We start from the raw sequence: 119,828 nt of genomic DNA, 5'->3' as shown, positions 1-119,828 counted from the left end.
GCAGTAACGAGCCTTGTTCAAGATCGGGCTGTGTCATGAGACACTTCATATAGTTATAGATGAATGAAGAGGATTTCAAAAGCTCAGCAAGAATCTTCTAAAATAGGAAAGAACAACTCCCAGGATTAGACTGCAGTGCTACTTTCTCTCTCTGTTCATTGTCATAATTACAGTATTAAATGATGAGAACCCTCAACTCTTGAGAGGCGGGCATATCCTCAGTTATCTAGCCTGTCATTTCCATAATGTCTTATTAAGCGTAACCTGTGTGCCTCATACATGTCCAGTAATATGTTACTTTATTTTCCAAACAAGAGTGGGAGGTGCCTCAGCACGATCCACTCGGCTCTCATCAAATAGAACTGAAGATGGTCATAATGAAGAGTTGAAGGAGCAATAAGCTCAATATTTATTGTGCACATTAAAGATTTTATAATGGATAACATTTTAGTGGTGCTATGTTGATTAAGCTCTTGCAAATTATTGAAATAACTGTGCATTAGTCACATCTGTTCTGACTCTGTGCGCGCATTAGCCGTTCTTTCTTGTTGGGTCCAGAGTCAGTTGTGCTGCTGTAGCATGTTTCAGTTTAGATAGCCGACCTGTCACATGTATATTGTTTTCATCCTCAGCTTGTCAGACAGCTGTAAGGAGTGAGCTTTAAGCTTAACTCTCCACTGTGAGCATGTTGAATGATCTAACTAAGCTATCAGTATTAAAATCAGTTCATCAGCACAAGTATTTGTTCAGTCTCCTGAGTAGTTGTAAATATGCAATAACTGGCTTTTAAATAACTGACATAAGTTGAAATTTTAATAAAATGTATAGATGACTGAAGGAGGGCGAGATGGGTGGAGACTGAGTAGTTTCATTAGGGTGTAATCCTTCACATTAATGTTTCAAACTAAAATATTTAAACTGAGATACAGATGAGATCATGATCACCGAGCCTACTCTGTCGAGCTCTCAAACTGCTTTTGTTTGTTTGCTCATGTCAGCCCACTCAGCTGTTAAAAGATGTAGTTCCCATCAGTAAGGATGAATCATGAACAAATATATAATTTATTTCTTATATTTGCATCTGTGACCAAAGCTCTTGCACAAACCTACATGTATTAACTAGTAGTTTAAAGCTTATGTAGTGTTAGACTTTAACTAGTTTAGATTTTGGTTTTACAAACAATTAATGGCTAGTTCCCTGCTACACTATGTAAGACTTAGAGCTACACCATCAACTCGCTACCAAATACCTTTCCTCTGCTAAACAGTCGTCCAGTTTCTATGGATTTATCAGATGAGGATTTTTCTGCAGGTGGTCACACGATTGGTTAAAGGACTTCACCAACCAGTATTAGCTTTTTCGGCTATTTAGTGAACTGATCAAAGTTTTACTTCTTGTTTACTCAAAAGTTGTAGTACTCTACTAACAGCACTGCAGGTCTCTTTGTATGTTAATCACTGGTGTTAGCTGAAGTGGCAGGCGTGACCCTTAAGAGTGGAATAAGGCTGACACTGGGTTTTCTCGCATGTGCACTTCTATGTTTGAGGTATTTTAGCTTCCACACTTAACTGTACAAATGAAACCCCCAAACTACGCATACGTCAGACCGTCTTTCTCACTGTGTCTTGTCTCTCACGCTGCAGCCTAGCAATGGCACACAGCTGCTACAGTACAAGTGCTGCATCCTATATGCAGACACAGATCAAAGGCCAGCGTTGCCATTCTGGAGCCCGCGGTCACTGTGCTGTAAGGTCCAGTCTGTGTTGCTTTTTCTTTATTATTATTATTATAATATACAAACCGTTCCCTCGCCGTCCAGCCACATCGCTGACATCACTGTGACGATGGTGTCCTGTTTAGGCTGAGGTGAACAATAAGGAGGGAGGGAGGAGATGTAGCTGGCTTGCTGAGTCCTGGCTTCCTGTTGCTGCAACAGCATGCTCACAGAAAGGACAAGGGATTTGTCTAAATAAATAGCACTTTAATTGTGTATTTGTTTTATGCAGAGCAGGCCGCAAGTGTTGGGGCAGTGACATGTTTGTTTAGTGTTTTTCCCCGTCTTTAGTCAGCATATTGGATTTAATCAAGCTGAGGAACAGATAAGTGTGTGGTTGGAGTTGTTGACCTTTTAGTCGACTTCTCAGAACAAAATTTACAAGTAGGGTCAACAGATTCAGTCTTTTGCAACTAATCCCTGCTGAACTGAGTGATTGCTTTCACTCTTATGTTGAGGATCACTGTTTGTCTGCTTTGATCCAAAACAGAGGAATTGCACTATCCACACCCCCGCAGGGATTTGACTACTCCAAAACCTACTGAGAAATTTGAATAGTTTTCATAATTTTTATACCATTTTGCTGAATTAAAGATCCAAAACAACTGAAAATGTTCCACTGTCCAAATTCTTGTGGACCGCACCGTGTGCGCGTGTGTGTTAGCTGAAGATGGTGAGACTTGGGTGGGTGTTACGAGGGGTGGGGGGAGCCGGTGCTCCTAAAATATTTCACAGGTGTTGTAGGGTGTGTTGATGGGAGTCGTTTTCTCCGCCTCGCTGAAGACTCGGTGCGTTTGTGTGTGGATGTATGTTAGCTTACGGACAGAGCCACACAGGGAGAGTTTCCCGTGGAGAGACGGGCAGAGTTGAATGTGAGGGGTGACGACAGTGACTCCTATGAACAACGCCTCTCTGCCCCAGTTCTCCCCCCGCCTCCCCATTTATTCTCAGGCAGGCCCATTGCAAGGAGAGTCCCAGGACCCTCTCAACCCAGTTTTCCCCATGGGAAATATCTGACATTAACCGTAGCACGTTTGCCATATAACTTGTAGATTTAGGTGAGAAAAAAACCAACGTATGAATGATGGATTTATGTAATAGCCTGATGAAAAGACATTTTATTCTTCAGTGGTGCATACACTGTCTGGAACACACACAGATTTGCACACACTATCAACACTTCTTCTAACAAATGCACTACCCCAGGTATTCACACACCCTCCCTTCCCCCCCAAGCCAGGGATGTATAAACATGGACCACATTTAGCCAGCGCCACGTTTCTGTGCAACACCCAGCCCACACACACACAAAAAAGGGAAGGTAAAGCTGTGTGTGTATATTCTGTGTTCTTAAGCCAAACAAAATACCACAAAAAAAGCTTAACATTTCATTAGTATGACACTATTGGGCTGCACTATGAGAGCCTTGTGTGTGGAGGCAAACCACAAACTGCTCTAGATGAGAGATGGTTGTCTCCTTAGCTGTCCCTTAAAATAATAGCAATACCCCTGGATGTAGGACATATAAACCAACCACCACCACCACGGTACGACTCATGGTGTCAGATCCTAGAGAAAAAGAGAGAAAAACAAAAATAAATAAGAGATTTTTAATTTTTTCATGTTCCCATATATAAATATATATATATTTTAGAAAGCTGGGTTAAGTGCTTTTATGCAAACAGAAGTATGAAAGAATTATTATTTTTCCTTATTACTGCTCCCTAATATGCAATGGAGTGTAGTGTAACAATGGTTGCAATCCTCTGTCACTTTAATGCTGTATGTGCACATTGGTTGCTGGGTGGATGTGGGTGCCGAGGCAACAGGACTTGACAGTGATGGGAACTAATGGTTGTTACTCTGCAGCACTGGGATGTTCCCAGACTGCCCTATTCGTTTTGGCCAATCACAGAAAGCCCTTTAAATCCGGGGCCACAGCCGCTGCCGCGGGGCTGACCAAACTGTCGTCAGACGAATATCGCCGTTCTGTTCTTTTCTGCTTTTCCTCACCCGTTTCTTTTCTTTCTTTCGTCTGCTGTCAGGTAGAATTCGGAGCGTGTAAATGGCATAATCATGTTCACATTTCACTGTCTGTTCTGTGTATCTGCATCACCATTCAAAGAGGAAAAAAAAACAGTTGTTTTTCAGTATAACCTGTTCATTTTTAAGAGCCGTATGATGCGACACTTGTAGCTGTCACTCTTGGTGCTTGGCTTATGCTTCATTGTCTTAATATTCCAAATAAAACTGTTAAGTGTAATCCACACTGGCCCATGATATAATGTGTATGTATTTTTTTCCCCCTTTATTATTCCATCTTACATGTCCGGATTAGCCAAAAGTAGATTTACTGCAGCTCACTACAGTTTAGCTTGTCTTATTTTCCCCCACTCAAAACTACCAATCCTTAGTGTTGTCCCACCTGCCAAATCCTACTTTGTACACTCGTACAGGACACCATCCATGGATGCAGAGACCTCAGACTTTCCCTTATTACTCACTTATTCGAGGCAGACTCTGTGTGGATGCCCTGCAGTTTATAGGCTGACGTGTTAATCATAGCTCGCATCTCACCCAGTTACATTTTATGTTCTGGCCTCTTGGTATGGATGGTATGTCAGTCTGTTACACAGGAACCAATCAAAATCTCTGTTTTGTGTGTGACTCAAAAATACAACTTTCATTCAATTTAACAAATTATTCTGTCTCAGAGAGAACGGCAAGTAGATGAGCCAGGTAGCAAAATGTAAATAAGAAATAACTTGTGTTTAGCAGCCACCAGTTTTCACGAAGTGCACTTTATTGAAGTTTTCTGAAGTGAATTATTAAAAAACATCCAACACATTAGTGTTTAACTTTGACAAAGCCATTAAATTGGTTTAGCTTTGCTACTGAAGCTGTAATATAAAACCATGGTATTGATGCTAAAAGTCTCTCATAGGAAAAAAATATGACGAACAAGCAAAAAGCTCATCTTAAGTGTTGATAATTGTGCACATAAATCAAAATGTGAGATATGTGATTCCGTAGAAAACAGCTTGTGTGTCCCTGAGAGATGAGAAATGCTTTATAGAAAAACACAAACTTGTATCTAAAGCTGTTTCCAAAACCTAACCGAAAATCCTTTTAGGACAAGCATTACCACGTTTCACTTTTGACTTAATGACGTGGAATTTTATACAATATCTAGTTTCTTCTTAGTATTTTGTTCATTTGATATTATTAACATGTAGATCGAGTTTGTCTTTAGAGATTTAAATATCAAATTGAACAAAAATAACAACGTCAGCAACATGGATACTCGAGTAAAGTAATTTTAAGTGAATTCCAAGCATTTAAAAGTCTTTACAGATGAATGCGCTCATATTCTGCATGTTGTTTCACCTTGAAGAGGGTGTTTTGCTAAAGTGAGCACGTTCATACAACACCAACCAAGAAGACTGGGACTTCAGTCTGGACCCCAAAAAGAGCCAATGATTATTTAAGTTGTGGGTATTTTTGGAGGGTATAAATTATATATAGTTTGTAGCTCTGTGCTTTGGGCTCACCTTTGGAGCACAGCCTCTGCACGGTGCCCGCGGCCTACCTTCCTCACTGTGCCCAGCAGAAGCTATGCAGACAGACACGGCCAAGCTGCCTGGAACTTCACAGTTAAGTATTTGTTCATTTGAAATGAAGTATAAATAGCATGAGGGTTATCAGTTTCAAGTTGGCTACCCAACGCTTATGAATAATTGAAACTCACCCAGGAGGAGAGACGGGGTGAGGGCAAACTACCGTACATCTCAAGCAAGTCTCAGCTGACTCAAAGGACGAGCGACCAAACTGAGTAACAAACTCATAAAACTTGCTGCAATGCTGTCAAAACATATCCTCCCTTCTTCAGCCCTCTGGCACGACCAAAAATAGATACCAGGCAATAAGTCTGCAGCAATAAGTTGTGGAATCTGGACTTAGATATGGGTCACTGACAGGGGAGGGACGATGGGCATGAAAGTGCAGATGATGAAGGTCTTGTGAGTTTATCAACGAGCCAAACCTTAAAGATTTCATCTCTGTGTAGCCCGGTCAGTTCCATCTGAGACGCCGCCTCCTTATCAGCCCGGTGTGCCGGCCTCCGCTGCACACACAGCTCTATCTCTGCCAGTGCATTGAGCTGCAATAAGCAGTTGTTGGCACCGACATCAAGAGACACGTCAAGGGTGAGAACCGCCACACTGCAATCAAGATTTAAAGGGTTTCCTTTTTTTTTTTTTTACAGTTCTTTCTTTTTTCTTTATCTCTGCAGAACGGGCTGCTGTTCTCTGCTGAAAATAGTTTTTTCATTTGAAAATAAGGGTTGAAAGGTTGACATAGTACTTTTTGTTTTTGGTGGGACACACTTGAACAATGTGCATGAGTCAAAAGTAGAAAATGTTTTAGTGTAGCAACAGTTTACATTTGGCTAATACGCCTACTTTTTTGTCAGGTCTTGATGGCTACCATATTCATATCTGAAACCACAGCCAGCAGTCATTTAACTTAGCATTGCACCATAGACTGTATATGTATTTCTTTTAAGGCCACACTTTAAAACACTTCATTTACAGACATTCATATAAATAAAGTGGTCTTGAGCAGTAGTTATGATCAAGCTTGTGTTAATTCAGTAGTAATAACAGAATTTCTTGGGTTTTTGACCCTTTATTTGGACATTGGTTGCTTTTTCACTCCAGATGTTTTCATTTGCTTGTCTGAAAAAAGAGACAGAAGCAAGGCAGGACAAAATAGACCATTACATGGAATTAAAACTTTTTACGCCTGCCATGCCTCTGCTCAAATTGTAATATATCTGTTAATGAGGTCAGTGTTATGTGTATTTCTAGCTTTTACTGTACCAGTAATTCCTTGACAGCCCCACTTTCTGAAATTATCTGCAATGCGTGGGGAAAAACTTTCCTCCTCTTACATTCTCTCGGGCTCAACTGACTCCTGTTTCACTCGTGAACTAGTTAGGCTTTTCATTTCCTCCGCTTCTCGTGCTCAGTGAGCCCACTTTTCTCCTCACACATACAGTGCTAAGTCCAGAGCTCAACACAGATACAGGCCACATGGCTCCCTGCATGCTATCTGCACGCAAACTGCAATAGCACTGGCTAAAAGAAGAGGGTGACGAAGAAGAGGAGCACAGAGAGCAAGACATAGAATGGGGAGTGAGTAAGAGACACTGCTGCTGCTTTCCCAGCTCTGGACTGCCGCCAAGTCTCTGGCGGCAAAGTGAGCGTTGACCTCCAGTTAACCTTGTGCAAATGCACACGCACAGATGGACACGTGCACACACGAGGCTCACATCCATATTTCATAGCAGAAATATATCCACCCGACAGTATTTTACACCCACTGTGGAGCTCACCTCCCAGTGGCTGACGGGGCTGAGGAGGGCTGGGCCTGTAGGCTGCTCCTCTTCCACAAGCCGAGCCAAGAGCAACAGGGCCAATCGCACAATCATCTGGAGCAGAAGAGTCGAGGCGGCTGCAGGGGCTTAGAGAGGAAGTTCAACCAGTCCCATTTTTCAGCCTCTGCTTTGCCTTTCCACACTTTAATCTGATAATCAATAACTCTGACTGCATCTGATACTGCTAGATGTTCAATAGAAAATCTTCCAAGCAGCGTAGAGGCAGATTTACCCTTTGACCTCTCCTCAGTCCTGGAAAGTTGACCACCTGTCCATTATCTTCAAGCCAAAGGTCTGGATTTTGCTCAACATAATCTGATTAAAACCAAACCACGATTAACATTCTTTAACACCCCTTTTCTTCATCAGTGCCTCCACCCCTCGGTTCAGGAGAAGCTGGACCACATGTGAACAGTTATTTTTTTGTTCTCTGGCAGAGGCCCTGGAAAATTCAGTGGGCATGTCCTGTTAATTCCTCTGTCTTTCCCTCCTCCTTTTCTCTTTCTCATTCCCCCTTAAAGCCTCCCAGATCCTCTCCTCATTCCTCTTTGTATATGTGTGCATGCCATATATATACACAGATATATACATATATAAATTCTGAAACTATCCTGTTCACAGAGCAGGAGTTTAGCCTGCTCAATCCAGCCTCTTCTTTCCCTTTCTCTCTGGCTCTCTGCTTTTATTTCTACCACTTTTCTTCTCGCCTGCTCCCCTGTGTCCTTCTCCTCCGGTGCAGTGTATTATTGCCGCTTGGCTGGCCTCTGCGTAAACCCTGGGCTCGTTTAGCAGCCCTGCTTACTCTCACCCCTCGGCTCAACGAGCCTCCAGAAAGTTCTCCTCGCTCAGAGCACTGGCATCGGGAGACAGAATCCGTGTATGTGTTTATGAAGTTCTGACAAATTCCTTCCTCCGTACTCCTTCTCTTGCTTTGCAGTCTTGACATGCGAGCATTATATTTAATCCTTCATTCCTCGCGCAGGCAGAGGCAGTGTGGTGGAGGAGCTATGGGGCCTGGAGCTGGAGCCATGGCCTCTGCGGTGGCTGGTGCACCATTATGGAGGCAGCAGGACAGGCGAGCGATGGTTCCGATAGGTCTTGTGGTAGAGCTATGGGATATGTGGTGAAGCTGTATTTTCTTATGGCTTAGTACTGCCTGGGTCATTGGCATTGAGAATACCGGTTACTCTGTAATTAATTGAAGTATAAATATGGTACTACCCTTCACTGGGTATTGGGTTCTCCAGTGAATGAAAGAAAAATGAAAAGGATTCAACGTAGCACAGAATTATATTTTCAGGACCCTGAAAAAAAGAAAACAAAATAAAGAAATTGTGGAATTATTACTGCTCAGTGTCAAACACACACAGGATCATAATTCCCTATTAAGGTTAGATCTGCAACTTTTTTCATCTTGTTGTCAGTCTCGCAGTGGGACTGCTATCTGTGACCTCCTGCTAGAAAGACTTTATGCTCGACGTCTCTGAAGAAATGTGATGCCGTCTCTCTTCCACAGCATGTCTTTTATCCTGTCTTCCTTCTCTCACCCCAACCAGTCGCAGCAGATGGCCCCGCCCCTCCCTGAGCCTGGTGCTGTTGGAGGTTTCTTCCTGTTAAAAGGGAGTTTTTCCTTCCCACTGTCGTCAAAGTGCTTGCTCATAGGGGGTCATATGATTGTTGGGCTTTTCTTTGTATTATTGTAGGGTCTACCTGACAATATGAAGCGCCTTGAGGCGACTGTTGATGTGATTTAGCGCTGTATAAACAAAATAAACTGGCTGCTTGTGGTCTTTACAGATGAAGAGATGTAGACAAAGATGGTCCCTGATGATGATGATGAGGCTGTGTTACTAGGAACACAATGTAACAAGCTAATTAAAGGCAAAGATGGCAAAGAACCCATTGTGCTCTTCTATTAATGAAAAAAATCTGTTTTTTAAATATATATTAGTATGTGTATTTCATATTTCATACTTTTTGACCTTAAGTGCCATAGGTGGATAAATTTAGGTTGCACAGTCTGTGGCCAACAGCGCAATTCCGCTCTAATTAAATGTAATTAAAGCATGAAATTACAATGTATTTCTATTTAATTAACAAATACTTAAATGTATGTGCATGAGAATAAGGAGGTAACAAGTCAGGTTTTTGCAGGAAACGAAGGAATAATTATACTGTAAGTGTATTTAAGTAGTGTGTAAGTAAATTTTAGTGCTGCATGATTTCCTGGTGTTATAGTGAAAAAACAAACAATATTTCCCCGTCTTACACTGTAAGTACGCTGTGCTTTTTGGTAGTGAGGGTTGCACAGTAATCCATGTGCTATTCAGCAGTACCCTGACTGCTGTTAAGTACTGGGTTAGGATTATCAGACCTGCTGGTGAAGCGGCCCTTGAGGGTTGTCCTAGTTGAGAACAGTGCCAAGCAACATCTGTACAGAGGATGTAGGCGGTTCCTTCAACAGCCCTCACGTTCTGCAGACCTGGACCAACTGAGAACCTGAGAGGCAGTGATTCTGTTGGCTTCATTTTTCAATCCAAGAGGTTGTTGCATTTCATACAAACACAGCTCCAGAACACAGCTGGACTTTATGTCAAAACAGGCTAACTGCTGGCTCCCATAAACAGTAGCAAATTATAGAAAATAGCCTGTACTATAGCCAATATTTAGTCCTAATCAGTCTATGAGATGGATATTATTTGCTTCTCAATGCACTACAAAGACAGTATATCATGTTGTTCTAAAAAACTAATGCAGTCTGCACACTTTCACACTCAGTCATCTGATGCATTACAAATGTAACAATATTGATGGGACATAATTACACAACTTGTACATGTATTTGGTTCTTGAGGGCTTGTAGTAATCACACATGAATGCCGAAGCACGAACGACTTAAACAATGAAAAGCATCGCTGTCTCTGTCCTCGAGACAAAACGTCAAAAAAAGAAACAAACAAGGAGAAAAGAATGAGAGGAAAACGAGGAAGGAGAGTGAGAATCGGGGCTGCTGTGCGGTTTCCTTTTTGAGTTGGCTTTCCCAGAAGAGTGAATCAGCGAAGGGTGACCACAAGGAGCCCAGAGCCTTTTCATCTGGGCCCCGGGGTCTCTTCTAGGATTATTGGAGAAGTCTCTCAGTTTCCCAGTGACTCACGCAGCTGTTGTCACACCGCTGGGCACCAGTTATACGACCGCAACCCACCCAGGTTGTGCAAGGTTCACTTGATTTGTTAATGTGTTGACATATTTTCACTGGCAGATCTGGCCTGGTTTCTACATATGCTGTTTACATGCTGCTGACGTGTGTTCTGTTTCATCTGGCAACTGTCACACATGTAACTCTGCTTCAGGAGTATAAACATAATATATGAGCTTCTGCCGTGCCGAGGGATTGTTTTGGACCAGCTCAAACGGATCCACTATAGATGATAATAGCATTTAGTTTTATCTACGTAATTTAAATTGTCTGTGTTTTTAAGAAAATGCTGACTGACCAGTCCTCCTTACAAAGCTGAGGCAATTTCTTTAGTTAGAAACTCCTTTATTTTTATGCTTCTCTGGGATTTTTACTGACATTTCTTGTAATCTTTGTTTCACTAGAAAATCTTGGAGCATCTTTTCCCTGCAGGGCTCAGCTTCACATCGTGCATGCAAACTTGCCAAAACAACCACAGCTCATTGAGCAACTCGGATGGCGTTGTCACTCATTGGGTAACTTGCTGTGGGGCATCGCTCTATGGTTAACCTTTGATTTCTGGTCACATCAAATCCTGTCTTATTCTAAAATAGTGTGACTCAGCGTGCAAACATTTACTTGGTGCTATAAGCGAAATCCAGATGTTATGCTGGTTCGCCCAAGCTTTACTTTGTAAACAGTAGTAGTTTTTGGAATTATGATGGATTGTTCGAATGCCTTCCAGATGATCAGAGACATCAATGGAAATCGATGAGTGAATTTATGGAGGAAAAGAAAATATTTGGGCGCATTCATATGAAGCTTTTGAAGCTTTTATCTGGTTTAACTGTTGAGGCTATACTTGAAGTATAGACTAATGAAATTCAAGTTATGGCTCTCTCAACATTTTTAAAGATAGGGGCTTCAAAATAAAAGCTGTTTCAAAGATGACAGCTTTTATTTTGTTACACCTCAGTGAAGCCTGGCACTGATCGACGATGTTTCTTTATTATTATCATCCAAACACACAGTATAAGCTTATTTAGAGTGAGCGCCATATGAGTTACTTTGTCCTACTTCCAGAGATTCATGTGGATTAATCCATAAAATAGTCCCCAACAGTTACACTACTTTTCTCATTAGAGGAACAAAAAACTGGGAAAGTACAGACAACACAAATATATAGACAGCACCACTGAGTTTGGTCTTTTAAGATGATTTGTTAACAGTGAAAAAAATGTAGGAAAACAAAAAAAGTCCTTTTTTAAAGCCATATTTCCTTGGTGCTTATGTGAGGGAACAAACAATGGAGTAATAACATATAATTACATCATATTTTTTCAGCTTTATGGTTCGGCATTGATTCAATGCAGTCAGACGTTACCAGTTTAGCCCTTAATGTAGTGTTCTTGACATTTGGATAAACTCTCTGCTAATTTAATTTGGCTGATGCTGCCGTGGTGTCCCAGTATCACACCAAAGACTGAGGAGTATAATATCATTAAAATAAAAAGAACTTAAAGGGAATATGTTTCCCCTGTTATCTGCTATGTAAATATATCTGCTACAGCGGTAGATGGTTATATTAAACTCAAAGTTTCGAACAATGAGGCCAGCATGTGTGCTGGCAATCCCAACTAGCCAAACCCTCAGGCTTCAGGCTGTTCTCTGATTCTGACAGATTATCTTTTGTTTGATCTGACGATGTCACTCAGACTGAATATCTGTCATATGGTCATCTCAGGCACACAGGCTGTGACCACAGAAATGCCACTTACCTTTACCTAAGTTTTTTGTTCATAAAACACAAGAAAGCTTGCTTAAAGAAACTTTGCTTGAGTCTGAGCTACAACAGCTTGTTTAAGACCAAGGATGAAATCTGGGGCTTCGGGGCCCCGTATGAGGTAAATGGGGACTACAGTCAACAGCAAATTATGTGAAGTTAGTAAAATCCAAGAATGAGAAATAAAGTGTTAAAAACTACCAGAATAAGTCTCCTTTAAGTACAACAACAACACCATGAATCATTTGTTAAAGTAGACTTTGTGCACTTACATCAGTACCCACACTACATATCCCTACACACAATTCAATTCATCTATCCAACTCTTCCACTTATCCTTATCAGGGTTGTAGGGAGGCTGGAGCCTATCCCAGCTACCATAGGGCGACTGGCATGGTACATCTGGCCACAGATTGCCAGGGCTAACACAGAGAGACAGAACACCATTCACATTTACATTCACACCAATGGGCAGTTAAAATCACCAGTTAACCTAACCCCACTAACTGCATGTCTTTGGACTGTGGGGGGAAGCCGAAGTACCCAGAGAGAAACCATGCAAACTCCACACAGAAAGACACAATTCAATTCAATTCATTTCAATGCACTTCAATACTATATTTTTTGGACCATAAGGCGCACTGGATTATGAGGAGCATTAAGCGAAAGAAAACATTTAAGTCAAACTTTACTCAACTCATTCTTCTTGCTTCCTCCTCTTCCGTAACATTGATCCATTAATGTAGAATTATCTCGCAGATGCTCTATTCCCATGTTGTTGCAGTATATTAATGACTAACCTCGTGTTGTGGATGGATTATCTCAGTTGTTCTCCCGACTGAAGTTTGGTCCGTTTACATCCTGCCATGCGATTGCATTTGTCTCTAACCACCAGAATCCCTCACGTTAACTTTTATTGAGTGGAAAAAAAGTTAGCGTTCATCCTCCAGCTTCACTGTTTGTTATGCTAACATAGCTGTGTTGCTAGCGATCACGTAGCACATCATTATATACCAGCTAGCCCAACTTCAGTAACCCTACAAACGTCACTGCTGTTTAGTTTTCTGTCTTCATTTATGTTGGAAGTGATAGCAGAGCTGTACGTTTTCATTTTTCAGAGATCTCTCAGTCAGAACATGGCATGTTATGTTTAGATGGAAACTAGCGATCTAACTTCCTGCTAACTTCTAACGCCGTAAAATGTAATACATTCTGTTTTCATGGATTCCTGGACACATCCATCCATCCATCCGCTTATCCTTTCCAGGGTCACGAGGGGTTCTGGAGCCTATCCTAGCTGTCATAGGGCGAGAGGCAGGGTACACCCTGGACAGGTCACCAGTCTGTCGCAGGGCTAACACACAGAGACACAGACAACCATTTGCACTCACATTCACACTTATGGCCGATTTAGATTAATCAATTAACCTATCCCCACTAACCGCATGTCTTTGGACTGTGCGAGGAAGCCGGAGAACCCACGTGAACAAAGGGGGAACATGCAAACTCCACACAGAAAGACCCTGGCCTGAACTCAGGACCTTCTTGCTGTGCGGCAACAGCGCTAACCACCGTACCACCGTGCTGCCCCGTGGATTCCTGGATGTTAAACATAATTGTTACACCTGGTTAAGCAGCAACGCTCATCATTTTATTAAAGATGAAAGCATTTAGACAGTTTTTAACTCTCAGTGATGCCGCGATGTTCGTTTGACTTTGGGACCTGAAGCAGAGTTTGGACTAAGCGAAGCTCCTGACTACGGCAGCCGTAATGCTCTGACAATCCATCAAGCGGTGCAGCTTCGCAGCTTCGCCAAAGTCATACTAAAACATTTTTTGACAGATTTTTTAGCGCCGTGTACCACATAAAATCGGTTCAAGGTCAGTAAGCACAACCAGAATTCATACATAAGGCGAATTATAAGGCGCACTGTCGATTTTTGAGTAAATCAAAGGATTTTAAGTGCGCCTTATAGTGCGAAAAATACGGTAATATAGTGCCAATTCACAACAGCAGCTGGCTGGTATCGAATTTTGAGTGTGAGGAAAATGTTCAGATTCAGGTTCCGTTGTTTCTGTAATGCTCTCTCCTGCGTTAAGAGACTGCAAACCTCTGTCAAGCTGGAAGAAGCTGAAAATCCCCACATAACATATACGTGACAGATAAATATGGAATCTATGCATGCACAGATGTAGCCACTTATATTACTACACCAACACTTGCCAGGGTCACTGCATTCTACTGAGTCGCTGATGATCTGCACTTCTCCTACATTTCCCCTCAACATCTGCCACACTGCCTTCTTGCTGAATGTATATTTGTAGAGTGATAGCGCATAGACTGCTGTCCAAACTTTGTCTTGTGAGACGTCTTTGCACTGCATGTGAGGTCTTTGTGCCATATGGTCCGTAATAGCCTCCTGTATGATCTGTCTCTATACAAAACCTTGAGACAGATTTCTGTGGTTTAGGTTAAGTTACTACTTCTAACACCAGAAACAGATTTTGGATGTTAGAAGTCCTGAAAACACAAAAGTTGGGAACTTGTTTTGCAACCCTTGTTTTCCTTATGTTGGCTGGAAGATTTTAGAATGAAATGTAGTGTCTCAAAAGCTGATTGAAAACACAGATGCTTCACTGGGGAAGAGCCTTGCCTGGGCGTACGAGGAACAGTGTGACAGTGGAAGAAGAGCAGTCTGTTTGAGTCTGCTTGTGGTCAAAAGCAAAGCGAGCCCTGCAACAGGAAATGACAGAACTTTGTTCAGAGGCTAAAAATATAATGCCCGTTGTTAAGGGAGACTAGAGCTAGAGAGGCAGTGGAGTACAGCAAATATTATTTCAATTAAACTGTAGGCCCAAAACCACGGCTTTCTTTTCAGAGAGAAAAAACCCAGGTGGTTGCCAGGGGGGGAAGAAAAGTGAGGAGAGGGAGAGGTGAGGAGTTGAAGCTTTCACAAACGGAGACAAAGGTTGGGTTTTGGTGATGGCGGTGGCTCTGGGTGGGGCGAGGGGCTTTCTGAGTAAAATTCCTGTGAAGTTATGCCACAGCGACTGAGTCAGAAATGACATTTTGCTTTTTTTGAGGGGGGGTGTTTTTTTGCAATGGCTTCCTCCGCCCCTTTCCCTGAATTTACACTTGTTGCCAAGACAAAGAGGAGGGGGGCATGGAGGCCTGTAATGTTGGCATCAAACTGACACTAACATCACTGCAGTTCGCTTCCCCCCACTCACACACATGCGTGCATACACACTGGCACGCTCAGCACACCCTGGCACTCGGCGGTGCCGAGCTAAGAATGGAGCACTCCTTCGGCTCACGCAATGTGGTGTGGCTGAAATTTCCTGCAATAAAAACGTGATTGGGAAGATACCCATTAAAATGTGTGAGGAAAGAGCCGAGTGGCTGCCAGCTACGAAAGAATGAGGAGGCAAACAAGAGGAGAAGGAGGGCGGCAGCAGAGTTTGATGGAAGAGAAATGCTGGAGCACGAGGGATGAGGGAGGGATATTTTCTTTGCTGACCACTGGCTACCCTGCCACTCTTTGGTGAAAAAACAAAAAAACATTTTGGCTCCTTTTGCCTTCTCTCGCGCTCCTCTCTTTTTTTCAAATCCTGTTTTCATTTAGCACATGGCAGCGCTCCCTCAAACTCTTGAGTTTCCCAAACCAAAAGCTATTTCCTGATTCACTCCCTCTCTCATATAATTATTCTTCTGGACCGTGTTTCTCGCTTCTTTTTTCAGGCCTTCTTTTCCAGCACGGCCTGTTCTGTGCTCAGGGTGACATCACAGCCTCAATGGGGCAAAGGTTGCCCAGCTCGTACTCTGAAGGGCAAAAGTCAGGGCTGCTCTCGCTCGTTCGCACATACTTAATTCCCGATAGCGTTACATTGCAAATTACACGCAGACCTGATGTGATTTTATGAAACACTTTTGCAGGAACATAATGACATTTGCCACAATCATGTGTCATTTATGGTTGGGAGCTTCATTTTAGCCTGGCAAGCAAAGTTTTATCACATGGTTACATGTTAACAGTCACATGGTTAATATGTTAAGGGCCCTTGTTAAAGACTGCGGTATTCACCCCATAAATGACCACATTGTTCCAGTTCATGCACACACAAACACACACAGACACACACACTGAGGCTTTTTATTCTATTCTGAATTACTCGTAATGTGCCCCCAAATTTGCAGTTAAAACTGCGACTCGGTCGGAATTAGGAGTGCAGTTAAGCCACTGAACCTGCGCTGTGTGTTTTCTAAGCCCCTCTGCCTGTCTGGTGGTGTTGACAGTGTAAAGTTGGGTGCACACCCACCTCTCATATTCTCTCCCTCCCAGCTGTGTGCTTCTGTCCTCTTTCCAGCTGTTTGGGTGTGGCTGCTGCTGCTGGCACCACGAGAAAGCTCCACAAACAGAGAGTTATACTCATTTAGTGACTGCTGGAGAAAAGGCTGTGAGAGGAAAGAGAGGCTGAAGATACAGTATATTAATGGACTGCATTTCAATATATTATGATTGATTATTATAGTTTTGTATTAGCAAAGGGTCAAATGACTACAGTGATGTTAAAGATAATTTGTAGCTATTAACGTACAGAAAATTAATATGAAACAATAAATTGTACATAAAAGATGTATGACCTAATGTAAGTACCATTAAGTCATCCAGTGTTTTGCATTATGGCCAGGGTTAAAGTTGGCTGGAACAATCTAACACCTTCAGTTAATGAGCAATTAAATCGCATTGGTGGATTAGGCAACACCGCTGAGTGACTCAAGTTTTCGTGTGCTGCAGCCTGGCGGTCCTCCCAACTGACGGCATGGAGATACGTGCTCAGTAATAACAAAATACTGGCATCCCACAGTCCTGCTTACACCCTCAACACATCCTTTGTTCTTCTCATCCCTGCATTCACGTTGCTGATGTCATTAAAGTTTTGGTCCTGGTGCTTTAGCATTTAGCTAACGCTACTGAAAAGTGCAATGTACTTGCTCAGCAAGTACATTTTGATACAATGAACATTTTAAGTGTGTTGATGTGCTTACATTTTTTTGTATTGTGAAACTTACTTTTGTCATTGTCATTCAAAGGTTGCATGAAAGTGCAGTAAGCAATTTAGTACATTTTAGTACTGGCCAAACTGGTTAGTTTGTAGTAGTATAGTAAAGCTTACAGTACTACACATGTTTGACTGGGACAGGGCAGATTGTGGTGTTCATGGTTAATTTTAGGCTACATCAAGTGAAATCAATTGAAATTTTACATGAGTTTTATGCTATCTAGGGCCAAGAAATCAACCAAGATTACTCATTTTTAATCCACTTATGTCTAAACCCACAAAACTTTTGTATGAGCACCTTTGTGAAGCCTTGTGCAGAAGCAGTATGGCTGGTCTCTAACTTCTAGGTGTTATGAGTATCGCAGGAAAGCTAGCTTGCTAACACAACTTTGCTAATATTCCCTCCTGCTCTGGCAGCCTTCTGTCAAATGTGTATACAAATAAAAAGCTAGTTAAAATGAACTTCTTTAAATTAGCTCCCTTCAAGGGTTAAAGGAAATGAAAGGGTGCATGCATGCCAACCCTCCCGATTTTTCCGAGAGAATCCCAAATTTCAGTGCCCCTGCCGAAAATCTCCCGGAGTCACCATTCTCCCGAATTTCTCCCAATTTTCCACCCGGACAACAAAATTGAAAAACCGTATCCCAGATTGGCCCAGCCAATTCCAGTTTCCAACAATGGCTACTACTACTTAGTTTTAATATTGCTCTTATTACTCGTTCTGGGTTGCAAAATAAACTTTTAACATATTTTCAGGCGAGAATGTAGCTGTGTAAACTTCAAATATCTGAGCCGGGGAGAACAGCGAACTCCCGGCACATCGTTTTCAAACCCCCGCAATCTTTCACCAGTCAGGTTAAACATGATATATAAGTCACTTAAATGACTTAAACATGTTATTGTGTGGCTTTTTTCAGTGTGGCTGATATTAGAGTTATTAGATTAGATTACATTAAATAAAACTTTATTAATCCCTCGGGAGGGTTCCTCCCTGATTTTTACACAGCTGAATAAACGTCAAACAGAAAACTGATTAAACAGAAGTGTGAGATGGTTGAGAATTTATGCCAGCATCCGGTTATATTTTAGATAGCAAGGAGCAGACGGCTGAGTTTCACTCCACCGAGAGAGCTCGTGACGTAATTCTGAAGGGTAGACCGTCCAATTTCACAGTCGCTCATTTCTGGTCTATCCAGCTTTTGAAGGACCCGGCCCACTTAGACTGTGAAGGCCGGGTCCTCAGGTGGACGCAGCCTCTGAATTTGGATACCCCTGCTGTTTCTCAAGGTCTCAAGGTTGGCAAGTTTTGGTTTAGGAGTTTCACCAGAAGTAAAACATCCTTTACAAAATTGTTCAGTTAAGCTAGAAGCTAATAGCATCATTATTCTAGTGCAGCTTCTTTTAATGTTTTTTTAAATCCACAAAACAACAAAAAATTATATGAGCACCTTTGTGAAGCCCTGTGGAGAAGCAGTATAGCTGGCCTCTAACTTTTAGGTGCTAAGAGCATCACAGGAATTTAGCTAGCTAATGTGACTTCACTAATATTTCCTCCTGCTCTGGCAGCTCTCCGTCAAATGTGTACAAATACAAAGCTAGTTGTAAGTGACCTTCTTTAAATCAGTCCACTTTCAAGGGTTAGAGGAAATGAAAGGGTGAAGGAAACCCCTTGGGTGTGGTTTAGGAGTTTCACTAGAAGTCAAAACATCCTTTCCAAAGTTGTTCAGTTAAGCTAGGCATCATTCTTCTAGCGCACCTTCCTTAAATGTTTTTTTTTTAATCAAAACAACAACAAAAGTTTTCATTGCCAATGTTTCCTTTTTCAATTTCAGTTTTAACTTTTTAATGCCAAACTCAAATGTCACTATTCTGCACTATATTCACAGGCTGTATCTTTCCCCAATGCTGTGACTTGTTTCACCTGCTAAATCTCACTTTAACCCCGAATATGGCAGCAGCTATCTTTTTTGTAGCCGGATGTGAGGGTGAAGTTATCAGAATGTTACCATAGAGATGGTGGATATGTTTGTTTTTTCCAACAGTGAAGTGGGATGCACACACTGAACTCTATAGTAACTCACTTTTGAAGCCAGTCTAAAATCAGTCACTGGAGGAAATGCAGATTGTGGCACTTAGCTTTATTTTTTCGGCCCGGAGGTGAACACCTTAGCTCCAGCTCCTCTTCATTGCTCATTTAGCATTAGCTCTACACAATTTTTCCGCTTCACTTCCTATCACCAAGCAAACGGGAAGCTAATTTCTGGTGAACATGGTGGAGATTTAAGCAAATAAAGAGTCAAGCGCAGCTAAATATTAGACTTGAGTTCTTCAGGTTGTCATAAAAGCATTTCTAATGTTGCTCTCCGTCTGACTGATATTTTAACAGGCAATTCAAAGCCTCCCTTCTATACAAAGAGCTTCTGAAAATATTTGTTAGAAGAATTTAGTTGCTTATCTTGCTATCACAAAAAATTCAAGCATACAGGGGCTATAGAGTATCATGGATAGAACAGAATATTTAAGACACATCATACCTGTAGTTACTGTTTAACAGCAATACTTTTGTCCTCTAAAATTAACTCCAGACTAGCTGTCATGTCTAGTTAAACTTTGGTGGTCTTTTTATAGTCACAGTCATCAGCAGCAGAGCTAGTCAGAATTTCTTTACCTCATATTGGGTGGTCAAAGTTAGAGTCCAAAATGCCGGAAGCCATCCAGCTCATTCAGTTTTATACGATTCTCCTCTGGCAGAGTGAAAACTGTAGTACAAAAGATTAGTGGTATGATTCGCAGTCAGCTGGGACGCTGTGTGTCAAATAAATGCCTTTGGTGGGTGTTTCCTTTTTTTATTATTATTATAACTTTGCTGTGTTCTTTCTTTATTTGTGGAATTGCCAAATCTGCTCACACTGTCCATTTCTACAGCCAGTGTTTTCTGTTTCTTGTGTTTTATATGAATGATATCGATAGTTTGTGAGGTTGGCTTCTAGTAGTGGAAAGGCTGTAAAACTGGCTAGCTCCGATCTTTTGGTTAACTTGTTAGATGTAGGAGCTTTCCTGTATCTGTAAGGCCTGAGAGGTGCTCCCAGTGACCAGTGGTTTCTATCAATCAAGACAAACTGGCCCAGCAAAGTGGAACTTTTATATCATAAATAATCTGCTGTGGATCAAGACAGGGAACCTACAGAGCTGTAGGTGTCTCAGTTAGAAGGAGCAGCAGTATATTATTCATAATGCTTTGATTTATCAGTGTGTCTACCTTTGATTTTTGGCATTCACTTCAGTTAAAAACTAATGGAAATGGACCTTGACAGTAAAAGTATTCCTGTCTCAGATTCCTGTGCATCAGATGATGATTTGTTAAAAAGCACATATCTGATCCGCAGCCTTTAAAAGCCCTCTAGCTTTCCTCCTCATGTTTTTCACTTATGGTGCTGCTAAGAATAGCCTGCAGACCAGACTACAATATGCACTGTAATAGCAGCAGAAATCCAACACTCGACCAGAGGTCACACAGTGTGCAAGCAAGCGCTGGTCCCACTTAAGAGGGCACACGTAGTCTGTGAGACAAACGATAGTCTACACATACATTAAGTTAGAAAACATGCATGTCTACATGAGGATAAGCACGCAAGGCATTCGAGTGTATGGTGAGCAGTGCAGTCAGCTCAGTGGTGTCGATATATCTGGGAGATATATAAGGGCCGCTTGCAACCTCTCTCTGATGACAAAGGCTGCAAGCAGCTCTTGTAGACCAGCCTCTGTCGTCATGGTTACACTCGCACACCCTGCTTTGAAAAGCAAGTTGTTGCACAACTCATCAAATAAAATATTTAGAAACAAAGTTGCACAAGAGAAATTGTTGTGGAATGAGATCTTTAGAAGTCAGAAATGATCCTATTAGCAATATTTTGGAATAACTAAAAAGATCTCCAGGATGTGGCCATGAACTGTATACAAAAGATGGTTGTAGCCATCATGATGTCACTCGCCACAGCATTTCAACTGGGTTGAGGTCTGGAGTTTAACTGGGCTGTTGCAAAAATCTTGATTCTTCACTTTTTCAGCCAATCTGCTGTACGCTTGCTGGTGTGGTCAGGATCATTGCGCTGTTGCGTGACCCAGTTTTGGCCAAACCGTAGCAGCTGGACCGATGGCCTCACACGTGACTCTAGAATACTTTGTTATACAGAGAAGCTCAAGGTTGACTCCGACTACAAGGTTTCCAGGTCCTGTGGCTGCAAGACGAGCGGAAATGATCGCCCCTCCACCATCATGATGACATTTTATATGAGGTGTTTGTGCTGATAAGCTCTGTTTGGTTTACTCCAAACATCCCCATTTTTTCTAGTCTGGCTGAAGGAAATTAACATGTTGAGTGGTTAGTTGACGCTCAGGGTATTTTGCAGTTTCTCTGAGCGCTGCACCGTCTGACCTTTTCATGAATTTGCTTAGACATTCAGTCCTTGGGAAGATTCTGTCACTGTGTTAATAAAATAAAGTAAAAAAAATAACAAAAAAGTGGCATAAACACCTGAATGCTTCTACTTTTATAGAGATGCTTACACTTGATCAAAGATTTTTTTTCATGTGCCTGTACTTGTGTAGATGCTTTTACACAAAAGGCCGAGATGGTAAAGTGCAAACAGCATCCAGGACAGAAGCAATTGCATTTATATCTGAGCTTTCAGGGCCACCGTATTTTTTACTTTAAATATGTACCTTTGGCACCTGTTGTTGGTTGCCCACTTTCAGAAAGTTTACTACACCTTTTTTTCAGGGTAAAGGAAGAACAACATGCATAGCAGTTCTTGCTAACACAGCAAATGCTCTGTTATAATAGTAACTAAGTAATAATATCACATCAATCTGTCACACGATAATCCGATATAAGTAGGTTTCATTACCCTACATCTTTGCCATAGCTTAGAGCTGAGAGTGCTGATGCCCAATCCTGTTTAGGTTGCAAAGTGAAGCCATGAGACATGTTATGAGGGAACCGAGGCGGAGGGAGCGATGTGGAAAGAAGATAATTATCCCGTGACACTCTACATCCTTCTTCAGGCCAATTTCTCCCCCATAGTGGTGAATAAGGGCAAGAAAGAGGTGGCAGGGGTGGGGGCAGAGTATCATGCTTGAGGTCTAGAGCGCCTTTGAGCACAAGAGGCCTGTGGAGCCAATAAAAGGCTGTCGTGGAGGAAAGAGGACACCACCTAGGGAGTCTGGAGCAGCAGGAGGCATCCAGACAACAACTCTGCAAATCTACGGGCCCTCCCCGCCAAACAGCTGAACCTCGAAAACCTCACACAGGGCAGGCTGCCACACGCCACCATTATCTCAATCACTCTACAATAAAGCTGACATTTCCATGGAAGCGTGACAGACGGAGCGAAAAGAAGACGGAGAGAGACAGCCTAAAAGTGCTTCATTCTTATTATGTTTGAGTATGTTTGTCAAAGCTGTATTGTATAACTTTCTGAATGGGACATCACTGCAGCAGCCAGGACGGCCGGCTCGGAACAAACCTGGCTCATTTGGCTTTATATTTGAAGCTGGGAAAGATGAGAATCCCAAGGCGAAGGGTAATGTGACATCCTGGATGAGTTCAGGATCATTAGAGAACATACAGTACTGCTGCGAGCACTTGAGCACTAAGAGGGTGGTGCTGCGTGCCACACCATCTGCTGAGTCATAATGGGTTCCCACTTCACCCTGCAGAGTGGCTCAGTGGTCAGAAAGACAGGCTAATTCCCAAAATGGTTCAGGTTGTAAATGTCTGGTTAGGAACAGCCAAGTAATAATTACTTGAGTAACCACATACACTTTCCAAGTGTAACAAGCTGTAAATCAGCCTGCATAAAATAGAATATGAAGAAATTTTACACTGAGAAGCTGTCAGAGAACAGGACTGCGAGTTCTGAACGTGTCTGATGAGGCTGCAATGATGAGAAAACAAGACTGGAATGACTTAGATTCTACTTGGGAGGCTTAAAGACTGGAAAGTTTGGCCTTTGGATAGTGCCAAGAGGAAAGGCCAAATATATGTCCAAAAGAAAATTGAATAAAATCTGCTTTATTTCGTTAGCTTTATGGCTGCATGCGAGCATTTGTGTGGGATGAAAGGTAGTGTTCATACATTTTCCCATGGAAAATGTATCGTACTGGACACCTCATGATGGCCTGCAAAACAACGAGCTAACTCTAAACAGTTACAGCAGAAGTGATAGTAGAAGGACATTTAAACCTAAAACAGAAATGAATTCATTTTGTGTCCAGATGTGTGAAGATTTAATTTGAAGTCATAAAAAACTGACAGCACCTAAAAACTGTCTGGTGACCCCCTGACAACCCATGTTGCCCACTCCTCAGTAAGGAAAAATCGCTATTGGCTGTCCTAAAAGTCGCTAAATGACATCATCCCTTAATTTGCATAATTGGTCATGCTTGTAACCTAGCTATAGGAGAGAAAAATAACATCGTAAAAAAGGAAAAAAACACTCTAAATGCATTTAGAGTGTACATATTAAATTCTTTAAGCAATTATTGTTAAAAGCGAGAAAGTAGTTTGGACGCATAGGTGTGAACATCTGCTCTGACAGCAGCTGCTTGCCATGGCTGGGGGCGACTGCTGCGTGAGGACTATCTGCCACCTGTGAGCGCTTTGACATGGGCGAGGTGCCCATGGCAGCACCCGCCGCTTGTTGAGTGTAAGAGCGATCCGTGCTTTCACGTCAAAAAGTCATCATAAACTTCCATTAACACCAGAAAAAGTCACCAGATTTGTCGCTAGTCGCTTTTTAGAAAAACAGTCGCTAAGGGGGTCTGAAAACTCAAAGTCGCTAAGTTGGCAACACTGCTGACAACCACTGGTTAGCGGTTGCTGGAGGTTGCAAAAAGCTATACAGTGTTTCACTGAAATCGTCCTTGCAGTTGCTTTGTCGTTAGCAGATTGCTGCAGTTGCCTGTAGTTTGCATGGAATAAGTGAATATAGTTGCAGACTGGTCTGCAAACATTTGGCAACTACTCGTGGTAATGAAACTGAGAAAAGTGCGATCCAAACTGGAGACGGAAAATGTTGAGTAAAAACTTTTCCGTCTTTTGAAAGGTGTTGGTTTCAGCTGTAAATGTGAACATTCTCTGTTTCTGTGATGTCACTACTCGTGACACTATTGCTGGTTAGCAAATATTTGCAGACATGTTACAATCTTCAATGCAAACTACAATGGTTATCTGCTACCAACCACAGCAGTCACAGGACGGTTCTCGGTGCCTGACCCTCTTTGCGACAGACTACACACTCGATTATTGATTGTTTATTTCTTTATTTGTCTTTGTTAGCTTCATTTTGTTATTTTTGTTTGTATTTTGTTTACATGACTGCGGGTCTGTGGTTGTTTCACATGGGGGGAAAAACGAGGGAGTGTTTCTCAACTAGTTGGGGGTATAAAAGCTGTTCTTCTCACCCTACAGTACTGTATGTTTCTCTGTCTGTCCTCACACAGCTGGGCCCACACTGCTCTGGATGGATGAGGGGGTTGAGGGGCTGAGAGCGAGATGGGGTGGGGGGGTTGAGTTACATTCCTTCCATTGGGGCTGTGCGTCTGCCAACCAGGTCACTCCCAGTTCAGTCCCGGGAAATTGGGAGGGAAGAATTTCCTCTGTGCTGTCCATGCTGGACACGAGCACAGCCGCACAGAGGCCTGTATGCACTGGGGGCACGTGTGTGCATGCATGTGTAATGTTTGAAACTGAGCACCCGGTATAATATAACTTGCATGTTATTTTCTTACCACGCAGGACACATGCACACATATGTGGTGTGTAAGTGCGGACATGTTTGGAAAGTATCAGATTGTGTAGGCACGTGTGTACTCTCCTTCAACTATAGCGCCATATTTTTCACAATAAGTTCTGCGTTGATCGGCTTGATGACCTCCCACGACCTCCGTTTTGACACAAGCTCAAACAAGTTGTTGTATATTTATTGTTTTTTCCTACTAGGAATCCCTGCATCTCACCTCCTGTTCCCCACTTTCACACGATGCACAACAACACACAGATGAGAGATACTCCCAACAGATTCCAAGTCGTCTGGCACAAGCTGCAGCCCAATAATAGAAAGATGGAAAGATAAACTTACGGGAACAGAAAAGGGGATGAAGTTTATTCTTTGCTTGCTATTGGTTTGTGCTGCGTTAAGCCCGTGTTGTAACAGGCCAGCAGGGACAGCGGTGTTCAATATTGCATTTGCTGTGACATGAAAAAGGCATGAATCACGTTAACGTGCGCAAACAAAAAGCGACATGTTTGCAGATAAAACGCTACGCACAGGCCTCCAAAGTGTTCACAAGCCATTTCACACACATGCTCCCAGTTACACATCATCTGCAATTTGTCAAGACTGTCACCTTCTAGTGAATCATCCTCGCCTATTATTCCAATCCACTGCTTTTGTGGACTTTTCAGGATATCTGCAGTTTGGGTTTGAACTTAAGCTCAAGAATAATGAAGCTTTTTAAAAAAGAATTTTTAGCCCACCATCACAGTTTGAGACTGTATATAAAGGACGGACCTGAAAAGTAAAGCCAGGCTAGACGGGCCTTAAACCTGCATTCTTTTAATGGTCAGCAGGGGGCGACTTTTCTATAAATCTGTGCCGTAGTTATTACTTGATGTATGATCTCAGTAAATATTTTGCAAATAGTGTTATGGTCTCAATTGCCAGATTTCCAAACACAAAATGTCATTTGTGTGGTAAATTCTGCACTCATAGGAAAATGGCCAGTAAAGCAGCGAGTGACTGAAGCCGTTATGCTGAGTGACGTTGTGTCTCTGACGTGTTTCTCAGTCAGAGCCAAAGTCCACTCATTCAGTATTCTGCTTTGCTAAAACAGACTCCAAAGAATTGCCGTTTCAGTTTTTGTTGGGTTTTCTAAGCCTGTTTTTCAGACGACAAAACAGAAATACCAGATTGAATTAGAAAGGAAACCTTGACACCCTTGGAGTGCTCAGAGTAGAAAAGTGCTATGTAAGTATCACTTACAGTTATTTCAGCTGCTGCCTGCAGAGTGCCCGGATAAACTCACTAGCTGTTTAACACTAAACATAAAGTAACAGATCCCAGAGGATGACAGTCAATATTAGACAACAACAAAATATCCAAGTGAACTGTACACAGAGAGAATATGTTGTGTCTGGAGCTTGTTCATTAAACCCCAGGTTACCACAAATGAAATTAACAATCAGCCAATGTTACATTAAAGCAAGGTAAGCTATTTAATAAAACAGTTAGTGGAAGATCAGCACAAAGCTGCACAAGAAATACATTTTTTCACAGGCAGTTCTTCTGAAGGAACTTTAGTGTCATCATCTGATTCTTTAAAGCAGTGCTTGTGTTCATGTAAGTGGTCGGTGTTATCATTGTTCACGTAAAACCTGCGTTAGCTGTTTCACATTTTTGGCCTCAGGATAAACAAGCCGTGAGCACAAAATTAACAGCTTTAACTGGATATGTGGAACCTGTCAGCAGAAGCTGGCTTATTTCCACATCCAGCCTTTGGTTCCACTTCTGGTTAAAAGTTATTTTTAGTGGCTTAAATGAAGTTTGCGAAGCTCCGCATCTGGGACGAAGAAGAAGACGTATGATAACTTCCCCCTTTCTCTGAAATATGGCTTGGAGTTTGTGATATGGATGCTCTGTGCATTAAACCTCCCAGGAGTTTATTTTTCTCCATTGTCTTTAAACAAAAAAAGAGAAGAAGAAGATGGATTTTAAGAACGTTTTCCACATTTCAAGGAATTATATTTATTAAGAAGATAAAAGGAAGTGCAACTGCAAGTAAAACACACAGACAGGCTCGGGGGGGTTTCTGGAGGGGTTTGTGGCTGGGTTGTCTGGAACAGGAAACGTGAGCTCTGAAGAGGCTTGGCACATGTGCATGCACAAATACACACACACACATAATGCAGGCAGGATGGAAGCTCTTCCTGGACACACAGGATTTGGCCCTGGCAGACGGCATGTCACAAGGAATCAAATTATATGTTAATACGCTGAGAACCCAGAACAAGGCGAGGGACTTTCTCAAGGAAAAGTTGGTTCAGACGATCATGCAGGCCTTGCTTATACAGTGAGCCATTCAATCACTCTACGTTGTCTGTTAGACTTTCCTGGCAGGGATCCTGGTCCCAGGCAGGACTACGATCTGCTGGATCACACACGTGTAGAGTCCAGCATTTGAACTTTTGATTTATTGGTTCTTGGGAATTGCACGTATGGCTCAGGCCAAATGGCATCTTATAATATTACACAAGGAGAGGGCCTGCTTAGAATGTACTCCTAATGTAAACGTGTAGTCTAATAGGGCCTCTTGCATAAGCTACTTAACAGTGGATATGTATATACGGAGCACATGTACAAACAAATAGCATTGTTCAACAAATATAGCGCGTGATGAATGGCCGTCTCGCGCTGATAAAAAGCCAGCTGCTGCTCTCCAACTATGTGAGCTGTCTTCTTGCTGCCCTGTCATGACTCAGTGCTGAGTGGGACATTAGTGGGTCTCTTCCTGGTATCAGGGCCATTCCTCTACACTGGGCCTGGACTCAGTTTAGCATCATGGGAATTTCTGAGAGCAGCTGAGGGTCCCGGGAGGTTACGCTGGAGTTCAGCTGAGTTAATCCAGCTGACGGGGTGCTCTTTCAGTCGGGAGACAGTGAAACGAAGGCTGGAGGTGACCACGGAGGGGTTGGGTTTATGGAGGATCCCCAGTCCCCCACCCCCCTACAGGCACCACATAAATCCATATGAAAAAATGTTTATAATTCATGTTCAATCTTTGCCTCAACCTGACAGAACAGTGCCACCTGGTGGTCACATAGAGCAAAGAATATCCTCTTTAGCCCACATGTTCAAGTTTTTATTCCACATGTTCAACTTTCACTCAGTAGATTTATTTCATATAGCTTTAACATTTTTTTTACATATACACTTTTCTATATTTTCAGCTTTTATTAGATTTTTTTTGCATATATTCAAGTTTTTATTCCACATGTTCATCTTTCATTCAACATATTTGAAGTTTGGATTTTACATTACTTCCCAGATTTGGATGTATATATTCATCTTTCACATATTTTCAGTTTTCTTCCCATAAGGGGAAGAAAACTGAAAATTTTTGTAATTTTTGTATATATACAGGGTTTTTTGTATATATTGATATTTCATTCCAAATATTAAACTTTCATTCTGTATATTAAAGGTTTTTAATTTTATATGTTCAACTTTTTTGCTAAAGACTTAATGTCTTGTCATGTAGTCAAGTTGTTATTCTAAATACTCAACTTTCATCCCATATATTCATGTTCTTTTGCATATGTTGACAATTTTATCCATATATTCAAGTTTTTATTTTATATCCTCTCTACATATGATACATTTCTTGCCGCTTTCTACTGAAATGTGCATTCTTTACATTCAACTTTCTTTGCATATATTCAAGTCTTTGCAATGGTGCACTGCAAAACTGTAGATGAGCATGAAGCTACTAGAACACAACCGTTGGTTTCTGTGCTGGACCAGCAGAAACATACGGTGCCTTTCACTCAACCGGCCCACCAACACAGGTGAAGGTAAAACAGATGGGTGGGACATGTGACTTTAAGTTTAGCTGCGTCTGTGTGAGGGGGGATCAGAAGTGAAGTGATGGCCCAGGTGAAGGTAGCGGGAGAGAGTGTGAGGATCCACCAGGACAGCACGGATCTTTACTCCGACATGACTACAGTCAGCTCCAGTGCAGGTGAGTCAAACAACATCCTAATGACCCCGTTCTTGTGTTCTTCCACAGCATCTACATTAAATTAGTTCTAATTTTATTGACACACGAGTCGCACATTGTATATCGTCAGCTTTGTTATAAAGAGTTAGCAAAACCACTTTATGTAAAGAAGTGGTGTTATGTTAATTCCCTTTATTATACTGTCATCCTGCTGATTTGGTTTACTTTGCAACCTTTGGATCACCTTCTTAGCTTTTAAGGCAGTATTTTCTATGTTTACCATTGATAGATTATTTAATCAGCTGCGATGCTTTGTTGTTCTCGTACTCTTTAATAAACAGAGTATAGTAGTGTTGGAAAGTGATGAACACACGATATAAAAGTTTAAAGCTTTAGAAAAATAAACTGTTATATAAAACCTCCCTACTTTCAGCTTCTCTGATTTTCACAGCGGGGCAGCTCCGCATGTTTGATTTGGCAGATTTTTTCCCCCCGCTGGTTGCCCTTCCTGACACAATCCCCCCCTGCAAGTTACCAAGTTTGCTCATGTAATCATAATAATTGCCTCTGCCATTCGACATCCAGCTGTTTTATAATGTCATCTGATACCAGCAGACCAAGTCGACTCATTTTAAGGAGATGAGTCCCTTTGCTGGTGATTGTGGTAATAATCTTGGACAAATCCTCCAGTTTCTGGTGTCTGTTTCTCACGAGCTTGTGTTTGCCAGCTAAAGCTCTCTGGCTCTCAGGTTGCCTGATGCCAGTGGGAACCAGAAAGTCGGGTAATCCCTCCTTTTTTTGAGACAGTCATTGGTGAATTGCTGCTTTTTCAGTTAAGGCCGCATTTCTTGTGTCATGTTGAGGAAGTGAAGAAATAAGACCTGGGAAATTTTTCCCTAAAAAACAAAAAAACAAAAAAAAAGGATCCACACAACCCCTTCCCCTTTTCTTTTCTCGCCCCTGAAAACAGATATAGGAGAGTCGGTGAGGAAGGGGACATTGTGCGAGACCTCTGTGGCTGTAGGATTCAATAGACGGAGCAGAGCATACCCCTCCCCAGCCAGAAGACGCCACCGCACCACCTTCAGCCACAAACAGCTGGAGCAGCTGGAAGTGGCGTTTGGACAAAATCAGTATCCTGACATCTACTACAGAGAGGAGCTGGCTCGAATCACTAAACTCAATGAGGCTCGCATACAGGTGGGATGGTCTTCATGTTAGAGCTCTCTGACAACTGTGGCTTTTTAGGAGTTGGGGTGTGCAACTCTAAAAAAAAGAAACAGGGCGGGGTGTTTTAGGCACAAATGCTCAAAACTGCTAATAAAACAGTTCAACAAAAGAGCTGGTCTACATCTGCAAGCCACTTTGCAACCCACCTCTAGTTCAGCTCTTTTTGTTCATTCTGTATCTCACTAAATCAGTAACAAATCACTGATACCTTTTGCTTTGGGAGGACCTGGGACAGTTACAAATATAAGGGACCCTGACCTCTGTGGCGTATCATTGTTGGATGAATGCTTCAGATTTTTGTCCCAAAGTTGTGTTGCAGGAATGCTGCGTGCAACAGTCTGATCAATGATCCTGATTTGGTTCAGTCTAATTCAGTGGTGGCCCTATTTGTTGCTGAACCCACCATGCTTTGTATGTAAAAGCCTCGACTAACCCATCCTTGTCTCAGCAGGTGTGGTTTCAGAACAGGAGAGCCAAACAGCGTAAGCAGGAGAGGGCCTCGCAGAAGGTTCTCCCAGTGGGAGTGATGCCAGGCCACAGGGCGCTTCTGGGAGGCGTGCACATCCAGCCGTCCGGCATGTCTCGGCAGTACTACCCCCAGCCCCTGCCCCACATCCCTCGCCTCTCTTCCATGTTGCCCTCAGGGGCATACACCCGCCACCCGGGGCCAGGTAGCCAGTGCCCATGTCCCGGCGCTTCCACTCAGCCAACCTCCCAGCGGCAGCATGATGACTGGTACGGCTCGCTGAGGAGCAACCTCACCTCGCCCATGTTCTCGCTCACCTCCATGCCTCCTCTGGATCCCACCTCTCACTGGAGCTAAGAAGCACCAGATGTTTCCACACAGAATACTAAGAAGCCTCTTTTTCATCTTCACAGTTACACACATCCTGTTTGCTCTCTCACTGCTGAATTTTCCAGCTAGTCTGTAAAATAAAATGTATCTTCTTAGCCACACCCGAGCTTCCCCAGTCCCTTGGCTGGAAACGACTGATGTCTACTGGATTTATAGAAATGCAATAAAAGGTTCTTTGAACATTAAGGATACTTTTTTTTTTACTTTGCAAAAAAAGGTTAGCTCAAGGAGCACACACTAGAATTTGTTTTTAATTTTATAAACCTTTCAGCTTCATGTCATGGCTTTCATAGTTCCCTAATACACCTACAGGTAACATTACTACAACCTAAAGTTGGGATGTTAAATGAAATGTAAATAGAAACAGAATGCAATGATTTTCAAATCCCTGTTTGAATTTGACAAATTCAGGTAATCTGGCTTCTTCCCAGTTTAAATACACACAGTTAGTGGGGTTAGGTGATTCTAAATTACCCATAGGTGTAAATGGTTGTCTGTTTCTGTGTTAGCCTTGTGATAGACTGGCGATTTGTCCTGCTTCTCTCCCTGTGACAGCTGGGATAAGTGGAAGAGGATGGATGGAGTTTAAAACTATGGTGAATGCAACAATGATGGTTCATGAGATTTGCAAATCACTGCATTCTGTTTTTCCATGTGTCCCTGTTGCAACACACATGAATACAATTCATTAGCAAGACACTATAGAACTTGCCTGCATGCTTAGGTGCCAGTTCAGCCATTTGATTCATGTTACAGCAGCTCATGAGTGAATGAACATGGTGCAATAAAAGTACTTTTAGAAGTACATTTTTCCAAACACTTACATTTACCTCATTTTACTTAAGTAGAGTTAGTGGTTGCCACTTCAGCATGCAGTCAAGTTCTATACTCTTGCTAATGACTTACTAATTTTATTCAGGTGTTGAAACAGGGACACATGGAAAAGTTGCAGGACACCGGCCCTCGAGGACTGGAGTTTGAGACCCCTGTGAGAATATCTCATTGGCATAATGCTTTCCCTAGCCCAGGGGTGGGCAACTTCAGGCCTCGAGGGCCGGTGTCCTGCAGGTTTTAGATGTGTCCTTGATCCAACACAGCTGATTCAAATGGCTAAATTACCCCCATAACATGTCTTGTAGTTCTCCAGAGGCCTGGTGACAAACTAGTCATGTGTTTCAGGTGTGCTGACCCAGGGTGAGATCTAAAACCTGCAGGACACCGGCCCTCGAGGCCTGGAGTTGCCCATCCCTGCCCCAGCCGCTTACCCCAACCATCAAAAATGAATGCCTAACCCTAACCCTCAGCCTAAACCTAACCATAACCTAACTTTAACACTAAAACCACATTTTGAGCCTGAAAAATGTTTTCAAACTCATGTGGATGGGCACTTTGTCCCCACAAGTATAGTAGCATGCCAATTTTCTGTCCTCACAAAGATGTCTAAACATGTGTGTGTGTACACACACACACAGACACGCACGCACAAATCCTTAATAGCCTCGCTGCCCCTGCAGCTTTGACATGAAATGTAATATTTATTTAGGATATGAAGACGTGCTTGTTGTCCCCTTAAAGGAGGTGGAGTTCCCGCAGTATGTCTATATAAATAGTTTTATGTCCTGATATAATTATAATTATGTCCTACATAGAAACTGTGGACATACCTTCTGGATCTGATAATTGAAGCCAATGCACAACACTTTCAAGCTGCATTCTTTCTAGTGGTCAGCAGAGGGCGATCCTTCTATCGTATCTTCTTTTTCCAAACGTGACCAACAACAAATAACACAGACAGCACTACATGAAAAAGGTGTGCAGAATACAGTCTTCTTTTAATATTTCACATTACAGAGACAACACAGTCGCATCTGTTATGCTTTTTAAATATTTGCACTCAGAAAAACCTGAGTTGACTGAAGAGTTAATACTAGATGGCAAAAATATAGAGAAGTCATCAACGTGTGGCAAAAAAATAAAACTACTTCAGAAGAAATCACAGATGAATTGAACAGACCTAACCTGACATATTATACTCACGTCTGTTTTAAAGGCAGCTAAAGTCTGAAGCAAATGTGTTGTGTTCAAGTCCTTTCCTGAAGGCCCGTAAAACAGAGTCCGCTTTAAAAACTAACGGCAGTGTGCGTTTAGTCTAGCTTATCCAGTGATGAAGAATGTGCAACACGCCGCTGCTTTACATTCACTCTGCGAGGACAGGTGTGCGTCGAGCTCCTGCTGACTCTGCGATTATCACGCCGGCTCATTTTTTTTGTCGTTTTAATCGGGAAGGTGTCACAACTGAAACACAGACAGTATTTCTGCTACTGTAACCTGCAGCCTCGGGCTTCACATCAAACATACGGACTGTGATCAAGTCAAGGTCACTTTCTGTTGTCATGGGAACCATCCTCACACAAACAGCAAATTAAACAGATTGACAGGAGGAACCATTTGGCCCGCTGTGTTCAGCATGAGTGTGCTTGTAAATGAGTGTGTCCGTCTGAAGCAGAACTACTTCACATAAAGGGGACCCATCATGTCATATAAATACACTTTTACAGTGTTGGATGTTCTTGGCTGTATATTAAAGTAAAGCTCAGGTTTCAGATTGATCTAAACGCTCCACTTACCTTTTTTTATTTTCAGTATGATGTCGATGAGAACAGATATCCTTAATGTGGTTGTGCAGTGGCCAATCAAAGATCAATAAGGCATATTCTGAACTCTGAATAACACAAAGCTACTCTCGAAAGTCCCAGAATAAAAATATAGAACTGGAAATGAGTAGAACAGGTCCCCTTTAATGTGAGGACACTCTATTTACAGACTGTTGTGCTGCCAGAGAGAATCAAAGTGTAGCACCACTAAAAGAAAACACTCTACCCAAGCTTTTGTACATGTCAAGGATCAGTTCACCCAAAATCAAAGGCAGCTTTGCTTAGAATACAGTATTTAGAATATAGTGAAGTCCAAGCTTCACTGTGGAAACCGGAAGTTACAGGCGGTTAACCAGGCCTCAGTTAACCACCTGCTTGTTGTACCTTAATCACTTCCTGTTCCTTTGTTTTTTTAATCCACACACTCGGAGTACTGCTCCTCCAGTCGTTCAGGGCTTGTGTGTGAATGAGGCCGCCTTAAAACTCCCCACCTGCACATATGCAGCTCCAAAAAACAGGGGATTCAGATCTGAAAGTATACTGCTAAGGATTAACTAGAAAAATACCAATTTAGGTGAACTGGCCCTTTGAAATGGCATCTACACACACACACACACAAAAAAGGTCCTAATGAAGTGGAAGACTCCACCAGACTGAAACAAAGGGCATCCTGTGTTCCACCCTTTTTGTTATTTATCAGATTACTGCTGATTCAGCTTGGAAAAATCATCCGTCAGAAGTTTCACGAACGATCGATACTCCTGACCGATAATCTGTAAGAAAGAAATCAAAGACGGTCCTCTAAAAAGTTGTGCGGCTTCTCAGTTTTGGCTGCAGGTACGCTCACCCTCCAGCCTCTCTGCTGATTCCTCGCTGTCGTCGTGGACGGGAAGCAACAGAAAGACGCTCTACTCCAGCGATTTGGCGAACTCTGCGTAATCTATGTAGCCGTCATTGTTTTTGTCATCGTCCTTCAGAACGTCATCGATGAGAGCAATGAGTTCCTCCTCTTTCATTGGCTGGCTGCTCTCTCCTCTCTCCTAAACAGAGACGAGCAGAGCAGCGAAAACGATTGGACCTTTCTGTGCGCAGGAATCGTGAGGCGAAAAATGTGTCACAACAATATTTTTAATCACAGCCACAGAAATAAAGGAGCAGAAAACGTGTCAGCTAACAAAACTGTTTTTTAATCGCTTTGGTGTCACGTTGCATGAATTCTTTGTTTCCTAAGGGGTGATGGATCCGCATTGTCACCGATTTTGTCCCACACACACTTCCTGACACCTTCCTGAACATTTAAAAAGTTAGCGGGATAACAAAGATGAGGCTCAAAACCTACCAGCTAATTAAAGCTAGTAACGGGCTTAATGGGAGACAGTGTCAATAAAAGATTCAGAGAAGTCTCGGTGCACAAGGGACAAGGCCAAAAATCTGTACTGATTAGCTGTGACCTTTGTGTGTATTGCAACTTGGTGGCAAGTTGTGCCTTTGGTGAGAATACCTTATTTGTGCAAGACAATTCCTAACACACTGTGCAAATATTCCAACAGCATGACTCCCATATAAAGAAGTCCTGGAGCTTAAAGACCGCCTGCAGTACTGACCTGTCACCCACTGAAACATCTGGTGCGTTATGAAACAAATTTTAAAAATATTATGATGAGAAGAGACCCTGAACTGCAGACATGCTGATATTCTATATAAAAGAAAAAAAACACTAGAGCAAAGCTAACATTTACAGAGTGCTGCTAAAAGATGGGTAAACATGCCCCTGTCCCAACTTTCTGAAACACAAAGCATTTAAATGTCTCAGTCCCATCCCACAATAAGAAGGGTATGAGAAAGTGGGAAAGTAACCGTTATGTATCCTTTTAATGCCAACTATGACAAAAAAAACGTGCTCACACATGAATTCTCACCTCTCTGTGTACATGTGAGATTGCTGTTGCAAGCTCCAGCCCGTCCAGCAGGTTGTTCCCATCGTAATCGTGCATTTTGAAATAGTGCAGCTGGAGCTCCTGGGGCGTCATGTCTTTCTCTGGTTTGTCTATGACGCCCTCTAAATGCTCCATGATGTGGCTGCCACCAGAGGAACAACAAACAAACACAGCTACTGATTAGACAGAACCCAAAGTTCACCTCGTCCTGAGTCGTGCACGGCCATGCCACTCACTCTTTGTCTTGAACCATGTTTCTATCCAGGCGATGTTGGCTGGCTGCACTTTCTACGATCTGCTGCTGATGGTGGTGGTCTGGGTTCATCTGAGCGTGAGCGCACAGAAAACAGCAGGACAAAAAGAGGAGCATACCCCCCCACTGCACACTACACCTGCTGCTCCTCATTCTGCTGCGGAAAGGCAAAGACTGAGAGTCAGCAAGTTCAGGAACACAGCTCCTGAATATCTATGTTGGACATCACCTTCTTACTACTCAAATGTCCTCAGTTTAGCACCTCACTTACATCCAGCAACACATTTGAATGTCCTTCTTACCGATTAACATGTTTCTCCTGATCAAACTACATTCACACCTGTTTTATAAGTTTGATATCTGGTTCTATAAGACAACAGCAAGGTGCTACAAATAAGCACCATGTGTTTATGGCCCATTTTAACAAAAAACACCACAGACACACACAGTGCATGGACCGCACTAATAGGGATGTTTCTGCAGTAAACTGTGAGATTACACTGCTATGCTAACTCAGTTAAACAGCCACATTAAAAGAGGGATGTATGACCGTTAGCTTGAGAGCCATTATAAGATAAATACAGCAACAAGCTGCATCTCAGGGCTACGCTGAAATAACATAATTTCATGGGTCATGACTTGGTGTAACTGGTAAAGAAATAAAAAAGATGTATATGTACTTACGTTTAAATAATTTCTATCTTCACCTGTATCCGCGAACAGTTGTGCGTAGTTTGCTGCTTTAATGATCAATCCGAGCTTTCTCGGACTGAGCGGCTTTCCGTAGCTTCACTTTGACACGACAGCTCATTGTGATTGGCTGCAGCTATCCGAGAGCGCTCAACTGGGGCAAGATGATTCCCTCCACGTTATTCTGAATTCTTCGTCTTTCTCTGTCTAAAGCTAAAATTAGTTTTATTATTTTGTTGTGGGTTACAGTAAGATTCGTGTACAATTGCTATACATTAATAAGCTCAAACTAAACCTTGTAGAATATTCCGTATAGAATAATTTTATATATTTCTAGTGCTTTCCGTTTTCACGAACTAGCGTTTTGATCATTTGACAGAATTTACGAATTCATGCGACAGACATGCTGTTGAATCACCTTTAGCGGTAATAACTTGAAGGTTTTTTGTAAACTTTTAGTTTTTGTATGACTTTACAAGCCTCTCTCGTCATCGTGGAGGAATTTTGGCCCCAAAAAGTTGATTCTGTTCATCTGGACGTAGCGTTTTCAGTGGGAGAAACGTTTCGTCACTCATCCAAGTGACTTCTTCAGTCTCAGCTGACTGCAGGTTTCCCCAATCTTATATTTGCACAATGACTAAAACCAGACCACTGAATGAACGAAGAGCTGTGAGGTCAGTTCCAACCTTTTGGGATTTACCTGGATGATTGAACATGCATCAAGAATTTGGTTCATTGGTCTTTGGTTGCATTCGTTTATGCACAGCTCTCCCAAGGTCCCAGCACAGCCTTTCAATTAAGTTTCAATCTGGACTTTGATCCAAACCGTCACCACTGTGCATGACACTATGAGGTGTTTGTGCTCTTATCCTGTGTTTGCTTTTGGCCAAACATCTCCAGTTTAGTCTTGAATCTCTTTAGTTCCTCAGAATCAGTAAGAATGTACTCCCCCCCACAAGACTGTATGTGTCAGTGTTGTCTTCCCTAATAAAACATTAAACGATAGATGGATTTAAAAGAAAAATCTCAGTAAAGATTTCCTGTCACAGAGGCAGGCATATTTTCTCTAATGTTGGGTGTTTTTCACATCTCAAATATGAATATGCTTAATGACAAGTTTATGGAACCAGTGAATCTTTTGAGGCCAACCTAATTATTCCCATCCCACACAGCATTTGTGATCTCAGCCAATAGCAGCACAGCGTCAATTCCTCTCCTGTTGTGCTATGAGCATGCAGGGGTCACCACGGGAAAAAGATCCACATTGTTTCACTTCCTGACACAACCTTTGCCAGCTAAGGACTGGTGTTGTGCCAAGAAAAAAGTGATTTCCAGTATTTAAACTCTTATAAATGACCGATAACCTGTCAAATAGGGTTATGTCAAGAATCATATAAAGTCATTTTAAACCACAAGCAACTTTTCCTACCAGAAGGTAAAAGCAGCAATCAGTTTTTGGCAAAGTGAGTTTTATATACTATTGCTTTATCCAGCTAAAAAGACACATCAACATTAAAAATGTATTTTCTAAAGAGGAATATGGCCAAGAGGGCAGCAGAAATTGCAACAAATATAATGTAATAGCTCTCAAGAGATATTTTAAGTGGCCAAAAAGCACTAGATTGAATATAATGTAATTACAATAAGGCTGGATAATAAAGATACCAGCAAAACATGTCATTTCTTTCCTCTCCATATATAACCCCTCCATAAATCCTGTTGACTACAGTCTTTTTTACCAACATAATAAAATACGTTACCCATAGAAAACACACTCTCTTTTTTGGCACAACACCAGCTGAAGGAGTATACACTAGCTTGTGACCCTCTGATGTTGGGCTTTTCTTTGTCTGTCTCTTCCTTGAATAGAACCAGCAAACTTCACATCAAATTGTGTGACCCACCAAACCACGGAGCCACTCTAGAATTTGGGGTTGGCGAAAATTCCCACCGGGGTTCAGAGAGGCCTGGAGAATCCAATGATATGTCCCAGATATTTACATATGTAAAAGTATTCCTACCATAAAGTTCTAAATATCCATGAACACACACATACACACCTCCACTTAAAGAGCCCCCTTTTTGTATGCTCAAACGAAGCCACGCCCCCTGGTGGCGGACCTATCTTATCGGGTCACTTTGAGTTGAGACGTTCTCTACGTCAGCAGGGGGCGTGGCCGCTCAGCTGTGAGGTCTGTCAGCACCGCACGGCACAGGGTGGTGGACACGACAAGAGGGACGAGCGTCGTTTATGTCAAGCAAATGTCAACTTTCCAGAGAGAAAATGAAGCAGCTAAGTCTCTGTTCAGGAGGCTTGAGGTTTTATTTTAATGTCATAAAGTAGCTGATAGATCCTGAGTAGTCAGTGACCCTCGTTTCCTCTGTATGTGCACCCTGTGCTGTGGTTTCATGGGTAAATGCTCACTGTGTGATTCCCCCCAGCGTCCCCCATTTAGTTGAATTATATTTTACATCACATTCCTGAGCTTGAGCTTGATAAAGCGCAATTACACCTCACAGCGCAATAGCTGTCAGATGTACTGATCCAGCGTCAGTGAACCAAAGATTTACAACAGATTTTGTTTTTCACTCATTTATTTAAAAAAAAAAAAAACAACCCACAATATGTGTCTGTACTGTATATCCTGCCTCGGCTGGGTTGCCCACTTTGCTGCAGCATTCTTTGCATTGCTGTTTCTTAAGCTCTACCTGATCCAGTTAAAGTGTTGACGGCAAGAGATTAGGGGCATGGGTTTTAAGAGGACTTCCTTCCCTTCAAACAGCTACAGATCAAGTCCTCTCCAAATGCCACACTCATTTGAAGTTGAAGGGGGAAACGCTTTAGACAGAAAAGCAGGAATGTGAATGTTATAATAAACACGAGCAATAGTTCCTGCACAAACAGAGTGTGCGGGTTCTTGGGGCTTCCTACAGATGTGTAATGTAACAGCAATTAAACCCATGTTAACGCCTGCATGTATTTCTCTGGACTTTGCTGCTGTTGACTTTCTGTGCCCGTAATAACCCACACCCCACCCTCCACCAGTCTCCCTCCGCACTCTGTGATTACACATTTATTTCTCCTGGTCCTAGTCTGCAGTTACTCCCATCGTGTCCGGGGAGTACAGTCACCATCGGGACAGAGCGGCGATGGCATCCCGGATTTCTTTCACTCAGGCCCGGCTGGAAGCGGAGCTGGAGCGCTACCGGGCCGAGTGCCAGTGGGACAAGATGCCGGCGATAGTTGAGCAGATGCAGGCTGCGCGGATCCACGAAGACGGTGAGTTGATGGTGGTATGCACCTGGGTTTTTTTTTTAAGTTCAGGTGGCTGTTGTCACTTCCTGGCTGTTTTTTAACTGTTCATTGATCTGTACACTGTAAAAAAAAAAAAGGAAAAAAAGAAAAAGTTTTTTAAGTTTCGGGAAGCTGCTTCCAGGGGAGAAGCGGTAAGAAATTCTCTTAAACAATTAAAAGTACTGAGGATTTATAGCAATATCCACGAGCTTTAGTTCTAATGATTTGCACAAAACACTCACTGAGTGTTGATCAAGCATGGACATTTTTTGCAGTGTTTTTTGCGCACAGGTTGGACCTTGATCTCTCAACACTGGCTTCTGCTTGTTGAAGTTTTTCTAAGCAAATCTATTCAAGCGTTGATATTACAGCAATAAATGTGATGTGCAGAGAGGGTCACACAGGGCAGTAGGATGGCCTCAATGAAAGTTTACAGTAGACACACTGAAAGGGTATATAAATAATTAAAGGAACTGAGTGGCCTTCTGCGTGCAAGATGAGCAGTATTGCCTGCATGCAAAACAAGATTTTTCCAACAGGTTATTAGCTGCCTGCCTCTGCCCTTGAAATCACTTGACACTGTACACGTGCTCAAAGAAATGCAAACACGCATATTGTTTCTGTGCCTCATAAAGCATTCATTTGGTAGCTCACTAATGCACCTGCCTCCAACCCTCACCTTAGCAGAGTAAATATGGGCTGAGGTCCTGGCTGATAGTGCAGACCAGCAGTTTCTCCTTGCTCGCACATGCGCTCATGTGTTAAATTAATGTGGTATTTCTGTGAGCATGCATGACTCACACTGTAGCTGATCTGTCAGGAACTGTGTGTGGAACGGTTTTTCTTTTTAGATTAGAGATAGAGGAACTTTGTTTCAAGTAAAGCAATAAGCTGTTAAACTTCCAACCAACTGTAAAACTGTAAAAAAGCAGTAATAGGTGGTGTACTCTGCTTTCAAGTTTCAAATGTTTTTCTTTGGGGAGTTTGCTGTAGGTGATGTTGTGAGGAAGATGTAACAGTCTGATTTTATCTCACTCAAACAGAAAGGACAGATGGGGGTAATGCGCTACTTAAAAACAGCAGATCTTTTAGGATAGCTACTTGGATAAGGTGTGTAAGGCAGACGAAGATTTGGAGCTTTTAGTAAAATACGGGAAGTACAGTATATTCTACTGTGTAGTAAATGTATTTATTTATTCATTTTTATTTGTGAATTTAAAAAACATTATGTGACCATTCATTTTATTCCCCACAGGTATCGCACGTATCCTTAAAGCTACTTTTTGTAAAAACCCTTTATAAATGTAATAAAAGCTTTCACCACAAGGTGTCTCCATTTTACCAGAAAGTTGTAGTGTAGCATTATATTCATCTGTGTACATCTGAAATTATTTCATATTAGAGCATTGAAATGTTGCTTCTAACTAATCTAATGTTTCAATCTCAATTTAAAAATGTCAATTTCTTCCTTAATCAAAAAAAATTGTGTTCTTCAGCTACTAAAACAGACCTCATAGTAACACAGTGTCTGGTTTCGTTAATTCACAGCAAAATCTCCAGTGTTAAATTAACACTAGAGAGTGTCTAAATGGGTCCACACCTCTGAGTGTTAAATACAACACTGTTGAGTGTTAAATTAACACTTTTGACAGTGTTATATGTTTAAAAGTAACCTAGTCAGTTTTGAAGATTAACAATGGCTAACACTGAGCAGTGCTGATTTTCTAACACTGGAATATTTCTAACATTTTGAGTTATTTTCCAGTGTTAGAAAATCATGGACGTGAGGCTTCTGAAGTCTCATTTTGAATCCTCAATATTAGCATTTTCACCATTACAGTTTTGGTTTAAAAATTCTGGGTGTAATGAGGAAAGGGATGTTGGATGTTATAAACTAAGCTGGAAAGTGTGTACTCAGGTCAAATTAGAAAGCTGTTTACCCACAGAGGTTTAGCTTAGAGGAACACAAGTTATTTTACAAAACAGGTGGCTTTCAGACATACCAGAGTGGAAGGCACGCCTGCACAGCTAACATCTTAGCAAACATTTAGAGTGGTGTTTCTGTCCACCTTAATGTTAGTGCAGTGCGTGCTATCTGTTACTCCATTTTGGTCTGCACTGACTTCTAAAGGGGTTATTTGGCTACTAAGCAACCAAATGCTCTACTACTTTAACTGACTAGCTAGCTAGTTGCTATACTTTATCTGCCTTAAATCACTCTTAGCATATTATTAGCATATCTGGTTACAGGGCTAACCATCAGCTAACCAGTAGTGTTTGAAAATTTGCAACTACCTCCACTTAATGTTAACATTAACTAACTGGATAGCTAGTTGCTGTACTTTATCTCCCTGCAAACCCTGAGTTTATAATCTTCATATATTAGCATATCTAGCTATAGGGCTAACCTTTAGCTAACCAGTAGTGTTTGATAATTTGCAACTACCTCCACTAAAACACAATGAAAAAAGTAATTTAGTAACTTCAGTGTTTCAAACAATCTTGAATGAGCTTCTTTTTTCCTTTTTTTAAATTTTTTTTTAGCAAAAATAAATAAATAAATAAAATAAAAACAAGAAAGAATGCTGGCTCCCAGAGGGAGATGTCTGACAGGGACAAAGTAGGAACAGAAGAGACCAAATCAATGCTGTGAGTTTTTCATAAAAGAACAAGCAATGGGTTGAAAACATCCGGGAATTAGAACTAAAAAAGCAAACTTTCTTTGTGTTTATCACTATGAGTGACCTCTTTCATAAAGAGATCCATGTGCTACTATGAAAATATTGAAACCAGCATTATTACTCACGCTTCAAACAAAGTAAAGCTCATCAGTAATAGCAAGAAACGCTTTGATCCTATTCACAGGAGGTTCAAATGTTTATTGAAATCCAAGGAAATTGTTGACTAAAGGGGAGGTGATTAGTAGGAAATGATAAGGCTGCTCCTAAAATGAAAATAGAGAAAATCAGATAATCAGAGCAATGATGATATTCAAGAGAACTGAGTGTGAGCAAACTACAGAGTAAATTTGATCTTTCTACTTGATAAGTCTTGAAGTGAAACCAGAATGTTTTTGTTTTTTTATCTCAGTCCTTACAACACCGATTCTTGCCAAAGTCTAGGCTCCAACTTGACGGTGCAGTTATTACATTGCTCCTAATGTGGCCACGGGCTGAGACACGTCCTGGTGTTTAGCCCCCACCTTCCCCTCGCAGATATCTTCAGCCTTGACTGTGCTGATAAACCAAACTTGCAAATATGTCAAGTATATCAGGGCATAAACACTGCGCGCAGAGCTGGCAGTGGTAAACACACATACGCACGGTGAAAAAGCCAAACAGGAAAGCTTTAATCGAGTGTGTGTGTGTACACAGACACTGAGGTTTACTACTGGACTGTAACTGAGTGCAAGGCTCCATCTGAAGCGGGTTGTTTTACTACACATGTAAACTTTAAATCGCTGTAGGTGGATGGGAGTGTTTATCTGCTGATACCGAGATTAAAGTTCTTTAGGAAAAATATTAGGAGAAATGGAAACTGTAGTTTCTAAACAGACTTAAGGACTCAGGCATGTTTAAACTGCTCTCCCTGGGAATTGCTGTTTTGAATGGACTGAGGGAGGTTTGCTTTGGCTACAGAAACAAATGACCTGTGACCTTTAGCTCAGACCTTCAGCATACTCCACTCACTGTGAACCTTTTTGATGCCGCCCCCTCCTTTAGATGATTACGGGACGCTGCTGATGGCAGAGGCGCTGCTGGAGGAGTGCGTGCTGGAAAACATGGATCTGCTACGCAGGTCCAAACCTTTGGTGGACAAAACCCAGCCCAAACTGTGCAAGGCCAAAAGACTCCTCAATACCATCCTTAGCCGAGGCCGTCTAACAGTTAGTCTCATCTAACTTACTTCTGACATCTGAGTTTTAGACTTTGCTCTGCTTTTTAAAAAACGACTTCCTTCATTTAATCAAACAAAGCCCTAAAGCCATTGTTTCACAGAGCACCGACAGCTTCTATAAATTCCATCCTTTTCCGTGGCTTCTTCCTATTCAGCATTTCTTTATATTGCTGTCCTGCAGCCCCGGTACTTGAACGAGGCTCTGCTGCTGATGGCCAAAGTGCACTACGTGCAGGGACGCTACCGGGACGCCCAGGGAATGTGTGCCAGGGTGGGGCTGGAGGAGCTGACGCAGGATGACCAGCCGACCTACCACCTCCGCCTGCTGGCTGAGGCGTTCGTGATTAAAGGTAAAAAATGTTTTTCTTTCCTATTTCTAAGAGTTTAATTGGTTGGTTCTTGATAGCAAAGAAAAGAAAAACTAATTTTGAAGAGAAAACAAAGATAAACACTGCAGAGAATCCAATCTGTTGCATGTGCAGTAGGGAGTGTGTAGTTTTCTGCGCATGCTCTCTGCTCAGTTTTAACTGAATATAGTTGGTTACATAATCTTTCTGCACTTCCTGTCCTGTATGGCTGTCTACTGCGTGACTTTGTTTCTTTAAGCTGCCATGATCGACAGTCGTTGCAATGGGCAGCATTAAGAAAGAGATTTGCACATCCACTTTTTTGCAGGTACACCAAAGAGAAAGAAAATCCTACAGTGTCTTGAATGCATTTAAGTTAAGAGGAGTGAGCTTTAATCTTCGTACTCACACGGTAGTGGCTGTTTTTAAGCTGCAAGGCTGAAAGGTCGATGAAAAAGCAAAATCACTGACAACACGGCGCACTCACCAGCACCAGAGGACAACGAGGGGACAGCAGGAAGCAGGAGGGCTCGTGGGAAATGTCATGGGGGAGAAACTAGCTTAGTTTGGACCAGGACTTGAGGTTTTCCTGATCATTTTTATTTAATTTTAAAGGACGTTGGCAGTAGCTCCTTTGGGATGAGGGGGGTTACAGGGCAGGTAGCTCAGGTGTGTTCCACTTCATTCTGCAGATGCCCCTCAAAAGCATTTAGGTATGTGTCTAAGTAACGATGCATATGAACCCAAGGACACGAGGTTTCCCAATGCATTTCACTGTAAGGCGACAGCGAGTGCATGTGATTCACCTCACCTTCCTGTGATTTTGACTTGTGGCCGATCAGCGTGTACCGCTAACTGCAGCCGTGCTACTGGTTCTACACTATGTCACTGACTGACAGCTGGTGGCAGCAGCGCACCGACAGCAGAAGACCGCTAGCTACCAAGGACACGTAATAATAATAAAATCTCTTTAGACCTTAATTGATTTTTTCGCACTCAGCAGCAATAACATTTCTTTTAATTTAGAAACAGGATCATTACTTAAAAATATACCTGACAGAAGCCGTTAAAACTTTTTCCTCTTACAAACAGTAGACTCTACACTTTAACGCTCCACTAACTCCAGGAACTCCTCTCTCCACTCCTGAATGTGTGATTTTAATGCCAACTGATTGTAAGTGTCACTGGAGCCTGGCTGTGCCCACAGTCTTTGTGTGAAAGAGTGACGATATGTCCTTATTAATGAAGCCTGTCCCAGTGAGCTCCATAAACCTCTAAAATCCTTGGAGGCACAGTTAGTATAAAAATGTCACGCAGGAGAAATTTGACTGCTTGTTAATACTGCCAGGTATGAGTGCTGAGACAGACCCATGGTGGTTTTAAAGAATACTTGCGAGGTGGAAAGCATACATTATATATTGCAATCTCAATGTTTTCAGGACGTTCCACCAATGTCGCATCTGTGCAGTGGTCTCACTCTAACCCTATCTACATGAAATATAATGCACTTCATAACACAGCTGACAGTGTTTCAGTATGGCTTCTGGATGTCTGCTACACCGCTGCACAGTTTACATTTACAGCACATCTCCTGCTTGTCAGCCTGCACCTTCAGTAAGCAAAAGCAGCTCTAAGAACTGGCAGGTTTCCTTGAAAAACACCAGCAGCAAGGTTGAACTACTCTCGTCATACATTTCCTTAATGATCCCTTAACTAATCCCTCTGATATGAGCTGTTACAGCCTTAAAATCACAATGACCTTTTATGGGGTTTGGAAGTGGAAATGGAAGGGAGGCAACGGGCCAGACTGTGGATTCAAACGTTGCACGACTGGAAAACATCAGCTTGATTGGGCACGGAGCTACTATTGTGTTTTAACCTTAAAGATCCTGATGAAGCGGTGCATTTTCTTTCTATGCATCGCTGTTCTGTCCCGCAGACACCTCGAGGGAGCAGATTGGGAATAAGCTAACAACGTAAAGCTCGTCTGGAAGCTGATTTCCCACCTCTGGTCTTTGTCTTGACACGTTTTTCTACAGATGCTTCTTTTAAAAGCACAACAATCATGAGTCATACGTGAAGGGAGGATTTACAGTTAGTCACAATCACAAGCTGTCTCAAGCCCAAACATGAACGCCCCCCTCCCCCTCCATCACTTTTTATTTTGGAGTCATTTTAAAAATATGCTCTTTCCAGTCAGATACAGCCTTAAGTGTTTTGTTGTTTTTTTTTTGCTCTAATGTGACTCACTGAATACCAGCATCATTAAAGGTCACAGATCACATTCACAGAACATTACACTGGAGGCCTGGATAATCTTGTTTCACTCATCATAATCATCATCATTACGCGGCTACACTCCCTGTTTCCTGATGATCGGATGTGACCTCACGCTCATCAAACTGGAGAGAATTTGTTGCAATAACTGTCAGATTTCTTTTGATTGCTTTGAAGCCCACTGAAGGATTGTCTTTGCAAACACTTTTAACGTAGATCAGATCCTCCGGGAGCTGCTTGTCTCCTTCCTGCATTTTTCCCAGGGTTGCTTTGGAAATGAAGTCAGATGTGAATACTTGGATGATGACGTCTCCTTATTTGATTTAGCTTGGCGTCTGGCTTGAGACTGCTGCCCGTCACAGGCCTCCTGCGGTCTCGAGAAGTTCCCCCCCCCCCCCCCCCCCCCCTCTTGTTTGTACAAATAAGTGCACTAGCAGACATCATCTGGACAGCACCAGCCTGTTAACGGCCGCTTCTGTACTTGTGCATCAGAAATGCAATTATAAGTAGAAAAAACAAACAAACAAAAACAAAAGGACAGTGTTCAGTTCAATTTTTATGTATACAGCACAAAGCTTTAAATTTTAAGGTGAAAGCCCCTCCACAAAACCAAATGGAAGAAAGGAAGAAACTGCTGGGTGAACCAGCCATCTACCACAACTGACTAAGGGGGATTAGGGGAAAATGTAGGCAGGAAGGATGTTCATGAGCATAGAAATGCAGAAAGGAACTAGCCCTAACCCTCCACAAGAAGACAATCAAAGCCCTAAAGGTGATGCCTTCGTTTGTATAACTGAAAATGGCCATGCAGACAGGATAACCATAGTTATTAGATGCTCATCCTGAAGGAGACGCTAACATTTGTACCAATTTTCCATCCAAGAACTGCTGAGATACTTCACTTGAAATCACAAATACTAACCTTGAGAGATGCTCGAGGAAAAGTCATGGGATCATCTAAGATCAGGATTCATCCTCTGGGACTAGTAAATATTGTCAGAGCTGTCCAACGCACATCCGAGTCTCATTTTAACAGACTAAACTTACTTGTATTTTCAGATCTATCTCGGTGAAGTCTGTCAGAGCAACTGAGCATTGCAAGTGCAGACCGAGTAACGATGAATGGACAAACAGTTGAAGCAGTAAAGTTTGATTATCGCCACTTTCAGTCTATTTTGTGAGGCTCAGCCTCCGTATTTCACATATACGTCACAACATTTACCCCTATAGCTGCCACATTTCGAAAAACCCTGTTTGAAATGTTGTTATTAGTAATACTAATGATTTTATCAGGTAAACTGACCTCTTCCAGTCACCCACAGCTCCTGTATTACATTTTCAGCTTAACCTGACCAGCTGAAAACTAAAGCAGTTACATTTTTAATGGTAGCTTTTGTTAGTTTGTTTGCTTAGTTAGTCGCTGAGAGCAGGTGCTCGTAAAAAAGCCACGGTCTCTCTCCGTGCGTTTCAGGTCTGTCTCTGGATCACCAGACGCTGTCTGCCGTGTCCCGTGTTCGTCTTTCTGAGAGAGAGGAGGAGTCCCTGTCCTGTTACCTCAGGGCCTGTGATGCAGCTCTGTCCTACCTGCAGGAGCTCGATAAGGTGGGCTTTTTATGCCTGTGTGAGAGCATGAGCGTGTGTGACCCTGTTATGGCTGTGTTTGGTTTGGCATTTTACTCCATTTTACTGTTTACTGAGTTGTTGTAATAATCTTTTGACAGAAACTTTAAATTTCATAGGGGGTTAATAATCTTGTCTGTTTTATCTCTGTGTTTTCAGGTTGTAACAACACCCCACATCAAGTCAGCCAAAACCATTTTACTTCACTCACCCAGTGATATTGAACTGGGCTACTTCCTGCAGGCTGCATTACAGAGTGCTTACCTTTGTCTGCTGCATAGGGGGTGAGGGTAGCAACCATAACAACCATATTATTTTTCAAAAGCAAAAAATAGACCAGCAAACATCTTTACACATGCTCACATGTGACAGTATAATTCCAACGTCTTTGATAAGAGTACAAGTCAGATGATTTCAATTTTGTTCTGATTATATTTACATAATTATTAAATAGAATTTGTTACATGTGTAGCTGCAGATTGGATTCTTGTTTTGTGCACTGCAGAGTTTTATTGCTGATTCCTCCTTTGATCACAAGACTCGCTCTGCGGAGCAGAGAGCTGTGTGCTCTGTCGTTTAGCTTGTGTTAAAGTGAAGAGGAGAAGAAGAAATCAAGCCTAAGCTTTCCAGCACCACTTGACCTTAGTGCACCACAGATGCATTTTTACTCGTGATCAATAGGTGGCAGTGTTGCTCTTAGACATAGAAAAGCAAGGTGCGTTTGAATGGTCACATAGGAACACCATCTCTGTAGAAAGTATAATATTATGTCTTACTCATTCATCCACTGCCCATAAATGAGGTCGCTGTGAGTAAAGAAGAGTTCGAGTGTGTTGTCTCAGTCAAAGAAAAACTTTTGCTTTGATTACATGGCAACAAACGTCCTGCAGGACTTTATCTCTGTAACACTGTGATACTAGATCGCCTAACTTCTTCTTCTTCTGCACATTTATTTTTGTTTAATGTTACACTTTCACACCTACATGTCACACTGATATATGCTTACTGTGTGTGTGTGTGTGTGTGTGTGTGTGTGTGTGTGTGTGTGTGTGTGTTAGTCATCTTGCACAGGGTGCTCACCAGCTGCGTAGAGTGCTGAGGGTGGTGGAGTCACGAGGGTCTCAGAACTTCAGAAAGGTGGGCCACCTCTCACACACACATACACACACACACACACACACACACACACACACACACACACACTGCACTGTATTCTAATACTTAACCATTGTGACATACTTCAAGTCCATTTACTCGACACCAGTCGTATGCTTTCACCAGCTTTCATGCAGTTTGTATGTGTAATATTATACATACACATACATAATAACACAAGAACAAGTACTAACTGACCTGCTGCCATATGATGTGCAGGTGATTGGTTCAGCACAATTTGTAATCTAGAGAGACTGTAGGCGAACGCGCCTTCCACCAAAGCCAGTGACCTGTCCACATTCAAATGTAATATTTTCTTTCTTTGGGACTGTTCCAACTCTGCACCAAATCTGATGAAGTCCAGTGTTTTGGCTTTAGAGAAAAACACTGAAAACACATCTTTATACGGGAATGTTTTCTGTAAAACGATCAGTAAAAAAAAAAGAAAAAAGAAAGTTATTTCTATTCTTATTATTATTATCATTCAAATTTTCAAGTGGACAGATTCTGCATTTTTCTGTCATGTGTATAAACTGTTACAGCGGTGAGTGGATGATCATATTAAACATGATCACATATAGTCAGATATGAGTAATCCCTGTAAACTGAAAGTTCAGGACTGTTCTTGAATCTGTATGATGCCAGTGAGAGCGGAGCTCCTAAAATACAATCAATTCAGTTACAAACTGTGGTTAAGAAGCCTTTGCGAGGGGCAGCCAATCAGGAGAAAGCGCACTTAACAGGAGGGGGAAGGGAGTTAAAATAGTTTGTTTCAGACAGACTTATTTATCGTATCCTGGCTGCTTGAGATGAATAAAGATTGAGAACTGAGAATCATACAAAGTTAAACCATGAAAGCTGAAAAACAGCATAAATACAGGACTCAAAGTATCAGTATTCCACACCTGCACTAATACAGCATCTGCATGTGGCTCCATCCTAGTCTGCAGCGAGAAAACTAGCAAAAGTGTTGCTGAGCTCTGTGAGCGAGGACAGCTACTGGCCCCCGCTGGGCCCCCCACCCTCAGCCTGGCTTCACAGAGAAGGAGCCGCCGCCTCCAAAGACGCCATCTACCCCACTGTTAAACCACCACATCGCTACAGCACAGAATGGTTTGTACACTCTCTGTTTCTTTTGTTTTCATTTCAGTATTTTTGGTTTTCTGTTTCAGTCTGCTCTAGTCTAATCGTGCTAAATGCAATTACTTGAGTCATGCTAAGTATTTAGCTTATAAAGCTATACATGACTGCTATGATGGTGTTAGTTACTTCACCGTATCAGCTGACAATAGTGGACAAAGATTATCTCACTAAGGAGTGTCGCTTTAGTACTTTGAGCCCACGAGTATCTCTTTTGTCTAAATTACCCTCCTGTTAAGACCTTGGTGCTTACTGCAGTATGACCTGAGTGTTGACCTGCTGCATGACAACCTACATTAACTCCCATGTCCACTGACTTAGCAACACTAAGATGAATTTCCCTTCCATCCATTTTCTTAACCACTGATCCAATTTCAGGATCTGGGAGGGCTGGAGTCTATCCCAGCTGTCATTTGGAGGGAGGTGGGGTACATGCTGGGCTGGCTGCCAGTCTATTAGAGACAAATGTGAAACAAGAAAATAGTTTTTTGGTTGGACACCATTAAGATGGCCCCCAAAAAACAATATTGTTCTTAATAATGTGATGCCTGTGATGGGATTTTGCTATTTTTGTCTCTTCTGTAAACACAACATGTCCATCAGTCATGGGTTCCCTCCTTTGTTACTTTCCCAGAGGCTGCTCTATTTTCTCTTTTCTGGGGCTGGGAGGGACGGTCTATATTCTTTATAGATTGTGAGATAAATTTGCTTTTTTTGTTTCCTAACAAAATTAACCTGATTTGTAACAAAACATAAGCATCGGAGTTAAAGAAGAACTATTACTTGTCAATAGTTTAGCTGAAGGTTGAACTTTTAAACAGGTTTTGTCTGGAGAAACAAAACAAATCACACGGTCTTTCAGGTCGTCTGTGATGTCTGAAGCTGATTCGGGTGGTTTTCACTGCGCCTGTGGTTCAGCTCTGTCCTGGAGAAACCACTAGAATGCCACTAGAGGTCATCACATCCCAGGCTTAATTAACACTGGCTGAAAACCTGCTTTAGAGGAGGTTAAAGGGCTCAGAGCGAAGCCAGACTTCAGTTCATTCATTAGTTCATTTCTGACACCAGAAAGCAGGCTGCTGTTTTATCTGTGCTATAGGGCGGTTCTTTGAACATAGTGCTTATATAACATAACATGTCAGCGTAGCGTAACGGCAGAAGGCAGAAGAAACCCTTGGCCAGCCCCGACAGGACAAACTGGTTATGTGCAACAGCACACAACAATGATCACCACATAGTTGTCTAGTTTCTGCCCTCTTTGCAAAGGAATCCTGCGCTTGTTGCTCGGGCCCTGCAAGCCATACTTAGTCACCGCAACATGACTAAGCTAGCCCACACTATCATAAGTGAAGATCTAAATCCATGTCTGAGATTTGAAGGAGAGAGGAGGAACAGGAGAAACAGGCTGTGCTTCGGCATTGTTCGTGGCTTTTGTTATCAGTTGCCTCCTGAAAAGGCCTCTGTGGTGTCTGGTAAACGTGTCCTTTAAAAGGACACGGAGTTGATGAGAGGGGCAAAGAAAGTGATGAATAGAAGGAAAAGTGTAAGACCCAAAGAGTGTGTGTTTGAGAGAGAGAGAGAGAGCGAGAGACATCTGAGATACTACTGTATAGTGATATATCCAGGGTGGTCTGTATTATGTTACAGCTCCACAGGTGAGACAGAAACGTGACACTCACACCAGTGTACTTCTGGATGTGTGTGTGTGTGAGTGAGAGAGGGATAAAATTCCCATTCTTGGTACTATTTCCTGCTTTCTGTGTCCTGGCAGTTGCTTCTGTCCTCAGGACGTGGTGGAGGAGGCCATTTTGCTGCTACTCATCACAGAATCCATGGTGAGATGCTCTCTCACACACACACACAAACCACAACACACACACACGCACACATTCGTTTTCATATATTTGTGGGGACACCTCATTGACATAATGCTAACCATCCAAAATGAAGGCCTAAACCTAACCGTGACCTAACTGTAACCCCGACACTAAAACCACATTTTGAGTCAAACTCGTGGGGACCGGGATTTTGTCCCCATTAGGGCTGCTGGTCCCCATAAGCTTGGTAAAATTCCAGTTTTGGTCCCCACAAAGATATGTAAACACGCACACACACATCCACCTTTCCTTGCTTCCTCGTCTTCCTCATCCCGCGTCTCTCTTTATCCAGGCCAGCGGTGACGCGGTGATCAGTCGTCTGCCGGATCAGGCTGAGGCTCGCAAGACCAGTCTGCAGGACGCCACCTCAGTCTATGACCTGCTCACCATCGGCATGGTCAGGAGGGGGCAGTACGCCATGCTCTCTGAGGTGTTCTGACACACGCACGCATGCAGACGCACACTATGCTGGAGGTCTAAGGGGAGGCGAGCAAAAGAGGGAGAGATGAGATGTGTTAGTGAGAGCTTTGCCTTTGCCAAACTTTTTAATGAATGTCCTTATCACTTGGAGCACAGGGATTATGTGTCTTTTTCTCTCACTGCCTCTCAGTCTTTTCTTCATCTCTCACCATCCCCCACACTGCCTGTTCTTTTCTAGTTCTTCTTCTGGCTTTGAATTCCTCCTCCATTTTCTCATTTTTTGTTTAAACTGTCCCCCCCCCCAGTGTGACTTTCTACCCAGATGTGGGAAGTTTAAGAGGCGGAGGTTAGCGGGGTTGTCTCAAATTAGGTTTGTCCACAAGTCTCACTGATTCATATATAGCATATGGGAGACCACACACGCTGAGGTAGTTCCACCTACACCAGTGGATCAATTTGCTGATGTATGAGGCCTGCATGGGCCATTTATTTAAAATCAGGTGTCAGCCAGTCAATACATTCCATCTTTGACGTCATGAATAAGACTGATTGCATCCTTACTGTAGCATCAGTCAGTCCATGGTGTCTCTGTGGTAAGAAATCATGTTTTAATTTCATACCAGGAATTCATATTATTGTTATGCTTTCCCTTCATATTCAAGGAAAAGGAAAATAAGCAACCTATTCCAAAGACTTGTTTATCAAAGTAGTAATACTAAGGAATATAAACGTTATCTCTTATTCATATACTGTAAAGATTTTATCTTACCACTGATGCATTTAAAAAACATAAATCTCTAGAGCTAGTTTACTCTTGTACGCATTCCAGTTCAGTTCAATACCCTTCCTGTCAGTGGAAGTCAGAGTCAAAGGTCACGGTTCTCATTTTGTGCACAGAATGTTTGTCTGAAGCACAAACTGTCACAGTCCTGGGTCGTAACCCTGTGTTTTTTCATTTTCTTATATTTTGATATTCATTGTTTATGTGCTCATGTCTATTTTGCCTACGTTGCCTTGTTATAGTTATCATCAGATTCCCCTTGTGTCTTCATCCCCTGTGTTTAAGTCCCCTTCGCCCTTCGTGTGTTTCTGCGTGGCTCATGTTATCAAGTTCGTGTCATGTCTGTGTCCCATCATGTTTCCTGTTTTACTTTGAAAGTCTTGTTTATATGTTCATCGTGCTTAGTGCTACTTTTCCCTGTGGCGTCATGATGTTCATTTTTGTCAGCTGTTTCTCCATATGTTTCCACTTCCCCTGATTACCTCCTGTGTGTATTTAGTCTGTGTGTTTTCATTCTGTCTTTGCCAGGTCGTCTGTGTTACCTCCCTCACGTCTTCTCATAGTTCTTAGAGTTGAGTCACAGTTTTCATAGTTTTTCGTTTTCCCAGTTTACGTTCTAGTTTAGTTTCGCTACTGTCCTTGTTGCTTTGTTTTGCTTTCTTGTAATCAGCCATAATAAAGGCTTGTTTTCCATTTGAAACTTAAGTCAAGCTCCGCCTCCCTTTGTGTCTGCATTTGGGTCCACAATTCACAGCTCACACAGTCTGCTCCCGCAGATCGTGACAGTAACTTAGTAACCTGAGTTGAAAAGTTCCACTCTTTGCGTGTCTCCAAACAGTATTTCAGTCTTGAGCTGTGGAGGAGAGGAAAAAAGGCAAATGTTGTACTAAATAATTGGAAATAAAGTATCTGAATTTCCGAAGCGGGACCACGCCCCCAAACATGCTCCTTCCGGTTCTCATCTATATAGGTTCCCCCAGTTCTACAAGCTGTTCGTTCTTGTTTACATGCCCCTCCCTCACTCCCCTTTTAATTCTTTAACTTCTTCACTTATATTTAGTACACGAGGATCTGCCAGGCCCGGGAGCCGCGGCCAGTCCCCTTCAAGGCCTTCCCCAAACCGCAGCTCAATTCATGCCCAAGCCATTCACCTTTATCTACTAAAACGCTATCAAACCTCAAATGAAGACGTGGGCCCAGCAAGTGAAACTGAATGATATCCCTTTAATCTGTCAAGTATGTGCCGCAGCTCCATCTTAGTTTTATATAAGGTCTAACGTGTTTTTCCTGCTTACAGCACTGTTATGTCTCCTAATGTCCACTGTGAGTAGTAGCAGAAACACTTTCATTATAACATAAGCACCTGACTGAAAAACTTTAAAAGGACTATTGCTAATAAACTTAATTAAACTTTAGTAAATTTTATTTTTAAAATTTAAACTCTAGTAATTAATAATTCACACTAATCACTGGTGATGTCATAATTTATGTTTATTTATGTCAGTTTTTCAAACAGGAAATAATCATTTTATGAATTATACCCACTGGGATGGACTAGTGACCTGGGAGTACCCCACCCTCTCACCCAAAGTCAGCTGGGATAGGGTCCATCTCTCTAGTTAACAGGATGTCTGGATGGACAGATGGATAGATGTTTGGTCAGTCTCAGGGCTTCAAATGCTGCCCTTTAGTCGACACAGCTGGTTTCTCACCTGTAAGGTGTCTCTATGTGATAGTCAGCTTGTCAAATTTTACCTTAACCCACCCAAACATTGTCATTAACCCAGTCATGTAGTTTTGGCCTGATTATGAAACCAAACATGAACTGTAGTTTCCAGAATCAATGTTGTATAATTTAAACCTCCCACCTGCCTACTTGTGCACTCTTTAAAGGTACACCGTGTAAAATCTCACCGATAGAAGCTTGAAGACTGCAGTCAGCTGAATTCGGTTTTCTTACCCCTCCCAGTTCAAGTGCATAATTCTGGTGGTTGCTGTAATCCAAACAACTTTAGTCATCATTCATCTATAGTGAGTGTCTGTTGTTAGACCGCTGTTTATCCCACTTTTAAATATGACTGTCTGATGACAGCGATGCTAAAGAGAGTTACTGAGGATATCCTGAACTTTTCTGTCAGTAAGAGCTGCTGTTTTAGCCGCTGTTTTAGCTGCTGTTAGCTGCTGTTTTAGCCGCTGTTAGCCACTGTTTTAGCTGCTGTTTTAGCTGTTGTTAGCCGCTGTTAGTGAAACTTTCTTTGAAGTTAATTGAACATTGTTGGACTCTTAGTGATGTTTAGTAAATAAACTCATACGATGTGGGAATGTAATCAAGCGATTTTTAGGATACTCAAGCCTAATATTAGCCTGCATATTGTTAGCTTTTAACCAACTGTTGTTTCTTGTTTAGCCAGCCTGACAATATCTAGGAGTAACTGCAACGATATCGGGAATAAATAGTAATGTTTTTGCATGTTCCCTGACTTCAGGCATAAGGTGAATTTCATGTGGTGGGTTGAAGTGAGGAGGAAGAGGATGAAGTGGAAGTGGAGGAAGACATAATGAGAAAACGATGATGAAAACATAGCTGTGCATTTATTAGATGGTCATTATAGTTTAAAAGATTTAAAAGCTATTTGTGATATTTATAAGGTGTAGTTACGTAAGTGGTTGGAAGTTGCTGTTGGAAGACATAATTTCACACTAATGAATGAACACAATTTTATTTTTTTTCCGTTACATAATTCAGAAAATTACTTACTATATCCTTAAAACAAGTGGCATCCTTGCAAACACTGTTCATAGGTGGTTCTTGAACCAGTTTTTAGAAAAAGTTATCAATTAATAATATCTAATTAAATTAATTCCATCAATTTTCTTAAACACATATGTCTCAGCTGACACGTCTATCACAGGGCTAATTGTCATTCCATTGTTTGTTAATAGTGCAAAACTGTAAGCATTTAGTCCAGTTGATACAACAGTTATATATGGTGCAGCTCAAAGTACTGTACAGTAGGAGACTTAACGCACTTGTATCTTTTAACCTCTGTTATTACAATTTGGCTGAAGCTTACTTCGAGCTCTATATATTAACCCTTCTAAACAGAGGTTAAGTAGGGATTTGTAATGGTTTGGGGCCTGATTTAGCTGGGTTAACAAGGGTCAGCAATACTGCCAGTAGCAGCAGAGACAGTTGCAGCTTCATATAGCTTCATAAAGACCTGCAGTGAACCATTACATTTCTTACACGCTTCAGTTCATGTTAGAAAATACAGAGCCCATTCACGACTACAATTAGCTACATATTCCACACTCTCTTATTCAATTAAATCCTACAGAGGTTGGTATTGTGTGCCTTTGCTCTATTCAGCATGGCATCTTTGTCTGCATGTTACTTTGTGTGCAACCTTTCTAATAAGTGCACATTTTTTAATCCTACTACTTGGCAGACCTTTTTTCTTGATGTAGCTCGCTTCTGCATGACTGACAACATCTGCTGAGCGGCGCTCCACGCCATCCTGTGCTTGTCCACACACACATCACTCACATCATTATGTACTGAAACAGCACAGAGTGGGTGGTGAGCGCTGACTGACAATCGATTTTGAGCGAGAGGAATGTGACTACGAACACTGGCCATTCAGCTTTGTGACTGTAAAGGAAAACAAAAAGCTTAATGTCCACACCGAACCATCCACTCTTATCGGCGCACTCTACTTGTACAAAGTTTCATAACTTAAACATGTTTGTGTATTTGTTTTTCTCCTCGCAGTGTCTGGAACGAGCCATGAAGTTTTCATTCAACGAGTTTCACCTGTGGCACCAGTTGGGCCTGTCACTCATGGCCGCCCGGAAAGTGAGCTCATTTCTCCATTTAAATCAAACACCACATCACACCCAAAGGAGATAGCTATCTTCTATCTATTCTATCTATCTAGGTATTCATGGTAATGAAATGTAATCTTAAAAAGGCACATTTTTTAAATGGGAGTCCTCAGAATACCTCACAGTGCTCTTTCAGTCTCTAAGTGTCTGTGTCTGCGTGTGTGTGCGCACAGAGCCATGCGTGTGACAGAAAAATTGATGTGGATTGCATGATAAAGTGACAGCAGATCAATGGTGAGATCTAGAAATAGGCTGCTCCCTAGAAGGAGAGGGACCGCCTCAGTGTTGTCAGATCTGCTTCTATTTAGGGCCCGCGGGCGTGCACGCGCACATGTGCTCACGCATGTGCACGTGCACGTGGTCCATTAATGATTGACCTACATGTATTAAGTGACCATGTGTCTAAATGGGTCTATTAGGGCTGTGTGAGGACAGTTAATGTATGTTTGATACAGTCGCTCAAAAGCGATCCATGTCATCTGTGGCTGAATGATAAGTGGCTGCTGTTTGCTCATTAATCACAATTTGTCATTGACATTTCCGTGTATGTGTGTGTGCGTTTCAGGGGGTTGGTGCTGTATCTGTATTTAAAGAGTGTGCCAGGATGAGACCAGAAGACCCTTCGTTGCCCTTGTTGGCTGCTAAAGTCTGCATTGATCAGCTGCATTGGGTAATTACACACGTAACATCTACTTGCAAAAAAGGGGGAAAAACTTCAACTTAAATACTTTCAAATAATTTCTGGCTAATTTGGCTTTTTGCAGCTGCTACTTGCGGAAGCATGATTGGTCTGCAGCTCATTCAGGCAAAGAGCTTTAGGCAAGGCAAGTTTATATATATATATATATATAGCACAATTCAACAACAAGGTGATTCAAAGTGCTTTACAGAGACATTAAAAACAAAAACAAATAAAAAGCATGATTTAAAATTTATTTAAAAAACAAATAAACAAAAAAAAAACAGTATATAAAATCAAAACAGATAAAATCAGAACACTAGATAAAATCAGTAGTTAAAATATAAGTTTTGAAATTTAAGCTTAAAAGTGTGGATTTGGTGCTTTATTCAAATGCAGCTGAGAACAGGTGAGTCTTCAACCTGGATTTAAATAAACTGAGTGTTTCAGCTGATCTGAGGCTTTCTGGGAGTTTGTTCCAGATATAAGGAGCATAAAAGCTGAATGCAGCTTCTCCGTGTCTGGTTCTGACTCTGGGAACTGATAAAAGACCGGATCCAGATGACCTGAGGGATCTGGAAGGTTCATACTGGGTCAGGAGGTCACTGATGTATTTTGGTCCTAAACCATTCAGAGCTTTATAGACCAGCATCAGAACTTTAAAGTCTATCCTCTGACTGACAGGCAGCCAGTGTAAGGACCTCAGAGCTGGACTGATGTGGTCCACTTTTTTGGTCTTAGTGAGGACTCGAGCAGCAGAGTTCTGAATGAGCTGTAGTTGTCTGACTGATTTTTTAGGTAGACCTGTAAAGATGCTGTTACAGTAATCAAGCCTACTAAAGATGAATGCATGGACTAGTTTTTCCAGGTCCTGTTGAGACATCAGATCTTTTATCCTTGATATATTCTTGAGGTGATAGTAAGCTGACTTTGTTATTGTCTTAATGTGTTTTTCTAAGTTTAGGTCTGCATCCATCACTACACCCAAATATCTCACCTGGTTTGTGGTTTTTAGGTGTATAGATTGAAGTTCTCTGGTGACCTGTAATCGTTTTTCTTTGGCGCCAAAGACTATTACCTCAGTTTTGTTTTTGTTTAGCTGGAGAAAATTGTGGCACAACCAGTCATTAATTTCCTCAATGCATTTACCAAGAGCCTGTACTTTACTTAACAGATGTCTATGCTTCTGATCAGTTGATAGAAAAATCTATTCAATGCTTAAATAAAGGAAAGAGAACTTAAAAAAAATGGTTGAAAAATGCTTTGATTAGAATGCTGATGATTTCCTTTGTTGGCATGACATGTACTTTTAGGGGCAGATCTGTAAGACTTGCCAGTTATATAATCATAATTATTATATTTTTAAAAAATGTTTAAGTTGTTTGACTTTCGCTGCGATGTTTGGACTAAATTTCCCAGGCACACATGTTGTGGTGTAAATTTACTATATATACATTTCTGTAGGTGGAGCTGTTTTCCTTGTCTGTTTTGCAGTGTGCTGGAAATTATGCCATTAACTATAAAGAAGTGACACAGAGATGCAGAATAGCAAATATATCCTCATACATCCTGTGTCCAGGATTTCCAATATAAACATCAAAAGAAATTTGCATTAATGAAACACAAAGTATGACTGATTTATTGTTACATTGACTGTTCTCTCATTTCGGTCCTACTTTTTGAACTTTTTGTTTTGCAAATCACATCTACACATGGTAATAAAAGTAAAACATGACATACACAATGCTATTATTTGATTATCAAAACCAATGCAAAATTCAAAAGCAGCAAACTAAGTGAAAAACCAAGTACAACCATATTGGACCCATAGGAATTAAAAGGGTAATTAGCAGCAATTGATGGTTTTGACCATTCAGGTGTGTGTTAACTCAATACCAAGGAGGAATCTGCAGAGAAATTTCAACCATAAACATCATAAACTCTACAGTTACAATGTTAAAGTTCATGAGTAAAATTGGAAAAAGATTGAAAAAGTATGGCTTGCTTGGAAGTGAGAAAGACATGGCAGCACTGCTCAGCTTTGTGTTGCATCTGGACAAACCACACAACGTCTGGAACAGAAGTGTCCAACTCCAATCCTAGAGAAATACTGTCCTGCAGCTTTTAGATGTATCTTTACTCCAACACAGCTGAATCAAATGATTGGATTACCTCTTCAGCATGCCATCAAGTTAGGAAAAGGCCTGGTAACAAGCTATTCATTTGATTCAGGTGTGACAGAACAAAGATGCATCTAAAAGCTGCAGGACAGTAGCTCTGTAGGACTGGAGTTGGACATCCCTGGTCTAGATCATGTTTAGCCATGATACACAGCGCCACGTTTGGCCAACAACACCTCATATCACATGTCAAGCACGGTGGAGATCTTAAAAATCAAGGTTTCTATATTCACCAAAATAACTGTGATTATTATTTTTGCCATAATGAAGCAGCCCTGTTTGCCACATGACAACGACTTTCACGTCTCTTCTTCTTAAAACGGATTTAGCAATTACATTGATACATACTAATTAGCTCTTTTCAATGAAGTCATGCACGCACCCCTGCATCTGCCCTCAAAGCTTAACATTTACTTTACATCTGGTAACATCTGCATGTCAGCACTGTCACGGTAAGTATATTAGCAGTCTGGTATTAGCATTTAGCTCAAGGCAAGGAGCAGCTAGCGTGATTGAGTGTTATTTCTTGATAATGTGAACGCTCATAACTGACAGAGATGCTGACAGCGTAAAAGGCTTGTCACACAACTAGCCTGCAAAACAGTATGCAAAAGTGTGGGACGCCACAAGCAAATGACGTAGTTCATTAGTTTTAAAATGAAACAACGTGCAGGAAACAAATCTTAGTGTACCGTTGCTTTATTTTAAACTTCAGAAATGGAAGATCAAGTTCACACGTATTTAGAGAGAGATTTTGTGTCATGATACGGCTGTGTGGCAGGCAGGATGAGGACCCAATCGCAAAAACTCACGGACTCAAGGGATGAACTCAAAAGGCAGCTTTATTGCTTAACAGAAGATGATAGGCGATACAAAACTAGACTGGGGAAAAACTAACATAAAGCTCACCAAGGAACACAGGGAAATCCACGCAGCATGAGGGAGAACGCAACACAGCACTGAGGGAGACGCAGACATAAATACACCAAGGGTTAACGAGCGGAGTGGGAGCACACGGGGAACACAGGTGACACTGATAATAATCACGAGACATGGCAGGAGTGAACACAACACTGACGGGAGAGGTGAAACAGGAAGTACAGAGGTTCAGACAGGAGGAGAGAGAGCACGAGTAGAACACCAACATAACGGGCAGGGGAGACACGGAATAAACACGAAAGGGGACGAGGGCTCATGAATACACAGAGGGGCACACAGGGGGTGAGAGTCACAAAGGGAAAGCACTCAGGGAACAACACAACAGGGCAACTCAGGAAACAGAGCCTAAACAGGGAACTGAATACAAAGACACATGAGAACTAAGAATACTGGGCCAACATGGCCCAGGATCATGACATTTTGAGCCTGACTTGCAACCACAGCCTTTTTAAGATCTCCTCCCAAATTTTTACTGATGTTCACATCCGGAATCTGTAGGGACTAGTCGGAAAACTTGAGCTTGCGTTTCTTGTTTGTGCGTCAGAGCTGCGTTGTGAAATGGTGCACTACCACGCTCATGTCAGTTAAACCTTCTTTTAGCTAATTTGCAGTCATATGGGGGTTTTACGTTGCCTTTCTACCCAGCAGCCATGTAAATTTGTTCTTCCAGAGCTTGCCTTTCTTTTCACAGTTGTCCTTAACTGACGTTTCTTAATGCCATTTTGGAAAGTGGGAATTACAAGCTGGAAGCCATTTGATATCATTTTATAGTTTTCCACTGCTTTGTGGGTGTCAGTTAAAAACATTTTTACACCCTCAGTCAGATGCTTGAAACAGCCCATGGTTTAGTGCTACTAAAAGATTTAAGTAGTTGGAAAACAGAACAGCTTTGCTTTTTAAACAATTATAAAACTAAGATTATTGGGATAAAATGACTTTTTGTGGTTAGTTTTTTTGCTGCAGAGCTCTAGCTTTGTCACAAAAACATCACTCGACCCAATTGGCAGACCTTCCAACTAGCCATACTTCTTCAGTCTTTTTCTAATTGTACTGTCATGAATTTTAACATTTAACATGCTGGCTGAGGTCTGTAGAGTCTGAGATGTAGCTGCTGGGATTTTTGCAGTTTCTTTCCCTCTTGGGAACATTTAGCTTTGTGTTAAGAGATGCTCATACTTGCTGATGATTAGTTCATCAGGTGCATTTGATTAGCACCACCTGGCTGCTGCTTACCTTCTTAATTCCCATGGAAGCAGTTTTCTTGCACATGGTCAGCTTTGGCTAGTACTTACAAGAATATAACATAAAACCGAGTCACAGAATTGCATAGTGCATCTAATGTGCTGATCAAAAGTTGTAAGACGACATCACCGGGTCCTTAATATTTGGCAGGGGTCTCGAACTCCAGACCTCGAGGGCCGGTGGCCTGCAGGTTTTAGATGTGTCCTTGATCCAACACAGCAGATTTAAATGGCTAAGTTACCTCCTCAACATGTCTTGAAGGCCTGTTAATGAACTAATCATTTGATTCAGGTGTGTTGACCCAGGGTGAGATCTAAAACTGCAGGACACCGGCCCCTCGAGGCCTGGAGTTCGAGACCCCTGATATTTGGGATTAATGCTGGGGTCAGTCAGGCAGTTACACACTACTACTGTGAATCCCGGGCCTGCTTGGATACTCCTTCAGTGCATGATCTCAGCAGGAAAGAGAAAATAACATCAACAGTGTTATTTAGTGTAGAGGGAGAGAGGGAGTTGGAGAGAGAAAGAGAGATTAGAAAAGTGGAGCTAACAGAGGCAAATGGAGAGAGCACATCTGTCAGTGGCTGGAGATCATGGCAGGCTGGAAACACTAAGGAGCTTACAGCCGTAATCACAATGGGACACTATGGTCGTAGTGCAGTGTGGCATTACATAAATGTGCCACTGTTATCCACCATCAGCTCCACTGGACAGTCTGGGCTGATATTTACTGCAGCCAACAACGTTACGTATTTTAACATTTTTTGCTCTTTTCTGTGGTTTTTCGTAGGTTTCTTGTAGACATATCTGAAATCCCCCAAACCAGTGACATCACCATGAACTGTGGGACTCTCGATCTTGCACGTAAAGCTGCTTTTCTAAATTCCTGAAGAGCAGTTTTTTGCAGATTCAAGGTTTTCCACAGACAATGGCGACGTGTTCTTTCTCCACACTGTTCAAGGGGAGGAGAAAAAACAAAACAAAATCATAATCTGCCTAAAACATGCACAGACAGGGTCCGCGTGTAAACGGCTGGTCTATTGTGCGCAGGCTTTAAAAGAGCGAGGGCTGGATTCAGAGGAAGGGAGAGAGAACAGAGGAGGAGGATGAAGGGAGGAGGAGGACATGAAGCGGAGGGGGGGGGGTGTCAGAGCAGTTTGCTTGCTGTTGCACTGGTGTGCTGTCAAAGGCATTACCCCCCCACCTCCACCCACGCCCATCTACCCACCTGCCCGCCCGCCACCAGCCATACCTCACACGGAGTGACACACTTTTTCCTCAGCTCAGAGCACCTCGGCTCGGCTCAGCCACACACCGCCTGCAGTCTACTGCTGTGTGTGTGGGCGAGCGTGTGTGTCCTTCAGCAAACTCTGCGCTGTCCTTCAAGCAAATCTGTCCGGACTGTCCTCGCACTAAACTCACGTCCCTCCCCACTGCATCGCAGACACATTTTGCTGGACAGACTGGCAAAGTTTTCAGCTCACTTTACAGTACCTCACAATTCACACAGCAAATATAGATTTTTTTTATTTTTATTTTTATGAGTTTTATCAGTCTTATCCATCATGCTCACCCATGAGGGAGGCATGTGATTGATCCCAGCTTCGCAATCAGAGTCTCAAAGAGCCACAAAAGCCCCAAAAAGAACAAGAAGTCGACTGAGTCGACTGTAACAGATGGTATGGCTTCTACAGAGCACTGATCTCCACATCACAGAGTCAGCTGGGGATTACGCAAAGAGATCGAAGACAAAGAGACAGTTCTGCGCGATGCTTCGAACAGCCCAATCTCCATGTAGCTTATTGTTTCACCAAAAATTGATTCAACTTGGGTGTTTTTCCTCGTCCCTCTGCCGCATATTCATCCCAGCTAACATCCTTCAGAGGTTAATGTGTTTATGTGTGTATGCAGATCAAGGAGGCAGAGGCTCTGTCCCAGAGTGTGGTGTCTATGGGGGAGGAAGCAGGAGAATTTCTGCCTAAAGCCTACCTGGCTCTGGGACTCTGCTGCAGTCTGCAGGCCTCTGATGGTAAATCTAACCACACAATCTGAAGAAATATATGGAGAACATCCTATCCAAAATAAAAACAATACCACTGGTCATTTGTTTGGAATTCCCTGAGAAAAGCAGCAGTTTGTGGTCATGCAAAGAAGAAGGCAGCCAGCTACAGAACCTTGTAATGAGTTCAGGGCTGATGTTGGGTTCACTTGATTTCCAATGGACACAGTTTAAATTGTGTCCACTGCCAGCAGGAAATAGCTTAGTCGACAAGTGTTAACTAGATCTTACTGTCTATGGGACTTTTTATTCTGGGTCTGTGAGAGTAGCATTGCCTGATTCAATAATTCATGTTTGCCTTATATTAGACTGGACCTTTATAAAACCTGTCAGTTCATCCACTCTCTGAAACAAGTTTATTTCCTGGTATTCTTTTTTCAAACTGCTCCCCAAAAAAGGAACCGAGCAACAAGTGTAGGGAAACTATGTCCATAGCCAGAGCTTTGCCCTGAGCTTAGTGAATTATCTGCTCTCATTGACCTCATACGAAATGGAGCGTTGGAGCAATCTAAAACCTGAGCGTCAGTCAGCATAATGCAAAACTGTAAGTGAAGTGTAGGTGAAGGCAGCTAGCTAGAAAACCTTGCGATGAATTTGAGCTGTTCCATAGGACACAATTTACCGTATTTTTCTGACCATAAGGCGAACCGGATTATAAGGCGCATTAAGCGAAACAAAACAGTCAGATAAGTCAAACTTTACTCAACTCATTCTTCTTGCTTCCTCCTCTTCTGTACCATTGATCCATTAATGTAGAATTATCTCACAGCTGCTCTATTCCCATGTTGTTGCTGTATATTAATGACTAACCTCGTATTGTGGATGGATTATCTCATTTGTTCTCCCGACTGAAGTTTGATCTGTTTACAGCATCCTGCCACGTTAACTTTTATTGTGATAGCAGAGCTGTAAGTTTTAATGTTTCAGAAATCTCTCAGTCAGAACATGGTATATTATATTAAGGTAAAAAATAGCGAGCTAACTTTCTGCTAACTCCGTAAAATTTCAGAATTTCCGGTTTCATGGATGCCTGGATGTTAAACTTAATTGTTACACCTGGTTAAGCAGCAACGCTGATCATTTTATTAAAGATGAAAGAAATTAGACAGTTTTTAACTCTCAGTGTACCGCAGTGTTTGTTTGACTTTGGGACCTGAATATGACGGAGTTTTGGACCCAGATTACTCCTCGAGGCTCCTGACTACGGCAGCCGTAATGCTCCGGCAAGCCATCAGGCGGTGCGGCTTCGTAGCTTACCAAAGTCGTACTAAAACATTATTTCACTAAAACAGATTTTTGAGCGCCGTGTACCACATAAAATTGGTTCAAGGCCAGTAAGCACAACCAGAATTCATACATGCGGTGCACCGGATTATAAGGCGCACTGTCGATTTTGAGAAAATTAAAGGATTTTAAGTGCGCTTTATTAGTCCGAAAAATACGGTAGGTCTCATTTCTGGCTAATAGGAAATAGTTTAGTCAACATCAACAATGATGGACTGTCTAAGCTACTTGTCAAGACACAGGCCTTCATATAACTGCCCCTGATTCCAACTCTTGTTTTAACTTGTTTGAACCGTAGTCCATCATCAGCTTTTATTTTTATCTGAAATTGTAAATTTCCCATTTTTCCTGCAGCTTCTCTGACCACAGACCGAAACGACTTCAACAAAAAGGCACTAAATGCTTTGAAAAAGTAAGTCAGGCTTGTTTCATTCTCTATCACGTGTTTCAGCCACGCAAGCGAGCCACACAGTTCAACAGTCCACCCTCACTGAGCTATTTGTCTTCCCTCTACAGAGCTCATTCACTGGACCCTCAGGATGCACAGATTGCCATGTACCTGGCTCTGCAGCTGGCCATCGTACGCCAGGTAAAAGCAAGCCAATGGAATCAATACTGAAGCATATTTTTTTGTTTTTTTTTTGACAAACTTGTTTTTTTTCTTTTTCTTTTTGACAAATTTGGTGTTTATCTGGCAGGTATCAGCAGCTATGGAGCCCCTTCAGGCAGCTTTATCTCTCTGTGGGGATGACTTACACTCCCTCCACCTGCTCACCCTGCTGCTCAGTGCCCAGAAACACCACCGTCATGCTCTGGACACCCTTACTTTGGCCCTCGGCCAGCACCCTGACAACTTCAAGTAAAACCTACTATGCCATCCCACACACACACATGCACACACGTACGCAACAGAAAATGTTGGTGGACTGAGGATAATTCAATCGATCGCTACACTTCTAACACTTTGTAGATTGTTTTTTAAGTGTGTGTGTAAGAGAGCTCCAGAGAGCGGTGCAGCCAGGTTCTATCCTAACACCAGTCCTCTCCGTAGGGATAGGGTGTCTGCTCCGCTACACAAAAGGCCAAGCACACACCCCACACACACACACACACTTGAAGCCTTATTTAGACGTGCCAGAGTGGAAGTCTGCATTGCGGTACCGATGCCCCTCATACACCCTTACCCTTTTAACACTGCAGCTCTGACCCAGACCTAAGCACTGCTGTCCTGGCTGAGCTAAGACATCCTAACACATAAACCCACCTGTCCGCTACGCTAAGCACACACACTTTGACAATTAAAGTGAACTCATTTTGGGCATGGAGGAAAGTAGTGATGTGAAAGGACATGTTGCAGGTTTAAGGGCTTGAACCTTTGACCTTTGGCTTCAGGGCTGGTATTACTAACCATTTCTTCACCTTTGTGCAGAATCATATTCGACCAAGACTTTTAAAGTATACCAGAGTTAATAGATAAAGTATTGTAGTAGGCAAAGTACGCAAGATCATAAGTATGAGAAAGTGATAAGAACGATTTTTAATTAGAATCCGGTTTGATTTGAAGCAGGTTGGTTGCAGCATGAGCCCATAGCTCTAGTTTCTTTCCTAACAGTATTTCACTCACATAATTCTAGTCATCCGGCACAAAAACATCTAAAAAAAAAAAAAAAACATGCTCATTAGCAGTGGGAAAAGCTCTATTGTATCTGACACTGACAACATTAACTATCAAGGCCAATTATTTCACACTAACAATAATTTGGAAGCATGTTGCATCATCTTTCTGATGTGTTTTCTTTCTATCTCAAAGCCCAGTCAAGCATTACAGAGTACAGCCATTTGGGGTCAGTGTTGGCCTCCACGGTCGCAGAGCAGACAGATGGGGTGCATCCATAGATCAGGAGGGAGAGGAAATGCAGACAAGAAAAAAAACAACAAAACTGATCAAACAGCGAAAGGAAGGAAGGACACGAGAGCCTGACAGAAGGAGAAAAACACAGAGTGGGAAAATCCAGGAAAGACACTGTTGATTACAGAACTGATTTACCGATCTGTGCTGTAGGTACAGTCGGTAGCTCGCATTCGTTCTCCCACTGTCTCGATGCACAATCACACACTCTTAGACACACACACCTCCTTCGCAGAGACACTTGACTGCTTTGACCCATTTAAGAGCTCTTTTCCGGGCTCAGCCAATCACATCACTCTCTGCGCCAGGAATCCCCATCGCCCCAGTAACCATGAGGTCATATGGATAGAGCAGGCAGCATCGTTGTTGTTTCCAAACTGTTGTTACAGATCACTACCAAGACACTGAGTCAGAAAAAAAGGAAAGAAAGAAGGAAACATATCTTTTTGTTGGTAGTCTCCTGAAAGGAACAAATGAACCATTAATCGAGGTTTGCCAGATGTATTATTTGTTATTACCTGTAATAATAATTTACTGTCAAGTCAGTAACACATTGAAACTAAGCCATCAGATTAGTGGAGAGAGAGGCATACAGTAGCGATGTGAATAGGCTGGCTCTAGTTGCTTAAGCCCAAACTATTAGCCAATCAATAATCATGACGTGCATAATAGCATTAAAAACATTATAGCTAAAGTGATAGCTGGTCTAAGTTGGATTACAAAGATAAAGTTATGAGCAGGGCACTGGTGAATTTTTTTTTTTTTTGCATTAGCTTTATACTGAAAGATTTTCTAGTGTCAGTCAGTGTTGCCAACTTGGCAACTTTGTCGCTATATTTAGCTAGTTTTCAGACCCCTGAGTGACTTTTCTTCTAAAAAAAGTCGCTAAAAAAAGACGTGAAAGTACGTATCAACAAGCTGTAATGCAGTCAGTTCTTCTTTTACTCTTATGCTGTTTTGTGGATCACAAGGTTTAAAACTACTTATAAACACACACAAAGTAACTCCACCAGAGTGCCTATTTCGGGTCACTTTTGCCGGTCCAAGCCCGGGTAAAGGAGCAGGGTTGGAATTGTGACATTAAAAAAACAACAATTGCTAAAAGAAATTTAATTTGTAGTTCTAAATAAACTCTAAATGCATTTAGGACATTTTTTACTCCCTTTATGTCTCTTCCACGATGTTATTTCTCTCTCCAACAACATAGGTTACAATTAGATTAGCATGACCAATTATGCAAATTAGGCGATGACGTCATTTAGCGACTTCTAGCGACTTTTAGGACAACCAATAGCAATTTTCCTTACTGAGGAGTTGGCAACACTGGTGTCAGTGTGTTCCCTTCTGCATCTCCCTCAGCTGCTCTCTTAGCAGCTGTTTTAGCAGTAGCAGCTAGCAGCTGATTAGCTTCTTGATATCCTCTTTCTTATCCTATTTTTATTTGCAGTAACTGTTTTTAGGTTTTTTTAAGTGATGTATGTGAAGCCAGTCAGATGAAGTGGAGCATTTTGGCAGCTTATGATGAAGTAGGTGGAGACCAAAAAAAGAGCCAAAAGAAGAGTCACCAGAAGTGCAACTCAAAATGCTAGTTGCTAGCTGCTAGTATCTGCCTCAATCGGTTCATTTTAACTATTCAAAATTGAATCTATGAAATAATGACAACCTTGTAATTCCCCTTTTCCTTCTTTTCACTTTCTTTCTCACCCTTAGCCAGCCAGCCTTTACATAATAAATTAGTGAGGAAAGCCAGATAAATTTAGTTTCAGTGCTAGCTATATAGCTAGCAAGTTGTAACCTGGTGGTGTTATTGAGTTGTGTGGATATGTACAGGCAAGAATAGCTTTTCCTAAAAAATTAACTAAATTTCTATGCAGATGACACTGTTGTGTGACTGTGTGGCAGCAGCTTTTTAGCTCACTGACTGAGCCATCTAAGGTTTTTCATAGGCACACCAGTGTTAAATCTCAAATTTATATAGTAATGCATCAATGTCTCCACCTGAACCTACAGAGTATGCTTGTTTCCATACTGTCATGCAGACAGAGAGGAATAGTCAAATATTATGACGGCCTTTTGCAAACACTGTATCACTGAACTTGCAATGCAATGCAACCAGCCACTGCAAACAGAAACATGGTCCTAAATCCATCCTAGAACATTCTGGACCATCTGGACTGAGGCCCATTTTCAGACCTCAAAGTCAGAGAATAAAAGATCCAAAAGACTTGGTGTGAAAGGATGTGTTTTCTCAGTAACGAGCTCATTGAATATCATTTGCTTTGAAAACGTGAGCGAGCATCTGAGATCAAAGCTCGCATTCCGCGACAGTCGTGCATGTGTGTGTTTTGTGTGTGTACTTGTCTGCTGTGGAGGGGGCGAAGAGGATGCGACCGTGTGTTTGAGATCGTAATCTTGCTCACGCATGTTTGTGTGTCACTGCATGTGTGCATGCATGTGTGTGATTCTTGTTTGCCACTGCCTCTCTGCACCACAGCAAACTGTCAGCTCACTGTAGCATACACAATTTCTCCTTCCTCCTTTTTCTCCCACATCCTCTACCCCCGGCTTCTGCCGTCTTCTGTCTCTCCGTCTCATCCTATCTCCTTCTTCCTTTCTCTTCCTTTTCTTGTCTCTCTTTTTTTTTATCTTTCAGTCTCCATTTCTCCCTTTTCTTTGAAATTTTAATCACTCAGTAAAGAGGCATGCATTTCAATGTGAAATGGGATTCTGCTACAGATTGAGAGAGCTGAGGCAATACAGGGACGAGGGGGAGGGTTGCATGTGTGCATGTGTGTGTATGAGAGGGAGAGAGAGGAGTAGAGACAGTGATTGTGGTCTCACAGTTTGTACTAAAGAGAATGATTAATCCCAGCCTTTGATTCTGCATTCATCTAACGGGATGTTGCAGCAGGAGCGTGTACTGCTACATGTGTGTGTGTGTGTGTGATTCTGCACAAGCATGTGTTAGCCTGCACATGCAGGCCTGGATTACTATGTGCTCTGAGCAAGCATGGGTCTTGCGTGTTATTCTCTATGGATGTGCATACTGTATAACTGTATACTCATTATATACTCGAGTGTGACGCACACGTGCACTTTTCTGTGTGTGTGCGTGCACCCATCTGCCTGTAGAGTATCCGCACTCTGATCTGTGGGAGTGCAAAATGAGTAATACTGTACATGTACCACTTTTTCTAAGGAACATTATTAGCTATTTTTATATGGAGTTTACGCTGGTGCTCACCGCTCTTAGCCAGCCACCACTGAGCTCTTACTCTGAGCTACACTACTCACTGCTATGCATCCTCAAACACTCCACTCTGCACACACCAGGCTCACTCCCAGAAGGCTGGAAATGACAGCCTTTGTAATTTCATGTGCAGTTTTGAATGTTGTAATCTTGATGAAATCTGTCTGTTGTGGAGCTGTGAGGGAGAGCACTGATTGTAATAGAGGAAAAGGCTCTATCCTTGGATGACTTAGATCAGTTGATATTTCTTTTTTATGTTCACAGTGAATTAATCGTGCAAAAACACGCTGTAGAATGAATATATGACTTTACTGTGCTATATTTTCAACAAACTTGTTTTTTTTATTTTTATACCTTCTAATATGCCATATTAGAAGCCCTATATCAGTGACGGTGACATCTTTTCCTAATTTTACCAATTTCATATGCCGATGTTCCTGTTTTCTGATTGCTACAAGAATAAAAATGTCTTGAATGCAAACATAAGTCTTTTTCAACCTTTCCGTTGTAACAGTTTGCTTCACTTTGCTGTTTTTCAGATGACGTTCATCATGTTTGATGCTACTGAAGCCTTTCACTAACCGAAAGGGCAAAACACATCCCTTTTTAAGCTTTTAATCTGAAAGTATATTCCAGCTGCTTTTACTTTTACCAACAAGTAAAAGATATTGGAATTAACTAGTAAATGATGACAATATTTGTACATAAAAGATGCAAGTAATGAAATTAATTGAGCTTTTCCCATCATTTTAGCTCCAGTTTTTATCAAAAGTAGTGCAGCCTAGTGAAATTTAGCACTACAAACATTATTCAAAAGCCTTTCAACACTTTCCAGAGGTCCGAAAACTCGCGTTTGATTATTTGTTACAGTATCAGAATATAGTTAGAAACTGGCATCTAGGGAATGATGATGGTCTAATCTAGCCATGAAGCCTACAGGTAGATGCCGGGGTGGTGGATGGGTTGAAAGAGCAAGCAGCAATGCAGGGCAGTAGTGGCAGCATTGACATATCAGCGGGAAATATGGGAAATTTACAATTAAATAGACCAGCAAATCGGGATGGTGTGTTTGCCATATTGCATGAGGGGAGCGAGGCGTGTAATTCACCATCCGCTGTCTCCCAAAAATATTTTTTTGATGCAACATTGCACCTAACAATGTCTGCAAAAGGCTCACATATAGTGGGAACTCAAGAGCTGAACTCATAGTGTTTATGCAGAGGAACACTTGAAGCTCTACAAATAAGATTTAGTTGATAGAAAATGACAACCATCTTCTTGAAGATGTTTGTTGTTGTGGGTGGCTATGGCTCCAGAGGTGGAGCAGGGTATCTACTAGTTTGAGGGTTGTTGGTTTAATTCCTGGTTGTTCTAGTCTGCATGCCAAAGTATTCCTGAAGAAGATACTGAACTCTGAGTTGCTCCTGATGAAATCATCAGAGAAAACACTTAAATATAGGGGAAAATTCTTGGGTTAATGACACATGTTGTATAAAGCACTTTAGGCGCTTCAGTACAATGGAAAAGCGTTATATTGAGGTGAGCCAGTCCTTTGAATGTTCTAAAAGATGCAGGATATTAAAGCAGCAAGAGACATTTCTTTTTAGTTTTATAGTTTTATCGTTCATTGGATTATATTGTATCCATGTTTTCATGTTGTTTAGGCCAAATTGTGACGCTACCATCATAATGTTGCAACAGAGCAACATTTTTCCAGTCCTCTGTGGTCCAGTTTAGGTGAGCCTATGTATATTGTAGCCTCAGCTGACAGGAGAGGTACCCGCTGTGGTCTTCTGCTGCTGTAGCTTGTCTGCTTTAAGGTTTCATCTCTTGTGTGTTCAGAGATGGATGCCTTGGTTGTGGCGATTGGTTGTTTGAGCCCCTGTTTCCATCCTATTAGGTTGAAGCACTCTGGCCAATCTTCCCTTGGATCTCTGGTATCAACAAGGCATTTTCACCATTCCCTGCAAAGCTTAGAGATGGTTATGCGGGAAAATCCAAACAGATCAGCAGTTCCTGAAATACTCAGACCTGCCCGTCTGGCACCAACACTTAAATCACCTTTGGCTGATTAGAGAGTGATCAGTGAGTGTGCACAATATACAATAACTTGAACTTCATTAAATTAAACAAGGGATTCAGAACAACAGGGTATCTTTGCTGATTTCAAAGCACTTTTTTAGTTATGTAGCTCCATTAACCATATTAATGGCCTCCTATGAACTCCAGTTTTCTTTCAGTTTCAGAAGAAACTTGCAAATTTATTTCTTTGCAAGCTCTTATTTTGAAATTACCATGAAGGAGTGGGTTTCATTAATGACAAATTGAAACTGACTGGAAGAAAAAAGCAAGATTACTGTAATTTATCTGTGAATGAGTATGAAATTTATATTATTTGTTGTACAAACATTACACAATATAAGTTTTACATGCTCATTTGAAACTCAGCAGCTTTATTAGAAAATAATTACAAACTTTCAGGTTACACGGTTCTTTGTTCACGTGAGATACACCCACACACACACACTTTGTCACATCTTAACACTTAGATGGGTTTACATCATCACAAAGCTTCTAAACGCTTTGTCACACCGGTAACGGGGAGTCTAGAGAGATGCACACAACCACACGTACACACTCTGGTGGACTCCTACTGGCAGGCGTATCCTTAACTCAGCGTCCCTCGGCAGCACTTGTCATCTGCATGTCAGCAAATCCAACCCCGTTCCTCCCACACTCGTACATTTTTTTCTTTTCAAAAATCCCTCCATCATTGCTTCACACCCTCCGCACACACTCCCTTCTCCCAGCCGTGCACCGACCCGTGAGTCAGTAACGAGGTGCATTTCAACAAGAGTTTTCTCCCCTGACACGAACTCCTTTCGCTCAGCCATTGATCCTCACCTTCCCTCCATCACTTCATCCATCTCTTCTTCATCCCACCGCCTCCCCCCTCCAGACTCCCTCCCTCCCCCTTGACAGGAGAGCACAGAATAATTGGAGGAGCCTTCAACAGAGGCAGTGGACAGCTTGGCGTCAGATGTTGCAAACACCATAGTCTCTCTGCCTCTTTCCCTCTCTCCCTCCTCACACTCATGGATGAGTGATGCCCATGACAGACCCCATCCTCTGAGAGCCCCTTCTGGCAATTACTACACACACAACGGCAAACACACACAAACACACACACACACAAACACACAGACATACAGACTTTCACATCAGAGACTCCCACATCACTTAACCAGTTGTCTTCAACTAAAAGGGCCGAGCGGAAACACTCTACAGCCTCCTCTCATCAGCCTCTCAACACACACACAACTCTTAAAGGTTGTTGTTGATGACTATCTTTACTGTCTCTGCTTCTGTTGATCCATATGTGCATTATTCTACATGCAATATGTTTATGGGCTCTAAGCTCCCAGGTACTGCACTAGCACAAACACACATGCTTGCATGCAAATTTATGTCTTGTGATGTGTTTTCTAACTCTTGTAACCAAATAAGGTTAAAGTCTGTTGCAGGGGATAATAGCTGGTAGCTTTTACATCCCCTCCAATCTTTTATGTAACAATAAGAACTGTTCAAGGCTTTCAATCTCATGCACTCAGTTTACAGATTAATGTGCATATTAGTTAATCTTATATGAACAGATGTTCTGGTTATAAAAACAAAACAAAACAGTTCAAATTTAAACAAAAATGCATTGTGGCTTTTTCTTGTTCCAGTTTGCTGTTCACAAAGGTAAAGCTTGAAGAGGTGCTGCTCGGCCCGGCTGCAGCCCTGCATACCTGTGAGGAGATGTTGCAGCACTGGCAGAGCCGCTATGATGTCAGCCGCTCCAGGTGAGCATGCACAAGAGAGATAAGCATTGGCGCTACTTTGTTTATCGTGCGCTGCAAAATGTGCATTACCGTTTAGCTCAAATAGTTTCTGTGCTGTTGTGCACGATGAGGCTGGGAGGGGGCGGCTGTCTCTGCTACGGTGTTATTCAGTGTGTGTGTGTGTGTGTGTGTGTGTGTGTGTGTGTTCACGCATTAATGCTTTTTCTGATATAATGTTCTACCTGTGACCTGAGTGCTTTTGAGATGTTGACCTTTTTCATGTTTTGAATACCAGAACTGACATACAGCAAAGCTCATTATTACCCTTCATAATAACTGAACACTAAAGGCACTACCAAAACCAATACAAATATTAAAAAAAAACAAATGCAAAAATTATATTTATTTATAAATGAAGGCTGGTAGAACGATTACAGACAAAAATTTGCATGGAATTTGTATTTTCTTTGTAAAAATTTCCCATCTAACTCTTTATTTTCACATAGTTCCTGAAGGAGCTAGGAGGATGAACAACAAATATACTCTTTGACCATTTCTTAATCAGAGTTTAGCATGAAGTCAGTTAAACATCTGGGATATTGATCTGGTCAGTTTGGCAGCAGAAGGGGTTCTCAATCAGTTTTAGCTCCTTCATGCCATTGCTCAAGAGCTCTCTCTTGGTGGTGGGTCAGTGAAGGTCTGTAGAAGCGTATCTGAGGAGAGACACACAGGCCTTACAGGGTAGGCATCAGCACCCTGACTGCCATTAGGTATTGGGTTAAAATTCTGGTATGGTGGGTCCTGTGTTTCTTTTGGTGCACAGCAATTCCTGGACTCATGTGACGAGAGTATGCAGGCAGCTCCTGGAGCATGAAGGAATTGATACCAACGACTGTCTCGTGCTCGCCTGACCAACATTTGGACAAAAAGTGGTGCACTAAGTTAAAGCATCAGCTAATGCTAGCTAGTTTGCTAAGCCAGGTACCTCCATAGACTCTATTTATGTATTACACAAACAAAATTATACCTAATAATAAATACTAAATGTTGACACATTAGAATTTCACTGACCAGAACACAAGAAAAAATAATTTAGATGGTCCATACCTCACATCAGGTGATAATCATTGCATCCAGTACATTGGAGAGGGCCACTTCAATGACTCAAAGTAGCTGATGACTGACTCTCAGGCATAGCTTCCACACTAAACTCCTTGTAGACGTGTGTGGGTAACACCAGTAGGTATTTTTTTGAAATCTCTATTTAAATTAGAATAAAGCTCATTTTAATAACTCCAGGTTTTAAAAAACTACATCTACTGACTCACCACTTGAATCTGATTAAAAACGGCTTCACATTTTATGACTTTTTCCAGAAATAAGGTTTCAAATATCTTTTCCCCCTGAATGTTGTGCATTTACTATGCATCCACAAAGCTGAGGCTTCACTAATGGCTCAGTCAAGTGGTTCTTGAATAAATGGCATGCTGGAACTTCAGGAAGTGCAGTTTCTGCTACAGTAACAAGTATAATGCTCGACATCACACTGGTTACACTGTGAACCTCTGCATGGAAGCATGCATTAGTGTTGCTACACAGTAGAGCTGGGCGATATGAGATTTTTTCATATCACGATATGTTTTTTTCATTTCAGGCGATAACGATATCTATCACGATATAAGCCAAATAACTATATTTGTAAGATTTAAATGTGCCGTTGCTCACAAGTAAAATGTGAAATAATCAGCAGCTTGTTTTGATTTAAATATTTATTTCCCATAATAAGTTGAACAGAGTAGATGTACTTAAGGAACATGAGACTTTTTCAGATAAATAAAGGCAAATATTGCAAACTACACAAAAGGCAGCCGCTAAAGCGTTTAAGTTTCAAAATAGAACAAACGAAACAGACTAAATTGTCAATTCCACTTAGAAACAAAATATTAATTCTAAAAATAAATCTTAGTTTGTTTTACAGAAGAACAGACAAAACTGACTAACTTTTGTCAATATCAAATAAACTGAGAACTAAAAGGAAATTCTCAATCTCTCCTTGTTGTATAGCTGAGCTTTTCAAACAGTTTTAACAGTTACTTTAGTCTGACAAAAGCCGAATGACGAATTAGCGCTTCCAGTCAGAGACTGAGCATGCACCGGTTTATTGTATTTCCAGACTTGCTTTCAGCACAATTTACAGTGCGCGCTACTCTGTTTGACTTGAAATAGCCGAAATACCTTCACACTACGGAGCTTCTATGGCTCTTCCATTCGACAATCTCTCCTGCATTGGAACCATCATCTGTTTTCTCTTCGGTAACCTTCAGTCACGCTCTCGGTTGATTTTCTCTAGTTGGCACACTCATTTCCTCCATTACCCAGGCGGCACGGCGGCTGGCTGCTTCCCAAACAAATACACACGTGCGGCTTGGCACTTGTGCTGTACGTAACAAGTCACGTGACGTGACGCTGCGGCTGTGATTGGTTCGGCTCTGCGCTACTTAATTTGGATTGGCTGTTCTTTTTTTTTTTCTTTTTTTTAAGAGGACAAGAGCAGTGAGGCCTATCGCAATAGTTTAATTTTTCTATGGAGAAAAATTTATTTCGCAATACATATCGTTATCGTTCTATCGCCCAGCTCTACTACACAGTTAGCTCGCTAGCTCATGTTTCATTGGCTTTTTTCTTTGACCTCTCCTTCTAACTTGATACAGAGAAAAGATGCAGGAGGAAAGAACTGAGGAAGCTAATAAACTTTAATGTGCAATTTTTGAGACTGCATTTATTAAGGAAAAATGTTGTACAAATATGTATTTTTAAAAATGGACAAATACTTTTCAGAACAATGTAATTTAAGCTAGCCTAGCCATTTCAAAATGTTTAAGAATATCTATCTATCTATCTATCTATCTATCTATCTATCTATCTATCTATCTATCTATCTATCTATCTATCTATCTATCTATGACTTATTTTTCCTTTATGCTGCCTTCATGTTAAAAGTGAGTCATTGATACTTTTTAGCTTTAGCATAACCTTTAGCATAGCAAAATGCTAAAAGCAGAAGGAGGACCTGGCTATCGCACACCTTTGCTTTTCCTTTTCATTATTAGCAAGCGAGCTGTAATACACAAATTATGTGTATTAAAGCCAATTTATTTAAGATGGACTTGATCTTTAATTTCAGTCACAGGTGGAATCTCACGGATAAAAACAAAAACAGTACATGTGAATGTCCTCTCTGATGTGTTACAGCGAGACAGATGACAGCAGCAGTATACCGATGCCTGAGAGGACAGAGGTCAGCCCCAGCGGCAGGAAACCCTCCATCCACCTCACCCTGCCTGACTTCCAGGACACCTCCACTGGTCTGTTCTCTCGCTTGCTCAAATCTTTTAGAAACGACATGTCACTGTGCATATTTGGATTGCAACATGCCGAATTGATTAGTTTAAGTTAAACACATCCTGCTCTCTCTATGGCTTTGGGTAAATAGCAGTGAGAAAGGTGAATTTGTAGGTCAGTCTAAATCCCCCAGCTTTTGACCTATTCTGGATTAAAAGCCCTGTTTGCTTGTCTGCAACCCAGTTCCGGAAACCAGATGTGCTGTTTAAATATCAATGATGTGACTCACACCTGTGTTTAGAGCAGGATCTGCAACCTGCACATTTAGTGTTCAGGGATTCAGGACATTATAGTTACTGGCTTTGAAATATTTTACTTTTTTTTCTCTACGGAAGAAAACACAGTTTCTGTCTGCTTCTCATCAATGCTAACATATGCATATTCATTGTTCAGGTTGTAAATCACCACTTTAGTGTTTAGTTGGTTTAATGTGCAAGATGAGGAAACATTTGCAGCACTAACAGTTCCCATTTCTTACCTATGATCCTGCTTCAGGTTCACTGAGTCCTTCGTCAGTTGCACTATCCCGTCTTGAAGCGGCTCTGTCCGAGGTGTCAGACCTCAGCTCTACCCGTCGCCATGGGCCCACCTATATTTGGACCATCCTGGAACGCATTTGGCTGCAGGCTGGTATGAGAGCACACACTTGAATGAAAATGATATTTCAGGAATTATTGTGGTTGGGATCTTTTGGGATTTGAACCTCTTTTCATCCTCATCCGAGATACAAGGTCAGCCCATATCGTGAAACCATGTTGGGGTCCATGAGCTTTAACTTACTGGTGAACTAAAAATGAAATAAAGACAAAGCTTGCATTAACTTTGCTGGACAAATGAATCAGATTCAATGTTTTATCCTAGTGATCTGAAGCCCAACAGTAAGAAACCATTTTAGTCATCCAGTTTTTTTAAAATAAAAGCTATGAAGTAGACAACGAGGCCACAGCTCAGCAAAGCATGACAGTGTTTTCATGAGCAGCACCCGTCTGCTAAAACACCATGCTAACACGTTAGCTGATAGATTACCTTGTTCACACTGCTGGTTCAGTATACTGGCATGCTAATGTTTATCAGTAAGCACTAAAGCCAGTCTGCAGTTCATGTAAAAAGATTGCAAAAAGATTGTGACTCGAGTCACTAAAGCCCCTTTTCCATTAGTACCTACTCACCCAATGAGAGTGGTTGTTGTTATAGTAATGTGTCCGAGCGTCCCGTGACGTAATTAGCATGATCCACGAACGCTTAAACAAAGGTGGATGTCGACGTAACAGTATACCTGCTGGTTGGTCTGTAGCTTTTCGTCAGACTCGGGGACCACGGCGTTGTTGGTGGTTTTGATTTTCGTGAAGGAGACGCTCTCATGGCTCACTGAGTGATTCCCAGACCAGCCAATTGTTGGCATGCAGTCTGATGATGTCACATTTTAGTACCTGCTCAGATCGCTTATAACCCCGGCCGAGCAGGTACTATTTTAGTATCTGGTACCAGGTACTGTTATCTAATGGAACACCCTTAAACCGTAGTGAACCGTGCCGAGTCAATCCGAGTGGGTACTAATGGAAAAGGGGCTTTTAAGCAAAATGAATGACTGAAGCAAATTACTGGTAAACTGTTTGATAGTTATTGAAAACCTAAAACTTACATTGTTGACTTCATGCTGAGGCAAATATTAGGGGACCTTCAAAGTAAGTAGTCTTCATCCTGTGGCAACCATAAAAAATTCTGTGGTAGTCCTTTCAGTGAACTTCGACCAATGTCATAGATCTGCCTCGCTTTCTGTACATGATATTGACAACAGAGAGCGATCACATCCACGTCGAACGTGTGGAGATTTTAGTTCCTTTATGCTACTATACACTGTAAAAGGAGCATTTGAGTTGTAGTTCACATAATGTAGTGTTATAAATAATTGTCCATGATGCTCTGTTAATTTAGAGCAGCTTGTGGCATAAATCATACAGTGTGTGGCAGTCTAAGAAGTTATCTAAGCACTGTGCGTAGGTCTTTCTGGTGATGTCACAGAGCAGTACCAGTACCTGATACCACAACAGGGCATACTTTTCAAAATAAAACAGGAAGTAACTGGAAATGGCAACTGAGTTAACTCACTCAGACACCAGATGCAAATGTGTCTTTACAGTAATTGCCTCAATAGCTATTGAAACATTCGACTATGTGTCAGTGATGCCCTCACCAAAGAAATCCAGGTAACCCTACAGTAAATACAAATACAATCTCCGCTGGCACCTTTTAATGAATGTGCGATGTTGCAGTGAATGAAAGCTGTGCAGCCTCGCTGTCTTCCAACGCCTTGCTGACCTGTTTATCAGCTCAGATGAGTTTCAGTCGCTCAAGGGAGTGAGATACTGTTTGTGCGTTCGGTTCATTGTGAGCGTGCGTTTTTGTTTCGGGCACAACAGTCACTGAAATTCTCAGAGAATATTAATTTTGCTACATGCGAAACCCTGGAGAACGCAGCGTTACAGTATAGCAGATTTTTGGAAGAGAATATCTATTTGCAGGCTTGTTGGTGTTTAAAATGAAATAGCTGAATAGTTGACACTGACGTGTCTCAGTGCTTAAATACATTTGGCCACTGCTCTGTTAAGGAGACAATGCTCAGTTATCCACATTGCTGTTGCCTCCACCCTTCTTCAGTCTACCTGAGGAAGTTCACATAAAAGAGCAGAGCATGAGCAGGAAATGAAGGCCGAGGATCTGTTGCACTTGGCTTGAGTGGATGAGCCATGAGAGGCAAGAATGGAAATGCACACAGCGAAGATGCCTTTGCTGTATTCGATGCTTTACGACACAAGAGGGGTTGAATGGAGCCAAGCGGTCACGTCCCCCATGGCTTTGTGTAATCTGAAGGTTATTTTCTATGTGTAACCTCTGAGCCTCTGCTATTCATCTGCTGAGAGCAGTGTGTGTGTGAGAGAAACCAAGGGTGTGGCCCCTGGCTCAAGGCTGGACACCAATCCCCCCCCCCCTTCATTCTTTCATAGCATTCCTCTTCTCATCGGTCACTTCCTCTTCTTATCTTACATTCTCTTTGGCCTAACAGAAAAACGCACACACACACACACGGCTCTTTAAAAGGAATACATTTAGCAGTATGCGAGACTCACATACTTAGCTCTAAACATATAAATATTCTCTGTGCATGCAGGCACTGATCTAACAGTTTTTTCCTATGAGCAGCAGGAGAAAGTCTTACATAATCGCTCACTGAAACCTTTTTCCCCAAAATGAAGCCATGAAAAGGAACCCTGAGGCAGCTGAAAAGGGTTTTTGTTTTTTTTCTTCCATTTTTTTGTTTTCTCATCTCGCAGAGGTAGCATGCGTGCACTAAGTATTTCCCATCTGTGCATCTCTGAGACACAGGTAAACAAACAAAACATCCGCTACCAAACACACACATGGGTTCTCTGCACTCGGGAGCAGACGGCTCTCTCGATGTATTTGCACAACAGCCCTCTCTGTAACACGTGCGCACAATGCTGTCAGTGTTTTAGAGCTGAAGGGTTTCCTTCTCAGGGTTTCTCTGCCTGTTGACCCAATGTCCTCTCACGTAAATGATTGACAGGTCTCGCTGAAGCATCCGGTCCGCACATTGGTCTGCTCCAGCTGAGGGGTCAGCTCTTATTTTTGAGGTCTTATTGGAGAGTAAAGTGCTTGTGGGTGTGATTCTGACTTTGTGTGTGTGTAAACATTTGTGTGTGGGGTTTGTCCTCATCTTCCCAGCAGCAAAGAAAGGAGGCAGGCAGCTTTAATATGTGATGGCCATATTAGGCAACAGCTTCATGACTTTCAGCCACTACATCGCTCCGACTCTCACTTTCATGGTTTGCGTGTGTGTTTGTGTGTGTGTGTGTGGTTGTGTGTAGTATTTGAGCACTGCACAGATATTATTTTTACATGATGCTGCTGAACTCACAGCAAAGTTCATCACAGTTACTGTCACAGGGTTACTCAGGGCATTAATACTCTTATTCTCCTCTTTTTCTTTCTCTGGCTCTCCATCTTTGCTTCATCACTTCCTTTCTTTTATTGTTTTCCCTCCTCTGTCATTCTGTCCTTTTTCTTTCCCCCCTCCACCTCTTTTCCTCTCTTGACCTTTTCACCTCCTTTCTTTACTTCTCTCTCCGTGTCATCCTGCAGGAGAGCTGTTCATGGCAGACAGTCGGCTTAAGGAGGCTCAGTTCTGTATAGCCGAGGCCAGTTCGCTCTTCCCCAACTCTCACTCTGTGCTGCTGCAGCGGGGCCGCCTGGCCGAGCTCCGGGGCCACCTGGACGAAGCCAAAGGCCTGTATGACGAGGCCCTGGCCATGCATCCTACAGGAGAACGGATACTGGTGCACACGGTGAGAGATAGCGGATGCTTTAGAGGCTGCAAAATTAAGTTAGAACTTATGTAACGCTCTGCTCTTTCAAGTGTCACACATGCAAACATGGTGTTCAGTATCCTCTCTCACACACATGCACACAAACACATGATTGGCTACAGTGACATGTTTAAATGCTATAATTTAGTAAATTAAAAATTAAATCAAAACTGACGTAATATGCAAGCGGAACATGTGCAAACACTTATTTGATGTCTGCTAAAAACACACACACACACACACACACACACACACACACACACACACATATACACATATTAATGAAGTATTTGCAGTACTTCTAGTTGACTGAGCAAAGTTATATAAAAGTGTACTTCACGCGAGATCTTTTACATTTGGACTTGCTGTGGATTAGCTCACACGCTCTGACTCAGACAGTGTAGGGCTGTTTAATGAAGTTAAAAGTTTTCTCAAATTCACCAAGTTAAATTACGTCACAATTAAATTGCATCAGCTGCCTTCAGCCTTCATAAACACGCCTCCCAGAGAGTAGGAAAAGGCTTTCCTCGCAACAACAACAGCAATACGTGTAGATAAAAGTACATTTCAGGGGACTTTTGTCAGTCAGACTAAACCATGTCCCACTGTGGTCACATGTTCTTATAAGATAAGATAAGATAAGATAACCTTTATTAGTCCCACACGTGGGAAATTTGTTATATACACAGTAGCAACATGGCAGTGTGCGCACACATTTTTAATTTGATATTTAAACAATTTTTTGAGTTATTATATAGATTTTAATCCATCTGATCAAACAACTAAAGACAGCACTCAAGACACAGATGAATTTGAGCTCTTAGCACTTTTATATTCAGTTACTGTATTAAACTATAACCTATACACTGTATTAACAAAAGTAATCACTCACCCTTCCAAATCATTGAATTCTTGTTTTCCAGTCACATCCACTGGCTGACCTCATCAATGTGCTTCTGGGAGAACGGTCAAAAACTTCAATAAAGCCTTCCCAGATTAAGCTGTTATATCACATTTCGACATCATTTTAAACTCTATAGATTATGAATGTGACGTCACTCAAGCTCATATGTGTGTGAATGCAGACCAGTGAATACTTTTGCCAGTATAGTGTACATAAAATGAAGCGGCTGCGGATTTACTTTAAACCTGCAAACCAGCAGGCGGCGACTGCTCTGAATGCAAAAATGAAGACAGATTCTGTTGTGGTTTCTCACAGGGTGCGATTTGCACATTGCATGAGAGCTGTCTGCCGTGCTGGATGTGGTACAATCACTGGCTGATAGAGAAGAATGTGCATTTGCCCGACTGGTTGGCAGTGGTTCCTAGAGGTTGCTGGCTCTCACTGGGTGAAATCGGATTTAAAGAAGGTGCTCCACCAAAAAAACAAAACAAAAAACCCTACAGTGATTGCTTTGGTTGCTAACAGATTGCTACAGTTGGCGTTTGTCTGCAAAATCTTGCAAACTACTAGGCGAGTGGTAGTACAACTTAAAAAAGTGTGGCACAAATCAGAAATGGAGAAGGTTCACTTTCAAAGTAAAAGTTTTGCTCCACAGATACAGTCATGTTTAAGGAGTTTTACTTCTTAAACACGACTGGTGAACAGTCTCCATTTCCTGTTTGTTTTGCACTTTTCACAGTTTCCTTAGAGCTCGGAGAGTAGCTGTGTTTGTAGACAAGGACTTTGCTTCCATTCAAACTACAACCACTGCATTATGTTAGCAAGCAAAGCAATAACGAGGATGTTTTCACCAACCCATGCAGGAACACACATTTCTCCCTAGTGACAGATGGTTGCCAGGAGGAACACTTTCCATCTCTATGATTATGTGACTTCCTAGCGACTCCCATCAACCTGCAGCAACCACTTGCAATCATTCAAGGAATTTTCCCCTTGTGATGGGTGCTTGCCACATACTCGTGGACCTGTCTGTACATGTTCTCACTCCCAAAGTGTAACATTTTACGCTAGGTGACAAATCGTCGATATGTTACGCTTCCGGGCACCCAACATGTCCCTATATTACGAGATCGGAAAAATGAGGAAACATGAGAACCGTTTGGAATGAATCTACACATGCTTGTTCATTTTACTTAAATCGCTTTGTAAAACACTATCTAATGTCATTAAAGTTCTGGTTAACGTTAGGGATAAGGTTAGGGTCAGGGCTGGAATACATGGCTGGAACGAGTAGAGTCATTCTACTGGATTTCATCCATAACCAGGCGTGTAGCATAAAAACGCAGAAGGTTTTGCGTTCGCCTCTGGAGTGACAACGGGCTGGTCTGTAGGCCAGTATGACTGGCTTTTTCTTTTCATTTGAGCTTAAATAGTTGATTGTCACACGTCAGAAATGGTGGAAGAGTAACGTCACGTGGTTAAAGGTTATGCGTCTGCAAAACCTAAGAAGGAATCTGTGTGAAAGCAGCCCTCAGCTTCATCTATGACCTCAGAACACTTTTCTGACGAGTTTATGGTCTCATAGGCACAGCTTGAAGCTTCACAGCAGGACAGCAAACCAGTGGGTGATGTTGCCTTTATCATAAAGGCTATAATTGTAACAGATGCTTATTAGCTGCTAATATTAGCAATGGTAGCTTCTTTGCTCTTTTAGAAGCAAAACAAATCCCTCATGTTTCAAACGGCTGTAGATTAAATTAGCCTCAGAAACTTAGTTGTACTGCAAGTTAATTTGGAATTTTCTTGTTTAAGCGCATTTTTTAAAGTTTGCCATGTGCTTCTAATAGTACTTACACTGTTATAAGTATAGTACACTTATACTGCCTCATACTGTTCATACTGTAATCGTGTAGTCTTTCTCTCCTCTGTGGCGTGCTGTACTGTGTCATTGTCAGAACTCTGAGTGGTTCAGTCCTGTTTATCGCAGTGCGTTGCTGTCGTCCTCTGAGACGTGCCAATTTGTTGCAGGCAAACCTGAAATTTCAGAAAATAGAAGCAAACAAATTTCGCTCCATCACCAGCAAATGAAAAATAGCGCTTAAAGACTCACTCTCTCTTTCCTGATCACTCCCCCACATTTCTTTCATCCCAGCAGATCCTCTTTCTCTCTCACTGCCGCACTGTAAAGATCCTCTCTCGCCCACTTCCACCCACTCCCTCGCTTCTCTCTCGCTCTCTCAGTCTGTCTTCCAGATGATCCACAGGATTAACCACAGCTCTTCTGACCTTTGAACTGACTCTGTTGTCACAGTGAACGAACCAGAGAGGGATATTCCTCAAATCCAAACGCAGCACTCGACACTCACACACACACACTCACACACAATGACTGCGGTCTCCATAGTGACCGGAGATGTGCTGGCTGATATCACTTTAGCCTTCTTGTGACCACATAAGGCTAGTGCTTTTGCTCCTGCAGCGCACTTTTGGATGCATGTGCGTGTGTCTGTGTGCGTAGAAGTGCAGTCCCACTGGGTTAGACAGAGGTACGCTTCTCTTCCATATTTGGCCTGTGGGAGAACCAATCCCAGGGGGTGAGAAGTTGAAACAAAGCCAGCTGGCAGCGTCCGTCTCTGGGTCTCTTACAGGACAGATGTGTTCTCAGTCTGAGTGTTTGAGTACGTGTACGCATGTGCATGTGTTTAGGCATGACTGTGTTTGTGTATGCCAGCCTTCCTCCACGGATTTGGAGCACATGTGGACTACTTGGGCTTGCTTTTTTTAAGTAAACTATATGTGTACACTTGGACAGAGGCACACATTGTAATAGACACAAATTGACCCAAATACAAAAATTCTGCTTGTAGAACACTAAAGTTTATGGACTATACTATGTTAGGCATGCTAATGGAGGCTTGCAGTAAATAACTGCATTCTTGCATTGTTATGGAGCCTGTGGGACAATGTGTGGGACATTTTATTTGGAGCTTCGCCCATATTTGTGACTTGCATCAGCCGGCCAGAAATGAGCCTACAGTTACTCTGTGGTGCTGTGCGGCTCTGCGTTCATCCATTTATTTTTACACAGTATCTGCTGTGGACATTTTGTGTGCCAGTGGCCCATTTTCTGCTGTGCCTTAAGGGGAATTCTTAAGATATTCTTGGTAGATATTCTTACACCTCAGTTATTATTCTGCAAAAGTACCTACTGTACTTTCCATGAATGTCCTTAAGATGTTTTCATGGTAACTATACTTTAAAGATGTCACCTTTCTGTGGCTCAACAGTTAATGTGATCTGATATTTATTGTGGAAATGCAATTTCATTAGGAGCCTGTTTACAAGTGGTTTCCGTGGGCTTATCATGCGTGCTCAGTGTGTACTGCACTGTACATTGCTTTCACTAGAAGATCGGGGGCCTTTCTTAAAGTCATTTAAGCTGCATATAAACTGTAAAAGATACGTTGCTTCCAGATTTAGGAGTGAAGCCAGTGCATAACTACCTTAAACGTGTAATGTTTCTTACATCCAGTTGGGGGAGACTCATCGGATTGCAAGAAGCAGTGTATGTTTAGAAGTCAACAGAAAAACGGCTGCTGACTCGATCTATCCTCTCAGTAAATGCTTCCTTGCTAGTTTCACGTCTTATTTAAAACAACATGATGTTAATTTTGTAAGCTATAGTCTGTTTTTTAAGTTAAAAAGTGTGACAAAGCTCAGAAGCTAGTGTCACCATTCAGCAGTCTTCTTGAAATGCTGCAGGCGTTGTCTGAATAATTTTCATTTCAAAAGTCACTGACATTAAACTGTTAGCTTCGATACAGTTCAGTTTAGTTCAGTTTTATAGATATAAAGCCAAATCACAACAACAGTTGCCCCAAGAGCCTTTACATTTTAAGGTAAAGACCCTACAATAATACAGGGAAAATAATCAGACGACCCTCTGTGAGCGAGCACTTTGGAGACAATGGGAAGGAAAAGCTTTTTTTAAAAAGGAAGAAACCTCCAGCAGAACCAGGAGCAGAGAAAGGTCTAAGTCTCCTAACAGCCTGTGAGGTTTCCATGGTGGGTTCTTGTCCTGCCTAATTGAATCCTACAGCAAGGCTTTGTGAGTCTGATGTTCCATTTGAAATCACATTTCCTCTTCAAGGAATACTTTTGTGAAAAAAAGTTATACTGTTAGATTTAGCTAAGAGCGTCAGGCCCAATCCACATGCCTGCGCATTAAACCAGAATTGAAAGGTGATTATGTCTGATTAGCCGAATTATCCAAAAGCCACCAAAGTTTTTCAAAGTTCTAAGACATTTTCTTTGACATGAGTCCTTTATAACACAGCATCGTGTAGATTTTCCACTCTACCCATGTTAGACGGGGAAAGGGAAATGTGAGTAAGAGAAACCCATTACTGGAATCGATGCAGAAGCTCACCAACCCATGCAATGTGGCTACCATCTTCCCTTATTCACCCGCACACTTCTTTACTCACTGCACTTCATGTTAGCATCAGCTGTGTCCACATGGTTTCTCTGTAAGAGAGGGAAAGAAACGAAGCCATCAGACGGTGACTCACTGCTCTGGTCAGCTGCTGGTTTTGGAGTATTTTTGGATGGATGGAGGGTGCGGTAGTGAGGGAAACCAGTATATGACTATAGTATGGTGTTTGTAAGTGTGCAAGTGTGTGTGTGTGTGAGACCAGGATTTTCAGTTTAATTTCTCGATCGCTGCAGTCCACTGGCTACAACTGAGCATGCATTACGTTTGTCTATCATGGGAGTAGCTATTACACATTTGTCTGTTTGTGCTGTTAACCTCATTATGGTAAGCATTTGGTCGACTTGTGCGTATGTGTGGCATGTGCGCGTGTGTGTTTGTGTTCTGACAGTTAGCTGATCCTGAAACATGGCCCAGCCTTGCTTCCGGCGTGGTATGCAATGAATCTGACCCACTCCCATCATCCTCCACATCTCATCTCTCCTGCTCTGTAGTGGAGCCTGCTCTGAGTCAGCCGCACACAAACGCACGCTTTACTTTCGGCCCTCTCCAACGAACCCATATTCGTACACAGCTTCACATATGCATGCATACTCTCAAGGACGAAGGCTTTGCGCTCAATGAATTAATCGCGTTCCAATTATCAAATGCCCCCCCATGCCTGTCTCACTCGCTCGCACTCTCTCTCCTCTCTGCGTGTGGGAGGGGGTGGTTGTCAGCTGATTAGATAATGCAAATACATTATTTATATCACTTTGCTCGTTCTCGCCGCTTTATGGGATTGCCTAGCAACCAGGGAAATTTATTCTATTGAGCACGACCTCTGATAACCATGGAGAGAGAGGGAGAGAGAGAGACTGACTGTATGTGAGAGAGTGAGAAGATGGGGTGGGTGAGTTGATGGTGGTGGTGGATGCGGGGAGGGGTGCAAAAAGAAAGACGATTGGGAGTTGGCTGGTGCCTCCGTTGCTATGTATGGCTCATCTGGGCTCACTTATTTTTTCCTTTTTCTTTGACGCCTCTCCTTTTTTTCCCCTTCCCCCCCCCTCTCTGTTCATTGTTCTCAGTTTAGCTCGTTCTTGCTCACTCACACTTCTTTCCTTCCTCTCTTTCTTTCTTTTCCTTACTTCTGAGACTCCAGTATCAACTCCGTCCTTCATTCTTTTCCTCTTTCCAAGTCGGTACGTGTGTTCGTGCACGTTTGTGCGTCGGTCTTTGTTCCAGTATATATTTATATAGGCGATGTAATGTGCTGTAAGGTGAGAATGTACTTGAAGGAGTCAACCGTAGCCACACTGTATGTGCTGCTTTTTCCCCAAACAAACACACACAAACATGCCATCCAGGTGCGTGAAGATTTGTGTGGTCATATCACCCCAACAAAAGTGAAAGTAATTAATTAAAATGTTTTAATCTCGGTAGGAGTGTGTGTTATGTACTAAATTCTCCTGGACATCCAAATTAACCAGCGATGCCAAACAGATCAGGATGGGACAGCAGGCCTTTTGTACACTTTGAGGAACACCTCTACCAAAACTTGCTTATTCCCTTTCTGTTTGAGAGCTAGGAACAGGAATATTACCGCTCAACTACTTGAATGCTGAATATAAAATCACAGCCAGTCGGTATGTAGATTATCATGACACACATGAACCTTTTGGCAACCTTGAGTCAGAATATTTTCTACAGTTCTCAGTTCAAGGAATACTTGTGTGAAATAAGTTATACTGTTAGGTTTAGATAAGAGCATCGGGCCTTTTGACAGTTTCTTGAGTGTCCTGTCAGACACTCAAAGCACAACAGAAAATAGTCCAGCTCAGATTTTGCACTACAGGAAGGTGCCTGGATAGAGGGTGCAGGAAGCACCTCTAGGAGAGTATTGGCGCACTTTTTGCACAACAGCACAATCTCACATCGAATAGACTGTAGTGAGCTGGGAAGTTAAAGACCATCTTGCGTCCGATCCAACTAGACATTTGCACCTCTGTCAGGTATCGCCGTTGAAAAGTTCCCTAATTATCGCACTGTATGTTGTATTAAAGGTTAAAGTATCTCGAGACAGCCGGGGGTTAAGAACCCACTGTGGAGGTCCTAGTGGGACTAGATACCTTCTAACCCTTTAGTACCCAATGCCTTCAAAATATAAAGAGATATAATGGCTGGCCAGCAGTTGGCAACACAATGTCACCCCCTGTTTTGGACGTTTGAAGCTGTACATGTTCATTCTACGTTGGTTTGCCAAGTGGTGGATGACTCTGAGCAAGCTGATGGGATCTGTATAAAGAGTTTCATATTTCACTGAAGTCATAGTTCTCCACACATCTGAACTCTGCCTTCGGTTCATTTCTCCACGTATTGTTCTTGGTGTTTATTTACTGTTTGTTTGTTTGTTTTTTTTTAAGGGTAACATTAAGAGCTCTTGCATACCAGCATTAATATATTTTCTAATGATAGGTGCACACACTACATTCACCATCTCATCAATCAACATACGTTTCCACAACTCAAAGCTCCTCTTCTGCTTTACTTTTGCTCTATGAAATAAACACTGAAGAATGGCGGTACGTCTAACAACCTCGAAAAGCTGCTTCAACTTGCCTCCCAAAATACTGAGCTGTCAATGGAAGAAACAGTAAACTTAATATTACTGCTGTCAGCGTTAATCTAGTTAGAATGATATTAACGCCATAACCGCATTATCGCGGCAAATCTCCGTTAGCTCGTTAACGCGGATTGCCGCGTGCGAGGGCTGCACGGCGTCAACGCTTTAGCGCGGTTAGCTCGTTAACGCGGTTAGCTCGTTAACGCATTAGCGCCATGCAGCCCCATGCACGGGGCGATACGCGTTAACTCGCTAACAGAGATTATCCGCGTTGATGCAGTTATGGCGTTAACGTCATTTCAACAAGATTAATGCTGACAGCACTACTTAATATTAATCCAATAGCAGTCAAAGACAGGTCAAGCCAACATAGCAGAGGTAAATACTAGAGATGGACTGATCCGATATTACGTATCGGTATCGGTCCGATACTGACCTAAATTACTGGATCGGATATCGGAGAAAAATAAAAAATGTAATCCGATCCATTAAATATCACGAAAGCACCTCACAAAACTTGCAACATGCCATAACTCGCCTCAGAACGTTAGCACGTTGGAGCAGTATGCATCACGTGATAGAGCGGCTGTGGCATGCGGGACCTGTCGGTGGTCTGGATAGCATGTGGAGCTTCGCTAGCAACCCGGCATTTCATCTCCGACAAAGTTATCCCCGAGAGAAGTAAAGCAAGTGTGTAAGTCCATCTTTGAATGTTTGTAAAGCATTCCTGCATTAAGCTTAACAAGCGATATATGGAGCGACTGCCTCTTCTGGCTGCTACTTCAATCATGAAACTGCTTAACGATCAGCTGATCGGCTTTTCTGTCGCGAGTCCGTTTCTCTTGTTTGTTTTTGGCCCACTTTGCACCAGAAAGAGGAAACCAGCGGCTGAACAACAGCAGCACGTTTAAGCTTGATAAGCTGTTGTTAGAATTTATTTAATATTACTTTCTACACCAGGATCTTTTTCTACGTAGCTGACGCTGGTAACTGTGCAGGGGCGGATCTAGCAAAGTTTAGCCAGGGGGGCCGATAGGGCATTAACAGGGAAAAGGGGGCACAAAGACATACTTTTCTTTCTTATTCTCATTTAAAATGTCTAGCTTTTAATAAATAATTATCTGACACCCAAAGTTTTAATTTGATGTAAAATGAATAGAAGTCAATTACTGTATATAGTAACTATTAAGTCTAATATATATACCCTAGTAAGCTATAGTACTTTTTCCTTTGGGAAGGTACCATCTGTGCTGTCTGCAATTTTGTTGAAGAAAGATGTTGAATCTATTTAATATTTCTTGAAAAATAATTGATTTCTGTGCATTTTTTTTTCACACTGCATCAAATTAAGGTTGATTACGTTGATTAAGCATCATGAGGTGGAGTGTGAGGGGTGGTTCCCTATTTTTTATTTATTTATTTTTGTTGTTGCTGGGAGTTGGAACCCTATTAGTTAGGTTGCTTAATATTTACACTAAGCACTCTTTAAAATACCAAAATAGAGAGGATGGTGTAGGTTTAAGTTTATTAGATTGATCAGTATTGCTGAACTATGAAATATTTTTTTTTGCATACAGGTATAACAGAATAGCTTTAGTGTAGTTGTTGTTTTAAACTTGAGTATGAACTTATACAAAATGCAGCAAGATATTTAAAAAAACAGTTTTGTTGATTAAAAAACATTATATCGGATTCATATCGGTATCGGCAGATATCCAAATTTATGATATCGGTATCGGACATAAAAAAGTGGTATCGTGCCATCTCTAGTAAATACAATAATCTTGGCTCACTGTGCCCATACCTGCCCGTCCAGACTTGACTGATTAAAAGTTCAAGTAAAGTCTCTCGTCTTGGTTGAATGCGAGGGTATTATGCCATGACTTGTTCGTGTGTAGTTGATGTGTATAGATCAGCAGATGGTTTTGAGTGCTATACCAAACTGTAGGATCATTTAATTCTCTCTAGATCAGGTCTATATAGCCACTTGTACCTTAACTTCTAATTTCCTGGATTGTCTGGACAGTCACAGCTCTGTAGGCGGCACGGCTGACAACAGCAGATTGAAAATCCAAATTTAGAGTTCATCTGTCTCTCCGCTGTCTCAAAGACGTTAATTTTTTTATTCCTTTTTTTAAAACTGTGAAAATATTCATATGATCATCTTATCCCAAAATGATTTTGTGTTTATGCCCTTTAAGTATGTGACCATTATTCTGCCTTCACAAACCTTTTTAATCTATGTTTGGCTTAAGAGTTAGGCTGCGTTGTATCCAAGTACTTTGTATGCAAACTACGATGACTACGGACAATTGAGGCAGAAAAAGTTTTTGGTAATGAAGAAGTTATCGAATGAATATTATTCTTAATAAATCTCCGGGGAGCCTGCTTAGCTGCAGTTGGTATGCTAGAGTATTACAAAAACCTCTTTTTGTCTTTGTACTGTATGGAATATGAATAATATAATAATGCTGACACCAAAGAACAAGAACTCATTTCCCCAATGCTAATCAATTCTATAATCAAATCTCTGTTGGTTGTGCTTGTTTGCGACATCCAGGAAGCCTTTTTTTCCCCCTTCTCTTCAGTCTAGTCGAAGGACGTTCACTTAATTAAATGTTGTTTGTAGTTTGAAGCATTTCAAAAGTTTGCTTAAAAAAAATTGGCTTGAAAGACTGATGAAAACACCAGTGCCCACTCGTAGAGTTTGGCTCAGCTCAGTTCGGTTGTGCTTAAACGGCATGAAAAGAAACAAACCTGTGCTGCCAAGCTCACTGAGATCAGCTTTAGGTAAAACTGGAGACAGATGGCTGGGAGTAATTAAAGACCAACTATTAGATACCAGTTTTCTCCACGTAATGCCAGAAACATTTGATGGCAATTGAAATGCTTTTGAATTTGTTTGTTCTCTCTCCCACTCACTCACAATATATTATTTGTACTGGCTGAATTTCTAATCAAATTTGATCCAAAGACAGACACACACACACATGCACACCAATGACACTGGGCAACAATGGCTTAACCGTCAGCATTTTTCACTGTGTTTTCCTCAGACAAGTGGACAGCAGGAGTGTCGGCCCTTTGATTAGTGGATGTCCTGTGTCTGGATTTCTCTTCTTGTAATAATTCAGCAAGAATCTGTCCTCTTCTTCTTTCTCTAAAATTATTTCTCAGTTTAGTAGTTTCATAAACATGCATTTGCTTTCCTTCCAAGGACATTAATTTCAGTCTCATATCTGTGCATTCATTGCCAAAGAAGATGTTGCAAAATGCTTTCTTAAAATCTTGTCTGGTCAGTAGTGAACAGTCACACTGGGGAATATAGTTGTTGGAGACTACGGTGCAACCAAAACCCCTGCGAGCAAGTACAATGGCCATGTGATCTTGTTGGCTTTGTAATGCTTGCTTCAAAGATGGGGACCAGGTTTGTAAATAATTGCAGCCAGTTGGCATCTTCAAAGCATGTTTGGTGTGTCAAGATGAAGATAAAATATGATGTCAGTCTACTATCAGTCTGCTACCGGTCTGCAATCAAATGAGAGCTGTTACCTGTTTAGGATAAAACAGTGATTCACTGTGATAAATTGGCAGAAATTGCATATCTAATCGGTTATGACTTCAGAGATTTAAAACTTAAATTCAGAATTTAAACTTAATTTTAAAACTTAAAAAAAGAAAAATGACAGTGATTTAACTTCAGGGTGAAATATGAGATTTGCAAAAAGTCAGAAACCAGCAAAGAGATGCATGACAGCTGAGTTGCACTCATTGTCTCCAATTAACTCAGATTGATGCCAATGCGTTGACAATTTGTCTAAATGTATGAATGAAATAGCAATTATTTCAAAAATGTGTTTCCAGTCAGTCTGAGTCAGACTGCAATTATTTGGCAACAAGTTACCTCCCATCAAAATACCTGTTCAATTACCTTATTAATCCACAGTGGTCACCATTTGTCATTTATTCCATTGCTGGTCAACCTCTGTGCAGTAAGTTTGTCACTGTAACTGTTTACAATCAGTCACAGAAAGAAAACATTTCAGACACTGATTTTCTTACTTGTCACAGGTGGTTGTTGTTTTTATTCTACTGTGACTGAGACATAACTAACACTGTTGTGAGCCAGATGCTGGTGCTAATCATCTCTTGAGTTTGTGCCAGTCACATTCTGTTTTGTTCTCAAGAAACGTTATCGTTTCCTTCACTAGAAAAAGAGGGGAGCCAACTAATTGCTAATAACTGTCAATTAGCAAGCTCTAGTTTTGATTTGGCCTTCTGGTCCTGGAATCACATCCATGTGCTTTTTTGGATGGCTCAGTATCCTAAGTGTGAATGTTGTTCTTTCCCCTTCTGTGCTCGTCTGTTTTGAAGATAAAGGCTTTACCAGACTTGTTATCAGAACTACCGCTGCAGTAAATATACATTTTACCCGTCAGACCGGAGGTTTCCAGCCGATTGCATTGTTTCTAGGCCTGTTTCGCTACAGCAGTGAGAACACTACTTACTACAGCCTTAGTTAAATGATTGCATGTTCATTTTTTACTGACAATACATGAATTTAACTGGGCTTACGTTCTTCCTATATATTGTTATTCTGACTTGAGGGGAATTGAAGTTCATATTTCATTTACTCCATGAATGCACTATAAACCATCAGCATAATATGTCCTAAATGTTGAGTGGATGGGGCTCATAATCGTTATGATTTTCCTCAAAAAACAACAGCGATGGGATGCAATTGGTCAATTTGCTCAAAAGTGGAAATTCAGCTTCTGGTTTTTACAAGCAAATCCAGCATTATGTTGTGTCTGGATCTTAATGTTGTCACTATATTTATTAATCATATTGACTATTCACCCTAACTACTGTTCCCTGCTGCAGCCAGAGTCGCCACACAGGAGTGTCCTTGGTTTCACAGATAAACTGTCAACAAGCAGCTTAGAAACATACTTCCTCTAAATCGCCTCATACCCCTAAGTTAGACATTTCCCATCTGTTATTCTGAGCTTACCACATTCCACAAGCTGCCCTTTTATCTTACTTAAAGAAGAAAAAACAGTTTTTCAGTGTTTTACAAGAAACACTGAAATTTACTGGAACCCAATGTCTGTCAGTTAAATACGGAAATGGCTTCCTGTAAAACACAGTACTGTATATTAAGTACACTACGGTTAAGCTGACTGACCTATAAACATCAACTTTTCCATAGTTAACAGCCTAAAAGATATAGGTTACAGTGGAAGGCTAAGACTGTTGGTGTGTGTGTTAGTCCAGTAGTCAACTGTTAATACCAAAAACATGTTGGAACAATGTAGCCAATGTGAGTTTGGAGACAAGGGCACAGATAGTGAGATGTGGAAGCTAGTGACCAAACCAGCAGCAAGGACTGTATCATACATCCCTGCACATGTGTGCACTGATGCACACGTTTGTACACACTTTTACAAGCTTGGAGACCTGTGTGCACATCCTGCATTTCTCCGTACCAACAGTTTTGTTGTTTTTCCATGTATTCCACCCAGCAGAAGTGAGAAAAAGGAGAGCAGAGGAAAGAAGGAAGGCAGAGTGTGCACTCTTATTGAAAGTTGCATCAGAGCCCCTAGACAGCTTTGTGAATTTCAGCCCAATTAATCTCAAGCTTGTGAGCAGAGACTGCATAACAAGACTCGTCTGTCTGACCTCAGGCCATCTCAGAGTATGTGTGTTTGTGTGTGTGCCTGTGTGTGTGTGTGTAACAGATAGAGTAAGTCAAGGGATGATTGTGCAAGACTCGTTCCCTGTTGTCACCTTGAGTATGCATGTGACACTGGAGCTTGTGTGCGCGCCTTTAGACGATGCTTATATGTGAGGCAGATTTGACTCTGTGCAGTTGGTCAGTTGCATGAGGTTGTGTTGTGTCAGACTCCCCATGGAGCTGTGCTACAAAACGACAAAACCTAAGCAGTGGTATGATCTTTAACATGGTGACAACAGTTATCATCCACAATGTTCTTCTCTTTTGCACATACATTTTTTAAATATATGCACATCAGTGGTAATGATCTTACAGATTACCAAAAGTGCCAGCTATAGCTCATTCTTTCCTCTCCTCAGCTTTTTGTAAAGGAAAACCCTGGATTGTTTATGAACATACTGTATACATAGTATATAGAGTATGTTCATGAAGTGCAAAACCAGTGGGTGCATGCATACCTACCACAGTTCCTGGTCTAGCCTCAGGTAATAGTCACCCCCCACTGCAAATGAGCTTTTTGGGAAAATAACGTTCTGTACAGGACCATACCAATGTCTTTGAATGTTCTGGACAATTTAGTACCATCTGTGTAAACTTAAAAATTTGCCAAAGTTTGGAACTTGTGAAGCTTAAAGAGTTTTTCCTTATTATTGTTATATTTCCTTATTTTTACATAACAACATGACCGCCCAGTATTAAATAATAGGGATTATTCACAACAGTGAATCATGCAAAGCTACTGTAGTAGAGTCCAAAAATCGTGGAGCTGTAAATAAGCAAAAAAGGGACATTTAAGATGACTAATGACAGCGATTGCCAGTAATGGCCATAACATTGTTCTGAATACATGAAACAGTGAATCTGATATAAGCTGGTCTCTGTGTTTTTGGTAAAAAGTCTTTTGTTGAGGCTTTGATAATATTAGTAATGAGTAAAACTTACAAGAGACCAGTGGAGGATGCATTTACCAGTGGTTTCACTTGGAGTGCACAGCTTCTTGTGTGTAGTGAGACGTAAGCAGAAAAGGCTGCCGGAGACAATAGGCAACAAGATAGTAGTTATTTCAAGGATTGATGCAGACCACTCTTTAACATGAAAGGAGAAAGATTCCTTTTACAATGGCAAATTTTAATGGTCTGTTATGAGCTCTCGTGGGATGCCACTGGCTAACAGTGGTGGTAAGCAAATACTCCTAGTGTGACATGCTAGCTGCATTGTAAACCTTTATCTTTCCCTGTAACCTTTTACCTACAAAATCTATCACATACTGTATGCATTCAGACAATTTGCAGTTTTTATAAGGCACCATTTAGCGTGGGAGATGATTAGCAAAATCATACTTGGTAGAGCAATGTCATTATAGCGGTAATACTTAATAACTCATGAATTAAACCTTTTCAGGTAACTTTCACATCAGTGAGGATCCTTTTTTTTTAATGCTGCTTAAGGGGAAAAACTTAAATTTTTTGTCTAATAGTTATTGTAGTGGTGGAGATGAGTGTCCTTCAAAGGGTGGCTGGGCTATCTCTTAGAGATAGGGTGAGGAGCTCGGTCCTTTAAGAGCCGCTGCACCTCCACATCAAAAGGAGCCAGCCGACTTGGATGAGTAGGATGTCTACTGGATGCCTCCTAGGCGAGGTGTTCTGAGCATGTCCTACCAGGAGGAAGCCCCAAGGCAGACCCATGACTTGCTGGAGAAAATATACCTCTCAACTGGCTTGGGAACGACTCAGTATTCCCCTGGATTAATTGGAAGAGGTAGCTGGGGTGAATAAAATGTCTGCGTCCAAATGGAGATAAGCGGTAGAGTATGGCTGGATAGAGTTACACAGCATTCTGGGAACATGTGACTGTTGTTATAATAATAAAGAGGTTCAAATGAGTCCGCAATAATTCTGAGATTTCTCACGGACTTCGATTATCGGTGTTGGGCATGCATTTGTGCTAAAAAAAAAAAAAAGGTACACAGATGCTAAACAATACAGTTTTTATTATTTCAGTCTGAAAATATTTTAATTGATAATTATGTTATGACAAACCCAAACCCAGTAAAACACAGTTAAGTCATTCAAAAAGTGACAGTCTGCGTTGGCAAATCATCTGCAGGAAGAGCAAGTAACTCGCATCTACTTAAAGGATCCCTTCAGGCCGTCTCTCTCGCTAACCCTAAGCCCGCTATCAGTTTTCATCAGCGTATGTGTGCGCTTGTGCACGTGTTACTGTGTGCACACTAACATACTGCATCATCTTTCTGCAGAAGGTCGCTCCTAATCTCATCATTTGTGGATTTTCTCCCTTCAGCTGTACAATCCCAGCTGAATACAACTCTTGTTTCCGTTTTTGTTTTTTGTCATCCTGACTCGTCTGCAGGACAGCAGGCATTCTAATCCAAGATTTGGGTTTTTAGCAAAAAGCCACCATCTGCTAGCTTGATCTTATCATGCCATAAAGCGTTTTGATGGTAGACATTTTGAGTAAAAACATAATATGAGCAACTAGGTACTAAAATTAAATGTAAAATCTCCATTCTGTGAAGAGTATGCCAAAGGTCATCTTTTATCCTCCAACTTTTTGAAAGTGATTATTATTCAGTTTTAATGTGTCAAACCCAGCTATCTTAAAATAAAAATGTAAATAAGTTTACTCGTTAGCAATGTTCCCTCTAAGCTGCTCACGTGCGCAATTGCGCACTGTTGGCACGGTCTCTGCGCACAGAAAATCTGCGTTGTGCACAAAAAAAAACTAACCTGAAATGAAATTAAAATTAATACTTCAACAATCATGTTTTGCAGTGTTAGTCAGTAAGAGACAGGCTGCTCCCATATGGGATTAGAACGATGCCACCTTATCCCATAGTTCAGCCGATGCGTATATACGCAGCCAATCAACGTCATTGACAGGCTATGACAGCGTCCTTATGTGCCGACACCGGTGTTTTAGCTAGCAAAGCGGCGTGGCTGATGTGGAGTGAAGCCACGTTAATGACAACGTGTACAACCATTGGAGATGTGAGCAGGACAGACGGAACAACTGACGGAAAAAGTGTGGACTTTATACCAGTTTTTAAATTGTGTTGATAGGCCACGTAAAACCAGAGTTGTGATTAAAAATATGCAATGTTTGGTTTTCTTCCTGAATACTGTCGTTGTTTATATTTACTGCGGGAAGAAACGGTAAAAACGGCGTTTTATAAGCAAAAAGGCCTGTGAGCAAAAACCCCCCCCCCCCCCCGTCCCCGTCTTTCCTATTGGTCCAAAAAAGTACCATGTCGACCAATCAAAAAATGGTATGGCAACGTGGCATCTTGTTGTTAAGAAACGGGGGGAAGTTTTAGGAGTGACGGCGGTGTTTTGAGATGTGAGAGATTTGAGACGTTTAGCACAAATCTTGTGTAGTTAGTGTGTAGTGTAGTCAATAGTTTTGTTGTGTGTGTCAGAACAACGAGGCGACTGCTGAATGTTACAGGTGTTACAGCAGTGATACATCTCCTGCTGTCAGGCCTGCAGGTATCAGGCTGTTGTTCTCCTTTATCTCATAGTGGACAGAAATTATGTTTTGGAGTGGCACAAATAATTTGTGTGGCATCAGATTTGATGCAGAACAGCTGATTGTTCTGTAAATAGTTTGAAATGTTTATTTAAAAAAACCGCCTTGGCTGCATTTAGAAAAATAGCTGCAAAAACTTTGTTGTTTGCCAAACTGAGTTACTTTTTTGAAGAAGTAACTATATAATTAATTGCCCAACATTGGTCATCATATACTGTATTTTGCAGACAGAGTTACAGGACTCTCTCCCAGACCACAGACTCATACTCATAATACAAGTCAGAGCTTTATAAAAAAAAAATTATAAAAAAAAAGTAAGTTGTGTTTTTACTTCCAATAGTGTTAACATACTACACAGTTCATGAACAAGATTTATTTATTAATTTTTATTGTAAGTGGGCTAAAGCAGTTAATTAAAAGTAGTCTAACATAAATGTAAGTGCACACGTCTGATGTCGCTCACATTGGTCAAAGGGATCGCTCAGGGAGTTTGTGTGTTCGCTCAGACACGTGAAAAATTAGAGGGAACATTGCTCGTTAGTTACTTTTTTCCCCAAAGGTTTTAGAAAAATCCAGTTTTTGTTTTCTAAGCAGGACACTTCTTTCTGTGCATAGAGAGTTTTAAGGTTTTGAAAACAACTTATGAAGTGTGACATTAATGCACGTAAATGTAAAACAATTTTTTCCTGCACCTCTCCATCATTCTGTTCATTTAGGGCCGTCTGCTGGTGAAAACTGGGCGTGTCCACCTAGGCGAGAAGGTTCTGCGTGATGCGGTTCAGATCCACAGCACCTCCCACGAAGCGTGGAGTGGACTGGGTGAAGCTCTTCAGTCTCGGGATTGCAACCAGGCCCCCGACTGCTTCTTGACAGCCCTGGAGTTGGAGGCCTCCAGTCCCGTCCGTCCCTTCACTGTCATCCCCAGAGAGCTCTGAGATGACGGCCTTGCAGTAGCATGGAGGTTTGGGTTGGGGTGAAGATTTTGGCTAAAATGTAATGATGAGCTGACGAAAAGACAATGGAAACATGAGCTTTAAATCAAAAGTTAGTTTTGGGTATTGGGTCTGTTTTCTTGCTGTTGGGGAGAACAGACTGGTATCACTCATGTATTTACAATATTTGAAGACAAAATAAAATAAAATAGTATCTATTTCCCCAACTAGTTGGCAAGTGGTTGCTGTAAGTGGCTGGTGGTTGCAAGCATCTAATTTGTTTCAAAGAGGTAAATTATGCAGCATGGAAGACCTTGATTTGACTGATTTGGTTGCTACCAGGTTGCCACAGTCAGGTTTGTAGTTTGAAAACTTGTCTGCAAACACTTGCCGAGTGGAAGTGAAACTGAAAAGTTCAACACAAACAGAAGATCGAGACTGCCCGAAGTCGAAGTAAAAGTTGTGTCTTTCATGCAAATTACAAACAACCCGGACAAGATAATGATGACAATCAGGTTTTTGGTGCAGCAGCCTCCAGCAGCCACTTGCCAACTGGGGCTTTGCAGGACTATGTTAATTATCAATTGTGGGAAAAGTAAGACTTTTTTCAACCAAAAGAAAAAACCAAGTTGACCAAGTAAGTGCACTTGGTCTGGAGAATTCCCAGTTAACCAAAAAAAAAAAGAAAAAGAAAGACCTCCAGCATAACCAGTCTCAGGAAGGGTGCTTCCATCCCTGTGTGCTGCAGTGTGCTGCAGGTCACTACATTGAAGATATAAGTTTTCATTTTCTGAAAAATATTTATTTTTATTTATTTTGCTGTTTTGGACTGAACTAGGTGAGCTGTCTCCTCGTGTTTCATATTTTTCTTAAGCGTGACTTCAGGTTTAAGGGACAGAGGTTTGAGTGGTATTTATTTACTCATCTAACTCTAAGTTTGTTTTCCAAAATTTTAGCCATTCCTTCATCAAGTATATTTTAAAGAACAAACCGTTTAACAAATCACTTTTACCTCAACTTGAAAAAGTAATTAATCTCAGCAACTTTCTTTGTTTCTTTGATAATCCAATTGTTCAGTCTGACGTCACTAGCCGTGTCTGGGCCTAAACTCCGCTGCAGGTCCATATATCAAACGATCACTATGGCATTACTGAGAGTTGAAAAACTGTCTAAAGTCTTTCATCTTTAATAAAATGATCAGCGTTCTGCTCTACCAGGTGTAACAATTGAGTTTAACATCCAGGCATCCATGAAAACGGAATTTATGACATTTAACGGAGTTAGAAGTTAGCAGGGAGTTAGCTCGCTAGCTTCTATCTAAATACAATATAGCATGTCCTGACTGCAGGGTTTTGGAAACAAATTCAAACGTACAGCTCTGCTATCACTTCCAGCATAAATGAAGACAGAAAACTAAACAGCAGTGACGTTTGTAGGGTTACTGAAGTTGGGCTAGCTGGTATATAATGATGTGCTACGTGACCACTAGCGACACAGCTAGGTTAGCATAATATAAACAAGCTAACTTTTTTTCCCACTCGATAAAAGTTAACGTGAGTGTTCTCGGTGGTCAGGGACAAATGTAATCGCATGGCAGGATGCTGTAAAAGGACCAAACTTCAGCCAGAAGAACAACTGAGATAATCCATCCACAATACGAGGTTAGTCATTCATATACTGCTGCATGGGCTGTGCTGTAGTTACATCCTAAGGTTTAAAAACTGAGCTTAAATAAATGATTAGTGGTAATAAAAGCTGAGGGAGGTCAACAGGGATCACTGACTGTTTTAGGAGCTTTTTGAGATCAAATAGAAGAAAATACATAACATTAAACATGTTAACAACACAAAAGCCATATTAAACGCAGACTACTTTAGGCCCGGAAGTAGGATTCGTCATGTCATCACTTAACGACTGGATTATCAGTTTAATAGCTCCATAGTGTTAGAAGCTAGCAATGTGAACATTGCTAGCTTCTAACACCACCAATTGTATTAATGCAGTTTGTGCGGATAAAGAAAGAGAGGGCTTTAGGTCTTTGCATATAAAAAACGGCTGTATAGAAAGTTAATATTTTAGCATAAGTAGCGTTCTGTTGTAAATCGCCTATGGAGTCTATGGAGGGATATTTTTAATGATCGCAATCACCGGGTTCATAAATTCAGAGATGTGCCAGTTACATCTTGACATAAAAAGCATGTTGTTGTGTTCTGATACATGTGGCAGTGCAGATAGGTGGATATTGTACATGCTGTTTATCACAGCAGCAGCTCCACTTCATTATTATTTGGACCTTTGATGTATTTTTGATGATGGCCTTGACTGGTGTAGCTTTTTATGCACGCATGCAGGCACAAACACTCCCTCCTGCTCATCTTCAAAAGAACCAGCATGAACACGTCATTCCATATGGCATCATTATATGTGTGTACATGATGTATTTTAATACATGTGTATCTGCTCCCTCTGAATGATCCCTCTGGGATGTTAGCAATCTTCTGTTTGTACGGTACAGTAGGCCCTCATCCATGCACATATGCATGGGTGTGTGTGTGTGTGTGTGTTTTGGGGGGGGGGGGGGGGGGGGGTGCTTGACTCATCTGTTCATAATGCCGTCCATTATAAACAACAATGGCTTTTAAAAATCACTGCTGGATTTTGTATCTTCACCTGCCTTGTCACTTGTGACTAATGGGCATCACTTCCGAGTGCCTAACCACATAAATGTGAGCAGTGGGACTGGGCTGCTGGCTTATGTAATACTGCCAGCACAGTTTTCTGCCTCCAAACTCCCTCCTCCTTTCCCTCCCTCTTTCTATTGCTCTCTCTTGCTCTCTCTCGCTCCCGCTAACCCTCTATGTCTCTTGCCCTCTCCCAGCTTGGCTGATGTGATGTGATGTGGCTTCGTTGCCTAGCAGCCATCCCCTTGTTTGAGTAACTGGGGAAGTGGAGAGAGATCTGGTCCTCTGAACAGCATACATATACAGTGGGAAGACACAAACAGTCACTACACACACATACACACAGATGCACGACGTGTGGTTTTACAAGTTTGACAGTGTCTGTTTGATGTCTGCTGCTACCATGTGAGGAATGAACCAGCTATAATCAATGTCTCGGGCTGGTGTAAATTGATTTGTGTTATGGGAAGAGTCCCTGGCTTTGCTTTTAGAGAAAAAAAAAGCCGTCTGTTCTTCTCCCTCCCTGCAGCGTTGCAAGCACCAATCTCTACCTTCCCTGTATTCTTTTTTTTTTTTAAAAGAACCGCCCACGCCCCGATCGCTCTTGGCATGAAAATCCCTCATTCATCAATACTTCGATTTTTGGACATGGAGATTATCTATCACTATCGCCTCTTTTCTGCCATCGGAATAGTCTATTTTTACTCTCTCTCCCTCCTCACTCACCGACTCTCCCTTGTTCCGTCCTCTCCTCATTAGCACCGTGTGAGACACCTACACAGGGGCTTCGGGAGATGAATGGTCTAATCCTCAAGGGGAAGGAGTGAAGTATTACATGGTGCACAAAGATACACACATACTCTGACAATGAGAGACATGCGATGAAGTCATTTTGAGGTACAGCACAAGTATATATGCTTAAACATATAGTATACACACACATGTACACACATTCATACTTACACTGTCACTGTGATGCCACCCATGCACATCACTCTGGTGTCACTTTCATACCTGAGCAACACACCCTCCACACCTCGTGATAAACAAACGTACATGAACCGCGGTGACCGTTTTGGGGGAGGTTTCTATGCAAGCGTGGTATTCAGGTCATCAACGTGGATGCCAACCCGGCAGGGGCACATAGAGGGCACGGGCTGGGCGGTGCTGCTGCTGCGGGGCGCCAACAAGGAAACTGTAAACCATCACTGTGATGACCAAACAAGGCTGGGGAGTCATGGATGGGTGAGGGGTGTGATGGAGGTTATAAGGATCAGATGTGGTTTCATAATCTCATTTATTAATAAAATGACAGATGCGTCGGAGTTGATCCCCAAGGGGAAAATGTGTTCGAGCATTTTCAGTGTTCACGCGTTGACATAAGAATGTATTCAAAATGCTGTAAAAATCATTTGTAAAATAAAAATGAAAATGTTTTGATGATTGAGATGAATTTTCAGTTAAAAAACACTAACAAAAAAACTCAATAAATGTTTGCCTGTAGTTTTACTATGAGTTACACTATGGTGCTGTTAATAGCTTCAAATTAGCATCTGCCTGAATCAATATACTTTTGGCTATAATGAAAATGTATCATCATAAAATCCACAAGTGTCATTTTCAAAGGTTGGCTAAAAGGCAAGGCAAGTTTATTTGTATAGCACAATTCAACAACAAGGTGATTCAAAGTGCTTTACAGAGACATTAGAAACACAAACAAATAAAAATCATGATTTAAAATTGATTAAAACAAACAAACTAACTAACTAATAAACAAACAAACAAACAAACAACAGTATATAAAATCAAAACAGATAAAATCAGAACAGTAGATAAAATCAGTAGTTAAAATGTAAGTTTTGAAATTTAAGCTTAAAAGTGTGGATTTGGTGCTTTATTCAAATGCAGCTGAGAACAGGTGAGTCTTCAACCTGGATTTAAATAAACTGAGTGTTTCAGCTGATCTGAGGCTTTCTGGGAGTTTGTTCCAGATATAAGGAGCATAAAAGCTGAATGCAGCTTCTCCGTGTCTGGTTCTGACTCTGGGAACTGATAAAAGACCGGATCCAGATGACCTGAGGGATCTGGAAGGTTCATACTGGGTCAGGAGGTCACTGATGTATTTTGGTCCTAAACCATTCAGAGCTTTATAGACCAGCATCAGAACTTTAAAGTCTATCCTCTGACGGACAGGCAGCCAGTGTAAAGACCTCAGAGCTGGACTGATGTGGTCCACTTTTTTGGACTTAGTGAGGTCTTAAAAGACATATCTAACATATCTAACATTTTTTCTCATGACTGCGTGCTTTCTGCAGACTTACTGTACTAGCTAGTAGGCAGTTAGCTTGACCTAGCATAAAGTTTAAGCTAATAGAGGAAAAGGATTTTTTTTTTCTAAAGGTAAGTAAATCTGTTTACTGTAACTTCAAAAGGTCGATATTTAACACAATGTGTAAAGTCCAAAGTTGTGGAATTTATGCCATTTTTTTTAATAATGCAAAATAGATTTTTGTACTAAGCTATGCTAGTCTTAAATTTACATTTAACAAACAGATATCAGAGCTATATTTACTTTAGTGCCATTCCACAATTCTGACTCTTATGTTACAATTCCCAGTGTTACAGCCTGACAAAAAGTGTTTACAGGTTGGTATACAAGACATTTTTGCCACTGCTGATAGACGGATGCCAACACTGTTAGCTAGCTATGGATACAAGTTGCTAACCTTTCTAGTATTATTAACTTAGCCCTCCACCTTCCTGTGTGAATAAGGTCAGTTGTAGCTCTGAAAGAATCTACATGCACCATCTAAAATCCTTTGCCAGACACTAGAATATCTGATATACCTGCTTATTGATATAAAATAGGTGTTATATTACTCTCACATTGTTGCCACCCTGCTGCCAGCCTAATATTTTGGACATGCTCTGGCACTCATTTTTATGAGGCTGAAATTTTCAAGCAAGCAGGCCCAATAACGCCACAGTAAACAGCAGCCTGGTCAGCAGTTTGTTGTCTTCCATCAATCGCCAGATCCAAAACTTGATAGCCCTCCAGCGCTGTTGGTCCACGTTCCACACACTGTGCGCCAGCGCCAGCACCATTACCCACTTATACAATGACCCCCTTGTTCACTAACAGTTGCTCATTGGAGCTGATTAAATTTTTAAATGTCATTTAATAGAAGTGTAATGTACCTCCTTTGTGTCTGTCAGCAGCTTGAGATGGGCGGTGAAAGGATACCTAGTTAACCTCCCGGTGTGTCGGACCGCCTGCTAAATTCCTTGGTCGTCACCCTTAGTGTAGGGCTGTAGTGTTGAAAGTGAATGAGCCTGAAGCCCTCTGAACATAAACCTGCAAATCTCTTTGTCTATCCCCACTCCTGGTGTTTCAAGGTGATGTGTTATACAGATGGAGCAAGATGGAGCTAGTACTGCAGGGCCATTTTAACTCAACGCAATGTCAGTGAAAACAATGGCTGCACTGTTCAAGGGTTTATTTGTTTGGAGAACTTTAGCTGGGACTTAACAAACCAATAAGAAGTCCCACACCAGTGCTGGATTAGAGTATTTTTAAGTAACCTCACATTCTTTGAAAATTCCAGTGGTCTGCCTTCGTCATCGCTCCGAAGCTGGGTCACATTTTCTCAGCATGTTGTTTAGTGTTAGCTGTTAATTTGACATCCTCAACTCTGGCCCAACGGTGGAGCTGAGTAGCACGGTCAAATCTTGCTGTAAGCTGCCAAAAACACAGATTTATTCCAGACGTTCAGTGATGCGCTGCATTGCTTCCTGAATGGCGACCGGATCTCATTAAGCTGTTCCCAGAAAGAGGAGTCAATGTTTGGGCTGCTTGTACGACTTACCCTGGCACCAGATGTTCTTGTACCCATTAAATGAGAGAATTCCACTGTGCCAGCGCAACTGAAATCATGCTTAAAACACCTTTGCCGCCACATGAAAAACTAGCAGAGGTAAGAAACAAAAAGAAGGACAATGTGTTACTTTGATGTTTGTACTCATCATAGATTAAGAAAAATTGATATGTTGGATTGTGTTGATTCCCCACGGAGCCTTTAAGAAATGAATGTGTGTGCACGTGCTCGCAGGTTTGCGCATCAGTTTGCAAAGCGCATTTTTAAAAAGCAAAAGATCACAAGCGCGTGTGCATTCGCTGCATTGCATGGATGTGCAAGTGTTTATTTTAATGCACCGTGCATCTACGAGGGTGAGCTTGATTGACAACAGAGGAGCGGGTGCCTGGCCGTGCCTGTGGTCAAGGCAGGCTGTGGGAGGTGGAGGGTGTTAAGTCATCAGTATGAGGCATATGTCAGAGATCAGTGCTGTACTGCGGAGATCATTTAGATGAGAAGGGAGGAAGGGCACCAGGGGTTGACGGAGTCAGAGATTACTGGCGGCTTGGTGCCTTGACCGCAGGCCATTCTGGCTGTTTGTTACACACAAACACGCACACATATCTCTCCTACTGTATCTTCCTTGCAAGTGCTGACTGTGGAGATCCAGCTCTCCAGAGAGTGTATGCAAAGCCCCGTGTTAATAAGATTGCCTTCCACTCTGAGTGGTAGTGTATCCTCTTTTGTCTCTGGAATAATGACAGGGGGAATAAGAGACTGGCCCTTCAACCTCATCAAGCTTTTAAGTGTCAGCAACTGAAGGAAAACAGAGTGTGTGTGTGTGTGTGTGTGTGTGTGTGGGAGGGCTTTAACTGTTAATCTAAGTAGATGTGCTATGATAGTGCTGCACAAGACTTCCATGACCACCGTCCCAAATAGTCATGTCAAGACCGTGGCTCAGGGGGTTGGGAATCGCATCTGTAACCGGAAGGTCGCCGGTTCGATCCCTGGGCTCTCTGTCCTGGTCATTGTGTCCTTGGGCAAGACACTTTACCCTACTTGCCTACTGGTGTTGGCCAGAGGGGCCGATGGCGCGATATGGCAGCCTCGCTTCTGTCAGTCTGCCCCAGGTCAGCTGTGGCTACAACTGTAGCTGCCTCCACCAGTGTATGAATGTGAGAGTGAATAGTGGTATTGTAAAGCGCTTTGGGTGCCTAGAAAAGCGCTATATAAATCCAATCCATTATTATTATAAAAGATTCAGCCGGATGCCTCAGAAGTAGTTTGTAACCTCTTCCACAGCAGCTGGCTGAATTGTCAGTGGTGTTTTTTGTTACCTCGCAGATGTTTATTGTCTGCTTGGAATGATAATGTGAAAAATCACTGTGGAAATCCTCCATTTTAACATACTGAACCAGACCTAGTGAATTAGTCCCACTTCATGGATTACAGCAGTGAAAGATGCATTTAAATGGGTGTTTTTCTAGAATCATTCGGTCGTTCGGTAAAACAATAAGCTGTAAATGCAACGCTTAGATACAATCAGCTGTACTAAATTGAAATTGTAAGTTCAATTCAATTCAGTTTTATTTGCAAAGAGCAAATTCCCTGAATGAGCTCTGTATTGTAAAATAAAGACTCTACAATATTAGAGAGGAAATCCCAACAAGTACACGACCACTTATGAGCAAGCACTTAGTGACAGTGGGAAGGAAAAACTTCCTTTTAACAGGAAGAAACCTCCAGCAGATCGAGGCTCAGGCAGCATCAGCCATCTGCCGTGACCAGTTGGTAAAAACAGGGATACCTATGAAACTCTAGTTGTCTGGACCAGCGGTCCCCAACCTTTTTTGCGCTACGGACCCGTTTATGTCCGATAATATTTTGGACTGGCCTATAAGGTGTTGTGGATAAATACAACAAAATAAAAACAGTACCGGTACCCCCCCCCCAAAAAAAAAAAAGATTTGTTCATAATACACGGGAAAAGACACAGGGAAACCGAGTTAATGATAAAAACTATTTTTAAAAAAACAATAAAAACCCTGAAAACCATACATTTCACACCCGAGCCTCAACTCTCGTGGCCCGGTACCAAACGGTTCATCCATTTGATCCCCCATGAATATGAAGAGTATAGGTGAGTGCAGCTTCAGTGTTCAACTAGCAAAGAGATTAGGGTATGCTTTTTTTAAAGTGAGGTAGCTACTGGTGCTCAAACACTTGATGGGAAATTTACAGATTCTGGCCGATTTTCTTTTCTGTGAATCAGCTTTAACATACTGTAACTGTTCTTCGTCCTTACAATATTACTGTATGCGTTGGACTCAGTGTTGGTCAAGTTACTTGAAAAAACTAATCAGTAACTAATTACTGTAATCCCGTTACTTTACTGATTACTTATTTTCAAAAGTAATTAATTACTTAGTTACTTGGTTACTTTTTAAAAACACGATTTACAAACTGAATAGGTAATAAAGAAATAGATCTTTCAGCCCAATTCTACTTTTTCTGCATAACCCCATCCATCCATCCATCCATCCATCCATTCGCTTCCGCTTATCCTTTTCAGGGTCGCGGGGGGCGCTGGAGCCTATCCCAGCTGTCAAAATGTAATCAAATGGAAACATCTCTTTTTAAAACTTTAAATCCGTTAAATTTATGTATCAAGCAAAAATTTAATTATATGCAACATTGTCTGACTGGAAGAAATTTGTTTAAACCTATTTTCTGCACATTCCAGCACATAAAATAAAATATTTTTTTTGTGTTTACACTCACTCTTTCAAATAGATGTAAGTGAAACACAGCAGAAAATAAATAAAATCAAAGACTCAGCGGTCCTGTTGCTCTATTTTCACCTGTAAAGCAGGAGTAGGGTAGGCGGAGGGTTACCCTGATGCAGGTGTGCCGCGGCGGTCAGTTGAAGAATCCGCGAGTCTCTCTGTGAATTTCCCATTACGTCGTTGCGCACTCGGTGCTTGCTTGGAAGTTTAGGGGTCCTTTTCGCTGTAAAAGAAGTTTTCTTCCCACGCACAACGGACGCTAATGTTTTTGTCACTTTTTATGGAATCAAACTCAAAGTAAGGTCAGTACTTCCACGCTTTAAACGCTGCACGCTCATACTCTCTCCCACACTTGATATATGATCCACTGTTGATCTGCACACAGCTGTTGTCACAAACGTCGCACTCGCTTACATCACTGTCATGAGACATTCTCGCAAAAAAAATCACGGTTTTAGTAACGCAGTAACGCAGCGTTCCTACGGGAAAGTAACGGTAATCTAATTACCGTTCTTGCAATAGTAATCCCTTACATTACTCGTTACTTGAAAAAAGTAATCAGATTACGCGTTACTGCCCATCTCTGGTTGTACTTAACACAACACTCAAATACTTAATAAAGTGGGCTTTAATCCCTGGATCTAATTAACAGAGTCTGGCTGGGACGAAGAGCTGAGTACACCTCAGTTCCCTCAACAACTCTACAATAAAGCAGTGCATGCATGCTCAGCAAAAGTCCTGTCTGGGTAAATAACAGTGTCCAGATTCCTAACAGTAACAGCTTGTTTGTTATATCTGTGCCTATCCCATATTGCATTGTAATCTACAACAGCATTATGTTCACTTAGAGGCGATTCCTATCTGCGCCGCTCTCCGTGTCCCAAGCTTGTTTGTTTCGTTGAAAGAAAGAGCGAGTATGTGGAGTAGGTAGCGATAAGAATAGCTGTTTTATTGTGTGCCACTGCCTTGGCCTCTAATATCGAATGTGTTATCTGAGGGTGCAGCATGCCACACTAAGCTATGTGCATGTGACGCATGGCTGAGCAGCATTCCTCCTCCTGAGTGCATCGCAGGGCAGAGATAGTAGGAAGGCAAAGGCAGCCTGACTGCCAACAGAGAGGGAAAGAGGAGCGAGAGAGGGAAGAGAGATGAAGGGAGGGCGCAATACCGGGAACATGTAGTTAAGTGGAATGAAGTACCCTTTGTTGCAGATAAGATCATTCTGCTTCCCTGGCCGGCGTCACTAAAGCAATTTGAGCACGACGAATGTAGCTGATTATGTTGTTGGCAGACCACAAAATCCCTCACTGACATGCAGATAAACGTTGCTCCAAGTAATAAAAGACCAAAGGTTTCCCCTCTTTCATGCAGCCATGATTTTACTTTTATCTTATATTTAAAACACTGGATTATGTGACTTCACTCTGTAAGTTGAAACAATGACTAAATGCAGGGATGCTTGTATCATGGAAAATTAAGACGGCTCCTTAACATCTTTGTGCAAACGACTTCCTGAAAGGATCATAGGCCCCCGGTCCTGGAGTGTTCTGTGAAATACACAAGTAACTGTAATTACTTTTCAATTTATAATATATTGTCAGTTTGTAGCTTTCTAGTATGAATTCAAATAATTCTAAATGCTGTAACCTTTGATTGCTAACAAACAGGAGACTGCAACCAAAGAAACAAACAAAGTGTAAGCAATATGGGGTCTAAGCTTCAACACATCTCAGTATTTAATATCCAAGTACTCCAAACACTACAGGAAGAAGGGAACGCCATTCATTCAGAAGATATCCCCTCAGTTGCTGTTTGGTGCAGAGCGGTTTCTATCACATCCATTTAAAAATTACCCATGAGTGTTCAGCTGAAAGCCTAATCATACAATTCACACCATTAGCTTTCTTATAAGATCGTTCAGTGAGACTCTACGGCCCATGGACGGAGGCATTGTCTTCCTGAAAGAGAGCACTCCATCGGAATGGAAATGTTCACAGTATATAGATTATAAATTAGAACAACTTTGTATTGATCCGCAATACAAAAGGCATGTCTGTGAGAATCGTAATGTATGGATGTTACTACAGGTTGAACCCTAATGTATCTGTAATAATTTATAGACTACATCTACTCTGCTGAAACAATCTGATAGAAATAGTTGCTCTTTTATTCTATATTCTGCTCTATGCATACTGTTACAATGGTCCATACTTATATGCAATAAATAAATATGGTCAATGTTTCAAATAATGAGAATACCTGCGAGCCAAAACTGTGCAATGCATTAAATTGTCGGCCATATTTCCTAAATGCAGCTGTTATTTTAGGCACTTTCCTTACTGAAACACTAACCAGTTGATCACTATTGACTAAATATCCTGCCATCTGTGCCTCAACCCTCTATTGAAGTCATTTAGGACTTTTCCTCCTGCAGTCTTATGCAAAATTAGAATCGTCCGCGCCTGCTAGACTCATTGTTTTGCTTTGCATCTGCTTTCTCTTTTAATCTGTCTCCAGTCCGTGTTATCCGTGCCCCATTAAATAAATTTGGTGTGTGTTTGATTTCTTTATCTGTTACATAATCTTGTGATGTTATATTTTATTTACAGGAGTTATCTAAATCCCGTTTAATAACTAATCCCTTTAAAATCAGATGAATTTCCATAATTTCCAAGCATGTAAAAATATGATCATCATTGAAACAAATTGAAAAAGCACCTAATAACATAAAAATGTTCTAATGCAGCTAATGTAAAATACGAAGTCTTAAATTAGTAATTACGGCATGTAGAAAAACACAAGAAATGTAAATAAGACTCACTGAGTGCACACCGTGTAGCCGCGGCAACGTGGATTTGAAACAGGAAGTGATGGCTTTAGCTGGTTTGGTCTGTGGGTTGTAGTGGCATGGAGCAGGGCCATCTTTCTGAAGGAAATAGCAAGAAAATATTGATGTGTCTAGCTCTGTGATTAACCTCCAGGGTGCTTACCCACCAAGCTTAGAGCAAAATTGTCGAAGACTAAATAGAAGATGAAGATGTAGCACCAAGATGGCCAAAATGCTCCAGAACAAGAAGCTTCACCAACTAAAGGTTGATATCAGCCATTTCTATCTTTTATATACAGTTCACAGGTTCATGGTGCACTACTATTGCACACCATGTCCTCTATCATTTTTAATTCCTTGGCTCTTTGATGTTTGCTCATGAAAACCTGTTGTTGTCCCAGTCTGATACTCAGTGATCTGAAGGATGTGCTAACCATGTACACCACTTCTATTTCGAGGTCTTACATTTAAGACATACAATATATCAATTCAGTCCTGACTTTTTAACCTTTGCCAGCAGATGTGTGGTACACAGATTAGCAGCGCGGTCACTGGTTCAAGCCCTGACTGGAGCCTCTCTGCGTGGCGTTTGGATGTCCTACCTGTACTTGTGTGGGTTTCCTCTTCTTCCCACATTCTAAAGACATGTTAGGTTAACTGGTGAGTGTATATGAGATAAAGTGTATGGAATAAAGCACAGTATGAACTTATGGCATTAGTCACACGTGTCTTGGCTAAAGAGCTTTGAGTGGTCGCTACAACAAGACAAGCACTTATATAAATATCAGCGCATTTCATCACAGGTACATTCAAGGCTAGTTTCTGTCAGAACTCGGTCAGTCCTTCTTCCTCTCTGTGCCTTTCACTTCTCCTTTCCCGTTACCCACTAACACACATACTGGTCATCACCAGCGGCGTGCCATGCAGAAATAGCATCACCCCTCCTCCGCTCTCCTCCCCAGACATAAGACTGTCGTCCTGTCCCTGAACACAGGACGGGCCTTTTATTTTCCATCCCTCCTTGATTCTGACAGAAGAAGACAGGATAGTGCTTTTTTCCCCTCTACCCTTCTCCTTGCAGCAGTGGCTACTACCATTACATGCCATTTGATTCCAGTTGCCAGCTCACTTGATCCTCGGTACCCTGCCTGCCAGCACCTCGGCACGCCTGCCTCATGCTAACAGAGGTGCTAATGCAGGTGTATTTCATGGGAGTCATCAGGCAGCTGTGAAACTCTTGTGCATGTGTGTTTGGGCCAAAGCACTTGGCATACTTTCCTGCTGCGGTACAGTGTGTAAGAAAGGCTCTCCTGGGCGACGTAGGTACCTGGCATATTCTGCAAATGTCTGTGAAACTTTTCAACTTTGACGTCTTTTTCCACCGGTGCCTTGATATTCATTAAAGTTTTAAACCTTTCTAAGATTAGGTGAAATCAAAAAAAGAAAGAAATATCTCTAAAAGATTTTCTTAAGGAAAGTTTTATAGAACTTTGCAGTTTTCAGTTGTGTAGTTGAAGGTATCACTACTTTATGGGAAAAGTACAAATGGAAAATAATAATAACTCCACCCACTGGGTAGATCTCAAATATGTTCAGCCGATTAGAAAAGACATGAGATTTCTTCCTCTGGGGGTCCTAAATGAATGCCACTGCCAGCTGTACAGTAGGCCACATTAACAGATAACAATAGAGAACATCCACATCAGAATATGTGCAATTTTTAAATGAATTCAGGTGAGTTTAAATCTCAAGGCTTAAATCTCAGGTAGTGCAGTTAAATCAAAAGAACAACATATAAATCTGAGACGCAAAATTTCACCAGAAAGGAGAAATTAAGTCAAATCAAGCTAAATAAGTAAATTAAATAAATATACTCCATGTAAGAAAGTCAGATTCGTGTTTTTCTGAGTTACAAGTGGAAAGAAATTTCAAATTCCCGCGCTGGGCCACACCGACTTCTTCATCACATACCATTAAGACTCCTCAGCTTTGATATTCTAATGTTTCCCACATGCAGCTGCTTAACCTTTGACAAAAAAATCTTGTCTCTGAGTTGCTTTGACACCAGCGATGGCAGAAAACTGCTCCCAGCTCTGTAGTAATAACACCCTCGGGATTTCTTAGCGCCTTTCCTTCTCTGTCAACACTCAGCAGCTGCCAGCGCAGCTCAAATATCCATCGGCTACCAGCACCGACGCTGCAATTTGAACCAAAGCTGACTGGTCAACCAGAGCAGTGCCATAACAGGCCTTCAAATGGGGGAAAATGATACAGTCAGAGCGCCCTGGGATCGGTTTTCTTCAACCCTTGCGGTTGTCATAACTGCCTTGTGCACATTAGGTCATAGCTTGTAATCAAAACCTATTGAAAGTGTATTGTAAGGAAACTTTTTGTGGACAATGGAAAGACTGAATGGTGTTAATAATTGGTCCTGGCGATCAGATCCTACTTACAGGCAGAAAGCTGATCCGCTGCACAGTCGAGCGAAACATCACATGCCTGCGAGAACAGGAGATAAGAGAAGGAAGGGGGCAAAAGAGCAAATAACAATAAGGAGAAAAAGTGAGAGAAGAAATGGATAAGGAAGTTTGTGATCGACAGCAGAGGAAAGGAGAGAGCAGCCTGGTGATTGCTCCTCCATCTTTGAGCTGCATGGAGGTGAGAGAGGGAACCAGAAAGCCGGATGAGGAGGAAGGATTTCGCGATCAAGGGATGATTCATGGCTTGTCTGCGCCGCTGTGATCTGAAAGTTAAAGAGTGGCTGTTTGTCGAGCGCTTACTTGCAGGGAATCTTCTCCACTGGTCTCGCTGTCACATTGTAGTCACATGGCGAAGTGTTTATGTGCTGGCAGAAGGAGAATAAGAAGATAAAGATGTTTTTTTTAATATATACACCAAAGTATCACCCTGAGTTTGTTTTTGTTTTTTGAGGGGGGCACCTATTGTGCTTTAAGTAAAGTATGGATGATAGCTGGTTACATCCAAACAGACTTCCACAACGGAGCAGTGAATAAATATTGCTGAAGTAAATTACACCCCTAGGCTAGTGAAAGCAGAAGTCTATCATTCAAAAGTTTCTGCTCATAATGACTTCAGTCTCTATGGGGAGGTTCCCAGGTTTGACTCCAGGGCCTGAAATCTATACCTGCTAAACTTTACTGTTAGTATATGTGGCTGTAAAATAAAAGATTTTTCTCTTTTTTATTGTTTTAACAAATAACCATTTACTCTTCCACGCATCAATAACCTTGACTTGCTGTATTTATTTTTAGTTGCATAAGAGCCAGATTAGTTTGATCATATTTTCTTGTGCTGTGTGGCACGAAGTGAATTCAGCTATGTGAAGGAAAACGTTTCCACTGGACTATATGCAGTGCTATGGAAAGCTAAGTAAAGCCTTGCTGTTTCTATTGGATTTAATGGGGCTGGTAATGTGGTCTAATGTCTAATCAGATGCATTTGATTGATTGATCATTAGCAAACGCAAGCATTTCTAGTTTGCTCGTCTGGAGCATTCATGTGTGTGTTAACTGCAAATTCAGGGTCAGACCGTACAATGCACAGAGAAACTGCAAAAAACAAAGGGTTGTCAAGCTAATATGTCTTGTTTTAAGTAAAAAAAAAAAATGCCAATGAAACCAGTGAAACTTCTCCAGTTTTTCTCTAGTTTCAAAATTCACTGTTTGAAACAAGTTCCTTCGACTCACTGAAATGTTGCCCTGTAGCTGATTGTGTCTTCTTTTAAGTGTAATGAGATAATTTTGACTAGAAAATAAGACAAATATATTTGGTAAGATTTTGAGTTTTTGTAGTGTAGTGGACAGCGCTGTGTTTGGCAAATCCACACAGAACATATCAGCACAAACACCTGATACCAAGTGTCAAGGACAATGGTGGAGGGCTGGTTATTTGGGCTTGTTTTGCAGCCACGGGACCTGGGAACCTTGTACTCATTGAGTCAGCCATGAACTCCTCTGTAGAGTGTTCTGCAGTCAAATGTGAGGCCTTCTGTCCAACAGCTCAACATTGGCCCAAACTGAGTCATGCAACAGGACAATGATCCTAAACACAGCAGCAAATCTGCAACAGGATGCGTTAAAATGTCTCAGAGTCTAAACTGAAATGCTGTGGCAGGACCTTTAGAAAGCTGTGTATAAACTAATGCCTTTAAGAAACTGATAGTCGTAAAGAAGCTCCCCACCTTGATTTGTTGACATCATACTGGGTTATTTAAGCTATCTCAGTGATTAAATGTTAAGTATAACTTCTTCACGCTAAAAGAAAGGGGAACAATTTAGAGGTGCACCTTGTTTTACCGGTTAGTAGGTAGTTACTGGAGCCACCTAATATTGAACTGGGCTGTACCTGACCCACAATGTAAACCTTTGTTAACTCAAGAAAAGAAGCTTCATACTCAGCAGCAACTGGTTGGTTACACATGGCTTCTGTCTCAAGTGAAAGCAAAACTAGAAAGCAAAAACTATGAAAACTTTCAAAAAGGATCAGTAAATGAGTCTCAGTGCTACCTTGTCTCTAATTCCAAGGGTGAAAATGTCGGGTCGGGGGCAGTTCTTGAAAGAGTAGGAAGCCTGGTGCATCAGGACTTCCTGGGTGGAGTCTGTATATTCATACGCTCCAGGCAGCAGCAGATCCCCCTTACGCACACCCAGGGTCTGAGTTTTTCTGCCCACACCTTTGAAGCCGTAAGTTTTTTTCACAGGGTTCAGGTCAGCCTCCTCAACGAAGTCTCGGACGTGGTAGGTTCCCGGGATGGGTGTGTCCTGGAAGAGTGGGAGCATGGGGAATCTCTGACCCACGTTTCTTAATTTCATAACTATTTTACAACAGTTCAAAGTCTGACATTTTGGAACAATGCAAGAGCAATGCTGCAGTAAGTTCATGGATGGGTGACCTCATGAGAGACAGCTGTTGAATTCCACTGAAGATGCCAATTTCACTCAATTTCCAGCAACCAGAATGATCGAAATCATTGATTAGTTGAAGGTTAATATTAATGTCATTATTTTCTAATGCGTCATTTTACTCATGCATGTAAGTGGCATGTGGGTTTTGGGCTGTGCTGAAGCACACACTTGGTTTCAGAGAGTCTGTGAAACCAAACAGCAGTGCGACACCTACTCTCAGTGCTCCCAGCCACCAGCTCCCCCGGCCACACAGTTCCACCGTGTCATCACCCTGCAGATAGGGACGAGGCACAGGTCACACCAGACTGCTTCTGCTATGATGACATCGCTATGCCAACGATGTGTTGATTCGTCTCCCACCTTGTCCTCATGAAACCACACACAGAGTTATGAGGGTTTTAAAGATAAAGCCTCACCTTATCTGTCCTGTGACCACTCCGGGACATGTCACCGGCTTCAGAGGCGACTTTGTTTCATCGTCCTGCGCCGCGCTCGCTGTCGTTCACTATCTGCTTAGTGGGAGATCCAGTGACACCTGACCACCATTAAAACAGGGATCGTTACTATAGCAGCAACTCCACTATCGATCAATTTTTCAACAAGCTGGCCTCGCAAGGGGAGCTAAATTTAGATTGGCTAGTTTGGCTGAGAGTAAGACACATCGGTGAGCCAGCACCGAGTTGCTGTAGGTGCTGCAGGTGGTTATGTGGTTGTCACTGTCTGCATCCCATCCATCCATCCATCATCTTTCATTGTCCAGTTTCCATAATCATAGGGATGGCAGTATTCAACATGTGATATATGGAGGAATACTGTCAATTTAATAAGAATACACAGAAAACAAAGCAAGACTGCATCTCTTCTTCATCACTGTCTGCAGGAAAACTGTGTGTGTGTGTGTGTGTGTGTGTGTGTGTGTGTGTGTGTGTGTGTGTGTGTGTGTGTGTGTGTGTGTGTGTGTGTGTGTGTGTGTGTGTGCAAACGCTCACACCTGAGATCGTACTCCAGGATGAACTCTTCTTCCCTCTTTATTTCAGTACAGCAAAATTCAAGACCGCCAGCTGAAGCGAAAATCTCACTCTGGGAACAGAAAGCGCTACACTCGGCCCGGTTGCCAGGCTACATGCAGCACATGGCTGGAAGGAGCCAAGAATTCATGCTTCCGCTGCTTGTCAAGGAAGTCTCATGTGACACCACAGCGCACTAGGAGACATACACACATCTTCACCCTGACTCCCTCATGTACAGTCATCTCCAGTTCGGACAAGGCATGAATGCAGGAGACAGCTTCAGCCTAGTGTCGCATGTGCAGCGTAATTAACAACTTTTTTTATAAGCAGGCTGCGATGACACTTCATCTGTGAGGGTAATTTTTTTTCTTTTTTAAAAAAAAGTCTTGTGATAATTGGTTTTAACACGATCAGAGTTTCTTGTGTGATCGATTCACACCTGAAATCGCCGTGGTGTTCCTTTTCGTTCTGTGCCTTGGAACTGCAGCTGGTGCCGCGTGAAAGCAAGAACCCACTCATTTGTGTCACTGCACATGACACGAGACGAAGCAGAGTCAGATCGGGGGGTAGTGCAGTTACCTTTTCTGTGTGCTAGCTGTTACCTCGGTGCATTTTGTAATGCTCTAAATGTTTAAATGTGCTTCCACAAGGGAGCTCTGAGTATGCATGATTGGCCAAGCCACAAACAACTGCAGCCTGCACTGCTCCCGGGGGGGTGGAGGTCAGACCCTTCACATAACTTCACACATAAGACAAGTTTCATCCGGTTCAGCATTATGATAAAAGCTACAACACCACACTTGGTGGATGTTCATTCAACTTTTACAGCAAATGAACAAATCACCAGTACAGTGCTGTGCAAAAGTCTCGAGTCTTAATATTTTGCTGAGAAAATGAGAAATAGGTGCAAATTTAAATAGAAATTCAATGTATGAGGCAAAAAAAAAGACTTTGTACAATTCTAATTAGCTTGAAATTCAATATGACCACCTTTGTTGTTTAACTGTAGACACTCAGTGCTGTACCTTCCTCCTGACATCTTCCACACATGTT

The 119,828-nt window shown here is 41.8% G+C and overlaps 5 protein-coding genes across 8 annotated transcripts in view; 3 read left to right on the top strand and 2 right to left on the bottom strand.

Moving 5' to 3' along the window:
* The window catches only part of socs5b (suppressor of cytokine signaling 5b), a 19,240-nt gene extending 15,185 nt beyond the window's left edge, over positions 1-4,055 (top strand). The window contains exon 2 of the mRNA XM_026189767.1: positions 1-4,055. This exon is cut by the window's left edge and continues 2,935 nt beyond it. The gene's annotated coding sequence lies outside the window, so the exon portion shown is untranslated.
* Positions 4,056-28,558: 24,503 nt separating this feature from the next.
* Positions 28,559-31,293, top strand: prop1 (PROP paired-like homeobox 1). Its single transcript, XM_026190607.1, has 3 exons — positions 28,559-29,033; positions 29,983-30,212; positions 30,694-31,293. Exons 1-3 carry the CDS (start codon positions 28,940-28,942, stop codon positions 31,063-31,065), a joined length of 696 nt encoding a protein of 231 aa, XP_026046392.1. The 5' UTR covers positions 28,559-28,939; the 3' UTR covers positions 31,066-31,293.
* A 1,610-nt stretch (positions 31,294-32,903) lies between these two features.
* On the bottom strand, positions 32,904-37,424 carry mcfd2 (multiple coagulation factor deficiency 2, ER cargo receptor complex subunit). 3 transcript variants are annotated; one of them, XM_026190608.1, is made up of 4 exons: positions 37,333-37,424; positions 35,926-36,099; positions 35,672-35,831; positions 32,904-34,792 (listed from the first exon to the last, which is right to left on the bottom strand). In XM_026190608.1, exons 1-4 carry the CDS (start codon positions 37,350-37,352, stop codon positions 34,661-34,663), a joined length of 486 nt encoding a protein of 161 aa, XP_026046393.1. In that variant the 5' UTR covers positions 37,353-37,424; the 3' UTR covers positions 32,904-34,660. The 3 variants fall into 3 exon arrangements, with proteins under 3 accessions (XP_026046393.1, XP_026046396.1, XP_026046395.1); XM_026190611.1 differs by lacking the exon at positions 37,333-37,424 and adding an exon at positions 36,627-36,760 and having other exon boundaries at positions 35,926-36,096; XM_026190610.1 differs by lacking the exon at positions 37,333-37,424 and adding an exon at positions 36,627-36,759.
* A 1,408-nt stretch (positions 37,425-38,832) lies between these two features.
* Positions 38,833-101,760, top strand: ttc7a (tetratricopeptide repeat domain 7A). The gene is made up of 21 exons (XM_026189716.1): positions 38,833-38,951; positions 39,726-39,912; positions 43,650-43,813; positions 44,006-44,174; positions 47,920-48,050; positions 48,228-48,352; positions 49,127-49,205; positions 50,167-50,336; positions 52,135-52,198; positions 52,533-52,670; positions 57,214-57,297; positions 57,892-57,996; positions 64,278-64,395; positions 66,064-66,121; positions 66,226-66,298; positions 66,408-66,568; positions 74,597-74,713; positions 77,945-78,057; positions 78,590-78,724; positions 82,256-82,458; positions 100,477-101,760. Exons 1-21 carry the CDS (start codon positions 38,895-38,897, stop codon positions 100,693-100,695), a joined length of 2,670 nt encoding a protein of 889 aa, XP_026045501.1. The 5' UTR covers positions 38,833-38,894; the 3' UTR covers positions 100,696-101,760.
* Positions 101,761-111,223: 9,463 nt separating this feature from the next.
* stpg4 (sperm-tail PG-rich repeat containing 4) lies at positions 111,224-118,833 on the bottom strand. 2 transcript variants are annotated; one of them, XM_026190533.1, is made up of 8 exons: positions 118,757-118,833; positions 118,182-118,300; positions 117,980-118,036; positions 117,367-117,621; positions 115,621-115,685; positions 115,294-115,339; positions 112,835-112,939; positions 111,224-111,560 (listed from the first exon to the last, which is right to left on the bottom strand). In XM_026190533.1, exons 2-8 carry the CDS (start codon positions 118,209-118,211, stop codon positions 111,501-111,503), a joined length of 618 nt encoding a protein of 205 aa, XP_026046318.1. In that variant the 5' UTR covers positions 118,212-118,300; positions 118,757-118,833; the 3' UTR covers positions 111,224-111,500. The 2 variants fall into 2 exon arrangements, with proteins under 2 accessions (XP_026046318.1, XP_026046316.1); XM_026190531.1 differs by having other exon boundaries at positions 112,835-112,935.
* Between the last annotated feature and the right edge of the window lie 995 nt (positions 118,834-119,828).

This window comes from Astatotilapia calliptera, chromosome 13 (genome assembly GCF_900246225.1).
Source record: "Astatotilapia calliptera chromosome 13, fAstCal1.2, whole genome shotgun sequence".
NCBI lineage: Eukaryota > Metazoa > Chordata > Actinopteri > Cichliformes > Cichlidae > Astatotilapia > Astatotilapia calliptera.
The sequence above is the reverse complement of the archived record's forward strand: the minus strand, read 5'-3'. Positions and strand labels throughout refer to the sequence as shown.

Bases quoted from the DNA above. Each gene is read 5' to 3' on its own strand.
- ttc7a (XM_026189716.1), top strand. From the start codon at position 38,895: ATGTCAACTTTCCAGAGAGAAAATGAAGCAGCTAAGTCTCTGTTCAGG. The intron at 44,175-47,919 runs GTAAAAAATGTT...CGTGCGTTTCAG, and splicing joins TGAGGCGTTCGTGATTAAAG to GTCTGTCTCTGGATCACCAG. The intron at 74,714-77,944 runs GTGAGCATGCAC...GATGTGTTACAG, and splicing joins TATGATGTCAGCCGCTCCAG to CGAGACAGATGACAGCAGCA.
- mcfd2 (XM_026190608.1), bottom strand. From the start codon at position 37,352: ATGCATGTTCAATCATCCAG. The intron at 35,832-35,925 runs GTGAGTGGCATG...CTCTGGTGGCAG, and splicing joins AACATGGTTCAAGACAAAGA to CCACATCATGGAGCATTTAG. The intron at 34,793-35,671 runs GTGAGAATTCAT...GTCTCTGTTTAG, and splicing joins TCTCACATGTACACAGAGAG to GAGAGAGGAGAGAGCAGCCA.
- prop1 (XM_026190607.1), top strand. From the start codon at position 28,940: ATGGCCCAGGTGAAGGTAGCGGGAGAGAGTGTGAGGATCCACCAGGAC. The intron at 29,034-29,982 runs GTGAGTCAAACA...CCCTGAAAACAG, and splicing joins TACAGTCAGCTCCAGTGCAG to ATATAGGAGAGTCGGTGAGG. The intron at 30,213-30,693 runs GTGGGATGGTCT...TTGTCTCAGCAG, and splicing joins TCAATGAGGCTCGCATACAG to GTGTGGTTTCAGAACAGGAG.
- stpg4 (XM_026190531.1), bottom strand. From the start codon at position 118,211: ATGTCCCGGAGTGGTCACAGGACAGATAAG. The intron at 115,340-115,620 runs GTAAGCGCTCGA...CTGTTCTCGCAG, and splicing joins GTGGAGAAGATTCCCTGCAA to GCATGTGATGTTTCGCTCGA. The intron at 112,936-115,293 runs GTAAGTAGGATC...TCCTTCAGAAAG, and splicing joins AGCGGATCAGCTTTCTGCCT to ATGGCCCTGCTCCATGCCAC.